Source organism: Capra hircus, chromosome 26, assembly GCF_001704415.2.
Source record: "Capra hircus breed San Clemente chromosome 26, ASM170441v1, whole genome shotgun sequence".
NCBI lineage: Eukaryota > Metazoa > Chordata > Mammalia > Artiodactyla > Bovidae > Capra > Capra hircus.
The window spans coordinates 17,595,322-17,739,500 of record NC_030833.1 but is presented as its reverse complement, the minus strand read 5'-3'; the positions used below and the strand labels follow the sequence as shown (position 1 = coordinate 17,739,500).

At 38.6% G+C, this 144,179-nt stretch overlaps 2 protein-coding genes across 3 annotated transcripts; one reads left to right on the top strand and one right to left on the bottom strand.

The window, feature by feature from the left end:
- Positions 30,957–55,098, bottom strand: DCLRE1A (DNA cross-link repair 1A). Of its 2 annotated transcripts, XM_005698500.3 has the most exons (10): positions 55,021–55,098; positions 53,396–54,514; positions 48,925–50,616; positions 47,195–47,328; positions 46,011–46,129; positions 42,646–42,786; positions 39,060–39,205; positions 38,133–38,287; positions 33,139–33,280; positions 30,957–31,562 (listed from the first exon to the last, which is right to left on the bottom strand). In XM_005698500.3, the coding sequence occupies exons 2-10, from the start codon at positions 53,859–53,861 to the stop codon at positions 31,402–31,404; spliced, it is 3,156 nt and encodes a 1,051-aa protein (XP_005698557.2). In that variant the 5' UTR covers positions 53,862–54,514; positions 55,021–55,098; the 3' UTR covers positions 30,957–31,401. The 2 variants fall into 2 exon arrangements, with proteins under 2 accessions (XP_005698557.2, XP_017896933.1); XM_018041444.1 differs by lacking the exon at positions 55,021–55,098 and having other exon boundaries at positions 53,396–54,770.
- NHLRC2 (NHL repeat containing 2) lies at positions 55,294–110,790 on the top strand. The gene is made up of 11 exons (XM_005698501.3): positions 55,294–55,692; positions 61,954–62,106; positions 75,713–76,168; positions 78,510–78,631; positions 87,443–87,572; positions 95,312–95,411; positions 98,558–98,789; positions 99,580–99,702; positions 100,592–100,801; positions 101,819–102,038; positions 107,648–110,790. Exons 1-11 carry the CDS (start codon positions 55,515–55,517, stop codon positions 107,902–107,904), a joined length of 2,181 nt encoding a protein of 726 aa, XP_005698558.2. The 5' UTR covers positions 55,294–55,514; the 3' UTR covers positions 107,905–110,790.

The window sequence follows — 144,179 nt, the reverse complement described above, 5'->3', positions numbered from 1 at the left end:
GAGGGAGCAGATTGAACAAAGGAAGAAAAATGAATTTGAAATGAGCATGTTAGGGAAAAGAGCACTCCACATTATGATAAAGAAAACTTCCATTTATCATGTGCTTATTATTAACATACAGCAAGAAGTGCACCAAGCAATTTGTAAGCATTACTTTATTTAATCCTCACGCTAATCTTGTGAGGTTAGCTGTTTGAGAAACCCCATTTTACTGATGGGAAAACTAAGGATCAGAGAAGTGAAGTGATTTCCCCAGGGTGACACAGTTTCTAAGTGGTAGAACTAGAAGTCTGGTTCCATGCTCTTAACTAACCAGGAAAGATGACAATGTGTTAAAAAGAGGTTATTCAGAAGAGTCTGGAATATCATATGGTTTCTGTAGTCACTGAGATTATCAGTCTATGTGGATTAATTTTCCCCACAAAATATTAAGAAATGTGACACCCTAAAGATATCTTCCCTAAATTCCTGTAATTTTTCCTACCTTTTGATGGACCAACAAACTCAACTTATTTGATTTGGACTTTTCTGGATATTCATTGCACCACTGTATTTTTGTCATGTCAATAGATTTTGTTTTTGTTTGTTATATTCTGATGTCATTATAAAATCAAGGTGGTTTCTGTTACCTACTTTTCTCCCCTTTTGAAAATTAGCTTTTCTTCCTCTTTTCAAAATTAATATCTAGTAACTTTTTACTTAATAACTGGTCTGTTATCCCATGTCGAAAAACAACAGGGAGAGGTTGGCAATGAATAAGCAGATTTATTTCTTCAATTCCATCTGATAGATGGTAACCAGATGAAACTCTTTACAGAGACACATTTCCCAAGGGTTCTTTAGGAGAAAATAGTTCTTTGAGATCTTTGTAGTCCAAATTTCTTTTAATTTCATTTAAGAGTGCCAAATGTTGTTGTTATTGTCATAATTTCTAGATGTGTTCTTCATGTGTCTGTTGATATTTTTTTCTTTCGCTTTCTCCCAGGCTTTCAACTCTCAGTTCTTGTCTTTGAGCCCTTTGACTGATACAGTTTTTTCCTACACGTTAGTGTATCAGAGAATTTGGCTCTCTAGAAGCTCTGGTTCTATCACATATTTAGTCCTTGTGTTCTAAGCAATTCAAGAATTTAACATTTGACCTCTAATATAGAAGTGATGTCATATAAGAAGCCACTTTCTCACTGCACTGCACAATGGGACAATCAAATACTATGCCTGTGTGACTTCAAGGGTCAAGAAGTGATGGGCTTCAAATTAAGCCCCCTTTGACCACTGGCCCTTTTGGGTTCAGCGAGAACTACTCTAGAGGACCACCACACTTTCAAGCATCCACATCTGTTTTCACTCATCTGCAGTGGCAAAAACTCAGTCAACCTCTCGGCCAACTTCAAGCCACAAATGTTCAAGGCATAACCTATCTCCCAGCCTTCAAGGCTGGGGCCCCCAACACTTGGTGGGAATTTGTGCCCAGAATGTGTGGCAATCTTGAAGATTCAGTGACCATCAATTGAAGCTGCTGTTACACATTGCATTGACTTTCTCAGGACACCAATTATTAAACACTAAAATGAATACCTAGCAAAGGATAAAGTCTTTCCAGAAGGGAAAACTCTGGATGTCATGGCACTAGATGTAAAGATTACCATTTGGAAGGGAAGTTGTGTTGAAGTGAAGAAGTGTTAGTCACTCAGTCATGTCTGACTCTTTGCGATCCCATGGACAGTAGCTCACCGGGCTCCTCTGTCCACAGAATTCTCTAGGCAAGAATAGTGGAGTGGGTTGCCATTCCCTTCTCCAGGGAAGGTGTGTGTGTATTGAAAGCTGGCTTTTAATAATAACCACCGTTGTCACTCTGAGGAACATAAATGGACAAAGGAAGAAGGTGTGGTGAGGTGGTGGGGAAGTCTACTCCCTTACCCTCTCCTGTGTGCCCAACTCCCCATGGTGTCTCATGTGAAAATTCAGCTGTGCCGCCCCCCTAACAGTGAGTCTTGATTAGGTGGGGGTAGCATAGAGCAAGCTTAGCCATATCCTGTCAACCTACCGGGTCTTGGAGGGGGCCTCATATTGGAATACTTAACCAAAGTATCTTCATGTAACATAAATTCTTTGGAAAACCACATGGAGAATAAAGGCAATGGCACCCTACTCCAGTACTCTTGCCTGGAAAATCCCAGGGACGGAGGAGCCTGGTAGGCTGCAGTCCATGGGGTCGCTAAGAGTCGGACACGACTGAGCAACTTCACTTTCACTTTTCACTTTCGTGCATTGGAGAAGGAAATGGCAACCCACTCCAGTGTTCTTGCCTGAAAAATCCCAGGGACGGGGCAGCCTGGTGGGCTGCCATCTATGGGGTTGCACAGAGTCAGACATGACTGAAGTGACTTAGCAGCAGCAGCAATACTTTCTTTAAGAATGACTGGCAGGTGGAGAGGAATTGTGCAGTGGGTTCCCATATGTGAACTGCTTTTCATTTCAGGTTGGAAATAAGACCAAACTTAATCATTGCAGCAGGACTGAATAACAGTATGTCTACGTGCTCGGTCCTTATGTCGATTTTTACCCAGATTAACATTTATCAAAAGAAATAGAAAGCTACACTTAAAACTGAAATTGCATAGTTCAATGCAAATCTGTAGATGTGTATTGAAAACCTAGTATGTGCAAGACATCCTGAAGATATAAGATTAGATGAAGTATAACTCTTCTTTCTATTGCCACCACAGCCAGGCGTTGAAAATTATCACAGTGAACACGTGATGGCCAACACATGGGCTGAAGATTTGAAAATATAAATCAAGGTCAAAGTGGAAATCCCTTCTTTATCCCCAAATCAATGACCAACCCCAACCTGAAAGTGGGAATGGTGGTAGCGGTGGTTTAGTCGCTAAGTCGTGTCTGACTCTTGTGACCCCAAGGACTGTAGCCCACCAGGCTCCTCTGTCCATGGGATTTCCTAGGCAAGAATACTGGAGTGAGTTGCCATTTCCTTCTCCAGGAGATCTTCCAAACCCAGGGATTGAACTCATGTATTCTGCTTGGTAGGCAGATTCTTTACTGCTGGGTCACCTGGGAAGCCTGAAAGTGGGAATAATATCAGAGTATTAAATTCTCCTTGGTCTTAGTAAATCCTCCAGATTTCCAGTCCTGGTTACTTGGTGGCCAAATTGTATCTGTTTAAGAAAAAGCCACTTGTTCAACAAATATTTCCAGCACCTCTTATCTTCTAGGGACTATTCAAGGTACCAGAATTGTAGCAATAAACCCAAAAAGTGTTGCTTTAGAAATTGGTGTCACTATATTCTCTCCCTGAAGATTATCAATCTGTTAATATCTACATTTTTAATCTGTTGGAACTGGCCTAAGTATGGAATAAATACCATAGTGACTCAGACTCAAGGAAATATTTTCTAAAATCAGTTTCATTAAATTACTTCCTACTTCCATTTCTGGATCTGGTATCTCCTAAAATGTAAGAAAGTAGTTACTATTCATGATAAATCATCTGCTTGTTATAAATGTGAAGTTTAACAAATAAGTAATACATGCTATATTTATCGCCGTGTCTACTGCTTAACTGTTCACTGTGAGCAGATTATTAAAGATTACTCTATTTTCTGCAGTTTATGACACAGTAAGTCTTTGAATAAGCTGAAGTTTAAGCGTGCAACAAATTTATATTAGAATACAATTTATTTCTTTTAACGCTTAAAAAAAATCTTATTTTAAAATAAAGATCCACGGAAGTTGAAAAAATAGTACTGGGAGTTCCTGTGTAGGTTTTCACTTAGTTTCTTTTAGTGAATTTTTTTTCTTTTTAAATTTTTCATTTTTGTGTAGGGATACAGCCAACTGAAAAACACTGTTGTGATAGTTCAGGTGAACAGCGAAGGGACTCAGCCATACGTATACATGGGTCCATTCTCTCCCAAACTCCCTTCCCATCCAGGCTGCCACATAACATTGAGCAGAGTTCCATGTGCTCTACAGTAGGTCCTTGTTAGTTATCATAGAATATGATTTAAAGTGTTTTTCTCTATAGATTTTTTGACTGGGGAAGCAAGAGACAATGTTGATTAGTGCATTTTTAATACATAGCTGTGTTTCTATAAGACATGTTTCTGCATGTCCCAGAGAGCTAGAAAACTTTGTTCTTTGCTTCCATTTGTGGGTTCTGTTTTTGTGGGGGTTTTTTGGAGAAATGCATAAAGGAATAAAATCTTCCTTACTTGTTTTTTTTTAAAAAAGCAAAAAAAAAAAAAAAAGGCAGCAAAGTTGATACTTTCATAGACCTTACATTTTGGTAAAAACATTACCTCCAATATAGAAATTATAATAATGGATGTGTTTTCTATACAAAATTGACAGAGAGTATGTATTTTCTGCCAATATTTTTTGGAAGAATTTTCATTGACTGACATCTGAACTGAACATAAACTTTCCTGATTTTCCCTCTGTGTGTTTCATGGACAACACCTGAGGTATACAAGTTAATAAGCTTCTGTTTGTTTTTCTCTTGTTAAAAAAATAAACTCTTCTAAATAACATTGTTGATGAAATGTTAATCAGATGATCTAAGAAAAAATGGAAATTTTTATTTGAGCCAAATTTGAGGATTATAACCCAAGAAGAGCATCTCAGAAAACTCTGAGAATTGTTCCACCTGTTAGAAGTCAAGGCACAGTTATATAAGTGTTTTGAGACTGAGGGCTATACGTTAAATGACATGTCATTGATAGTTTACACAATCCAGATCTAAGTGGCATCATGGCCCTTTACAAGGTCAAGAAGAAAGGTTACCTTTTAAGGAGTTGCCTACTGATGCTGGGAGAAAGTTGCTCTTCTTGGTTGAGAGGGTGTTTCTGCCAATGGGGAGGTCCAATTGTTGTATAATGCAGATATACAGTGCATAGTGGCAGGGAGAGAGGAGGCCAAAGAGCAGAGAAAAATTTTTACATCTAAATCTTTCTTGTCTTGCCATAAAATATGAATTTCATTTCACAATATGAGAACTGGTTACTATTTAATTATACCCTTATTTGAAAAATAAGGTATTTTAAAATTTAAGTATAACTGTGTTATTGGTTGGAGAAGGTGATGGCACTCCACTCCAGTACTCTTGCCCGGAAAATCCCATGGACAGAGGAGCCTAGTAGGCTGCAGTCCATGGGGTCGCAAAGAGTCAGACATGACTGAGCGACTTCACTTTCACTTTTCACTTTCATGCATTGGAGAAGGAAATGGCAACCCACCCCAGTGTTCTTGCCTGGAGAATCCCAGGGAAGGGGGAGCCTGGTGGGCTGGCGTCTATGGAGTCGCACAGAGTCGGACATGACTGAAGTAACTTAGCAGCAGCAGCAGTGTTATTGATTAATATGCATATTTTAACTGACTATTTAAACATTTAAATACACTTAACATGCTGACAGTATCAAAACACTTTCATGAATTTGCTGTAATTTCTAAGATCCTAGGTCTTGCTGGAATGTGGTTTTTGGCTTTCCCCTCCTGGCAAATGTAATCTCTTGAATAACTCTGTTTTGTCCTAAGAAGTAACAATCCCACATGTGTACCCTTGAAAAGGCCTCAAATATTTTTCACTTCATAATTTTGCTACATTTACAAGGTAGTTGGAATGGATCAGACATTTCCTAGCAACATCTTTTAGATATAAAAAGTCTGGAATTTAACATTCCAATGAGAACGTGCACCATTTGGAAAAAGCAAGAAATTGATTAAGAACTTGCAGAGGTTTGCATTTATCAAAAGAATTAAAAAGAGAGTAATGTCAACAATGCATTCAACAATGGGGTTCCCAAGGCGATGGGGTGTTGGTGGACAGCAAAATACTTGGATATAGTCTGACCTTGACCATGGCTCACTGTGCAACCTTAGATGAGTGACAAGTTCTCTTCGTCCCCAACGCTCTCCAGTTTAAACCCATACCTGGCCTCCAAATAAAGAGTCTTCCCTCCCGAACAATTTGATGGAGTAGATTGGGTCTCTATGAGCAATCCTGTTTAGTTTAAAATAGAACCAGGTGGAATAATCCATCTTAGTGATAACATTTTGACTGATATTGACACTAATCTCAGGAATTTAGAACTGGCTGTCTATTTTGCAGTACGAACGGGTGCTGAAATTATTTCCTTCCAAGTACAAAATGATTTTACCAGAGATTTAAAAATCACATTATCTCCCCTAGATCTATTCTGGATGATCAGAATGGGAATCTTGGCTAAATCGAAAATGATAATGCTGAGAAATTAACGGGACTATAATCCTCTAGATAAAATAAGTGTGAGAGAATGAGTTAGTGGGTTGTTTTCAAAGAATTTCAAGACCACATCTCCCTAGTTTTGTAACTCATTTCTTCACCCATGAAAATAAATAATTGCACAATATTTTCAGAACTTTAATCAGGCAATAAGACTAAAAACAAATGAATTTACTCTGCTTCCCTTTCATGTGTCCTTATATTTTGTAAGGCTATATTTATTGGAAATCTTTTAAGTTCAGTGAAATTTTCAAATTAATCTTGTTAAATAATGAGTTATATTCTATTACAAAATGTTTTCCATAAAAATTGCACTTGAGACTTACACTGGCAATTCTCCCCCATCAGACTGAGAAAGCACTTAACAAGACTGTGAATTTTTTGTGTGTTTATAAAATTTTTGAAGCTAAGGAAAGGCCTAAAGGCCAAAAGATACCAGATGAGTTTTTTTGTTGTTACTTGTCGTGGTTCGGTTTGGGGTTTGGCTTTTTTTCTAGAAAGCTCACACAGTTAAAGAAAAATGCCACAGCTGTAGTTTCCTAAATGCCATGAAGTCCAGGAGGTCAGAGTGTCAGGGTCTCACAGGTACGGGTGATGGATAGATTCTGACATTCTGTCCTGACAAGATACAAAGCCTCCTGACCATAATGAGGATGTATAGGATAAGCAGTCTGATGCTGCTTTGTCAATTCACCCCGCCCTCTCCTTCTCCCACTGTGTCTACAAGTCCGTTTTCTACAAGTAGCACTGACATACACGCCCTGGGCTGCGGTGTGCTGTGCTTAGTTTCTCAGTCGTGTCCGACTCCTTGCGTTTCCATGGACTGTAGCCCATCAGGCTTCTCTGTCCATGGGATTCTCCAGGCAAGAACACCGGAGTGCGTTGTCATGCCCTTCTCCAGGGGATCTTCCCAATCCAGGGATCAACCCCAGGTCTCCCCCATTGCTGGTGGATTCTTTACTGTCTGAAGCCACCAGGGAAGCCCCAAAATACTAGAATGGGTAATCTATCCCTTCCCCAGGGAATCTTCCTGACCCAGGAATCAAACTGGGGTCTCCTGCATTGCAGGTGGATTCTTTACCAGCTGAGCAGCAAGGGAATCCCATATATACACTGCTGCTGCTGCTGCTAGGTCACTTCAGTTGTGTCCAACTCTGTGTGACCCCATAGACGGCAGCCCACCAGGCTCCCCGTCCCCTGGGATTCTTCAGGCAAGAACACAGGAGTGGGTTGCCATTTCCTTCTCCAATGCATGAAAGTGGAAAGTGAAAAATGAAAGTGAAGTCGCTCAGTCGTGTCTGACTCTTAGCGACCCCATGGACTGCAGCCTATCAGGCTCCTCCGTCCATGGGATTTTCCAGGCAAGAGTACTGGAGTGGGTTGCCATTGCCTTCTCCGAATATATACACTGCTGCTACTGCTAAGTCACTTCAGTCGTGTCCGACTCTGTGCGATCCCATAGACAGCAGCCCACCGGGCTCCCCCGTCCCTGGGATTCTCCAGGCAAGAGCACAGGAGTGGGTTGCCATTTCCTTCTCCAATGCATGAAAGTGAAAAGTGAAGGCGAAGTCTCTCAGTCGTGTCTGACCCTCAGCGACCCCATGGACTGCAGCCTACCAGGCTCCTCTGTCCATGGGATTTTCCAGGCAGGAGTACTGGAGTGGGGTGCCATTGCCTTATCCGAATCTATACACTGCCATGTGTAAAATAGGTAGCTAGTGGGAACTTGCTGTATGACACAGGAAGTTCAGACCAGTGCTCTGTGATGACCTAGGAGGGTGAGATGCGGTGTGGAGTGGGAGGGATGCTCACGAGGGAGGGGAGGTATGTATACATATAGCTGATTCACGTTGTTGCATGGAAGAAACCAACACAGCACTGTAAAGCAATTAGCCTCCAATTAAAAACGAACTTTTAAGAAAAGGACAAACATGCCATGTTTTCCCTTGGGCTGTTTGAGACTGGGATTGCCTAGGGTGTTAACAAGCTTCCTGACCTGCAGCCGACACAATACCTCCTGGGAACACAAGATTAACATTTATTTATTCTGATAGACGGTCTTGGGATCATCTGTCAAATTCACTTCCAAGGAAATCAAACCCCCTTTCCCATCCATTTGTAATTTTTGAAAATATATAAGATTTGTACATGATGCAAGGTGTGTGTGTAAAACTTATGTTATTTTCTCCTTTTGAAATGTTCAGTTTTCCTCATGACCGGATAGAAATTCAGTCTCGAATAAACTGCCTTTTTAATCTGCCTGCTTATAATAGTAAGAAAGCCTCTGACTTAGTCTAACACTGACTCATGTGTTAAAAGAATGCCAAGCATACAGGAACATTAAAATGAAATGCAAGCCACCTCTTTCTGAATTATACATTATCATAGCTTTTAATAAGAAATGCAGTAAAATAATAAAGCTAACTTACGTTAGGTTGGATTCCTGTTTAGTCATGAGGAAAATCCTAAAAGTTTACAGTGAAAATAATTGATTTCTATATTTTTAATCCATAAAAATCAGCTAGAGTCACAGTGAGTTGTATTAATGGTATGAAATAAACTGGGGTACCGGTCTAGATATGAAAAAATTGAATGCATATTTTTCACAGCTACATTACCCTTCCTATTATCTGTACTAGTGAAATTTGATTGATTTAGGTTGGTATCTCTCAATACTGGCTACAGTTTAGAATTCTCTGGCGAGCTTTTCAAAAAATGCATGGGGTCCTCCCCAGACTGAATTGAATCAGAATCTCTAGGGGTGAGGCTTGGGCATCAGTACTTGTACAGCAACTTCTTTTTTGTGGGGGCGCAGCGTGTGGCATGCAAGATCTCAGTTCCATGCCCAGGGATCAAACCGGCAGTAGAAGCACGGAATCCTAACCACTGGCCCACCAGGGAGGTCCCCGGCATCAACACTCTTGAACACATCCCATGTGGTTCTGATATGCAGGTGAAGTTGAGAATCATTGATTTACAGAGAACCTGACCCTAGAAACAAATGATCGCATGGTCTATGGCCTAGAAGGTGCCATTGCAGGTTTACTACCAGCAGGTAGCACTAGAGGGATACAAAAACCCAGGCCAGATGCCAGCCCTGGTCAAGAAGCCTGACCCAGTGGGCCCCAAAAGGAATCTTTAAAAACTGGAGGACTTCTTGAAAATTATTCTCAAGGTTGTGGTTTTTTCGTTTCTAAAACTTATATTTGGGTCTGATATTTGGAAAGTTCAACACATTATCCAAGGCAAAGATGTATGGAAGCCTGGAAAATGGAACGGGGAAGAAAAGAAATAACAGAATAAAAGATGTTTCTTTTTCAAGGACTTCTTTGCTTCCAAATAATGCAAAGTTATTGAGAGAAAGAGCTGTATCTGTCTATATTTATGTCTGTATTTATACCCTACATGTTCGGGATTTGGAAAGAATCATGGAATTTAAAATTAAAGGTAGAGGAATCCTGATGCGACGACAATGAGGTCTTGAGCAAATTAATCTGTATAACCCCCAGTTTTCTCATTTGAAAAATATAGCTTAGACAGAAAAACAATTGAAATGCAAACCACATACAAAATTTTCAAGTGTGCAAGTACTAATTATTTTCTTTAAAGCTGGCTTTCAGGTATATTGGAATTTCAAGGTCAGTCCCTCAGCAACCATTCTTTGAGAGTCTCCCATGTACAGAGCTCTACACTAGGGGCTTTATCTAATGATGACCCTGACTTGTTACCAAGTATGGTTAAGAATACTCATCACAGGAACTTCCCTGGTGGTCCAGTGGCTGAGACTCTGTGTTCCCAATGCAGGGGGCCTGGGTTCAATCCCTGATCAGGGAATTAGATCCCACACGCCACGACTAAGATTTTGCACGCCACAGCTAAAGATCACGTATGCTGCAACTGAAAGATCTTGCATGCCACAACTAAGATTCAGTGCAGTCAAATAGATAAATACCCTTTTTTTAAAAAAAAAAAAAAAGAAGAAGAAGAAGACTTCCCTGATGATGCAGTGGATAGGAATCCACCTGCCAATGCAGGGGACACAGGTCTGCTCCTTGGTCCAGTGAGATTCCACAGGTCGCACACAACTAAAGCCTGGGGAGCCACAACTACTGAATTCTCACTCTAGCACTTTAAACCCTCTGCTGCTGCTGCTGCTAAGTCACTTCAGTCATGTCCGACTCTGTGCGACCCCGTAGATGGCAGCCCACCCGGGTCCGCCATCCCTGGGACTCTCCAGGCAAGAACACTGGAGTGGGTTGCCATTTCCTTCTCCAATGCATGAAAGTGAAAAGTGAAAGTGAAGTCGCATCCAACTCTTAGCGACCCCACAGACTGCAGCCTACCAGGCTCCTCCGTCCATGGGATTTTCCAGGCAGGAGTACCGGAATGGGGTGCCATTGCCTTCTCTTTAGAACCCTCAAGATGCAACTAATGAGCCCAATCACCACAAACACTGAGCCCATGGGCCTGGAGCCTGTGTTCCGCAACAAGAGAAGCCACCAAAATGAGAAACCTTTGCGCTGAAAAGAATAGCTCTGCTCACGGAAACTAGGCAAAGCCAGTGTGCAGCAACAAAGACCAGTGTAACCAAAAAGTAATGAGTGAATTAAAATATTTTTCAAAAAAGGATATTTATCACAGAAGTAGTCATTGTTCTAAATACTTGTACATGCCTTGACTTTTTCTTGGTGTCTCAAACTAGCTAATAAGGAGTTAAAAATTCAATTAAAGTTACTGAAGTGTGACTAAAATAGGACATTCTCTTCTCAGCAACTGGAAAGAGTGCTGGCTTCTGGAGAACAGCCGAGTTTTAAAATGTTTATATCCACATGTCCTCCTGCCCCAAAAGGCTTAATAAAGATTCTGGTTGGAATTAAATTTACAATACGGTGACTAGACATTTCATTTTTTACTGAGATGCAGTCTAATCCCCTTAGAGTATTGCATTTCATCTCTGTAAATATCTGCAATTTGCAGATGCCTGTCCCTCCTCTAATAAATTGCAAAAGACTGTTGATGATATTTGGCCTCCCAAGAGCTCACAGATTTGTTTACAAACTGTATCCAGTATTATTTTCAAGCTTTGCAATCAGAATTGTGAGCCTCAGCAGTCAGCTGCTTGGGCGTTTCATAACACATAGCCTTGGGCTGATAATTCGACACTTGTTTGAAGGCTGTAACCCCTCAACCGCACTGTAGTTACTGAAGGTCAGATACCAAGACCTCGGTTTCCTGTCCCTTCTCACAGTCTCCTATACATCTCATTCAAAGATTCTCCATAATATAGAAAGTACTGGAATTGGATGAAGTATGGGAGGGCATTAGATCTAACAGTTTCATCTTCTGAGTAAGGCTGAAACACTCCAGAAACTCCAAAGACATGTCCATGGTAACTCAGTAGCAAAATGAGAACGGGAACCTAGCACTCCTAACCTCTAGATTCATTGGATGAATTGGTAAGAAGCATTAAACATCACATAGCAGATCTGGTGGTCTGAAAGGCTGCCAGAAATAAGGAAGCAATAAAAAGTGTGGAGTCACTCTGTTCCCCTTAGCTCCCTACAGGTCCCCTACGATGGAATGACACTAGGTTGCCAGTCTTAGTGGAACGCATGAAAGCAGGAGTCGTGGCATTTGGAGGGATATAAGGATGTGGAACAAAAGTGGAAGCGGTCTTCCGTTCCAACCTACCTCCAGGAACTTTCCCAGCTCGTCCAGACCGGTTTCTTGAAAGAGCACAAACTGATAACTGAAGCTCTAAGTAAGGACTTTCATGACATCTGCTTATATTGGTCTGGATTCAAGTAGGTGAGATGAGTGGGAAAGAGATTTGTAAATAACAAAGCACCAGACAAGCAAAAAGGAGATTATTGTAAATCATTTATTTTAATCCAAAAAACACATGAATTTCATTTGTACTGTCAACATATGGAATCACAAGAAAAAGTACTAAGAATGTTACAAAACTCAGCCTCAGCTTTTACAGTGCAGAGTGGCCTTACTTGTTCACTTCATCACAGGAAAGCCTCAACTTGCTACAGGTGAAGTTCTCTGATGATACTCTCATTCTAAGATACATAAGAAGCACGCATCTTTTATTGGATTCAATTCCATACATGCCTAATATTTCTAAGGCTGACAAAACACAAGAATATAAGGACAGCTTTTGTGAGTAATCCTTGTGTAATATGATTTCAGGCATTCCAGAATCTGACGTTTGCAAAATGAAATGTCAGTTTCAGCTCTTGCTACTTGATTCATGACAACAAATCAATGACATATTGTTACAACTCAGCCAATGAAAAGTCACCATACTTAGACCCTCCAGGTTTTCCCAGTGGACTTTCTGTTTATAAACAGTCCCTTCCAACTTCCCCTTCTCCGCTATAAAAGTTTTCTCTTTTGTTTTACTAGACTTACATGTAGTTCACCATAGTTGCATGCCCTGAATTGCAAGTCTTTGCTGCTCCCAATAAACTTGTTTTGTTGATCAAATAAATAGCTGTTCTATTGTTTGAGGTTAACAAGAGTCAGTAGGGAAGCAGTATTTGTCAAAACCTGTAAGGACTGTATAAAAATGGAAAACTTCATCATTTAGCAATATAAGCCTTTATAAATACAAAACAGAATTTTTTTCTATCTTATTCATCATTCCACAAAATGTTCATTTAATCAACGCAGAGTGGATTACTGACAACCAAAAACCTTTAATTATTGACTTTTCTTCTTTTTTTTAGTTTTTTTTTTCCCTTTGAGTTTTCTTCTTGGAATGCTCCATTCTTCAATCCCACTGTTTATTTTTTTGACAGAGTGACTTTGCTGTGAGTATTTATAAAAATTTCTTTCTTTTATTCCTATCCATGAAAAACAGTTTAAGAGGTGGGTCATTACAGAATTGAGGCTCCCCTGGTGGCACAGTGATAAAAATCTGCCTGCCAAGCAGGAGACATGGTACATCCCTGGCTTGGGAAAATCTCCTGGAGAAGGGAATGGCTACCCACTCCAGCATTCTTGCCTGGAAAATCCCATGGACAGAGGAGCCTAGCAAGCTACCGTCTATGGGATCAGAAAAGATTCAGATGCGACTTAGCAACTAAACAACACCAGCGTTACAGAATGCAACCTGGAAAGCACAGGTGCTTCTCTGGTTGTTGTTTGTTTGCTTGTGTCCTGGCTTATTCCCAGACATCAGGTTTTCAGGGGTACCCGATGGTTTAGCTAACACCGTGAGGTGGGTTGTCTTCCCTCCCCTCTGTGTGTCATTTCTGATTCTCTTCGGGAAGCTCCTGCGCACTGAGTTCACAGCAGAGAAAACCCAGAAACACGGGTTTGCATTTCAGGGTTGAGCCAGCCACCTGGCTAGGCACTGGATCTCAATGTTTTTCTGCCTCAGATTATAGTACTATTCTGTCAGCTGCATTTCCTGGCTCTACAGCATGCAGACTGTGGGTAATGAGCCATTGTGCCCACCATGAGGCAGGGAAGAATGCCTCCAGCATGGAGAGTTGGCAGTAAATTATGCTGGAAATTCACTGCAGTACCGTGTGCTGAGATCCCTAAAAAAAGCCACTTCCTCATTGAAACTTTGCTTTCAGGTGTGTTATCTCTTTCCATATACATAGTACGTATTATTCTTAAGCCCCTGCGGATGAGCTTCCTAATTCGTTTTCTTTTTGGGACTTATGATGTCGGTATCTTTTATGATATCTGGCTATGTGTCATAGCAATGCAGCAAATGTTTTCTCTTACAATATTTGTACACACATCTTTCTTTAGTGTTTCAGGATGCTTAGAGCTATGCAACACCCACATTTCTTGGCTGGTGATGCAAGTTCTAGACACTGTTAAATTTTATCCTTCACAGGGAGAAAAACAGAGCCCTGAGTCCTATGGATTAAAGCACTGATTCACAAAATTCTGGTGACATTAAGGATCATCTGAGTCCTTCTTCTTTAACTATAAAAAAAGAAAAACACAAAACCCTGCTAACCCTGCATAAATTCCCAGGTCAACCCCATTAGCCCCCTTGGAGATACTGATTTAGGTCCAGAAATTGGTCTTTTTTTAAAATTAGGGCCCCAGGTGATTTTAAGAAATGCTCACAGATCAGACTCTGAGAAACCTTGGAATGGAGGAGAGCGGTCATAGGTTTACTCACCTCCTTATTAAGCTCTTATCTGAGGGTTCTCTAAGCTCAGAAAGAAACCCATGAGGAGCGAAAAAAGTCCTTCTGGGAGTGAACTGCACATTCAACAGTGGGAAGTTTCTGGAGGCCTCAGAAGAGATACAGGCAAATGCTTTGTTTCAAAAAATGGTCTCGTTTCATCGCCTGGTTGCCTTCTTCTCCTCCTTCCTGTTCTCCCCTCCCCCCTCTCCTCCTACTCCCCTTCTTCCTCTTCTCTCTCCTTCTTCTCCCCCACCCTCCTCCCTTTCCTCATCCCCCATCTCTCCTCTCGCTCCTCCTCCCCTTCCTTTTTTGGTGCATTTAGGCACTATATTCTTTTCTCCTTTCACTCTCCAACCCCTTTTCCCCCAAGCTGTTGCAGTCTGTCAGGTGACTGTTTTTAAGAAGATGGAGTAGGTAGAAATTATCAAATGCTATCAGAACTGAAGGACTTCTGGGAAGCTAAAGAGCTGCTCTCCACAGAATCTTGGCATTGGGTGGGAATAAATTACCTTTCTTATTTTTAGGGTGAATCAGATAGGTGTGTAAAGTGGTAGAGAAATTCAGCACCACTCCATTGCTCAGATCCTAGCAAGGGAGAATTCACCACCCCACCCCTCCCTACTCCACACAAACACACCCATTACCAGGAACAGGCAAACACAGAGCCCAAGTTCCTACCAAATTCAAAGCCATCACACAGAGGCACTAAGACTCTGCCACAAAGAAAACCTCCAGGAACTGATTATCAAGATTAGTCACCAGGGTGACTCACGGCCTAAGAATGGGCAGAGCATTTGAAGTAGCCCTTGGGGAATGCGAGGGTAGCAAGGCTAATTTAAGACGTTGCTAACACAGACAAAGCTATTTACAAGCAAGGCCTTTCATTCTTTTATCGGTGAAGCAAACCAGCTGCCCAGTTAGTCTTGACACTGTAATCTGACCAGTAAATGGCAGATGGTGAGCAACATCCTCTCCCACCAGGCCAGGATATGGCAAAAATAAATTGTCTCCATGGACCCTTTTAGGGATAAACAACAGATAATGCTTAATATCTTTTGATCATGTCTCTGTTGGGAAGATAGGCACTGCCAAAATGGGTGAACAATTGCCAGTGGGGTCTGAATGCTGGTGGGTTTGGATCTGTTTTACTTATGGTTGAAGAGCTGGCTCCAAAGACTGAGAGAAAGAGAGAGACAGAGACAGTGGAACTTTAAAAAGCCACTCTTTTTTTCCAAAAGCAGAATAGCTCTGTCCTCTACTGCTCCAACTAGGGGCCAGACCTCTGTCTTGGCTTGCCACATAGAGAATTAAGCCATCTTCCATCTGGGGAGAGAAAGGGGGAGAGAAGGGAAAGGCTGCCCACTTCAGTATTCTCGCCTGGGAAATTTCACGGACACAGGAGCCTAGAGGGGCATAGTCCATGGGGTCGCAAAGAGTTGGACACGACTGGCATTAGCTCCGTAGCCATTATAGGTCTTACCAACTGCTTGTCTGACACCTTGCTTATCAAGATGAATAATCTGAGTTTGCAGATTTGTTCTGCTCTCATGTACTCACTATTGCCTGAGAATGCAGAAGAATAAACATGCTCTTCTTACTCACTCTTTCAGTTACCTACCGATGGGCTGGTCTGTTGATATTGGCTCCTGACCAGGAGCTGAAATAGTTAACACAACTATTTTGGTTAATAACACTATGAGAGATCAGTTCTTCCATTGCTTCACCTCCAAGGCCACAAATCTAAATGGCAGGAAGTTCTGCTTTAATATATCTTAAACAAAATAAATTGGTTGAAACCTTTTATCATCTGACATATTTTAATATTATAGAATGTATATCTTGTGATAAGAAGCTTGACCAAAACCATCATATCCAAGTCCTGGAAAAGCATGAAACACTCTGAACAAAACAACAACTGAGCTAACAGGACTTAGAATTATAGAGTCGCGATCTAGAGATCTATCAGCTCTCCCATTATAGTGGGGGAAACAGACCTCATTTCAGTAATTCAGGGATGTGAATTAATTTGCCCACGGTCACAGTTAGTGGTTGCTGCTGCTGCAAAGTTGCTTCAGTTGTGTCCGACTCTGTGCTACCTCATAGACGGCAGCCCACCAGGCTCCCCCGTCCCTGGGATTCTCCAGGCAAGAACACTGGAGTGGGTAGTTAGTGGCAGAACCAGGTGTAAATTATAGTCTCTGGACACTAAGCCAAAAGTTTTCATTACTATACCTCCTACATCAGCAATGTTGCTTCTCAAAAAAAATTTGTAAATTGATTACAGGTTGTATATGATGATAAGGCCTTCCCTGGTGGCTCAGATGATAAAGAATCTGTCTGCAATGTAGGAGACCCAGGTTTGATCCCTGGATTGGGAAGATCCCCTGGAGAAGCGAATGGCTACCCACTCTATTATTGCCTAGAAAATTTCAAGGACAGAGGAGCCTGGTGGGCTACAGTCCATGGGGTCATAAAGAGTAGGACATGACTGAGCAACTAATACTTTTACATGATGATGATACTGACCGTCTTTTTTGCCAAGCTAACACCTTTGAGCAACATGAAATGAAGTTAGTATTCCTAGCTCACTTGGCTAATTCCACCATGTTTAATTGGAGCTAGAAAAATTTCCCTCCTCCTTTGGTTGGTGGTCATTCCAACCAAAAGGTTTTCATCATCTAAGAGCCATGAGGAATGAGGTTGCTTACCCATTCACATTCATCTCAAAAGGGACTCAAGACTTGCCATCCATCTCTTGATCTGCTTCTTTGTGGGCTGCTAGAGCAAGGACAACCATAGCTGCCAAGGCTTTATCTACAGGGTTTTCCAAGTGTGAGGTCTAATCTCATGTTATACTCCACAAACCCCTGGATGTATCAGTCTGAGGTTTCTCATTCATTCACAGACTTATCAAATAGCTGCTAAGGCCTGTATTTGCCACTGAAGTTTACAGCACATACATGGCGTCTGCCACCAACAACGTGCTGAGAAGTATCTGAGTAAATGTTTTGATGATAAATCAAGTGGCTTATAATTAGAGACATTTTGTTTGAACAGAGTGCAAGCTACCACAAAACAATTAGGCCCTTAATATTCCTGTGTAATTTGCCAAATCATTTATTGTCTCCAAGAGTTATTATAAAGAGAAAATCATGAAATACCATGGAGGAGAGAGATTTCATATTGGTTAAGCAGAGGCAAGAAGTATGGCTGGTTAATTATAAAGGGAAAATAATACTAAGACGGAGCTGTGTTAAAAGAGAAATAATGGCTTGAGGGAAGAAAGAAGCGGGTGGGGGAATGCCATATTAAGGAAATATCCATGTGCTGAGAATATCCTAGTTGAGAAAATTTGGAAAAATACACACTCCAAATCTCAATCAATAATCAAAAACACGGCAGCAGCAGCATAATTTGTAATTTGTAAAGTTATAGAATCTATTATCTTTTTCTGGATCTTGAGTGTGTGTATGTAGTTATAACAGGAAAGGTGAAAAAGACAGGCAGAAACTGAATGTGACCATAACGCAGGAAAAGGCAAGCATCTGGAGGACCGGTTTTGTAGGGTCACGTTCTGAACCAGCACAAACAAGGCGCTGTCAGCTTGCTGATAATGCACTGATTACAACTGTGACCAAGTGGAAAAACCTTCCTGCTGCCAAATTAGTCATTGGAAACTTGATAAGAAAGTGACAATTTAGCAGTGGGTGCAAGTTCAGAGAAGCATGAACATTAAAAGGGGAAAACCCTAAAAAGGAGGAAAAGGTGGTAGCTTTGTCAGTCTCCTTAACACACAAAAAAACGGCCCCCAGTCCCTATTTCCTCATATATTTCGAAGCTCCCCAAGTGAACATCACTCGCGACCTCTTGGCTCTAAATACAATGGCCATTTTTCAGATCTGAACTGAGTGCTCTATTGGCAGCACTTTATGTCGGTGACTCTCAAACCTATTTCTAGCCAAGATATTCTAGCCCTGGAAAGTCAAATGTTCCCCGACTGCCTTTACGTCCATCAACACCAGGAATCTTCAAGTTGCTCGCTGGTCTCCCTCGCCTATGTTGCCGCCCATGTGATTGCTCAGCAAACAGCAAGGTTACCCAGGTCACCTAGTCAGACTTCTGAGTTCATCCTTGATTCTTTCCTCTTCTTTGCGTGCATGCATGCTCAGTGGCTTCAGCTGTGACTCTTTGCAACCCCATGGGCTATAGTCTGTCAGGATCCTGTGTCCATGGGATTCTCCAGGTGAGAATACTGGAGTGGGTTGTCATGCCCTCCTTGATCTTCCCAACCAGGGATCAAACTCATCTCCCCTTTGTCTCCTGCACTAGCAAGCAGATTATTTACCACTGAGCCACTCGCTGCGGAAGTTCTCCTCTTCTTTAGATCACAAATATTCACTGAGCATCGGCATGTACCAGGAACCATGCTAGGTGGTCCCCGGAGTAGTAACAAAGGTCCTTGACCTCACAGAGCTTATAGTCATGAACATGCTTCATTCTCACTGATGCTGCTAACACTGTCCTGTTGTTCTTGAGTCAGCCCCCTTCTCTCTAACCCAACCACTCTTTTCCCACTTCAGGGATCCATCATTTCTTGCCTTGATTGCTTCAACTGATTCCTAAATCATTTCTCTGATTGTAGGCTTGCCTCTTCAAATCATTTCCACAATACAGAGAGACAAACCTGCCTGAAGCCAATTTTATCCCACCTTCTCTGCTTAACACACCCCAGTGGATCCTCACTGCTCTTAGGTAAGGGTAAAACATCTCAAGAAACGGCTCATTAAGTGGCCTGTAGGACTCATAGGAAGGAAGATAACACGGTGTCTTTTCAAAGCTAAAGTCTTTAAATATTCATTCAACATTGTTAATCAGGAAAAGGTGGATTCTATTAATAAAACTTGAATATCCATTTTTATCTAAAGTCAGGAATTCGCCATATGCATTGACTATAACACAGCATCTTTTTTATGCGTATGTTCTTCATATATATACACAGAAATAGATCTAGCGCTACATATTGATGTGTTATGCAACCTACTCTTTTTATTTTCATATTTCCCTATTATTAAACATTCTTCTACCACTGTGATGACCATACAGTATTTCACTGATTTGTTTATTTTTAAATTTGGTCTTTTCCAAAGTGATAAATGCACAAGTTAAAAAAATTAAATAGTATTAAAGGGTTTATAATAAAAAAAAAAACAATACAAAATCAATAGCACCCTGTGCCAACAGTCCACCCTCCAGATCTGGTACCAAGGAGCCACTTAAGAATGTTTCAGCTGTTGTTTTTCCTAACTGATCTCTGTATTTCCAAATAATATGGGTATGCCACTTTGTATTGATTTATTTTATCTGTTGTGATCAAGTCAATAATTCAGCTCAAACATGTTACTACTACGTGCCAGACACTGTTGCAGGCAATGAGCAAAACAGACAAGATTATTATATTCGTGAAACTTAATTCTAGGAGAAAGGCAATCAAAAAGCAAATAAGTAGGACTTTCCTGATGGTCCAGTGGTTAAGAATCCACCTGCCAATGCAGGGACATGGGTTCATTCCCTGGTCCAGGAATATCCCATGCATGTTCTACGTGTCGTGGGGGCAACTGAGCCCATGCACCACTGAGGCCTGCACCGGTGCTCTGCAGCAGGAGCAGCCACTGCAATGAGAAGCCCTCTCTCTGCAACGAGTAGCCCCTGCTCACCACAACCAGAGAAAGCCCAAGTACAGCAACAGAGACTCAGCGCAGCAAAACCTAATAATTAAAAATTTTTTTAAAGGAAATGTTCCTCTGAAATGACATTTGAGGTGAGCCTGTATTCTGAAGATCTAGAGTAAGAAAGAATGGTATTAATTAGGATCTGGGTAAGGTGCATGGAACAGGCCCTATGACAACAGTTTAAACAAGTGAAGATTAGTTTTTGCCTTATATCGTAGCCTAAGGGTAGGCCAGCTGGTGGTCCAAGCTCCTTCTGTTTTCTTGCTTTTCATCTGTAAGGGCCAAGATATTTTCACTACATTCATGTTGCACACGGCAAGGTGGAAGAAAGAGCAGGGTACATCCTTTCTCTGTAAGGACACAACTCAGAAATTTCCCATCTCTTCTGCTCACACTCTTTTCGCCAGAACTTAGTCACAGAGACACAGCTAGCTTCAAGAGAAACTTGAAATGGGGTTTCTATTCTGGGCAGCCATGTGCTCAGCTAAAATTCTATTCCTGTGGGAGAAGAGAATGGGTAACAGGGATCAACTTATTCGCCAACAAAAGAATATTTTACATACAGGGAAGATCAAGGGCAAAGGCTCTGGGGCGGGAAAGACCTTGACTTGTTTAAGGAAGAGAAAGAAGGCCAGTGTCACTGAATGACGGTTCAAGAGCTGGGGAGAGAGGCTGTGGGTTCAGGGAGATAGACAGGGCCCAGAGGATGTGAGGATTTTAAAACCATGGGAGGATTTCACTCTAAGTGCAATTGGAACCCACAGGAGGCTTTTCAGCAGGGAACTGATTTAACCATTCTCTCTCACATCCTCCTCTGTTCCATTCCTTAATACTGTTATAAAACTGACTTTGATGAAATCATCTTCACCGTTCATATCATCAAGCCTGTGTGCTTAGTTGCTTGGTCATGTCTGACTCTGTGAACCTTTGGACTGTAGCCCACCAGGCTCTTCTGTCCACGCGATTCTTCAGGCAAGAATACTGGAGGGGTTGCCATTTCCTCCTCCAGGGGATCTTCCTGACCCAGGGATTGAACCCACGACTCCTGTGTCTTCTGCATTGCAGGTGGATTCTTTACCCGCTGAGCCATTGGTGAAGCCTGTCCTCAGGATATGTAAATATTGCTCACTGAAGAACCAAGTAGTATAACTGGGCTTCCATTTGATCTCTTGTATAGCTTTTGGTTTGCCTAATGCTAATAATATAATTTGGTTTTAGCTTACTTAATTATACGCATATGTACACAAATACACAGTTTCAACTCATTACAAAGTATATATCATACCATCTGTCATCTATTCTGTCCAGCTGACTTTTTTCTGTCTGCCGGAAATTTCTTGTTGAAATCTTTCACCCACTGGTGGGATTATTCATTTTTTGTTGTTTTTAACTGGAGTGTGGTTGCACAATGTTGTGTTAGTTTCTGCCGTAGAGCAAAGTAAATCAGCTACATGTATACATAGTATACATATATCCCCATTTGTTTGGATTTCATTCCCATTTAGGTCACCAAGTGAGTAGAGTTCCCTGAACTATACAGTTGATTCTCCTTGGTTATATATTTTTTACATAGTACTGTATATATGTCAATCCCAATCTCCCAGTTGACCTCCACCATGGGATTACTCTTATGTATCTATTTCTTTTTAATACATTTACTACCATGTTAATGAATCTTGGGACAGAGAGGAGGAAAATATCCATCAATTTAACTGACACTCCATTAACATTTTACCTTAAGAATTATCTCCTTTTACAATAACTATTAACTTGGAAATACACATTGAAAATAAGACTCCCCTTTTGACACTTTTGTGAGTCTATAGGAAAGACTCAAAGTCTTCCAATATGTTTTTGTTTAATTGTTCCCTTGAATGTGTCTAGATGCCAGGGGCTCAGCTTTAATGGGGCCATACTCCTCCTCTGTCAACCTCCAACTTGGACACTATCTCTGCCCCTACCATCTTATTCCCAGGTAATATATTTTTACTTCCTAAAAGGCAGGTGTCTCTCTTTTTGACTGCTTTTGAACTGCTCTGTTTATTGCCTGAACTTTTGTGGACATTTAAATGTTTCTTGGATGTATGAATGCTGTTCACCTCATCTTTGAGTGGAAACTTTTACTCACAACCAACTTTGATTTTTTTTTTTCCTTAAGATATAATTGTCACTCTGAGCTTTTATCTATTATCGGTATCCCAATGGTTGTTATTCAGTTGCTAAGTCATGTCTGACTCCGAGATCCCATGGACTGTAGCACACCAGGCTCCTCTGTCTTCCACTGTCTCCAAGAGTTGGCTCAAATTCATGTCCATTAAGTCAGTGAGCTATCTAACCATCTCATCCTCTGCTGCCTCCTTCTCCTTTTGCCTTCAATCTTTCCAGCATTAGGGTCTTTACCAATGAGCTGGCTCTTCATATTAGGTGGCCAAAGTATTGGAACTTCAGCTTCAGCATCAGTCCTTCCAATGAATATTCAAAGTTGATTTCCTTTAGGATTGATTGGTTTGATCTCCTTGCCATCCAAGGGACTCTAAAGAGTCTCTTCTAGCACAACAGTTCAAAAGCATCAATTCTTTGGCACTCAGTCTTATGTTTCAACTCTCACGTTCGTACATGACTACTGGAAAAAACATAGCTGTTTAAAATCTACTTTAAATGCTACCTGGTCCCCGAAGACCTCCCTAAGGAATCCAAGCCCCTTCCCTTGCCCAACACAGTGTCTTACATATAATTAACATCCAGTAAATGACTCCTGAATGAATAAACTAAGTCAACCAATGAGGATTCAAATGAACTTTTTCATGCTATGTGTTAAAAAATTTTCAAGTTTCTGCCATTAAATATTGAACAGCTGGAAAAGCCAGCATTGTTAACGTCAAGCACCATTCCTAGCCTAGACACAGACATGTAGCAAAAGGATATTTAACATTTTCCTCAATTGTTTATTTGGCACAGCAAGGGTAATGTAACCAAACCCATCTGTTTCCTCTTGTCTGGGGATGTCATACGGTGACAAAAAGAACTTTATGCTGACCTTTTCATGACTCCTGACTCATCTCACCTGTTCTTTGTCACAAACTTGTTAAAAATTTTAATACATATAAATAAATTACTAGGACATAACCTGGGATAAGTAAAGAGTTCTTATATAAATGTCAACAGCTTCAAAACAAAAAGATAAGTTTCTTGGCTGATTATCTATTCTCATGACAAGTGAATAGCTGAACTGTGTAAAACACTGTGCTTTTATTATGTACTTAAAAAAAACCTGGATGTTAACCAGGAATTATATAATTAGAGGATTTAAGACTAAACAGGACCCAAGTAAGTTGTTTATTTCATTATCTAGCCTTCACAAAATATCTTAAATAGTATGCTGCAATTTTAGAGTTTAAAAATTGGATAAAGATTTACATTTATATATTCACATCAACTTGTTGGCCATTTTTATAAATTGCATTGCTTATTCAATATGATCTGCTGTTATAGACCACAATATTTGAAAACTTCCTGTCTTCCTATCTCAAGTCTTCCTTTCCAACGTATAATTATGAAGATAATTTTGCTTCCTTTTTGCAAACTGAGGCAGGAAGTCTGTGTTACCTGCATTGCATATAACCACTTTATGGTATTCGGAATGCTGTTATGCATTTTAAATTTGTTATTAATTTAAGTAATTCTCATTGGACCAACATTTTACACCTGTTTTTACTAAACATCATCATCTTCTAGCAAGTCAAAGCCACAGTCTATAAAACTGACTATTTTACTTAGGCTTAACTAACACATTTTACAACAACCAGTTAAGTAATCTTTCTGAACAGTGTACTCTTTCGAGATAGAGTAAGTGAAAAATTGCTCAACATCATTAGTCATTAGGGAAATACAAATAAAAGGCACTACCAGACACCACTTCATATCTACCGGTAGTTATCAAAAAGGCAGACAATAAAAAGTGTTGGTGAGAATGTTGGAGAGGTTGGAATCCTCATAGATTCCTGGTGGGAATGTAAAATGGTGAAGCACTTTGAAAAACAATTTGGAGTTCTTCAAGAAATGTAAAAGGATTTGCCATATGACCCAGCAATTCCCTTCTAGGTACACACCCAAGAGAAAGATATAAAACCTTTCTCACAAAAACTTGGACAAAATGTTAGTTGCAATTTGTTCATAATAGTCAAAAAGTAGCTAACCCACAAATCCACTAGCTGATGACTGGATGAACAAAATGTATTTTCAAACACTGGACTATTATTTGGCCATAAAAAGGAATGGCATACTAATACATGCTATAATATGGATGAACCTTGAAAATGTTAAATCAAAAAAGTCAATCACAAAAGACCATGTATTATATTTCATTTATATGAAATGTCCAGAATAGGTAAATCTACAGAGACAGAAAGATTAGCTGTTGCTTAGGAAGACAGGATGGTGGTAATCACTGGGTGGGGGGAGGGGAGCAGAGGCCTAGGGAGTTATTGCTAATGGGCATGGAGTTCTTTGGGGGGTGATAATATAAAATTCATTGCGGCAATGTTTGAACAACACTGTAAGTATACCAAAATCCATTGAATTGTACACTTTAAATGGGTAAATGATATGGTATGTGAATTATAACTCAATAAAGCTATTTAAAAACAAAACAAAACAGAGTTCAGCACTCTTTCCATGGATAAAAGACACTAATAAAGAATTGGCTGATTTAACAAAACAAGGGCATTTGGCCTTTAATCCCCTTCCAGACACTGTTGCTTTTAGTTCATTTACAGTTTGATCTTCTTATCCTGTGTGATATGTAATCAGAGCCCGGAGCCTCGGAAGGAAGTCTACAACAGTTTTTCAAACAAACTTGAAAAAACAGCTTAATAACATTATCTGATAGTGTATTAAAGCATTGCTTTGAGCATTGCTTTATAATTTTAAGCTCCTTGCTTTCTATTTTGAAATAGCAGAAGGAGTTATACAGATAATGTAATTTGACTTTTTGAAATTTCTTTTTTCATTGGAAAAAAATCTATCATATTTAGGACAAAGCAAATAGTGTTCTTAGCTGTTTTTAAATCCCTATGTAATCTACAATAGCTTGATAAGGATTTAAACCACAAAATGCAGTCCAAATAGAAGAGCAGTACTTATATAAACCAAATTTGATTTAAATGAGCTTGTTAAGGACCGGTTCAATTGATCACTCATGAACAGTTTACATATTGTTTCTAAATTAGTTTCACGTGTATTCTATTTCATCAGCTAGCTCATATAACTCCAACCTACCCCAATCTCCTTTCTCAAGATATAAAGCTACATAAATTTATCTCTTAATAATTTCACATATGTTAGCTTTCTTTTCTAGCCCCCTGAGGACATGCTAAGCTCCTCAAAGACAAGGATTTTGTCTTAAGTGTCAACATCTCAGATACCCCATAATTCTAATGGTTCTCAAGGTTAACGCTTAGCCCAGTTCTCCTGTCAAGCTGTATATATTATTCATATATGTATTAATATATGTGTGTATATATATCAATATCTATCTCACTTTTACTTCATTTCCTACACATTAGTATATGCTGGTGACACCCAAATCCTCAAAAACTTTCAATTTTCTTCAGAATAACCTCCAAATTCCTCAGTAGGGATATCAGAGTTGTTTGCCATCTTCCCCACCTATTCTTTCTAGCCTGAGCTTCACGTGCCAACATAGCAATTGCTCAAAGCTCCTCTTCCGCACCTTACATCTGCAGTTCCCAACCGTTTTGGCACCAGGGTTTGGTTTTGTGGAAGAAAATTTTTCCACACACTGAGGCAGGGGGAATGGTTTCAGGATGATTCAAGTGCATTACATTTATTGTATGCTTTATTTCTATTATTATTATATCAGCTCCACCTCGGATCACTGGGTATTTGATCTGGGAGGCTGGAGACCTCTGCCTTACACTGTCATACTTCCAGGATCCCACTGTCTCTTAGTTTTCTCTCCAGCCTGTGAGAACTCTGTTGATCTTTTAAGGGCTGTGTAAAAAGTCATGTTCTGTATGGACTCTTTCTTATCAGAATTAAGTTCTCCCTTTTAAGTGTTCGGTATTACATCAGTTATCACGGCTGGACTTACATGGTGCCTGGAGACATGTCTTTCTCTCCTAATACTATTTTTTGACATTGAAGACTGTTTTATTTATGTATGAGTTTCTGGACAAAGAACATATTTGTATCCCTTTCACCTTATACAAAATAATAGCTCAATAAATCTTTATTCGATTGAATTAGTCTCACTTTTCCCATGACACCAAAAACAGTGTGGGCACAAGCAGTTATCAATCAACAACAAATAATGTTGGTTGATAGAGTATAAGTTCTGGGAGGGAGGATTCAAATACTCAATGACTGATTTTAGTGACAAACTAAAGTGATAGAACTTGACAAAAAAAAGTGTATTCTTTAAATTGATCATGTATTGCAGTAACAGACGTTTTAATATACGAAAAAACACAATCAACTGAACAGTTTCAATGTATTTTTATTTTTAGTGGTTCTTCTGGAATAAAACTATTTTCACCTGAGGAACACACATAAAAGAGTTTTGGAAGTCAAATTCTTATAATATAGATGGATTTTTCACTGTTTATTCAAGATTCATTCCAGCATTTACCATCTGTTAGAACTGTCTCTGGACCAGACCAGACACTGAAAAAGGTACTAGATGATAAAATGAGTAAGATATGAGCCCTGCCCTGAAAGTGTTTATAATACCCCAGGTGAAGAATAGCAAAGGAATCTGGGTTTTGGTGCTGGTATAATTAGCTCTATATCAGTGAATCTGGAAATTCTTGAAAATATACTCTTCTAAATTCAGATTACAGTATTTACATAGATATTAAAACAGTGTACATAGAAGTATATGTATATATGCTGCTGCTAAGTCACTTCAGTCGTGTCCGACTCTGTGCGACCCCATAGATGGCAGCCCACCAGGCTCCCCCGTCCCTGGGATTCTCCAGGCAAGAACACTGGAGTGGGTTGCCATTTCCTTCTCCAATGCAGGAAAGTGAAAAGTGAAAGGGAAGTCGCTCAGTCATATCTGACTCTTAGCGACCCCATGGACTGCAGTCTACCAGGCTCCTTCATTCATAGGATTTTCCAGGCAATAGTACTGCAGCAGGGTGCCATTGCCTTCTCTGATATATATATATATATATATATATATATATATATATATATACGTATAAATAGTATATATTAAAAACAAAGTTATAGTGATATGCTATTTAGAAAGCCATTTTGGATTTATCAACACAGCAAAAAAATTAAAAAAACACAATTAGGGGCTTGCAATTAGGTCAGGGAGCAACAGTTAGAACTGGACATGGAACAACAGACTGGTTCCAAATAGGAAAAGGAGTACGTCAAGGCTGTATATTGTCATCCTGCTTATTTAACTTATATGTGGAATACATCATGAGAAACGCTGGGCTGGAAGAAGCACAAGCTGGAATCAAGATTGCTGGGAGAAATATCAATAACCTCAGATGATACCACCCTTATGGCAGAAAGTGAAGAGGAACTCAAAAGCCTCTTGATGAAAGTGAAAGAGGAGAGTAAAAAAGTTGGCTTAAAGCTCAACATTCAGAAAACAAAATTATGGCATCTGGACCCATCACTTCATAGGAAATAGATGGGGAAACAGTGGAAAAAGTGTCAGACTTCATTTTTTGGGCTCCAAAATCACTGTAGACGGTGATTGCAGCCGTGAAATTAAAAGATGCTTACTCCTTGGAAGGAAAGTTATGACCAACCTAGATAGCATATTAAAAAGCAGAGATATTACTTTGCCAACGAAGGTCAAGGCTATGGTTTTTCCGGTGGTCATGTTTGGATGTGAGAGCTGGACTGGGAAGAAAGCTGAATGCTGAAGAATTGATGCTTTTGAACTGTGGTGTTGGAGGACTCTTGAGAGTCCCTTGGACTGCAAGATCCAACCAGTCCATCCTAAAGGAGATCAGTCCTGGGTGTTCATTGGAAGGAATGATGCTAAAGCTAAAACGCCAATACTTTGGGCATCTCATGTGAAGAGTTGACTCATTTGAAAAGACTCTGATGCTGGGAGGGATTGGGGGCAAGAGGAGAAGGGGATGACAGAGGATGAGATGGCTGGATGGCATCACTGACTCGATGAACATGAGTTTGGGTGAACTCCGGGAGTTGGTGATGGACAGGGAGGCCTGGTGTGCTGCAATTCATGGGGTTGCAAAGAGTCCGACACGACTGAGCGACTGAACTGAACTGAACTGAATCAAGGCTTAGAACTAGCGTGAGGCAAGAGAGATTTACTAGTGTTGAGTTTAAGAAGATACTCTCAGGGTCATGTGAGCATGAGGACAGCCTTAAAATTAAGACTTTCAACTTTTGCCTTTTTAAATCTTATACCCTAGGCATCTCTCCTGCCTCACCCTAGTTCTGGCCCAGCTATGACTGTTTAACAAAAGAATAATTCTGTGTTATACTCGGCGTTGTATATTTGGTCTACTCCACAACAAGTGTTTTATAAATTATTTGTAGCTTACCAAAAATAGAAATGTGAAATCATGAAGGACTGAGTTCCTAAGAAAAGACAGTATGTCTACTTTCTGGAGAAGGGGTAGATACTAATGGAAAGATGAGATATAATTAGCATATAAAATGATTTCCAAGTTAAAAGCTTCTATCTAATCACATTAGAATGAATTCTCTTACTAGATCTTTCTATTATTATCTACAACCATTAACTTATAATTCTGCTGACTTCAAATAACTGCTTATTTGGAGTTTTTCTAATATCAATACCAAATGAACTGAATGAACAAGAATGAAACCAGCAGAAAAGTTACAAGGCAAAATCAATAGTCTTTCAAGACAGATAATTTTAGATATTAGTACTTGAAGCTCCCTGGTCCAGTATTGGTTGTTGTTACTGTTGTTCAGTTGCTAAGTTGTGTCCAACTCTTTGCAACCCCATGGACAGCAGCATGCCAGGCCTCCCTGTCCCTCACTATCTCCTGGAGTACAGATGGTTATTCAGGACCAAATAAGTAAATTCTTCATGTATTTGGTTCACAGGAATATAACTCAATAACTGAAGAAAGCCAATAATTTAGTTTTTCTGAAAACCAGTTTCATATTTAAGGACATTAAAAAACGCAGGGAAAGTGATAAATAACTTGGAAATAAAAGGCTCTGACATCAAGTAGAAAAGGTTTTCCTATTAAATCAAAGTCATGAGAACTTGCAAACAACCTGTCATGTATCACTGTATCTGGTAATTGAATATTCAGTGTCAGAGTATAAAGGAGCTTTCTGAAAAGTTCCAAATACATGAACTTGTAGTAAAGCATTTCCCCCTGCATTGGCTTAATTCTATTTCTCCCTCTCTATTCCTGTTAAAGAGCTGCTGTTCATTTAATTTTTTGCTTCTTTTGTTTTACTTTAAAACTGAAAATTTTTACCTACCAAATTAGGTTGTTAGGCTATTAGAACTAAGAATTTCATATACAGTTCTCAACAGCGCCTTGAAAAGTTTGGTTGTTGTGACTTATTTATAAAATAAATCCCATTTTTGGGATGGTCTCTAAATGAGGTTGTGCATATTCTACAATAATAATAGCAAAACAAAATCATTCTAAGCTGCCATAAATGGACTATTGTGTAGAAATATGTTTCTGCACTAGAAAATGAGACAGCTGAGGCTGCTCTTAAATAACACGCCTGGATTTCCAAAGTAAAACATTCAAAATCATGAAAAATTTTTTTTGCCAATGAAAAATACAATTCTAGGAAAAAACTATTACTCAAATAATAATAACCTTAAATAACTATACTGTCTCTCCCATGTTAAAAATTCCTTTATTTGTAGACTATAGTCTTTCTAATTATAACTCTTAATAACTTATAACAAGTTTAAAACACCAAGCCCAAACAAGTCAAAATATTTTAAATATGTAACTGAAGTCAACTAAGAACATACTTACACTGGATTTATTACTACTGGGCCCCCAAAGCTTTTCCTCCCTTAATGTGATCCCTGTTAACAATTACCTCCATAACAAAGTAAAATCCAAGCTTATGAAAACAAACTTCATTGGCAGTACCATCCTTCTAGTGACTAAAACTGTTATGGAAAATAATTTTCTATTCAAATATTTATTAAGAAATCCCTAAATTAATTTCATTGTTAGAGGAAATGCAAGAATTGTTGTTGTTGTTGAGTTGCTAACTTGTGTAGGACTCTTATGACCCCATGGACTGTAGCATGCCGGGCTCCTCTATCCATGGGGTTTCCCAGGCAAGAATACTGAAGTGGGTTGCCATTTCCTCTTCCAGAGGATTTCCCCACCCAGGGACTGAACCCACGTTTCCTGCTTTGGCAGGTGGATTCTTTACTGCTGAGCTACCAGGGAAGCCCAATTCAAAAATATATTTTCTTATTTAAACTCCATTAAAACATTTAAAACATGCATTACCCCAAATTTTCATTTTGGATCAGCTACTTCATCTCTGTTGGGGTGATCAAGATTCATAAATAAATTACATAATCTCACTTAAAAAATTGCAGTCTAAACTTTTAGTTCTCTGATGTCTTGAGCAAACCATCCAGATAAACATTATTCATGCAAGCTTTTCTCCATCCTTTATTGGGTAATTATCTAGGCTCTCTGAGTCATCTTCAGAGTCAAATGTTCAATTACTGTCACTGAAATTTTATAAAATTACATAAACATCAATTATAAATCCTAAAAAACAAATGACACTATAGCATATTTAAGATTAATTTATTTAAGTATGCATATCATATAAACTTTTTATCATAAAAATATGCCCCATATTAAATAATTTTAAAGATATGTAATTACTTATATATAATGCTTTCAATATAGTTCATTATCTTGAATTCTTTGGTTCCTGAATCTGCCTGTGTTTCCCCTCCTACTGCTGGATGCAGAATACAATAGCCCCCGAAAGAAGGGGCAAAAAACAAAGGTACTAGGCTGACCAGTCTCAATTATCATGGACATGCTAAGATGCTCTCCATAGTCAGCACTATGAACATACTACTCAAATGTAAACGAGAACTTAAGCAGAATGAGTGACCTTCATGAGGTTTTTCACATAAAGTGTACCTCATTATCACTGAAGATTTAACTACTAACAAGCGAGGTCTAAGTTATTTAACTATTTCTGAGCCCTGTGGGGTAATGTCAATATCCAGCTTCCAGTTTCCACTCTTGAAAATATTTTTCCATTGTGCGTCTAGATTTCAAGGTGCCCACATTCACGGTAGGTATGATTTTCTGTGGCTTCAGCCACTGAACAAAACGTTTCATCTCTAGGTAGCTGCTGTGTTCACTGTAAGGAATCCCTGCAACACAAAAGACAGTGCTTACTAAACAAACTACTAAAGAAAACTGCACACACCCAAAATAAAATAAAAGAGAAAAAGAAAGCAATCCAAGTATTTTTGCCAAAAACTCCTTGGTGCTTTTTTTTTTCTGATAACAAAATTTGCTAGTATTTTTTACAAACTGTTTTTCCTTTGTTCAGTCATTAAGTTATGCTAGACTTTGTGTGACCCCATGGATTGTAGCATGCCAGAATCCTCTATTCACGGGATTCTCCAGGGCCAGGATCCTCTATTCATGGGATTCTCCAGGCAAGAATACTGCAGTGGATTGCCATGCCCTGCTCCAGGGTATCTTCCCAGGTTAGGCATCGAACCCATGTCTCCTGCCTTGGCAGGTGGATTCTTTCCCACTGAGCCACCAGGGAAACCCGTCTTTTACAAATAATAAAGATTAAAATTATATAAACACTTTTGAACATTAAAAAATGCTATTACTTTTCTACGTGGGCTTCCCTGGTGGCTCAGATGGTAAAGATTCCGCCTGCCAATGCAGGAGACCTGGGTTCAATCCCTGGGTCTTTTCTACTTTTCTATGTAGATACTTAATAATATGCATTTCTATAGATTCTTATTTGTAAACAGATTTTTTCTTTTTAAACAATTCTTCCCTTAAGCACTTTGCCCAGCTACTGATTTCACAAAAATTCTAGATGAAATATGAGTAAAACCTGAAGGGTAACAAGCAAAAGATTCTTTATTTCCAGAGCAAGTAAGCAAATTCCATCCCCAAGCTTTGTACACATAAAAAGGAAAAAAAAAAAAGATTAAGTATTCAAAATCTTATTATCTTCTTTACTGAAGATCAAATACCACAGAGAAAGGGTCCTGGTTAGAGTAAACTAGGGTCCAAAAAGCCAGTTATTCATAAGCCAGTTATTCATTGGCCATTATTCATAAGCCAGTTTTTAAGGACAGAAATGGTTAACGTACTCCAAAGATGAAAAAAATTAAAGTCAAGTTTGTAACTCTTGCTGCCACCACATCTGGCACTGTCTTCCTATTCTCAGTGCCACAGCATCATTTAAAACACAGTGGTACCACCCGTCTCTCCTTTCGAGTAGTATATTGGGTTAGCCAGGAAGTTCTACAATCTCCCCGACACGTCCCTGATAACACACATGCGTTCCTCTGTATTAGTCATTGATTACTAGCTGTACTTTTTTATATGAGTTTGAAAGTGAAAGTGAAGCCGCTCAGTCGTATCTGACTCTTTGCGACCTGTGGACTGTAGCCCAACAAGCTCCTCCGTCCATGGGATTCTCCAGGCAAGAACACTGGAGTGGGTTGCCATTTCCTTCTCCAGGGGATCTTCCCGACCCAGGGATCGAACCCAGGTCACCCGCATTCCAGGCAGATGCTTTAACCTCTGAGCCACAAGGGAAGCCAGGTTTAGAAAGTGAGGAGCAATTTTCACCTGTTAAATTCTTAAAGATACTTTGGTGACTCTTTTTTGTTGGATCTTAATTTTACTGCTTAAAAAAAAAAAAAAGTAAACTAATTACAAATATTAAGAGTAAAAGCAAAATGAATATACCATATATTGAAATGTTTCCTTTGGTCTGGGGAATAATATCTGCTAGACTAGTTAACTTGTTAGAATGCGTCCAACCTGTAGGTCGAAAAGCCAAAATCTGATTGTATTTCCCACCACATTTCTTCAAGTGATTCTGTAAACCCTGTTTGAAAGAAAAAAAAGATATTTATTTAATGATTGGTGAAGATGGGTAATGTGGAATAACACAGAGTGATTAAAATGTTGCATCGGCACAGTTTGGGGGAGTTTTCAGTTGGTGAGCATTGGAAAACCTAGTGCTGTGCTCCCCACCAGAAAACAAAATAACTGAAAAACCAAAAGTTTCCCCTTTGCTTATCTGAAGTTGTTTGTGTGTGTGTGTGTGTGTGTGTGTGTGTGTGTCAGTAGCTCAGTCGTGTCTGACTTTTTGCAACCCTTATTAGAGATATGATACTAACATTGATAAATGTGAGTCCATACTCTCCATGCATTTACACCAACAGAGGACTGACGGGTGGATATAAAGATGGAAATAACTTTATAACAGCATCACACTCAGCACAGACATACATTTTAAGATGCACGGTAGCTCTTTTCAAATGTTCACTCCTTTTCACCCTTTATACATGAACCAGAATAACTGCAAAACTTCTCAGGCTGCTTTAATTAGAAATAAAATGCTAATACATTTTGAGTAGAATAGAACTTTCCAAACTAAGGTTGTCACTAGTGAGGACATTGGGTAAGATTCTTAGAAAATCAATGACCAAGGTTCAACCTTCGAAAGATAAGAAAAACCCAGATAAAGGCAAAATGGCATAAGGGATATTAAAAAAAAAAAAATCTAATACTTTTTGGCTAAAGACTAAACCCAGAGTGTCATAAGGCTTAGTGTAAATTTATAATAACATCCTAGTTTTATTTAAAACAATAAAAAACCTAAATAGTATATAGTGTCATCTTGGATTTCCAGAAATCTCCTTTTTCTTCTTTAACCATACATATAAATCACTGAATTTTAAAAAGATGCTGGCAGGAAGTTCTGAAGAAATCATAAAGACAAATCCACTCATCTACCTATTCATTCATTCATTCAGTATCTGTTCCAGGGGCTGATGTTCGAGTGGTCAATGAGACAGAGCCTTCACCTTCTGGAAGCCTACAGCATACTTCTATAAACACCACTTTCTGAATCCTGTTCTTTTTTTTAATGGAAACAATGTGTTCTTTCTTTTTAAAACTCTCATCATCTATTACACCATCAGCACCTAAGAATCTTAGATTGATCTCTTCAGAAAGGACTTATTTTTTTATAAACTCCTAGAAATGGAATAGCTAAGGACTTGCCCCTAATTTCCCTTATAAGTGGATGAAGAGTGCCACTTTCTCTGAATCTCAGCATAGGAATACTACCTTTTTAAAAAGTATGCCTATTTGGTAGAAGACAAACACATCACTGTGTTTCATTAAAAATTTTTTTTCTTCTTATTATCTAGAGGCTGATGATTTTATTGTGTTTATCAGACATTAATATTTCACTGGTGAATTAATAATAATCCTTTGATTTCTCTTTCATATCAAATAATGCTCTTTTGCTAATTTGTATACCTACTATTAAACGGTCATATATGTTACCAACTACTATCCCTCCTCCAAAAAAAGAGTTTCAGTTACAGATATATAAGTTTTCATTATCATATCCCTGGCTCTGCAAATTTTCAGGTTTTTGTCTTGCTTAGTCTAGGATCTAGCTAATATAATACTGTTTGCTTAATTACGAATCCTCTTCTTTTCCTGTTCTCACAAAGAAAAGAACATGACAGGAGCCATGTTTAGAACAATTATACATGTAATATCATAAACTAAGAGCCCAACTTTCAAAAATAGGTCATCAAATTTTTCCATTCTTATGTGTCTCTGTAAAAACACTCGGGAGAACTGAATCGGAAGTAATTTCTGCTTTTCATGAGACAAATTAGAGTTACCACAAAAACATCATTAACTTGTGCCACAAACAGAAACACAGGACATCATCGTCTAAGCCAAGCGCACAAGAAAGACTGCAACCACCGCCAGTCATTCACTAACCACCACTGGAGCACTGCTATCATGAGGGATTTTATTATGATTTAGTCAACAGAAAGTCCCTGATCTATGACTCGTTTCTCTGTTTATTGGTAACTAGCTTGTGACAAAAATGCCTTCAGTAGATGCTACTGAAGTTATTTTTCGGTATGTAAATTAATCATCTACAACTAATGTTTACCACATCCCATCAACAGGTTAAAATCAGGGGTGGTAGTCAATTAAGTTCTTACATATATGAACCTGGGATGTTGAACTAGGTAGCATGAGTGCTATTATTTATAGCAGAGGTCTCCAACCTCTGGGATCTAATGTTTGATGATCTGAGGTAGAGCTGATGTAATAATAATAGAGAGAAAGTGCACAAGAAATGTAATGTGCTTGAATCATCCCTGAACCATTCCCCTCCCACCTCCCAATCTGTGGAAAAGGTTTCGTGTCTTCCACGAAACCAGTCTCTGGTGTCAAAAAGGTCGGGGAATCCCTGATTTATAGTCTTCTGTAAAGACTTCTTTCTAAGCCTTTCAAGCCTGCCTCAGAAACCCTGACAATTGTATCATGTTAACATTTTCACAAAAAAGTCATTATCTCTGATGCAATAAAACTATTTTGCCTAGTTTAAAAAATTGGTTTTGTGTACTAACTAAAATGTAGCCTTATGGTAACCATCTGCTTCTGCTCCACCTGCATTTTGAAGATATGAAATTGTAAAAAGAATGTCATCAATATCTGGTCACTTTAATGGAAGAAGGGGAAAGGCTACAGAAAAATACCAAAAACATACAACACATAATGGAAATAAGACAAAGATTTCAGATTTTTTTTTTTTCTTCAAAGCAGGTAACTGACAGTTTTTTTTTTAAGCATATAGTTCAATGGTTGTTGGTATAGTCACAAAGTTGTGTGACTATCACTGCTGTCTAATTCTAGAACATTTTCATCAATACCTCCACCCATCCCCACAAAGAAAACACTGTTCTCATTAGCAGTTGCTCCCTATTTCCTCTCCCTCAAGCCCTGGAAACCACTAACCTACTTACTCTCTCCAGATTTACCTATTCTGGACATTACATATAAATGAAATCACAAAATATGTAGCCTTTTGTGTCTCTTTCACTTGGCATGTTCTCAAGGCTTATTCATACAATAATGAAACAGTAATTTATTTCTTTTTACAGCTGAATATTTCTGTTTTATGTACATAACAGCTTTTTTTTATCCATTCATCATTTAATGGACACCAGAGCTGTTTCCAGCTTTATGGCTACTATGAACTATGCTGTCATGAACACGTGTATAGAAGTTTTTGTGTGGACATTATGTTTTAATTCTCCTAGGCATATACCTAAGACTGGAATTACTGATCATATACTCACTCCATGTTTAACTTTTAAAGACATTAACAAATTGTTTTCTAAAGCAGCTGCACCACTTAACAGTCTTATTAGCAATACACGAAGGTCCAGTTTCTCCATATCCTCATCAACAATTGGCACTATCTTTCTTACTACAGCTATCCCTGTGAGTGTAAAGTGGTATCTCACTGTGGTTTTGATTTACAGCTCCCTGATGGCTAACAGTGCTGATCCTCTTTTTCTCATGTGCTTACTGGCTATCTGTATACCTTCTCATTCATTCCTTAGCCCTCTGCTGACTCTGGCTTCCTCCAACATTACTTCACTGCAATAGTCCTTGTGAACGTCATCCTTTCCTTCTATGACCTCTCCACAGCACAACGTACTCATAAACATTCTTTCCTGAAAACTCTAGCCCCTTTACTTCCATAATATTCTGACTCCCCTACCCGTTTTGTCCCCTTAAATGGGTCATTTGTTCAAATGAAGCAAACTAAGCAAGAAATAAGACGGTAAGATAAAAATCATAAACATATGTTATACCCTCCTCAGGATATCAGTGTTCATTTTTTGATTAAGCAACATTCTCATTAGCCTCCATGCAAACTGGATGCCTCTCAAATTTAACATATGTTTGCAAAGCTGGCTTAAATACTAACGGACAACACTATGACTTGATTATCCTTGACATTTTTATGAATTATACACTCACGGAAATAGGTGCCAAAAGGATTTATCATAATCTCAGGAAAAGAGGAAAATTTTCTTATTCAAGGGATAGAACTAAAATACTAATACTAAAATACACTATATCAGTGTTCTTATTTATGACAGATATAGTAATCAATACATACTAAGCTATTTCAAAAGGCTCCATAATATTGTTTCATAAATATTATAACAAAATTAAAAATACATTTTTTGGTGTACATCATGTTCTTTATTGCTTTTAATACACAGGTTTGATGTATTCCTTTGCAAGGTGTCAAAATGTTAGAAAAAGGAATGAATCTTAGTATCGGAATAAATCTGACAAACAAATCCCCATAAATTACAGGGAGGTCACATCATAGTATCTTAATTTATACCTCAGAACTAACACTAGAACTTTCTTTTAAAATATACTTATTCTATTTCATTTAATCCTCACATATATATTTTCAACATATATCAATGGTATAGTGGCTTAATATTATACAGAATAGACCTGAAGAAACATAAGAATGCCTTAGAATTCTTCATTCATTTCCCTACTCATCCAGGAAGAAATGGAAAATAATCTTACAAACAGAAGGTTTGAATGACCAGAGAGATGCATACTTTTTTCTATTTTTGTTTCTTCCTTCCCTAGCTCCTAAACTCCTGGTGAGCATATGAATCACTCTATACAGCTGCATCAGAAAAACTTAAAAACATTTCAAATTCCACTTAAAAGATTTTCTAGGGCAAACTTTGCTTTGACTCCATTGTAAATGAATTCCTCTACCTTAAATGCAAGTAAAATGGCATTCTAGTTTACAATCATCAGATTGCCTTTTCTAGTTCATCCTAAAGACCTATCTCTTGAATGCTTACCTTAAAATTAATTTGCATCATTGGGAGAAGGTGAACCAGTGACTTGCACATGTCTGTAGTGATGAGGGAACTGACTTCTGGTATATTGAAGCACTGCAATGTGTTATATTTTTCTTTGGACATGCCTACTTTTGAACCCAGAACATCGGCAATGGCTACAGGAAAAGTTCAAAAATAGTAAGTTATAGTTCATGAAAAGATTCAACAACAACTTAATCAACTTTAAAATAAGAATTTACCACGTAGAAATTCAAACCTTTCACACTTTTGCAATAGTCTCAAGAAAGCTGAATGATTTTCTTGGTTAACCATAAGGAATAAATAGTGAGAAATCCAATAACTTATTTTTAAAGAACTAGTCTTTCACAATTGCAAAAGATGGATGGAAAGGGGTTGAGGGAGGGGGAAAGATAAGTTTGCAGGCGTTAAAACCCCGACTTTATCATTTTACATCTTAGTATTTGACATTATGGGACCACAGTTAAGAAGAAATGGAAAATACTTTGCAAAGTAGTACCATACTATCTAGAAAAATTACAGTTGCATTTCCAGAAATCATTTAGGAACAAAAACTAAACCTGTTCTCTAAAATAATTAATTGATAGTTATCATCAAAAAATGCAGTGAAACTATGCTCTAGTCATCTCTCAGTCTGCTAAAATATTAATGTAGCATGGACTTTTGCTCTATAAACACTTTGTAGATATAAAGGCTACCATAAACACACTTATCAAATGTTTCCATTAAGTTTTTCAAAGTTTAAAGGAATTAAACTCTATCAAATTTTTCTTCAATTTCAAAGGTAATACTGAACTGTTTCAGGAAATAAATATCAAGCACAAGAACGATGCCTGAAAGGGCTTTATGCAAAAAGAATTTCTGGTCCTTGTAATACAGCAATGTAAATTAGCTATAGCTATCACCCACCTAGGAAGATTTTCTCTTTTCCAATAGAGTAAGTGCCACAGACAACAAGAGCCTGTGGGTTTAGAGTTACAGTCTCAAAGGCAGTGTTGATGGCAAACTGGATAACCTCTTGCTGAGATGGAAACGAGTATTCTGGGCTGCAATATCTGTAATATGTAAATACAGTCTTACTAAAAGAACAACAAGAAAGCCATAGCATTAAGTCGGATGTTATTTTACAAAAGAAGCTTTATCAAAATTATATGCAAGAGCAGTATAGTGTATTAACACCACCGCAGTTACCTCACCAGTGCCTGTGGTTAAAATATTTGTTAACAGCTATTGATTATTTATGATGGAATTACACATTTTCAATATACCTTTTTCATTATATTTCTTTTATCACTGTCAAATAAAGAAACTGCATTTTCTTCCTTCAAGAATATTTCTAGCTAGCTATTTTAGCTATGAATTGTAAACCTTAATATCTTCTTTTTTTAACCCCAACCCCTATCAAAGAAAATACTATTCATAGGGATTATTTTTATGGACTAAAGAATTCTGCTTTATCAAAAACATATATTTTTAATAATGAAACTGAACATGAATTTGATGAATTATCACTAAATCAAGTAGTTAATATTCACATGGTTGTTATTCTCTCTTAGGAGATACAGAAATATATAGTATTATAGGAATATAGCAGATCTAGTTGTGTCTACCTCAATATAATAACAGCCAATGAAAAATACTACTATTAGTATTAACCCTAACACTACTAGTTATAGATATTTGACATGAAAGTTCAGCACTTTTTCACTAAAAAACTCATAAAGTATAAACATCAAAGAAATATACTCTTTGCTGGTCAGCTATAAGAGCAGACAAAAAACTCAGTCCTCTCTCCTATAAAAACCCACAAAGAAATTCAGAATGGTATGTAGACTAAAGTAACAACAAAAAGGTTTCTTTTAAAACATTATTTTCTTAATTCACCTAGTATTTAAGTACATATAGAAGAATGGAAAAGTTAGCTATAGTGTTAGAAAACTGGATATGGAAGATCATCTCTTACTAAAATATGCAATCCAAACTCAGGTCTTATTGAGACAGACTGAAATAGTTAACATCATTTCTGAAAAACTGATGAGAGGTATTTCAATAATAATAAAAAGACAAGGGATTAGATCTGACAGAGTGACTGAAGAACTATGTACGGAGGTTCATGACACTGTACAGGAGACAGGGATCAAGATCATTCCCAAGAAAAAGAAATGCAAAAAGGCAAAATGGCTGTCTGAGGAGGCCTTACAAACAGCTGTGAAAAGAAGAGAAGCAAAAAACAAAGGAGAAAAGGAAAGGTATACCCATTTGAATGCAGAGTTCCAAAGAACAGCAAGGAGACATAAGAAAGCCTTTCTCAGCAATCAATTCAAAGAAATAGAGGAAAACAATAGAATGGGGGAAAACTAGAGATTTCTTCAAGAAAATTAGAGATATCAAGGGAACATTTCATGCAAAGATGGGCACAATAATGGACAGAAATGGTATGGACCTAACAGAAGCAGAAGATAGTAAGAAGAGGTGGCAAGAATACACAGAAGATACAAAAAAGATCTTTATGACCCAGATAACCATGATGGTATGATCACTCACCTAGAGCCAGACATCCTGGAATGCGAAGTCAAGTAGGCCATCACTATAAACATAGCTAGTGGAGGTGATAGAATTCCAGCTGAGCTATTTTAATCCCCAAAGTGATGCTGTGAAAGTGCTACACTCAATATGCCAGCAAATTTGGAAAACTCAGCAGTGGCCACAGGACTGGAAAAGATCAGTTTTCTTTCTAATCTCAAAGAAAGGCAATGCCGACGAATGCTCAAACTACCACACAACTGCACTCACCTCACATGCTAGCAAAAACAGACTGGTTCCAAATAGGAAAAGGAGTATGTCAGGCTGTATACTGTCACCCTGCTTATTTAACTTATATGCAGAGTACATCATGAGAAACGCTGGGCTGGAAGAAGCACAAGCTGGAATCAAGATTGCCAGGAGAAATATCAATAACCTCAGATATGCAGATGACACCACCCTTATGGCAGAAAGTGAAGAAGAACTAAAAAGCCTCTTGATGAAAGTGAAAGAGGAGAGTGAAAAAGTTGGCTTAAAACTCAACATTCAGAAAAGTAAGATCATGGCACCTGGTCCCATCACTTCATGGCAAATAGATGGGGAAACGATGGAAACAGTGAGAGACTTCAATTTTTTTGGCTCCAAAATCACTGCAGATGGTGATTGCAGCCATGAAATTAAAAGACGCTTATTCCTTGGAAGACAAGTTATGATCAACCTAGACAGCATATTAAAAAGCAGAGATATTACTTTGCCAACAAAGGTCCATCTAGTCAAAGCTATAGTTTTTCCAGTGGTCATGTATGGATATGAGAGTTGGACTATAAAGAAATCTGAGCACAGAAGAATTGATGCTTTTGAACTGTGGTGTTGGAGAAGACTCTTTAAAGTCCCTTGGACAGCAAGGAGATCCAACCAGTGCATCCTAAAGGAAATAAGTCCTGAATATTCACTGGAAGGACTGATGCTGAAGCTGAAACTCCAATACTTTGGCCACCTGATAGGAAGAACTGACTCATCTGAAAAGACCCTGATGCTGGGAAAGATTGAAGGTGGGAGGAGAAGGGGACAACAGAGGATGAGATGGTTGGATGGCATCACTGACTCAATGGACATGAGTTTGAATAAACTCCGGGAGTTGGTGATGGACAAGGAGGCCTGGTGTGCTGCAGTCAATGGGGTCGCAAAGAGTCAGACACGACTGAGGGACTGAACTGAACTGAAAAAGACAATGGGGCTTCCCAGGTGGCGCTAGTAGTCAATAACCCCCCTCCAAGGCAGGAGACACAAGAGACATGGGTTCTATCCTGGGTAGGGAAGATCTCCCTGGAGGAAGAAATGGCAACCCACCCTAGCATTCTTGCCTGGAGAATCCTATTAGTCAGAGGAGCCTGGTGGGCTACTATCTATGGAGTCGCAAACAGAAAGACACAGCTGAAGCAACTTGGCACGCATGCACTCAAAAAGACAATGGCTTATACTATTATGTTGATAGCACTTGGGAATTCAAGACTGTTGCTTATAGGTTACCTTTTGGAGAAAGGAGCAACGTAATTCTGAATATTCAGACATAGACCTCATTCTCTGTTTTCTTTTCTTCATAATCACACTTAATTGTTACACAGATACTTTAAGAGGATAACCTTAAAGGATGTTTTCCTAAAGTTTGCTCCCAAATTTCAAATTTTCCTTCCTTTTTTCAGCAACAAGTTTCTCATACAAACCATATTTTCAAAGGGATATTACAAAAAAAAAAAAAAAAAAATTGAGCTGGAGTCAATTAAGACATGTAATCCCAGATCTGTCCTAAGTAAGTGTATGTTTTTCCAACCATCTTTCTGATAAATACTTAAAATGATAATTGACAATAAGTCATTGCTTTGATTACCTAAGCACAAGCTCAAATTATTCATAATATACAGGGAAATGCTGTCAGTGGAAAAAAGAAGCACAGAAACAAAGCTTCTCTTACGTTGTATCTAAGTAAAGTGTGTGGACTTTCTGGCAAGCAAGTAGAGAACGTTCCATGCTGGGGTCTGCTCTGAAGTCTCCCGTGTGTAGTATGACATGGCCGTTAGGAAGATAAAAAAGGATCATGACAGCACCTGGACAGCTGAACACAAACATTTCAAAGGAATATTATTTACACAGATTATTTACACAAAGCATCTAAAGAAAGAGTATTCATTTCCATATCAACAAGTTAACACACTTTATTAACTGACCACAATGATACAGCATTGTACTACAGAGAACTGTAGCATTTTAACTTAAGGGAATTTATGTCACACACACACACAAAATGGTGTGCAGGAAAAGGTTCATTCAGCAGGCCAAGACTGGTAAAATTCCACACATCCTCAAGAAAGGCCCGTCTTTGGAACTCGTCCTTGGGAGATGAGTTTTGAGTCCTTGGAGCATTCTGCCTACTAAGAGTGTTTTGGATGCTGCACCCAATCGGCCACATGTTACCAGTTTGATCAGATAGTTACTAACAGCAGTGAAAACTTGTTTTTTGCTTTAACGGAACTGGAGTCTGAGTACTGAGGTCAGTCATAGGGGTGCTAGAATTATACATTGCTGCTGCTGCTGCTGCTAAATCGCTTCAGTCGAGTCCGACTCCGTGCGACCCCATAGACGGCAGCCCACCAGACTCCGCCATCTCTGGGATTCTCCAGGCAAGAACACTGGAGTGGGTTGTCATTTCCTCCTCCAATGCATGAAAGTGAAAAGTGAAAGTGAAGTCACCCAGTCGAGTCTGACTTGAAGGACCCCATGGGCTGCAGCCCACCAGGCTTCTCCGTCCATGGGATTTTCCAGGCAAGAGTACTAGAGTGGGGTGCCATTGCCTTCTCCAGAATTACACACTACTGACTTTCAATAAAATCCCTGGATACTAAGGCTTAGCTGAGCCTCCCTGGTTGGTCACAGGTCCCATGTGTGGTTAGGGCTTCCCTGGTGGCTCAGATGGTAAAGAATCTGCCTGCAATGCAGAAGACCCTGGTTCGATCCCTGGGTCAGAAAGATCCCCTGGACAAGGGAATGGCAACCCACTCCAGTATTCTTGCCTGGAAAATCCCATGGACAGAGGAGCTTGGTGGGCTGCAGCCCATGGGGTTGCTATGAGTCAGACTCTTAAATTCTACGAAAACACGGGAAATAATTGGAGAAGGCAATGGCAAGGCAATCCACGGGGTCGCAAAGAGACAGACACGACTGAGCGACTTCACTTTCACTTTTCACTTTCACGCATTGGAGAAGGAAACAGCAGCCCACTCCAGTGTTCTTGCCTGGAGAATCCCAGAGATGGCGGAGCCTGGTGGGCTGCCGTCTATGGGGTTGCACAGAGTCGGACACAACTGAAGTGACTTAGCAGCAGCAGGAAATAATTACAAACTTCCCTTTCCCTGAACCCAAAATCCACACCTCAGTGACTTCACTGGGGAATTACATGAAAGATTTAGGGAAGAAATAACAGCAATTACTATATGACATATTTCAGAAAATAGAGAAGGGAATACTTCATGAGGTCAGTATTATTCTGATATCAAAGTAAGACAAAAGTATTATTTTAAAAACCTATAGACCAATAGACATTATATAAAAGACAAAATTCTTTAACAAAATATTAGCATATCAAATCCACCTATAAATTTTCAAAAAGGGTAATACATGAAGACTAAGTGGGGTTTATCTTAGTAATATAAGCCTGGTTTAAATCCATCTTTGTCATTTACCACATTAACATTATAGAGGAGAAAAATTATATTATAATTTCAATAGATGCCAAAGAAACATTTGATAAAATTCAACACCCTTTCATCATCACAAACTTCCAGCAGAGGGGATTTTCCTCAAAACTGATAAAAGGTATCTATGAAATACCTATTGCTAACATCATACTTAATGGAGAAAGACTGAATACATCCTTCTTAAGATTAAGAACATGGGAACATGTCTGGTCTCACCACTTAGATTTGACATTATCTGAAGGTCTAGTCCAGTACAATAAATAAGAGAAAAAAATACCACTCTAAATGGAAAGAAAGAAGTAAAACGAAATCATCTTTATTTGTAGATGTATGTGGAAAATTTTCAAGAATCTATTAATACAAAAAAACCTACAACAACTAATGATCAGGTTTAGCAAGGTCTCAGGATGCAAAGTCAAAGGACAAAAATCAGTTGTCCATCAAGAACTGAATGGATAAAATAATTGTATTATGTCATCAGTAGACACTACGTAGTAACAAAAAGGAACACATAACAGCATGGATGAATCTCAAAAATACAACCCGGGACAGAAGCCAGATACAAAACAGGGGTTACCATGTGATTTCATTCAGATGAACCCCTAGCAAAGACAAATCTAATCCACAGTCACGGAAAACAAGGTTTTCTGAGTCCAAGTTGGGGTTTGGGATTGACTGGGAAGGAACACAAGGAAAACTCCTGTGGTAGGGAATATTTTCCACATTTTTATTGTGGTGGGAATTACATGGGTGTGTAATTTTGTCAAAATTCAACAAAGACTTAAAATAGGTCCATTTTATTTATATAAATTACACCTCAATACAGTTCACCAAAAAAAAAAAAAAAAAAAAATCAGAACTGGAGTTGTTATAATTGGTGATTAAAAAAATAAACAGCAGCAAAGTTAGCAGATAAAAACTCACAGGCAATCTGAAAAAAACAGCTCTGGCCTGGAATTTAGGAGACCTTGGTTTAGTCTTAATTTTAATTCTCTAGGTATCTATGATCTCTAAGGTACATAAGGATAACATTCCACGGAAAGTGTAAAGATGCGCAGCTGACTGACGGTTGTATTTTGGCACTGTGAATCCTGACAGTATTTAACATTTTAAAAAATGAGGCAAAAAAGAAAAAATTCTTTCAAGAAAAAAATCTTCCAAGTCTTTAGTATCAAAAACCTAAAGGATTTCTTACAGGAAAAAAAGAAATCCTCTAGAATCTGAATGGAGTACCAGTTGTTAATTTATATAAGTGATATTAAAGAAAATGGCAAAAGGTTATCTCTTAAAGAACAGCAGCAATATGTTAAAAGATAAAAAAAATAAGATAGAGTCTCATATGTAAAGCACAGTAATTAAACTGTATTAAAAAAGGGCTAGAGAACACTTAGAGAATCTCTCTACATTTAATCTTTGTTTCTGTATCGGGTACATTTTGTTTTTCCAAAAGAAGAAACACATTTTACTTGTTTTAAGAAATATCAAACATAATCGTTTCAATAAAAAGTTCTTAAATAACCATGCAACGTGTTTTCCTTTTGAATATTTAAAAACAGGTTGTCAGTAAAGTAACTTTAACACTTACTGATTGGCTTCTAGCAAAATAACCTTGATACCATTCACTATACATTCAGTGTCTATTGGCAATGGATGGATATACTGTTCTTGTACGTGAAGTTTGCTCTTCAACAAATTGCCAGTTATCTGCAAAACAGGATGTGCTTATTGTTGACACATTAAAACACTAAATAAGTCTTTTATTTCATATCTACTTAAGAACTCAAGCATCTTAATAATTTCCTTGTTCTTTCACTTATATATTCATGTAAACCTACCAGAATGCCAGGAAGAACTTTCTAAAAACTGCATCACAGCTTTGCTTAAACACTATCTCTGACTTCTCCCTCACCTGTAAAAAGTCTATCACCTCAGCATGACACACAGAATCCTTCATGATTTGGTCCCTACCCATTTCTGCGGGTTTATCTACTGTTATTCCTTAGTTTGTTTTTAGCAGCTGAAGTTCTTGGAATGGCTATACTTCTCAGGTGTCTGTTCCTTTACACAAACTCTTCTCTACCCGGAAAGCTCTCTTCTCTTTCTTTTGCCTGGATCTGGAATCAGACAGACATGTATTCAGAATTTGTGTCTGTCATTACTAGCTCTGTGACTTGGGGCATGCTACTTAAGCTTCCAAGCCTCAGCTGCTTCACTAATAAAAAAGAGGATAATTCAAGAATACTTGAGGATTAAATCAAATTCTAGCCAAAGTCCTTAGCAGTACACATTAAAATGCTCATCTTTTAATAATTAGTTCGAGGTGTCTCTTTCACCATGAAACTTTTTCTAACCTTAGCCTAGGACACAGTAAAGCCCCCGACTTCCTACTTCTAGGCATTCCGTTTACTTTTCTACTACAAATAGAGCACCCACTGGAGTACTGGTGAATGTGTAGGCTGTAAACTCCCTGAAGTTAGGTATTTTGCCATGAGTATCTTTTTAGGCATTCAGTAAATATTTACTGAATGAAACATGTTTCAGTACATCATGAACTAGCTTATCTGTTGTCTCCATAAAATAAAGCATATTTTTAAAAATCTATTGTAACTATCAACAATAACTCATTTGATTTTAGAGTCCAAAATGTGGAATCTGCTTTTTCATATATTTTCCAGAAATATGATCTTACAATTTTAATTATTTTTTAACCAGACTGCTTAGAAATTCACTGCATTCCACAAATTCAGAATTTAGAATACTAGAACTTACCTCACTACAATAAATGGGAAACATGAAGTTTTTAGACAATCCAGCATAATGATCAGAATGGAAATGAGTGAGAAAATAGGCAGTGCAACCTTCAACCCATCCATACTGAAAGGCATCAACCGTAAAGCCAGTTCCTACAACGAAAACACCAAAGCAGCTGCTTTAGCAAGAGTGAAGTAAAAGTTACCCATTTGCTTATATAGCAAACCCTCTTACACCTTTACATCTCATGTCCAACTTAACTGTACAATTTAATTTAAAAATCTACACCGCATAAATTCATCAAAGGATGATCCTAGAGATGAAAATGCGTCTTGTAAGTTTACACTAAATATACCCAGTATAGTATTTTTAAAGAATAATTTTGCCAAAAAAAAAAAAAAAAGTACTAATCTACAAACCAGTTATTTGGCTAGCTGAATATTTTCATGATACTTACTAGGCACCTAAAAATCCTTTACTTCTGTGAAACAGCAAAAGGAGAATGCTATCTTTCTTCTAAAACATGAAATCTCAATAGGGGTGACATTGACCTGCTTCTGGCAGGAGAAAGATGGTTGATGACCCAAATGATCTCACTGGCCCTCCAAAGAGTCACAGAACAACAACAGGTAAATAGATATCCATAGTATTTGAATTTCATTGTGGGAGGTGGCGAGGAGAAAGGAAAACGAGGAAAAAAAAAAAAAAAAAAGCCTAAAAAGGCTCCAGAGAGCAGCAATTATGGGGAAAAAAAAGATTGAGCTGTTCTAAAATATGCAGGTAAATAAGCATACCTCCACAATTCTACAGAAGCCTATCCACACATGGCCCACTAGTTCTGGGCTCACTTTAAATATAGAAATTTAATCAAAATGTGCATAAATACTTTTCTTTACATAAATATTTTGAGCAAATTATACATTTATAGTATCAAAAAAGCACATTAAATAATCTTCCTGAAACCAAGTGCATTTTGGCAGTTTTATGTTCTTTTCAGAAGGATGCCTGGTTTCAATAATAAAATTCATTTTACTACACATTTTTCTATTAGTTCTTCTATGAAGGCACAAGAAATTAAAAAAAATAAGAAAAGATTACAAAACTAAGTTATGATATGGTTTAAAAATGTTTAGCATTTATTCTGACCTGGCTAACCCATGACATTTTCCTTCTTTGAAGCTTTTTAGTACTTTGCATTTTTCTTAAGTTCTTAGAGGCTGTCTGTTACTATGGTTACTTACAGAAATCCTTTCCTTCTTCCATATTAAGCTGATCTATACTAATTTTTGTCAAATCTGTAATATCTATATAACTAGTACAGTATCTTATATATAGTGGTGGTGTTAGTCATTCAGTTGTGTCCAACTCTTTGCGACTCCATGGACTGTAGCCTGCCATGCTCCTCTGTCCACGGAATTCTCCAGGCAAGAATACTGGAGTGGGTTGCCATTCCCTTCTCCAGGGGATCTTCCCCATCCAGGGATGGAACCTGGGTCTCCCGCATTGAAGGCAGATTCTTTACTGTCTGAGCCACCAGGGAAGCCCCATTTTGTATACAGAATATGTTTAGTAGAAGTTTGCTGAACTAAATGGAGCAAAAAAAACAGTAAATAGGCAAAAAAAAAAAAATCTGTTACATAAAAAATAAGGGAAACACAAAAAATTGTTTCACATGCACACAACATGAGCAATGAAGTTTAAAGAACTGCATCTTTGTAGATATATTAAGCATTGATACTTTGACTTACCAGGTATTTTCTTATAGAATGGACATGCCTTTTTCCTTAATTCTCCTGCATTAGATGACTCTGAGATTTTCGTGTTCTCTCTCTGCACTCTGCCGTGAGCTGATTTTACAAAGGCTTTGTCTTTACTTAAATTGACTGTTCCAGGTACTGTCTTCCTAAGGTGACCTGGATTCTTCTGATGTCCTCCTTCCTGCAATGAATCTGACTTTTTAAGTCTCTTTCTTTGACGCTGTGACCCCCTATCAGGAAGCTCCACAGAGGGCTGACTTTCACTTAAATTCTTTACCTCTAATTCTAAATCACTTAAAGATTTTTCTGCTTTCCTCTTGCGCTGCTGGGACCTCTTTTCATTAGGACTTACAGCTGTATTGAAGTTCATCCCTTCTAATGAACTTTCCTCCAGCAATTTCTCTTTTCTTTTGGGTGGCAGTCCAAAATACACACCTATATCCATCTGCTTCATTACCTTAGTAGAAGGCTGTGTTGCATGACACTTAGGGCCAGAGGGCAACATTTTCGAAGGCTTAGCAAAAGTAGGTGTACTAGAAAATGTTCCTGAATTTAAAACTGGAACTTTATTGTCCAGCATACCATCTAATGCCTTTCTGCAGAAACATGTTGAGTTTGCGTTGTTCTTAGCTTTGGAATTCTTATTTGATAATTCTCTAGTTTTACTTTGGGTTGGGTGGAAAGAATGACATCCTCCTCCCTGGTTTTCAAAATGTTTTGACATTTTACTCTTAAGTAATGGAAGAGAATTTTGATTGTAAACAGCTGATTCTTCAATCACCTGTTTCTCTTTATTTGATTGAGATGAGCGAAATTCTGGTTCATCAGGTTTTGCTTTAGAGCCTTGGTAACTAGGAGAAGTAAACCTCTCTGCTAATGCAGGTGGAAGCAACATAAAATCATCATCAGTATATGCTGGATGACCATGTGAACCAATTCTCTTATTTTGGAAAGTAAGTTGAGACGAATCATTAAGAGAGTTGCATTCATACAATTCTTCATCGTATTTATCCTGCGTTAAGAAGCTATCCACTTTGGGGCAGGCCTCCTGGTCCTCCAGTAAGGGGTCATATAGTTTTTTAAACAAAGTGGAGTTGCTGCCATCTTCTTCCAGACTGCCATCTTTAGAACTTTCCATGAAAAATCGTTCCTGTTGTGAGTCATCCAGTTTATCATTTGTATCGTAAGTTTCTTCATCACTTTGAAGTGGAGAATAGGAGATTTCACAGTTGCTAAAGTCATTTTCTGGCAATGGCAAATTTCTGTGTTCTGGGTTGTTTTGGCTGTCTAATTCTTCAGCAAGAGGCAAACCAACTCCTACCAGTTTGTCACTGTTAACATGTCCTGTAAATTGTGGGACTTGTTGGGAAGTTTGGCTATTTGTCGAAGAGGAAATCTTTTTATCGGTTTCAGTTGGAGACTGAGAGCTTTTTAGATACTGGGTCACTAACAAGGGATCAGTTGAAACATTTTTTAAGTTTTCTGTTTGTTTCTGATGTGGAGACCATCTTTCCTTAAGGCTACAAAGAAAGTCTGAATTAGTCTCACTGAAACTCTGCCCTGACCCATGTGAAGGATCCCTGAGAGGACTATTACCAGCCCTGCTTTGAGCTAGCAGAAGGTGAGTGTATCTCCGGTAATGAGAAGGAATTGTTGAGGAACACTGAAGGCCATCAGGACACTCTGAAAATTTTAATAAAGAAAAAAGTATTACTGGATCAAAGCACAGACTAAGCTCTGACAGTATTAGCACTATAAATTAACAGGTAAGTGGTTTAACAGGTAAATAATCAGCCCTACTTCACAGTCTTAGGACAATAGCTATCTTTATACCAACAAAAAAATCAACACACAATTATCAGTAATCAAGTATGGTTTTACAAGGTGCTAGTTATTATTTCTAAGTCAAATATTCTTTTAAGTTTCCTTTCAAATACTCTTTTCTTGGAAAAAAAGTTAAGACTAACACCTTTTTCTCCCCACTAAAAACTTTCAGAAGGATGAGCTCCTCCAAAATGCATGTCATGTTTGCACGAGAAATCGATCCCATCAGTTTCACTACATCTCTATTGCTCAGGCAAAAGAAAAAAGGATAGAGAAAGCTGGTATGTTTGTATCATAAGTTTAAAATTCCACAGACTAAAATTCTACTCCAATTTTTGTCTTATCAGGCAACACAGATGTATGACAATTGCAGTGCCAAATTAGGTTCCATAATATTATATTCACAATGTATACAAAATCAATAATAGCAATCTTAATCAGAGCTGTCCACATACTAAAGATTTTAGATTGCAATTTAATTTGATAAATTGGTTAATAAGGCTTAAGTAATCTGGAAATTTCCCTGGCATACTATTATGATTGAGAAACATTATGGAAACCGTCTTGGCATAACCTTCCCCTTGTATGTCACTTTCCCGGCCTATCAAAAAATGACTCCCTCCACCTCCAAAGGGCCAGCCTTGTGGCTCAGCTGGTAAAGAGTCCACCTGCAATGTGGGAGACCTGGGTTCCATCCCTGGGTTAGGAAAGGCTACCCACTCCAGTATTCTGGCCTGGAGAATTCCATGGACTGTATAGTCCATGGGGCCGCAAAGAGTCAGACATGACTTAGCGACTTTCACTTTCACGTCCAAAAAAGATATTACATTAAATTGGAAGACTTCATTGCTTAAAACTACCTCATAAAAGTATATGTTAAAAACTCAAGAACAATCCATCTGAGATTCTGTTCAAAGGAGTTTATCAGTGAAAAGCAAAGAGAAAAATCTCTTTGAGGTGGCTTCATCTGTAAGACATTTCACCGAGGGGCTCATTATGGGACTTCGATTTCTGATTTTCAAGCCACTGAAAACCAAATTACTAGCATTTGTTGAGGCTTCCACTTTTACAGGAAAGGCTAGTGGCAGTTTTTGTTTGTTTGTTTGTTGTTGTTGTTATTTTGCATCTTTGCAGACTTTAAAATGAGAGCTAGAGGTTAATAATGTCTTTTGAATCATAGTTAACATGAAAGCCATACTGAATATTACTTTTATGTTATTGAATTTCAATTCTTTGAGATTTAAAATTTTATATATGGTATATAAGTTTAAAACATACAAAACAAATCATCAATAACAACTTATTCTCCATATACTATAGGTAGGATTTTATACACATTAAACGTGACATTTACTATATAGTTTAAAAGATAACAAAAATGTAATATTACTTCAGTTCTCATTTGGCACAATTATTTACTAGAATCTTAATAAACTAACACTCCTTCCTAGTTCTTCTTTCTGTACATTAAGAAGAATGTACGGCATTCTTGACTTCAAGACTCCTGTGGACTAAAAGATTCATGATTCTCTAAAAGTCTGTTTCATAAAAGATAAAATGGGCAAATTGTTCAACTTTTAAGAACACTAAGTGCTCAGATGGTAAAGAGTCTGCCTGCAATGAGGAAGACCCGGCTTTTATCCCTGGGTCAGAAAGATCTTCTGGCCAAGGAAATGGCAACCCACTCCAGTATTCTTGCCTGGGAAATGCCATGGACAGAGGAGCCTGGCAGGCTACATCCATGGGGCCGCAGAGCTGGACATGACTCAGCGACTTCACTTCACCTCTATTGGATATCAATTGCTGTTATTTAGTCACTAAGTCGAGAAGGACATGGCAACCCACTCCAGTATTCTTGCCTGAAGAATCCCTATGGACAGAAGAGCCTGGAGGGCTGCAGTGTCTGGGGTCGCAAAGGTTTGGACATGACTGAGCGACTAAGCACAGCACAGTTGCTAAGTCATGTCTGACTCTTTTCGACCCTAGGGACTGTAGCCCCTCCAGGCTCCTCTGTCCATGGGATTTCCCAGGCAAGAATACCAGAGTGGATTGCCATTTCCTTCTCCAGGAGATCTTTCCAACCCAGGGATTGAAGCCATGGCTTCTGCACCAGCAGGTGGATTCTTTACCTCTGTGCCACCTGGGAAGCCCATTAGATGTCACCACCACCTACCTTATGCAGGTAAAAGTAGCCTAATATGTGCTCAATTAACATTTATGAAAAACCACAGATGTTTTGGAACCCTTATGAAATAATAAAATGCATCGAAACTGTCTTTTTTGGCCATGCGGCTTCTAGGATCTTAGTTCTTGAACCAGGGATTGAACCCATTCCACCTGCAGTGGAGGAAAGGAGCCCAAACCACTTACCACCAGGGAATTCCCCATTCAAAGTGTTTTCAGGTTTGCAACACTCTCTACAGCTATACCAATGAGTAGTATCTTTTTATCCTCACAAGAAGGGTCACAATGCATTATCTTGTTTCCTTCAAAGATGAGTCATTCTTACTTAAGAGTATCTCATCTCACTTCCGGTTTACTACTTATCTGGTTTCCTTCCTTCCTTCCAGATTGATAAGTCTGGCCTCATTCAGGTCTTGTTGACTATTTCAAGCCCACTGTCTTTTTTGAATCTTACCTGTTCCGGAGACTGGTGTGGAATCCAAACACTCAAAAACATGCCATCGAGGTGTTTGACCTAGCAAGGAGGAAAAAGGCATCTGGCAGTTGGGACAGTACCCATCATAAACCGGTCGTGTCTTTGGAGACACGTGTTTGTTTTTGTGAGTCCTACAGCACTTTTCTGGAGTGACCTCTGTGTCTTGGCACTGTTGAATACCGTCTCCACAAATGGAGTTCTGACTGGAAGCGACCGAAGTCTGACTGTCTGTTTCTCTAAGGCACGTTTCTGGGGTCTTGACCTTCTTTTTAGTTTCTACAGTCCTTTTTTTATTTCTGTTTCGTTTTGACTGGTGTTGTCCATCTGTTGCTTTTGCAACAAAATCTGGAATATTCTCAGAGCAATTATTTGGATGTACTCGTTTTGGTTTTCTTTTGGATTTGTATTCCCAGATGTCTTCTTCCGAAAAAGCATCTTCTAACATGGCAAAATGATTCTGATCATTAAAAAAGCACTAATCTTAAGTAAGTTGACAGTCTGTTTCTTGTTACAAAATTATTAAAGGGAATTATTTTGCTGAGGGAAAAAAAAGTGACAAAAAACTTACTAACTTGATGGGACTCTAAAGCTCTGGTATTGAATATATTGGGAAACCACAAACCTTTTACCTAAGAACACTTGCTGTTTCATTTACGGCACAGTAAAATTAACAGGGGTAGCATCTGAGTTTTCCATTGTGTATACTTCATTCAGGTCTCTTGGCTTTTTCCAGGACTTGATTCATAAAAATAAGAATCAGTAATACTTTGAATACCAAGTCCTAATGGAAATCATAGGTTTAACAGACTAATTTTAGAAGGAGCTTTGTAAAATCCTTATAAAGCTCCTGTCAATTCTTTTTCAGCTGGACAATGTCCAAATCACAAATCCCACCACAGTCCCTAGGCAACTGACTCAGCAGGTGCTCCAAACACTTAAAAGCTACTTCAGCTTGCTAGTAACTCTAGTCATACCATAATCAAATGTGTGTGATTGGCAAAAGAAAAGTAATAGCCCTTATCCGTGACTCCAGGACATTCAACAACTTCGGTTTCCTGGGTCAGTCCAGTATCTTCCTCCAGCGGCAGTGAACAAGGGCTACAGAATGAACAAACAAAATTCAAGTATGTGAAGTTGGACCTGCACCGAGGACACCCACACGCCTAACTTCAGATCGCAGAGGTGATCTGCCTGCGAGTGATCAGCTTTCTCTCCCACCAGCCTCAAAAACCAAGGTTCACCTGCCTGATGACACCCACCGGCTCGACCTCCTGTTTAGGCATTAGAGGCGGCAAGGCCAGTGGAGGGGGCCCTCATTCCCCTCCCCACTCCCAGGGCTGGAAGCCAACACAGCCCGCTCCGCAAAAGCCACCAGTGCCCCCACCCCTCTTCTGAGGGCAGACGCCCACCTGGCACCCTCACCACCCCCACCCTGCTGCGAGGAGCTCCAGCTGCGTCCGCTCCCCCTCGACACCCCTCGTCCGCCTGGTCCCCGTGTTCGCTCCTGCACTTTCACTGCACTGCCTGGTAATAAAACGCGGCGTTGGTGTATAAGCCAAGCCATTGGCTAGTCCCTCCCAACTTAAAAAAGCCTGCTCCTTTACCTTTCATGTCGTGGCGGGAACAGCTTCCCGTGACCAACGCTGTGTCGAATCGGCTGTTCCCGGTCTAAAACGGGAACTTTGAAAAGAAAAAAAAAAGTTTGGGCCCTTTAAGTTCTACAGATTTATTTTATTTTAGTTCTAAAACTTGCTAATTTCCAAACTGAAGGGTGGGGAATTGTTCTCTTGGAGCTTCTAGAACGCCGGCCCAGGGGCCTTTTCCTTGTTGAATCTGGCGTTCCGAATGTCCAGGCTCCCCTGAGGCGAGAAGACTTAGGAGGGGCGGGGTAGCTTGGGAAGGTAGTTTAATTACGTGCCTGGGAATTGCGCCGATTTACACTTTAGCCTTTGAACAAAGTGCCGTTAGCGTGGAGTGGGGCTGGTGGAAAGGGAGGCGAATGTGCGGCTTGGAAACCAAAGAACAATAAAGCGCTTCCTCTCTCTCCACACGAGACCGTCCCGCGGGCTGGGCGGCCCCTGGACCATCCGGAGAGAACATGGCGGCGCCCGGAGCCCGGAGCTGCAACCTCTCGGGCCTACTCCCGGCTCAGACCTCGCTGGAGTACGCCCTGCTCGACGCCGTGACCCAGGAGGAGAAGGACGGCCTGGTCTACCAGTATCTGCAGAAGGTGGACGGCTGGGAGCAGGACTTGTCGGTGCCGGAGTTTCCGGAAGGTGAGGGGCTGGCTTCGGGGTGGGGACCCCTCCGGAACCTCCCCTTTCTCGCGGACCGCGCCCTCCCCTAAAGCGGTGGGCGAGGCGGCTGTACAGCCGAGCCGCGGAGAGACGCCTCGCCCAGCAGACTCTGTCCCCAGGCGGCAGCGAACGAGGGTTTGTGGAGGACGGGAACCTGCACCTTCGTCTCTATCCTCCGGCTCTGCCCGGGCCTTGGGTTAACTCTAAAGTTTCGTGGCCCCCGTTGGCAGTGATTCCAGTGTCCACGCCACCCTGTCCTCTCAGTCTGGTTGCCCATCATCATCATCATCTTTGTGCATCATCCAGGCTAAAGGTTACGGATCACTTGTGGGCCACACAGAGTCCTAAACACAAAGTATTTGTAATTTAATCTTGGCAAACCACCGAGGTGGTCTTACTGCGTGGGTGCTTAGTCGCTCTGCCATGTCCAACTCTGCAGCCTCATGGACTGCAGCCTGCCGGGCTCCTCTGTCCATGGGGATTCTCCAGGCAAGAATACTGGAGTGGGCTGTCATGCCCTCCTCCAGGGGATCGTCCCAACACAGGGATCGAACACAGGTCTCCTGCACTGCAGGCGAATTCTGAGCCACCAGAGAATCCCAAGGTGGTCTTGTCAGCTCTGTTTTACAGTTGGGAAACTGAGGCACGGGAACAGAGTCGTTTGCCTAGGGCCTGGCAACTAAGAAATGCTGAAGTTGGATTATACAGACACTGCCTCCCACATCGGGCCGGTTTCTTAATTGGGCCACACTCCTTTCAAAGTTGTGAAACTTGTCATTTTAAAAACCTGAATCAATTATGGCCCATCTCCAGGTTTGAATCCTGTTGCTGTCAATGTTTGGAGCATGAGAGAACTGATATTCCCAGCAGTGCTATTTGTGAAGCTCATCTTGCTATGATAAACGAAACTGAACATTACCTTCTTTGGTTGGGCCTGGCATTGTTTTGCCTGGTGGTGTTGGCGTGTCTCCTGGCATGACACTGAAACCACATGTATAGTTAATTGGTTGGCTGTGGCAGGGTTCAGTGTCTCATGGGAGGTCTGTTGGAACCCTGCACCTGATGACAGCCTCGTGTCTTTCCAAGCCTTTTGCTCTGGCCTTCAGAAGTGCTAATTTTTTTCTGTTATTAATCCTATACTGGACTTGAATTATTGTAGAATTCTGTCTAAAGAATTGGGTGCATTAGTGCTTATCCTATCCAAGAAACTTTAAAAGTTTATATACATGTTGTTGTTCTTTGGTTGCTAATTCTTGTCCAACTCTTTGCGACCCTATGAACTGCAGCATGCCAGGCTTCCCTGTCCTTCACTATCTCCTAAGTTTGCTCAGACTCATATCTGTTGAGTTGGTGATGCTATCTAACCATCTCATCTTCTACCACCTGCTTCTCCTTTTGCCTTCAGTCTTTCCCAGCATCAGGGTCTTTTGTAACGAGTCAGCTTTTCGCATCAGATGGCCGAAGTATTGGAGCTTCAGTTTCAGTATCAGTCCTCCCAATAAATATTCATGGTTGATTTCCTTTAGGACTGACTGGTTTGATCTCTTTGCAGTCCAAGGGTCTCTATGTTCGATACAGGATACAGGATGCTTGGGGCGGGTGCATGGGGATGATCCAGAGAGATGATATGGGGTGGGAGGTGGGAGGGAGGTTCAGGATTGGGAACTCATGTACACCCATGGCTGATTCATATCAATGTATGGCAAAACCAATACAGTATTGTAAAGCAAAATAAAGTAAAAATTAAAAAAAAGAAAAAAAGAGTCTTCTACAGCACCACAGTTCTGAAGCATCAGTTCTCTCAGCCTTCTTTATGGTTCAGCTCTCACATCCATACTTGAGTACTGGAAAAACCATAGCTTTGTCTGTACAGACCTTTGTTGGCAAAGTGATGTCTTTGCTTTTAATACACTGTCTAGGTTTGTCATAGCATTCCTTCCAGGGAGCCTGCATCTTTAAATTTCATGGCTTCAGTCACTCTCCGCAGTGATTTTGGAGCCCAAGAAAAGAAAATCTGTCACTGCTTCCACTTTCCCCTCTTCTATTTGCCATAAAGTGATGGGCTTGGATGCCATGATGTTAGTTTTCTGAATGTTGAGTTTTAGGCCAACTTTTTCACTCTTTTTCGCCCTCATCAAGAGACTCTTTAATTCCTCTTCACTTTCTGCCTTTAGAGTGGTATCACCTGCATATCTGAGGTTGTTGGTACTTCTCTGAGCAGTCTTGATTCCAGCTTGTTCTTCATCCAGCCCAGCATTTGAAAAGATGTACTCTGCATATAAGATACGTAAACAGGATGAAAATATACAGTCTTGTCATATTCTTTTCCCAATTTTGAACCCATCAGTTGTTCCATATAAGGTTCTAACTGTTGCTTCTTGACCTACATAGAGGTTTCTCAGGAGACAGGTAAGGTGGTCTAGTATTCCCGTCTCTTTAAGAATTTTCCACAGTTTGTTTTGATCCACATAATCAAAGACTTTCACATAGTCAACGAAGCAGAAGTACATGTTTTTCTGGAATTCCCTTGCTTTCTCTACAATCCAACAAATGTTAGCAATTTGATCTCTGGTTCCTCTGCCTTTTCTAACTGTGTTTGTACATGTGGAAGTTCTTGGTTCATGTACAATTGTATGGTAGTTTGAACATTCTTTACCACTGCTCTTCTTTGGAGTTGGAATGAAAACTGTTCTTTTCCAGTCCTGTGGCCACTACTGAGTTTCCAAAGTTGCTGGCGTATTGAGTACAGCACTTTAATAGCATCATCTTCTAGAATTTTAAGTGGCTCAGCTGGAATTCTATCACCTCCACTAGCTTTGTTTGTAGTAATGCTTCCTAAGGCCCACTCGACTTCACACTCCAAGATGTCTGGCTCTAGGTGAGTGACCACATCATCGTGGTTTTCCCAATGAACATGAACAGTATGAAAAAGCAAAAAGATTTGACACTGGAAGATGACACCGGCCCCCCCTCCCCCCCTGCAACCCCCGTCAGAAGGTGTCCACTATGCTACTAGGAAATAGTAGAGGGCAATTACTAATAGTTTCAGAAAGAATAAAGCCGCTGAGCCAAAGTGAAAACAGCGCTCAGTTGTGGACTTGTCTGGTGGTGGAAGTAAAGTCTGGTGCTGTAAAGAACAATATTGCATAGGAACCTGGAATGTTAGGCCCATGAATCAAGGTAAATTGGAAGTGGGCAAACTCCAGGAGATGGCAAGAGTGAATGAACATCAACATTTTAGGAGTCAGTGAACTAAAATGGACCGGAATGGGTGAATTTAATTCAGATGACCATTATATCTGCCACTGTGGGCAAGAATCTCTTAGAAGAAATGGGGTAGCCCTCATAGTCAACAAGAGTCCAAAATGCAGTACTCGAGTGCAGTCTCAAAAATGACAGAATGATACTGGCTTGTTTCCAAGGCAAGCCATTCAACATCACAGTAATACATGTCTAGGCCCCAAACACTTATGCCAAAGAAGATGAAGTTGACCGATTCTATGAAGACCCACAAGACCTAGAAATAAAATTTTAAAAAGATGTCTTTTTCATCGTAAGGGATTGGAATGCAAAAGTAGGAAGTCAAGAGATACCTGGAGTAACAGATAAGTTTGGCTTTGGAATACAAAATGAATTAGGGCAAAAGCTAACAAACTTTTGTCAAGAGAACACAGCAATCATAGCAAACACCTTTTTCCAACAACACAAGACATGATTGTATGCATAGACATCACCAAATTGTTAGTACCAAAATCAGCTTTATATAATACACTGTCATAAACCAGCATGCCAGCAGCTAGGCTTTTGCCCAGTGCTTTTATTTTCTTGTTGGTATTTACAATGAGTGTATTTTATTACCATGAGATTTGATCTCCATGACTCATACATAATATAATAACAAAATACTCAGTCTTTGTTTTTAACATAATTACTGAGGACAGATTACTGGATATGAGTTTTTTCTTGGTTTATCAATTATGGTAATGAAGTCATAACTCTCTCAAAAAACACTTTGCTTTGTTCATTTCTTAAAAGAAACATGTTTTATGGGAAGCAGCATGATATAAATGAAGGATTCAGACAGACCTGGAATTAAATCCCAGTTATTCTATTTGTTAGTTATATGATCTTGAGCAAGTTACTTAACTTCTCCAAGCCTTACTTTCCTCACTTATAAAATGGAACCAGTATTTACTTTTCAGGCTTATTATGCTGTTTGGAAGTAATATAGCTAAAGTTCTTACTTCATATGAGAGCTCAGTAAATGTTAGCAGCTTTTAAAATTGTATTCATTGTTATTTTTATTATAAAATGCATTATTATTATTAAGTCTGCTAAGCACCTAGCACAATAACTGACATATATAATAACACTTTCCCTACTTCCCTAATCTAAATCACTGATTATTTATAAAAAATATATTTGAGACTCATAAATATTTTAAAATTAGGGACTATGAAATACACATTAATTAGTTTGAAGTTTTATATGGTCATTTGATATATAATTTGATATATAATCAGGTATATAATTAACACTTTATTAAAGTGGATAATTAAGACCTTACTGTACTCTGAAACCTCACTGTTGTGCTTAGTCTTTCAGTTGTGTTCGACTCTTTGTGACCCTGTAGACTGTAGCCCACCGGGCTTCTCTGTCCATGGGGATTCTCCAGACAAGAATATTAGAGTGGGTTGCCATGCCCTCCTCCAGGGGATCTTCCCAACCCAGGAATCAAACGCAGGTCTCCTACGTTGCAGGCAGATTATTTACTGTTTGAGCCACCAGGGAAACCAAAACCTCACTAGGTTGGACTATTGACAGAAATACTAGTTTGATTTGCAGGTTTTTTTTTTTTTTTAAATTTTGTTTTGAGTAACTCCAGTTGCCGTTATTAGTTGTTAACTGTTATTATTCACTTGTTCCACCCAACTTTGGTTTACAGTTTCTATAAATTATTTATTTCCAAGCTTCAAGGTATAATTAATGGTTTTAGTAGGTACATTTATTTACTTATAAGCAACAAACTCATTTTTTTTTTTTAGCAACAAACATTATCTTTGTTTCTTAAATTGGTAACAGATGCTGCACTTCTAATCTACTTTTGTTTGACAAAATTTTTCTTCATAGTGTGTAGTTAAAGTTGTAAATCATGGTCTAATAATTATAAATTCTGATTTATGAAAGCACAGATTAATGAGATTTTATTTTTCTTTGGCGAGAAGGGAACATGCTCTTCATTGATATTAATATTGCTTTCATGAAATCTTTAACTGTGTTTTGCTTAGCTTTTCATTTAAAATATTTTGTATTTAAGGTCTCATTTGAATCCAGAGCATTTTAGCTCTTATGAAATTGGCTTAGGTATTTTATATGTTTATCCTTTGCTAACAAAGGTCCATATAGTCAAAGCTATGGTTTTTCCAGTAGTCATGTACAGATATGATAGCTGAATCATAAAGAAGGCTGAGTGCCTAAGGATTGATGCTTTTGAACTGTGGTGTTGGAGAAGACTCTTGAGAGTCCCTGGCAACAAGGAGATCAAACCAGTTGATCCTAAAGGAAATCAACCCTGAATATTCATTGGAAGGACTGATGCTAAAGCTGAAGCTCCAATACTTCGGTCACCTGATGCGAAGAGCCGACTCATTGGAAAAGACACTGATGTTAGGAGAGATAGAAGGCAGGAGGAGAAGGGTACGACAAAGGACGAGACTTTTGGATGGCATCAACGACTCAATAGACACGAGTTTGAGCAAACTCTGGGAGATGGTGAAGGACAGGGAAGCCTGATGTACTACAGTCCATGGGGCCGCAAGGAGTTGGACATGACTGAAGGACTTCACAACAGCATGTTTATCCTTAAAGTTTAACACTGTTCCTCTTTGATATTTATTCTATTCTTAAGGTTGATTTTCATATTCAGTAGCTCATTTGTACCTAATCATGTACTTAAGTCCTTTTAATATTGATTCTTCCTCCCTATATTTTACCCAAATATGTTGATCTTCCTTTCACACACAGACTAATGTGCTATTTCTGAGAGAATTTAGTAGCTTTTTCTTAACTGTATTTACAGACTGCCTCATAATAGTAGCTATCTATGTATTAACTCCCCGCTCCCTTCCTGTCCCCCCATCTTTTCTTAAAAATGATAATGGTTCACATTTTAATGGAAAGTTTTAGATAAATTATCTTCACTGTTTCCTTTAATCATTATTTATTTTGTGTAAATTTCAGGATTGGAATGGCTGAATACGGAAGAACCTATTTCTGTCTATAAGGATCTATGTGGAAAAGTGGTCGTCCTTGATTTCTTCACCTACTGCTGCATAAACTGTATTCACCTGTTGCCTGATCTTCATGCATTAGAACACACATACTCTGATAAAGGTATCTGCTCTTTTTAATTGGTTTCTAACAGACTGTCCTGGCATAGTCACTGGAGAGTGGCTGACTCATTTTGCTCATAGGAGAATGAACATTTGGCAAGACTTCAGTGATTCTGAAAGTAATTTCTAATCTGTGAATTAAGGACTCCATGTACCTTTTTGTGAAGAGTTAAGCTTAGTGATAATGGTTTGCCTTCCTAAAGAACCAGTATTTAGTATGTGATTTTTCTTTAAAAATAAGGATATAGTTTTCTTTTTTCATTATCAAGTATTTTAAAAACGTTATTTTGTACACCTGGACTTACCTAAATTTGTTCCATGAGAAAAAGAGAAAATAAAATGCATGACTAATTTTATACTTTTCTCACTATGATAAAAAGGTTTAAAGTTCTTTTTAGGAAATATAACTAGGCTTCTTTTAATTTCAAATGACCTAAAACTACTACTAATATTTTAGAAGGCAGAATATTATAACAGATACTTTTTCTTTGACCCTGCTTTATTTATTTATAAAGGTTAAGGCTTTCCAGAGCACACTAGGAAATCCTTTTTTATGGTATTACAAATTTTGAAATTTTAACAGGAGATTATGCTTAGTATTTTCTGTAAAACTTTGACATTTTTCAGATTTTGTTTCTTGTTTACTTCTTTCTATAAAAAGAGAGCATGTGGAGTAAATGAAATAAAGGCTCCATTTGATTAGGCGTAAATTAGTTGAAGCTGCCCTCTTTGCAGTGACTAAAAAGTGGTCACTGATCTTGTGAGAGTAAAAATGAGAATAGAGTATGCATGTACAAAAATGAAGGGTATCTTGAAACTTAGTTGTAAAAAAAAAAAAAGGAAATGTTGAATAAAATCTTCAGTGCAAGTGAAACTTCCGATATTTTTAATTTGGAATAGACTATATTGGAATTGCCTGTTAATGAGATTTATCAAAAACTCACATATTCCCAGTAATTAAATCATGTTTTTAAAAATTCATCCATATTTAAGAAATAAGAGTATTTCATTGTCTCCTAGGTTTTAGATGCTTGTGTGTCTTGTTCAGGTCCATGTAATAAATGTATTTATTGAGTATGTATTATGTGCAGGACACTCGAACTGCTAAGGAAATATATAACAAAGTTGAATTAAAACAGTGGGGAAAGGAGTGACTCACTTTGCCTAAAAGCTTTGGAAGATGTTTCTCAGAGGAGACAATTAGGTTGAAACTTGAAAATGAGCAGAAGTGTAGCTGAAAATGACAATGGGGCAGGAGGGACACTCCTGGCTGAGGAAGTGACAGGTAAACAAGCAAGGAAGCAAAGAAGGACTAAAGTTGAAGGAGGAAGACTTGGTTTACATTTTATATTTCTGTTTGAATTTTTGCTATATGGTTACCTGTATATAAAATGCTTTTATAAAAATTTTAAAATAAAAAGATTAGGCATCTTAAAAATTATTTAAGTTAGATTTATAGCTAATATAAGAGGCAGTTAATTCCCCTGATCCATTTACTCAAATTAGGAAATTTTACAATAAAACAATTAAACAGTGATACTCTATTCATATAGTCAAAGATTAGAAATGTCCATGAAATGCTTTACTTACAATCCTCCTAGGAAATTGCAAACATTTTCATCTCTCTTAGATACCAAATGGAAGGAGTAGATTTGGGGAGTGAAAAATAGTTTACTGTGGCAAGACTATAGGGGCTTCTTGGAAAAGTGAAAGGAGAGGAAGGTAGATTAGGTTCAGATGCACTATGAAGAGCTTTGTATAACCTTCTTAATAGTTAAGTTAATATGCTTTTTCATCCATTGAAAATACAGAGACGTTTGAGGTTGTTTTATTTGCATAATAGGAGAATGACAATATGATTTGTGTTTCAGGATGGTATTTACAGACTGGGTTAAAAATCCCGAAGTTAACCATTTCCTGCTTCATATCACTGCTAATAAACTCTTAGGTTAACTCAGTTGTTTAACCTTTATCTGAAGCAAATTCTGTGGCTTCTTAGAATGGATCCTTATAATCTCTTTACCAGCTTACTGAAAATATTTTAAAACACATTGTGACAAAAAATAATAACAATTTTTGCATATAAATACACTTCTGAAAAGTAAAATACTTTGTAACTGGTTTCAACATTGTCATTTCAAAGAAACAATGCTTCAGTAATATGCTACTGTATTAAAATTCTGGTAACTTAGAATTTTATATTGCTTAGAAGATAAGTTCAGTTCATATTCAGAAAAGCAGGCATAATCAGAATTATCATATGAAAGTTCAATAAGCTGGCACTAAATTAATTTGCTTTCTTGCTGCTAAGAGTCTTTTAAAAAATTATTGGAATATAGTTGATTTACAGCGTTGTGTTAGTTTCAGGTACAGCAAAGTGAATCAGCTGTACACACACACATATGTATATATATATCCTTTTTCAGATTCCTTTCTCATATAGATTATTATTACAGAATATTGAGTAGAATTTACTGTGTTTTATAGTAGGTTCTTGTTATTTATTTTATGTATATTAGTGTGTAGATGTTAATTCTAGTCTCCTAATTAATCACGCTGCTGTGTCTTATCTCAGTACTATCTGATATATTTATGAATGTATCTGCAGCCATGTTATTTATGTCCTTGAAGAGGCATTCAGTAGCCTGTTTTTATTTCATGGAATTTGAGTTTGTTTATCAGTAAGCCAGAAATGCTCAGCTGAGTAAGTAAGTGGATTTTAATTTAAAAACACTCTGAAAGAGGGCCAATTTAATACTTAGTCTCCTTCCTCTTTAAAACAGCTTTTAGAATCAGGTTTGTAATGGTGACCAGTATCACTTTCACAGTAGCATACAAGAAATTATAAATGTCAAAGATCTAAAGCAAAAGTAAAGATACTTAATAGTAGTGAATGGTTCTGATGTTCAAACAGTTTTTAAGAATGTAGCTGGGCCCTGAGCTTGTTATTAATTCGTAATGAGTTAGCATATATTTGTATTACATTGACAGGTACCTCTGGTTTTTTTCCCTTTTCTCCTTGAGGGTTTCTAGTTTTTTTTTAACCTCTTTATACTGGATATGTTAATAGTATATTTTTATATAACACGCAAATTTAGCACAGTGGCTATCTAAGGAAAAGCACTGATTTTAAAAGAAAACATCTGGTAGGAAAATTTGGCATACTTTTAAATGTGCTTACTAGGTGAATGTTAATATATAGTTAAATCAGACTCTAAAAATCTAAATTCCATAATACTTCTGAGTAACCACTGGTATTCTTACTATGTAGTATATGCTATTTTTCTGTTTCATACTTTTTAAACATTAGAAGAATATATTTCTGATTTTACAGTGAAAGTAAACTTTAAAAAAATTTATTTTTAGTTGAAGGATAATTGCTTTACAATATTGTGTTGGTTTTTGCCATATATCAACATGAATCAGCCATAGTTATACATATGTCCCCTCCCTGTTAAACCTCCCTCCCACCTCCTACCCCACCCCTCTAGGTTGTCACAGAGCGCCAGTTTGAGCTCCCTGAGTCATAGAACGAATCCCCAATGCCTGCCTGTTTTACATATGGTAATACGTATATCTCCATGCTGCTCTCTCCATTTATCCCACCCTCTCCTTCCCCGACTGTGTCCATAAGTCTGTTCTCTATATCTGCATCTCCACTGTTGGCCTGCAGATAGCTTCATCAGTACCATCATTCTAGATTCCATGTATATGTGTTAATATACAAGATTTGCTTTTTTCTTTCTGACTTCATTTTGTATAATAGGCTCTAGGTCCGTCCACCTCATTAGAACCAGCTCAAATGCATTCCTTTTTATAGCTGAGTGATATTCCACTGTGTGTATATAACACAACCTCTTTATCCATTCATTTGTCAATCAACAGCTAGGTTGCTTTCATGTCCTAGCATTGTAAATAGTGTTGCAGTGAACATTGGGGTACATGTGTCATTTTCAATTAAGTTCCCTCAGGGTATATGCCCAGTAGTGGGATTGCTGGGTTATATGGTAGTTTTATTCCTAGTTTTTAAAGGAATCTCCATACTGTTCTCCACTGTGGCTGTATCAGTTTTCTTTCCTACCAACAGTGCAAGAGGGTTCCCTTTTCTCCACACTGCCTCCAGCATTTGTTTGTAGACTTTTTGATGATGGCTATTCTGACCGGTGTGAAGTGATACTTCATTATAGTTTTGATATGCATTTCTCTAATAATGAGCGATGCTGAGCATCTTTTCATGTGTCTGTTAGCCATCTTGAAAGTCCCTTGGACTGCAAGGAGATCAAACCAGTCACTCCTAAAGGAAATCAATCCTGAATATTCATTGGAAGGACTGATGCTGAAGCGCCAATACTTTGGCCACCTGATGTGAAAAGCTGACTCATTAGAAAAGACCCTGATGCTGGGCGGGGGGAAAATATTGAAGACAGGAGGAGAAGAGGGTGGCAGGGGATGAGATGTTTGGCATCACCGACTCAGTGGACATGAGTTTGAGCAAACTGCAGGAGATGGTGAAGGATGGGGGAGTCTGGCGTGCTGCAGTCCATGAGGTCACAAGGAGTCAGTTGGAATACCACCAAACACTGGAAAACAACAAGAACAGAGTAGCCATCTGTATGTCTTCTTTGGGAAATGAAACTTTTAATGAGTCATTATTTGATGAGTTTACTCTGTCAGGGTTCCCAAAACCACCCGCAGGTCAATTCTTTAGGAGGACTCATAGGACTCAGCATGCAGTTGTACTCCTCGTGGCTACAGTTTTTTACAACAGAAGAATACAAAGCAAAATCAGCCAAGGGAGAAGACACGTGCGGCTGAGTCCAGGGGAGACCAGGAGCAAGTTTCCAGAGTCGCCTCTTGATGGAATCACATAAGGTGCGCTTAATTCCCCCAGCAAGGAGTTGTTAGGATAAGTTTGAGATGCTGCCAACCAGGGAAGGTCATTAGAGACAGCACCCGAGGTTTTTGTTGGGGGCTGGCCACAGAGGCATCTTCTGCCTGGCGCCATGTACCAAAATTCCAGACTCCCAGAAGGAAAGCAAGTGTTCACCATAAACCATAGTGTTTGTACAAACAGTTTAAGTCTTGTGTGCCACTCTTATCAGTTCTGGGAATGATGGGAACACTCCCAAAATCCCGGCAAGGACCAGCCCTGTAAGCAGACCTTTGAGAGAATAGCAGTGGGGCCTGCTGTGTTAACTCTTTTTTTGTACGCACTTCATATTTTCTTTTTGCAGCAGCCCATATGTTTATTATTCTTTGTTCCTAAAGTATGATGAAAATATTGGCCAATTTATGGTAAACTTTCAGAGTGTTTAATGTGGACACAGGGACATGTCAGTTTTTGAAATTTAAAAAACATTCACATTTGCTTCTGGCCTCTGCTTTAATTTAGTATTCAGTGATTGTGATTTTTTTTTTACCTCATGTTTTCAGTGCTCTTGGTATAAAACCTAAAATCCTCTCTCTCCACACCTTTCTTGCTTTCCCTCAGGGTCTTCTAACCTCCCTTGTCTGCCTTCATCCTTTCTTGAGTATGCATTCTCAGTCGCTAAGTTGTGTCCGACTTTTTGCGGCCCCGTGGACTACAGCCTGCCAGGCTCCTCTCCATGGAATCTCCCAGGCAAGAATACTGGAGTGGGTTGCTATTTCCTGCTCCATTGGATCCTTTCTTGCCTAGATCTCAAGATGTGTCAGTTTACAGTTTTTGTAACAGTAAAACTCCCCATTATTTTTAGTTTTTGCATTGAACTAAGTTATTATACTGCCTGTGATCAAACTTTACTGTCTGCTGTATACTATATATATATAATATATGAGGCTTTTCAGTGCAGTGGTAAAGAATCTGCCCACCAATACAGGAGGCACAAGTGATACGGGTTTGATCCCTGGGTCAGGAAGATCCCCTGGAATAGGAAATGGCAACCCACTCCAGTATTCTTGCCTGGAAAATTCCATGGACGGAGGAGCCTTGTGGAATACAGTTCATGTGGTTGCAGAGTCAGACGTAGCTGAGCAATTGAACACACACACATTATATATATATATATATATATACACTACTATATATAATTGTAATCTGTATATCTGTACATTTCACAAAAATAAGACCTTAAAAGTTTTTTTAAAGTCTTAGCACATTATTGACTGCTTCTGCGAAAATCCTCCAGTCAACGATGAGTTAAAAACTTAACTTTATTTCTAACATTTTAGAAGCTGTTACTCTCTATTTGGTTTCACCTTCCTTTTTTCCCTTTCTTCTTCCTCTCCCTCTCTTCTCACTTTCTTCCTTTTCCCTCTCTTCCTTTCCTTCCTTCCATATTTTATTTTAAATGCAGTAGTTTTGATCCATGTGATGGCAAAAAATCCAAAAGGGAAGAGTCTTTTACGTCCTGTTTTATTTTTTGTGTATGATTAACAGAACAAGCGAAATATTTTAAGAAAAATCTCTCTATATGTACTTCAAGGTTGTTGACACTGAAAAAAATTAGAAGCAGTTATTTGGCAGTTGTTCTTGTATATAGATCAATATAGATATCCTCTTTTGTCAATATAATATGGCTTATTGCACACATAAAAGTTTCTTTAGCATTTATACCCTGTCCATTCATTACCTACTTTGTACTAGGCATTGTGTTGGTAAATAATAAAACAGTGTATGGTCCCTAAATAATTAATAGGAATTACAGTCTAACAAGGAGAAAAGTTAAATAACTACATAAATATTTTTATAATTTCTCATTAGTGCTAAGAAGGAAATTACAGTAATCTGGAAGAATAGAAAGTTTTTTCTTTTTTATTGGAGTATATTTGCTTTACAATGTGTTGTTAGTTTCTTCTGTACAGTGACGTGAATCAACCATATATCCCCTCTGTCTTGGATCTCCTTTCCCGGACTCCCAAGCCCACCCATCTAGGTCATCATAGAATACCCAGATGAGCTTCTGTACTATCTATAGTAGCTAGATATCTAGCTACTAGATCCCTGCTATCTATCTATCTTACTAGCTATGTATAGTATGGAGATTCCTTAAAAAACTAAAAATAGAACTACCATATGACCTAGCAGTCCCACTGCTGGACACATACCCTGAGAAAGCTGTAATTCAAAAGGACACATGTACCTCATGAAAACAAGAAAGCCAAGAGAAAAAATGGAGCTTGAGATCGGAAAGACAGGTATGACTTTACTAGGTGAGAGCACTCCAGACGTAGAGACGCTCTGTAGCAAAGCTTTAAATTAAGAGAAATAACGAATGATATTCTTGAGGTGCAGAAGAAAGTCCTGGTTGCTACAGCACTGAGGGAGGGAGAGGCGGATGTGGAAGAACATGCTGAGGACAAGACATGTGGTTTTTGTGTGTAGAACAATGGAACGCCCATGGAGGGTTTTCTGCCAGAGGGTGATGTGATCAGATTTGTGTTTTGTGAAGATCCATTCCTCTCCTGGGCGGGTAACTGTTAATTAGCGGAGAAGAGTGGACCTGTGACAAGGCTGTTGTGTTCCCCCTGAGACATGATGATAGCTTGAAGTCGGTTTTAGGTAATAAAATTGTGGATCAGCGTTGGGTGATGATAGAGGGCTGGTTGGTCCTAGGTAGTTTTCTGGCTTGTATAATTGGACAGATGGTGGTGCCATTCTGTGACAGGAAATGCCGTAGAAAGGACAAGTTTGGAGGGGACATTCATGAGCTTAATTTGAAGTGCCTTTGAGACTTGCACTTCTTTCTACCTCTGGCTTCCGTCGTTTTTAAGAACGCAGATCTCAGTCCTTAATGCGGCTCACGGGACTGTCCCTGTCTGTAGGTTATTCTCATTTTGCCCAGTGTGCCCCTTTGTTCCGTGTGCTTAGTCACTGACCTTCAGGGTCTTTCGTGTGTGTTACCTTCTCTCCCTGGAATCTCCTTCATTGCTCTCTTAACACAGTTAACATCTTCTCATCTTTCGAATCTCACCCTGACTCATCACTTTTTTGAAGAAGTATTGGGGTATATTGACCAGAAGAAAAAAAAATACATTTTTTGAAGTAATATAATATCATTTCAGTTGCTCAGTCGTGTCCGACTCTTTGCGACCCCATGGACTATAGCATGCCAGGCTTCCCTGTCCTTCACCCTCTCCTTGAGCTTGTTCAAACTTAGGTCCTTTGAGTTGGTGATGCCATCCAACCATCTCATGTAATATATATGTGATATATAATATATTTGGACTCAACTCATGAATTCTTATTTGTTTTTATAAAGCATCACTGTCATTATTTATTTTGATTTTCGCAGTTTTCCTATTTGACTAATAGGATCATCTTCAAGCTATTCTATCACCCATGTCCTTTTGTCCTTAATCATTCTCTGAGCACTTCTTGTCAATAACAAAATATTTCCAGGTTCGTCTTGTACTTTCCCAGCCCCGTCTCTGAATCAGCCATTTTTCCAAGGAGCCTCTGACTCCTTTGAGTATTGAATATTGAGAATGATTTTGAGAAAATAAGATCTGGACAGTAGATGTGCTTGTTGCTACTGGGGTGTCTTTGCTTCCAGTCCCTCTCAACTAAATTTTAAAATTATTTAAATTAGTTCCTCCCACTCCCCACCCCCATGAGATTATGTTATTAATTTGAAGTACAGCTAGATTCATTTTTTTTTATTTGTATTTTTAGCCCCCCTTCCCCCATTTTTGTTTGATATTGTTTGGTTTTAAGTATGCAAAACTATGGGCTTCCCTGGTGGCTTAGACAGTAAAGAATCTGCCTGCAATGCAGGAGCCCCAAGTCAGGAAGATTCCTTGGAAAAGGGAATGGCTACCCTCTCCAGTATTCTTGCTTGGAGAACCTCATGGACAGAGGAGCCTGGGAGGCTACAGTCCATGGAGTCACAAAGAGTTGGACATGACTGAGTGACTAACAATTTCACTATTTCGTGAAGAATTATAACTTGATCTGAAAGTCAGAACCACACAGAAAATATAGTTCCATCCACCCATCTCTCCTGCTTATTCTTACCTTCTCATTCTTTTTGTCCTGTTCTTTTTCTTTTTTAAATTTCTTTTTTTAATATTTTATATTATTTTAAGTGACATGCCATTGACATTTTTATGCACTTTACTTTTTATCATGTAAGTTTTCCTGGCAGTCACTCCATATAAATTTATAGAAAACTTCCCGGTTATTTTTAATAGCAGCGTAGTAGTGTGTGCCTGTGCGCGCGCACGCGCACGCGCCATAATTTATTCAGCTACTCTCCTGTCCTGTGTAGTGACCCTTGTTGTTGTTCACTGGCTAAGTTGTGTCTGATTCCTTGCGACCCCAGGGACTGCAGCACCAGGCTGATACATTGTTTCTAATATTTAGCAGTCACAAACAGTGAATAATCTTGTGGATACATTTTGTGCTGATAAGTTAGTCTACCTGTAGCTGTTGCCTGTATGTCTGATGGCTCTACCGGGAGGTCAGGCAGTTGAAAAGGAAAGATGGATATGAAGGAGGGGAGAAGAAGGGCAAACTACAACCTACATGCCTGAACAGGAATCCCCTTAAGGATGAGCTGGAGCCCATGTAAGCGTCCAGCGTAAGTAATGAGTTGACCAGCAGAATATGTTTGTTCACTTCATCACGGAGCTAACAGCTCAACCTGGCCCAGGAGTTGGACACGCCGAGGGAGGAGATCTGGCCAGAGCTGGTGCAGCTGCTGGGCGCCCCGCCGTTCCCCCGCAGCCCTCCGGGTGAGCCTGCAGAGGAGGAGAGTGTGTACCCTGGTGCCCTGGTGCCTGGTGCCCTGCGCCAGTCTTACCACCGAGAGGATCGGGCTGCTGCTGCCTTCACACCTTCCGGTTCTCTCACAGAGTGTCTCGTGGTCCAGGATAAGCCAGAACTAGACGGGGAATACGACTGCTGGGAGGGTTCAACCTAGCTAAAGCAGCAGAATACAAGCCAAGAGATGAAGAAGAATATAAAGTCATCTATTCTGACAGAATTAGAGAGAATGCAGCTAAAGAAAAATGGGAATAAAAGGGAAAGTGGGGAAACAGACTATTGATAATTGTATAGGTGATCAGTTAAAAGATACCATTTAAAGATGATAGACCAGATCATAAAAGATTATAAAAATGGGAGTTAATACTTTTATAATATGATAAAAAAATATTACTAGAAAATAGCCACTGGAACAAAAATACAGACCTTCCTAAAATCCCCAAAAAATCTTAAAAAAGAAGGAAAAATGGGCACACCAGATAGGGAAAACACACTGTAACATAATATACAGTAATTACAGTATAGAGAAATACAAAAGGTTTGGTCAACAAACCACATCAATAAATGTGATTAAGCTTAGCTTTCCCACTGAAGGAAAATACCCATCAGTTCCTATTTTCTGTTTTTCAGTTTTTTATATTTTTTTGTCAGGAGTGAATGCTGAATTAAAAAAAAAATTTGTGTCTCCTGAATTTCTTGTTTATCTTTATTACTTACTTTCTTTTGATTTATTTTCTTTTCCTGGCCATGATTAGAAGCTTGATTTAGTTCAGGCCCCTACCACCCCACCTCCCATCGCTCTTCTCCAGAGAGGGGAAGAGGCTGGAAATGGAGTTAATGATGGACCATGCCTCTGTGATGAAGCCTTTTAAAAATTTCCAAGGGTATAGAGCTCAAAGAACTTAAGTTGGTGAACACAGGAGGAGCTGGGGTAGTGGCAGGCTGGGAGTGCACGTGGACGCTCTATACCCCTTCCCACATACCTAGCCTTGTGTTCACTCCTTCATCCGGATGTTTGGCTGTATGTTTTATCATACTCTTGTGCAATAAACCAGTAAAGCATAAGTGTTTCTCTGGATTCCCTTATTGTAGCAAATAATCTAATCCAAGGGAAGGGTCATGGAAATCTGATTTGTAGCCAAGTTGAACAGAAGCGTGGGTAGCTTGGGGACCTATGACTTGCTGTTGTCATCAGAAGTGGGAGGGCAGGCTTGTGAGTGACTGTCCCTGTGTTAGAATTGAGAACACCCAAAAGTTGTCGCAAACCGTTGCCTAGTGTGGGGGAAACACCCACCCATCTTGTGTCAGCAGTGTTGTAAGTGGCATTGGTGTAGGAGTAAAGGAGAAACATGCCAGAAGAGTGGAGTTTTTGTGAAACAGACAATTTTTGTAAATAATACCAGTTTTACTGTATTGTGGTTTAGAACATAACCTTTATAATCCTTTCTTTGTGATCAGTATTTATAAATATCCCGTGTACACTTGAGAGGAAAGTCTATTTTTTATTATCGGAGTGTCTCTGCTTTATCAAGTTGCTTCCTTCATTGCTTGGGGGTCTTCCTAGTTGTTTTATCTTTGTTGTAAATGCTTTTCACATGAAAAAATTTCTACCTTTGTTTAATGCTGTGAGGATTGACATCTACCTTGTCAGAGATATCCTACTGCTGCTGCTAAGTCGTTTCAGTCGTGTCCGACTCTGTGCGACCCCATAGACAGCAGCCCACCAGGCTTCTCTGTCCCTGGGATTCTCCAGGCAAGAAAACTGGAGTGGGTTGCCATTTCTTTCTCCAATGCATGTATGCATGCTAAGGTGCTTCGTCGTGTCTGACTCTGTGTGACCCCATGGACAGCAGCCCACCAGGCTCTTCTGTCCACGGGATTCTCTAGGCAAGAACACGAGTGGGTTGCCATTGCCTTCTCCCAAGATATATCCTACTTACCAGAATTACACTCTTCTGTTCCTATCCTTTCATTTGCCCGCATATGTTTTCCCATATCTTTATTTTTTGCTTTTCTGGTTCACTTTGTTTTCAGTGTGTCTCTGATGTACAGAATGTGTCCAAATCTTTTTAATAGATGAATTAAACCCATTCACATTTATTTTTAAGTATTATATGTATAGTTATGTGTTATTTTGTATATTAGGTTTTATTTGTTGTTTCTCAACATATGCTTTTTTTGTTTTACATTACTAATTTCTTTTGATACATAGAAAATGTTATAGTTCTCTTTTATTGGTTATCTTTGTACTTATAACTTAAAAAAATAATAATAGTGCACATTTGTTGAGGTTTTACAGTTTTACAGTGTACTAGGTACTATGCTAAATGTCTTATACAGATTGTCTTTATATCCTCAAAGCTGACCTGTGAGGCAATTGACTGTCATTTTCCCATTTTACAAATAAGAAAACTGATACACAGAGATTTAGTGCCATGCCCAAGGTAACTCAGCGAGTAGTAAAGCCAGAATGTGACTTCAGGGAGCTTATTCTGTTTTTTAAAGAACTTTATTGCTGCATATTTGGCATACAGTGTATTTTAAGTGTACAGGCCTTCCCACTCCTCCCCACTGCCCTTCTACCTGGTTCTTCAAGGTGTCCCTCATCACTGTGTCTTTTTCTCTGCCGCTGCTTTCAAGACGTTTGTGGGTTTTTTCTTTAATCCTTGGCTTTCAGAACTTAATGATGTGTGTAGGCATGGTTTTCTTCTAGTTTACCTTCTTTACGGTATACTGACCTTCTTGAATTCTGTGCATTTATATCTTTAGTCACATTTTGAAAGCTCTGGTGTTATGTATTTTTCCTGCCCCAGTCTCTAGCTCCTCTCTAAGATTCCTGTTGCATGTATAGTAGACCTTCTGAAACTGTTCCACGGGCTCACTGGGGCCCATTCTCAATGCAAAGCTGTGAAAGGGGAAACAAAATACAGCTGAAAACTCGCCCTCCTATAATTTGCTTTTCCAAGTTCTGACCCCTCTCTAACAGTCTGCCTGCCTTTGTTTACTATTCTCAGTCATCAGGCATGTGTTTGTGTGTGTGTTTTGATTTGGAGTTACTAGTTGTAATGGAAGGATGGCCTGTCTGGTACGTAGACCTCCCAATTTGTGTGGTGTTATTTTTTCTTCATACTGGTTTGTATAGTTTTTAATGAATATGTTGAGAGATTCTAATTTACATGGCTATTATTACCTCTATCACCTTGGTAGTCAGTACTGAGTTTTTCTCTGAATCTAGCCTAAAACTTTATACTTTTTTTTTCTGTATTATTTTCTTGACATGCTGTATTGATTAAGTAAAAGAAATAGGTTGTTTTTAGTTTTCAGCAATTCTGCTGTCTATAATATGGTCTGTTCTAAGAGCTATACAGTAGGAATTTTAAATAAGTCAAGGACCTAATGGAAACATCTTGTTCCTGTTCATTCTGTTAATCTATGATGTAGTTAGATGAGAAAAATGTAAGAAGATAATGTGACAATCAATACCAGCAGAAAGCAATCATAGTCTTTGTGAATTTTAAAGGAGCTTAAAATAGGTGGGAAGAGGTTACCAAATGTCAACATCTTTTTAATAAAATAAATTATTTTAAAGCTTTATCTAGATAAAGGACACAGGGTTTTAAACTTAAAGTTGCTACATGATTTTGATCACATGTGGTTTTTATGTAGTTATCAAGATTGAATTTAGAGTTAAATGTTAATATTTTACTCATAAGTTTAAATACAGTTGAAGGTACTAATTTAGTCCTATCTTTTCTCTTTTTTATCTGTTTATACTTATTTATGACCCTAACCCTAATATATGGATGGTGATAGTCAAATTTTAATACTTAATAATGGTCAACTTTTAATTTTTCACATTTAGATGGTCTTCTGATTGTTGGTGTCCACTCGGCTAAGTTTCCAAATGAAAAAGTCCTGGATAACCTTAGGAGTGCTGTTCTTCGATACAACATCACCCACCCTGTGGTTAATGACGCAGATGCCAGCCTTTGGCAAGAACTAGAAGTTTCCTGCTGGCCAACTCTGATCATACTCGGACCCCGTGGAAACATGTTGTTTTCTTTGATTGGAGAAGGACATAAAGAGAACTTATTTTTATATACTTCAATAGCTTTAAAGTATTACAAAGACAGGGGGCAGATCAGAGCTAATAAAATTGGAATAAAGCTCTATAAAGACTCCTTGCCACCTTCACCACTGCTGTTTCCTGGCAAAATAACAGTGGACCATGTGTCTAACAGATTGGTAATAGCAGACACTGGACACCATAGAATTTTGGTCGTCTGGAAGAATGGACAAACTCAGCACAGCATTGGAGGTAAAGTCGGCTGATTGTGAAATATAACGTATTTTACATTACATATGTGAAAATTATTCAGAGAGGTATTAAAATGGAAATCTGTAAACAACTATAGACGGGCAATATACACTGACTGTTAACTTCATCAGAAATTACTTTGTTAATTAATGTGGGGTATCTGAATTAATGCCTTCTCACTTCCTCAAAAACAACCAAAAGTACCCCAAAAAAATTCCATTAAGATCAAAAGGTGGAAATCTTTTGTATAATTTTCAAGTATATTTGTATATCCCATCTTGTTTTTTCAAAAAACTGCCACTTGATTGTACCTTATGAAAATATTGTATACATTTTAGATTTGGGGCATTTTATATGGAAGTATTATATTTCCCTTTCCATCAAAATACAGCCATATCTTTTTTAAGACCAAGATTATACCCTAAGAACTCGAGACTTAGATTATAAAGTAAATAACCTAGGATTTGTATAACATTATACCTTTGTCTCCTTCCATAAGAACTTAAGCATACTTTTGAATCCAATGCCTTTGGTTGTGGCAAAATAAAAGTATCATGTAGGCATAGGTCATTTTCTTCCGTATCTCCCTGGTCTGTATCTAAAAAGGGCTCTTATTGACATCTTACATAATTAATAAAATCTACTAAGTACACTGTTAATCCTGCTCCTCCAGGCTGAAATGACATCCAACAAAATATTAGTCAAAGAGAAAAGTAATTCATCTCCTTGCAGTCTTCACTTAGTCACACGTGCACTGTTAGTACATAAGGGGCTGTTCTTATTATGCCAAGATAATATTCCCTTAGCCCTTGAAGGTATTTGTTGCTTCTGTTAGAGTATGTGTGTGTTCTGTGTTGTTTATTTTGCTTTGGCAACTTTGTATTTTAATTTGTAACAGGCAGAGAATTGTGACTCAAAAACATGTGTTATAGCAAGTTACATTTAAATAATTAAAAGTTTTTTTAATAGCTTCTAAAATTTTTTAAATAGTTTAGATGGATATTCTCCTTTGTTAAACAGAGAAACCAGCAGCAAACTGCCTTTTCCAAACATGTTTCTAGAAATACTATTATCTTGTGATAGATTTATAGTTATTCTGCAAATATTAAAAGAGAATTTTGTGGTCAGATACACTCAGGAGATACTGATCAGGTGTGCTTTAAAAGATTCTTGGTGGTAGTGGTCTCATTCTACTAGATCTTTTACTCTGCTAATGTCGCTCAAGAATATATGCGAAGGGGTTATAGAGTACATAGTACTCTCCAATCTGGAGTGACCACAGTACTCTCCCTTTTTTTTCCCTCAGAGAGCTCTCATCATCAACAATAATAGTGTTATTAATAATAACAAACAAAAAAATATGCCTGGCATTATTCTGAGCACTTTACCTGTATTAATGTAAACAGTGCTATAAGTTAGGTATATTATTAGTTCGGTTTTACAGAAGAGAAACTTTTGTAAACGTTTGTCACACAGAACTTGCCTGGATCAACAGCTAAGTAGAGCTGGGGTTTAAACCAAGTCTGTTAAGTTGGGATTCATGGGCTATTAAGAAATGCTTGAATGATCCTCATGACCTGTGAACCCCTTGAAATTGTGACATTTAAAGCTGTTGCTAAGGTGCTTCAGTCGTGTCCGACTCTGTGCGACCCCTATGGACAGCAGCCCACCAGGCTCCGCCGTCACTGGGACTCTAGGCAAGAACACTAGAGTGGTTGCCATTTCCTTCTCCAGTGCATGAAAGTGAAAGGTGAAAGTGAAGTCACTCAGTCGTGACCGACTCTTAGCGACCCCATGGACTGTAGCCTACCAGGCTCCTCCATCCATGGGATCCTCCAGGCAAGAGTACTGGAGTGGGTTGCCATTTCCTTCTCCAGACATTTAATGGGCATGTGTATTTTTGTAAGGGAACGGCTCATAATTTTCATTGTTGTCATCAAAAGAGTTTATCTTCCAAAATTGTTAAAAATCATTCACCTAGATGCTGAAAGATTTAAATTATTTTTAATTCTTTCTAGTCTAGGTAATAGATGCCTTTTGAATTAATTTCTACTGATACAAACTACCAAAGTGTTCTAGTAACCCTTATCTAGTAAGTCCTTTCACTTGCAAAACTTATTCCTGAGAAAAACAGGTATCTTGGGAAGCAGTTTAGTTTTTAGGTTGTTGCTGTTGTTCAGTGGCTCAGTCATGTCTGAGTCTCTGCGACCCCGTGGACTGCAGAAGTATCATTTATATTAAAATCCCAGCTTTAAATATAAGTTTTTGTTTGGGGGTTTTTGTTTGTTTGTTTTACTTTGAGATAAGAAAAATTTTCTCTTACGGTTGTTTTGTCTTTTAGGACCCAACCCTGGAAGAAAAGATGGAATCTTTTCAGAGTCAAGTTTTAACTCACCACAAGGTGTAGCCATAATGAATAATATCATATATGTGGCAGATACAGAAAATCACCTTATAAGAAAGGTAATTTTCCATTTTAAATAAAGTTTTAGTACTTCTAATCAGAAAAACATATATACTTGCTACATAAATATTTGAAATGAGAGGGTGTTGCTTAAATATTTCAGATCATCCTCATTCAGTTTTTCTCAGAGGTACTTGCTTTAACTTTATTCTTACGTAACTTGTTTTTCGGTGTGTCAGTATCTTGTCACAGAGGGCAAATCAAGTCCTTTTTTTAATCCTTTATTTCAAACTCATGTGCCTAATCACCCTAAGGCTCCTCAATTTGAGGTGTTTTCTTAATCAGTTTGTAAAGTGATGGTTTGTCCCTTTTCAGTTAAATTTTCTCAAATCTAGGAAAAAAGCAAACAAACACTCCTGCCTCCGTTCAGCTCTTATGTTTTCTCTGGGAATACTTATGTGTCAATTAGACGTACATATTTTTTTAGTCTCATTATAGTAGTAATATATGATCTAATTTTTTTTTAATGATGTAATACTTAAAGATTTAAAAAGTCCCCAGTGATCTATTTGGGCTCCCTAGTGGTAACCAACCACTGTTAAAATTTGTGTCTCCAGAAGTTTTCTACTCATATGCAAATTAATTTTGTCTTTAGAGAATCTTCTTTTTTAAACAAATGGAATCATAATGAATATACATAATTTTTACATTCTTCTTTAACTTTTTTTCCCATATTAGTCATATGAATATGACTGCATAGTATTACCTAGTTATTTTAAGCATTTCTTACTGATGAGTATTTTGGCTGTAATTTATTGGTTTTTTACATGCCATCTATTTGGAAAATAAGTTCATCTAACCCATTCTGTCTGAACATACTATTTCAGGCACTTCCCTTGCTTTTCTCACTATTTCTCTCTCTTGATGTTTTTGCCTATTTATATTGACAAAATTGTCAACTAATATACTTAGTTGATGCTACTGCTACTGCTAAGTCACTTCAGTCGTGTCCGACTCTGTGCGACCCCATAGATGGCAGCCCACCAGGCTCCCCCGTCCCTGGGATTCTCCAGGCAAGAACACTGGAGTGGGTTGCCGTTTCCTTCTCCAGTGCGTGAAAGTGAAAAGTGAAAGTGAAGTTGCTCAGTCGTGTCCCACTCTTCACGACCTCATGGACTGCAGCCTACCAGGCTCCTGCGTCCATGGGATTTTCCAGGCAAGAGTACTGGAGTGGGGTGCTATTGCCTTCTCCCACTTGGTTGATAATTATACATAAAATAGGAAAAAACATGTAGAACGTATAATAGTCACTGTAATGTAAATCCCCACACGGGCGTGAAATTTGTTTTCTTTACTACTGAAATCCTAAGCACCTAAAACAGAGCCTGGCCCACAGCAGGTGTATTTAATAGATATTTATTGAATAAATTTATGAGCAAGTAACATCTGTTGAGTGAAGCATTTTCTAAAGTGTATATTCATCCTAATATGAAAAGATGTTACATGAGAAAAAGATTTTGTGGCTTTGTAAATTAAAGCAGATTTGTTTTTTAAATATCTTAGAGAATTTCTAAGATTTTAGTATGCCAGTATATTGTGCATACATTAGTGGGGGGATATGTGTGCAGTATTTTTAAACTTACTTGACCAAGAAGCTCTATTTAGCAGAACTTGTCATAGGACTAATAACTTAACGTTGGTACTTCGGGCAAACGTGGTTTTACGTTGCTCCTTAAAGGTCAGTATTTCTTTATCATTATCTTTTTTGGGTCTGTGCTTCTAAAATTCATCATAGTATCGTAGATATCAAAGAGAATAATGAGGTAGTAAGGTATTTAGCCCACAAGGTAGAGGGAATACTTGTCCTTTTTTGATTACACGTTAATTTCTCTTCCTTTAGAACTTAGTGGGTTTTAGAGTATTGATAGCATAATCATCATAACAAATATAGGTTACTTGGAGTCATTTTTTTATATTTTATAACAGTTTAGTATCTTCAAAAAATGGAAATGATGTAGAATTTTTCTTCCTGTCTTTTTAAATCTTAAAGATGTTTATTTTACATTTTTAAGATCTCATTTGCAGAGGGTAGACCATACTCCTATATTTATACCTCAGGAACATCATTGTTCCATGTCAGCCTGTTTCTTGTTAGAAATAATTTACTTACTTCTGTAAATTCCTCTTCATCTCCATTTCCATCACCCCTGCCATTCCCTGTACATAAGTACACCTATAGGCAGTCTTTCTGATGTGTTTAATTCACATCTTTTTGTTTGTGACCTTATAAAATCTGTAGTAGTTTATTTGTATGTGACCTTATAAAATCTGTAGTATTTTAAGAACTTTATTGTGATATATTTTCCATAGAATAAAGGTCACCCATTTCAAGTATATAATTTAGGAATTTTTAGTAAATTTAACAAGTTGTGAAACCATTATCATAAATCATTTTTAGAACATTTTCATCTTCCTAGTAAGAACCCTCATACCCAGTTATAATTAATCCCCATTTCCATCCCCCAGTTTCTATCTCTATAGATTTGCCTCTTTTGAACATTTATGTAAATAGAATCATATAATGTATGGTCTGTGTGTCTGGCTTCTTTCATTCTGTGTAATGTTTTTGAGGTTCACTGATGATGTAACATGTCAGGAGTTCCTTTATACTGCTGAAGAGCATTCCATTGCATGTATAAACCACATTTTATCCAATAACGAGTTGGTGACATTTAGGGTGTTTCCAATTTTTGGCTGTTACAAATAATTCACATAGAAGTTTTGTGTGGGCGTACATTTTTATTTCTTTTGGGTTGTTGTTGTTGTTCAGTCACTCTGTCTGACTCTTTGTGATCCCATGGACTGCAGAGCGTCAGGCTTCCCTGTCCTTCACCATCTCCTGGAGCTCACTCATACTCATGTCCATTGAGTCAGGGATGCCATCCAACCATCTCATCCTCTGTTGTCCCCTTCTCCTCCTGCCTTCAATCTTTCCCAGCATCAGGGTCTTCTCTAATGAGTCAGTTCTTTGCATCAGGTGGCCAAAGGGTTGGAGTTTCAGCTTCAGCATCAGCCCTTCCGATGAATATTTAGGACTGATTACTCTCCTTTGAGTAATCTTGGCAGCCTTTAGAAAATCAATTATTCATACATGCATGGGTTTATTTCCAGACTTTCATGTCTATTCCATTGGTCTGTTTATCTGTCTTTGTGGTAATAACACACTGTTTTGATTGCCATAACTTAATAAGTTGTGCAGTCAGAAAGTATGAGTCTTCCTACTTCTTTGTTAACATTTTTTTTTTTACCGTTCCTGAATCCCTCTCAATTCTGTAAGAATTTTAGGATCAACTTATCCATTTCTGCAGAAACTTCTGTTTCTTTCTCATGTGAATATATTGTTTGAAAAAAACACACAACAGTTTTATCTTTTCCCTTTTCATTTTTATCCTTCATTACCTCTTATTATATTGCTCTTAAGCATTATGGTAATAGTAGGTATCTTGTCATGCTCATAGTCTTAAATAGAATGCAAGTAAACTTTCTCCAGAAGTTTACATGCATTTTCTGTAGCTTTGGGAAATAAAATATTTATGAAGTTAAGAAATTTTCTCTTAGTTACTAAGAATTATTATATAATCTTATTAAATGCATTTTCTGTATTTATGGAAATAATTGTATAGTTTTTTTCCCTTAGTTTACTGATGTGACTTCCCTGGTGGCTCAGATGGTAAAGCGTCTGCCTACAATGCAGGAGTCCTGGGTTCAGTCCCTGGGTCAGGAAGATCTCCTGGAGAAGGAAATAGTGACCCACTGTAGTATTCTTGCCTGGAAAATCCCATGGATGGAGGAGCCTGGTAGGCTACAGTCCATGGGGTCACAAAGAGTTGGACATGACTGAGTGACTTCACTCACTTCACTTGACATCCATACATGTGACTGGAAAAACTATATGTATACTGATGTGATGAATTACATTATTAGGTGTATTTGATGTTGAATCATCTTTTTATCCCTGGAATAAAACTTACCTAATCATGATTTTTTTTAAGCCAAATTAGATTTGATTATCCAAAATTACATTCAATGTTATGAAATTCATATTCATAAATTCTATATTTTCTTATACTGTTCTTACCTGATTTTGGAATCAAGGTCATACTGATCTCATCAAATGAGTTTTTTTCTTTTTTGGGGGAATAATTTGTCTCACATAGGAATTAATCGTTTTTGAATATTTATTAAAATTCCTATAACATTACCTAGGCCCAGGCTTTCTCCAAGAGGAATTTTTAAACTATCCTATCCGTTTCTGTGAGAAGAAAGTGAAAGTGAAGTCACTCAGTCGTGTCCGACTCTTTGCAACCCCATGGACTGTAACCTACCACGCTGCTCTGTCCATGGGATTTTCTAGGCAAGAGTACTGGAGTGGGGTGCCATTTCCTTCTCCAGGGGATCTTCCTAACCCAGGGATTGAACCCAGGTCATCTGTGTCTCTTTTGCTGTCTCATGTATAGGGTCATCGTTACTATCTTTCTAAATTCCATATATATGCGTTTTATACTGTATTGGTGTTTTTCTTTCTGGCTTACTTCAATCTGTATAATAGGCTCCAGTCTCATCCACCTCATTAGAACTGATTCAAATGTATTCTTTTTAACGGCTGAGTAATACTCCATTGTGTATATGTACCACAGCTTTCTTATCCATTCGTCTGCTGATGGACATCTAAGTTGCTTCCATGTTCTGGCTATTGTAAACAGTGCTGTGATGAACATTGGGGTAAACATGTCTTTCAGTTCTGGTTTCCTTGGTGTGTATGCCCAGCAGTGGGATTGCTGGGTCATAAGGCAGTTCTATTTCCAGTTCTTTAAGGAATCTCCACACTGTTCTCCATAGTGGCTGTACTAGTTTGCATTCCCACCAACAGTGTAAGAGGGTTACATTTTCTCCACACCCTCTCCAGTACTTACTGTTTGTAGATTTTTGGATAGAAGCCATTCTGACTGGCATGAGATGGTACCTCATTGTGGTTTTGATTTGCATTTCTCTGATAATGAGTGATGTTGAGCATCTTTTCATGTGTTTGTTAGCCATCTGTATGTCTTCTTTGGAGAAATGTCTGTTTAGTTCTTTGGCCCTTTTATGATTGGGTCTGTTATTTTTCTGGAATTGAGCTGCAGGAGTTGCTTGTATATTTTTGAAATTAATTCTTTGTCAGTTGCTTTGTTTGCTATTATTTTCTCCCATTCTGAAGGCTGTCTTTTCACCTTGCTTATAGTTTCCTTTGTTGTACAGAAGCTTTTAAGTTTAATTAGGTTCCATTTGTTTATTTTTGCTTTTATTTCCAATATTCTGGGAGGTGGGTCATAGAGGAGCCTGTTGTGATGTATGTCGGAGAGTGTTTTGCCTGTGTTCTCCTCTAGGAGTTTTATAGTTTCTGGTCTTATGTTTAGATCTTTAATCCATTTTGAGTTTATTTTGTGTATGGTGTTAGAAAGTGTTCTTGTTTCATTCTTTTACAAGTGGTTGACCAGTTTTCCCAGCACCACTTGTTAAAGAGATTGTCTTTTCTCCATTGTATATTCTTGCCTCCTTTGTTGAAGATAAAGTGTCCATAGGTGCGTGGATTTGTCTCTGGGCTTTCTGTTTTGTTCCATTGATCTGTATTTCTGTCTTTGGAGTGAACTCTTGAGTGTCCCCTTGGACTGCAAGGAGATCAAACCAGGCAATCCTAAAGGAAATCAGCCCTGAATATTCATTGGAAGGACTGATGCTGAAGCTGAAGCTCCAATTATTTGGCCACCTGATGCAAAGAACTGACTCATTTGAAAAGGCCCTGATGCTGGGAAAGGTCAAAGGCAGGAGGAGAAGGGTATGACCGAGAATGAGATGGTTGGATGGCATCACTGACTCAAAGGACATGAGTTTGATTGAGCAAGCTCTCGGAGCTGATGGTGGACAGGGAGGCCTGGGGTGCTACAGTCCATGGGGTCACAAGGAATCCAACATGAGCAACTGAACTGGACTGAGAAAAATTAACTCAGTATTGGACTGCAAAACTCAGTATTCGAATTCATTTTGTTCCAGATTGATCTATAGACTTAATGCAGTCCCAATCCAAACACCCTCATACGTTTTGTGTAGATATTAACAAAAGGGTTCTAAAATTTATGTGGAAATGCAAGCCAGGGATTATTACATCTAAAACAGTGTTGAAAAAGAACAAAGTTAAAAGACTCGTACTACCTGATTTCAAGACCCTATAATGCTATGCAGTATACTAATGCTATACTATATACTAATCAAGACAATGTGATAGTTTCATAAGGATAGATATATAGATCAGTTAAAAAAAAAAAACAACAGCACCCAGAGGTAACCATACACCTATGCAATTACTTGATTTTCTAAAAAGCATCAAAGCAGTCAGGAGAAAGGAGAGTCATTTCTGTACATTGTGTTTGAACCACTAAATACCCACATGGGGAGAAAAATAAACATGACCCCTACTTCACACACCATGCGCAAGCATCAATTCAAGATGTATCACAGACCTAAATGTAAATGCTAAAACTATGAAGCTTTTAGAAGAAAACGTACAGGAATATCTTTGTGACTTGCATGTAGGCAGAGGTCTCTCAAAGACAGTACGCAGCAACAGAAATCAGAAAAGAAAAAACCTGTAGATTCAAATTTATCTAACTATAAAACTTCTGCTTATCATTATATACTGTTAAAGTCAAAAGCCGTGGGAATTCCCTGGCGGCCCCGTGGCTAGGACTCTATGCTTTCACTTCTGAGGGCCCAGTTCAACTCCTAGTTGGGGAACTAGGATCCCACAAACCACATGGTGTGGCCACAAAATAATTAAAATAAGGTGAAAGGCCACAGTCTATCAGAAAATAGTCACAAAAATACATCTATGAAGAGGATTAGTATCCGTGTAATATAAAGGTTTCTACAGCTGAAAAATGGGATGACATCCCAATAAAAAATGAGCCAAAGATTTTAACATTTTTCAAAAGAAGATATGACAATAACCACAGAAAAATGGTCAACATTGTAAGTTGAGAGGAAATGTGAGTTCAAACCACAGTAAATATCACTGTATATCCACTGTAATGATTAAAATTAAAAAGACTGGGAGATTGGAGGGAAGTTCAAAACAGAGAGGATATATGTATACCTATGGCTGATTCATGTTGAGGTTTGACAGGAAACAACAAAATTCTGTAAAGTAATTATCCTTCAATTTAAAAAATAAATTAAAAAAAAAGACAATACAAGAGGTTGGCGAGGATGTGGAGCAGTTTGAACTCTCATACACTGTTGATAGAAAGAGAAAATGATAGACCATTGGAGATAGCCTTCTGGAAGTTTTTATATCAAGCTGCTAATATACCTGCCCTATAACATAGCAGTTATTGTCCTGTGTACATACCCAAGAAAAGTGAAAGCATGTCCACAAAAAGGCTTATATAAGGATATTAATGGCATCCCTACTTAAAGGTTCCCAAGCTGGAAATAGCCCAGGTGTCCATCACTAAGAAAATATATAGATGAGGGACCTGGTAGTCCAGTGGCTAAGACCCTGAGTGCCCAAGGCAGGGGGCCCAGGTTCAATCCCTGGTCAGGAAGCTACTTCTCATATGCTGTAACTAAAGATCCTACATGCCTCAACTAAGACCCAGTGCAGCCAAATAAATAAAAATACATTTTTTAAAAATATGTAAATGAGCTGTGATATATTCCTTTGATGGAATACTATTCAGCAATCAAAAGGAACATGAATAAATTTCAAACATGTTAAATGAGAGAAGCCTTACAAAAAGAGTTCATTACTGTATCATTTCATCTGTCTGAAGAGTTACAGCTAATCTATGATGGGGAAAAAAAATTAATACTGTTTGCCACTGGGGTTGGGGATGACTGGAAAGAGGTGTGAGGGAACTTTCTGGAGTGACGGTACCATTCTGTATCTTTATGTATGTTGGGGCTACACAAGTTTATGTATCTTTGAGAATTTATCAGATGGTACACTTAGGATTTGTACATTTTGTTGTAAGTTTTGCCTCAAAGAAAGGAAAACGGAGGTCTGAAAAAATGAAGCACTCGAGTTAAATTCTTTCAGCTTTTCTCTGTGTTTGAAAATTTTCATAAGATGTTGAAAAGTCTCAGGAGATGAAACCAGAGTATCTTTTTTTTTCCAGTAGAATGCGTTAGTTTTTTGGTTTATGAAGCAGAGGCATGTAGTAGAGCTGGAAGTGGTTCAGATCCAAGATCCTGGACTTACTGGCTGTGGGTGTTGGGATCTTACTTAATGATGTGTGCCTCAGTTTCCTCTGCAATAATCAAAATCACAGTTGTAGGGATATGTGAGTTTGGATGGATAGATGAGGTCAGTGCTTGCCACATGTTAAACTTTAAATGTGTTAATTACTAACCAAGCACAATTGAAATACACATTTAATTTTAAAACGTGTTTTTCTTGATGCTGCTTTACATTTTCAAATGTCACCTTTTAAAATATAATTGAGATGAGTTCAATACCAGTTTTGATAGAGGCATGATGAAGGCGAGTGGGTAAGAGGAAAGTTAGGGAATGGATGGATGATGTGATAGAGAAGTGAAAAGGACTAATTTTTGTGCATTTTAACAACCAGATCACCATGTACTTGATAAGCCTTTTTTTAAAGCTTTTTTTTAAGTATTTATGTTGCACGTTTCCTTTTTTATTTTACATACTAAAACCACTCAGTTTTTTAATATATAATAAGTTCACACATAGTATATAAATAAAGCACATGTTTTCTATATGTTCTATTGGAAATAGATATATTATATAAAACCTGTATTAATTTCTGTAGATTGACCTAGAAGCTGAGACGGTGAGCACTGTGGCTGGCATTGGAATTCAAGGTACAGATAAAGAAGGTGGAGCTAAAGGAGATGAACAGCCCATTAGTTCCCCTTGGGATGTAGTTTTTGGAAGGTCAGGTATGTAAACTTGATATTAAATAAGTAAATTTTGCTCAGTTAAAGTAAGATTTTTAAAATATTATAGGAACATTCATTTGGATTAATCGTTACTAGTTATTTTATGCTTTTATATCCATGACTTGGGATTTGTTAATTGTATAAAAGCAAAGCTACCAATAACATATAGAAGGTAGGATAACTATATCATTATATATAACATGTGACATTACATGCGTGTTTTATATACGAGATAGATTATGTATTTCTCTAATGTTAAAGAATTTCATCTTAGTGGCAGTTTTCAGTTAAGATAGTTCTGAATATTCTTAAATTGGAAGGATTATAGTTTCAAAATTTCAAAAGGTTATTCATGCAGTGTCCTTTTTATTTACTGCCATGTGAAAAACAAATCAAGAAATGACTGGGGATTTTTTTAGATTATTAAAATTTTAATTTATAAATTATAGCTTATTTAGAGTAGTTTAAAAAAATAATAATACTTTTATATAATGGAATATTACTCAATCATAGAAAAGAATGAAATCTTGCCAACATGGATGGACCTAGAAGGTGTTATACTACGTGAAGTATATCAGAGAAAGACAAATACTGTCCAATTTCACCCATAATCAGAATTTATATTGTTTAAAAATAGGGTGTACTTTACCAGATGCTTTACTATGTTGGATTCATTTAGTAGAGTACTTACATATTTTTCTAGGCTAAAAATTTTTCAGTCCTACTTTATGGCATGGAATTTCTGGTTGTTTATCTCATATTGAGAGTGTACCCAAATTGCTTTCCAAGGAAAATATTGACTCTGTTGACAAGTACTCTCTCAGCTTCCAACTGGAGTGATGTGCTGAGGCTTATATCTTTATTAGGCTCAGTTTTTAGAAAGGAAATGAGTGCTACCTTAGCTCAATAGATTATTAAAAGCGTGCGTGCGTGCCAAGTTGTTTCAGTCATGTCCAACTCTGTACGACCCTATGGAGTACAGCCTGCCAGGCTCCTCTGTCCGTGGGATTCTCCAGGCAAGAATACTAGTGAGGTTTGCCGTGCCCTCCTCTAGGAGATCTTCCTGACCAAGGGATCAAACCCACATCTCTTGCATCCCCTCCACTGGCAGGCAGTTTCTTTACCTCTGGTGCCACCTGGGAAGCACCATTAAAAGCATGTGGCTCTGCATTTAATTTAACTTAAAGAGATGGGAATACCAAACCACCTTACCTGTCTCCTGAGAAATACGTATGCAGGTCAAGAAGCAAGTTAGAACTGGACATGGAACAGCAGACTGGTTCCAAATTGAGAAAGGAGTATGTCAAGGCTGTATATTATCACCCTGCTTATTTAACGTATATGCAGAGGACATCATGCGAAATGCCCAACTGGAATCAAGATTGCCAGGAGAAACATTAATAACCTCAGATACGCAGATGGCACTACCCTTATGGCAGGAAACAAAGAACTAAAGAGCCTACTAATGATGAAAGTGGTGAAAGAGGAGAGTGAAAAAGTTGGCTTAAAACTCAACATTCAAAAAACTAAGATCATGGCATCCAGTCCAATCACTTCAGGGCAAATAGATGGGGAAACAATGAAAACAGTGAGAGACTTTATATTTTGGGGCTCCAAAATCACTGCTGATGGTGACTGCAGCCATGAAATTCAAAGACGCTTGCTCCTTGGAAGAGAAGCTATGACCAAGCATATTAAAAAGCAGAGATATTACTTTGCCAGCAAAGGTCCATCTAGTCAAAGCTGTGGTTTTTCCAGTAGTCAGGTATGGATGTGAGAGTTGGACTGTAAAGAAAACTGAGCACCGAAAAATTGATGCTTTTGAACTGTGGTGTTGGTGAAAACTCTTGAGAGTCCCTTGGACTACAAGGAGATCCAGCCAGTGCATCCTAAAGGAAATCAGTCCTGAATATTTGTTCGAAGGACTGGTGCTGAAGCTGAAGCTCCAATCCTTTGGCCACTTGATGTGAAGAACTGACTAATTGGAAAAGACCCTGATGCTGGGAAAGATCAAAGGCAGAAGGAGGAGATGACAGAGGATGAGATGGTTGGATAGCGTCACTGACTCGATAGACATGAGTTTGAGCAAGCTCTGGGGGCTGATGATGGACAGGGAAGTCTGGTGTGCTGCGGTCCATGGGGTCGCAAAGAGTCAGACACAATTGAGCGACCGAACTGAACTGAACTTAAAGCGACTTCTCTTCCAGATAATTGGCAAGAGAAATAATCTTGAATTTAAATAACCTTAAATAAGCTTAGCACCTTTCAAATGCTAAGAGTAAATGGTTTTCAAATACTGTAGGAATGTCCTGTAATCACAACGGCTACAAGAGTTTTCATTTTTTTTTAATCACAAGAGTTTTTAACCTTGACTTAATATACCCAAGGCATTTGTGGTTAGACTTTGTGAAGTACTTAAATTTCCCAGAAATTCTACTTAAGGTTTAGGGGGAATTGGTCAGATTCTCATCAGAGTTTCAAAGTGGTATGTTACCCAAAATCATTTTTAGAACCACTGCTTTAAATCACTCTGAAATATAATCCTGGATTAATGTATTTTGTCAGGGTATGGGGAAATTGGATCATAGACTACTTCCTCTCCTTACAATTGTTTTTGCTATTGGCATCATATCATTCATTTAAAAATATTTTAACATATCAATGTATCTTACATTCATTTTTATTTATATGTTTCATATTTATATTTCATCAAAACACAGTCCTATGGGACTGTTAACTGTTTTTACTGTAAGGGCTTGCTGCTAATTTTAGTTACTGTCTTAACCTCTCTGAATATCTACTAGAGAATTTCTTTTCTGTGTTACAGATAATTATACTTTTTTCTCAGTATCAAGTTTATTTTTAAGCTCTTGGATAATTTAAATATCTTAACTGATTGTGTTTGCATTGTTATATTGATTTCTAGGAAACTTATGTTTGTCTTTAGCAAAGTATAATGGAAACATGACATTCATATTTTAATATTAGTATGGCTACATCTTTTTTTTCTTCTCTCTTTACCTATTGCTTCAGTTTTATTATTTTAAATTTATTTATCTCACTAGGGTTTATTTCTTTGTGAACTACCTAATACTTTGTGAAATAAAAGTGGAAGTGAATAAATCCAGTAGAATCCTTTATTGAAGTGATTGGTTATGATAAGTGATCCATAGAGAAAAAAATTGTTAAATCTGAGAATCATAAAACTAAAAATGCTTTAAGAACTATAAATATACATTGTGTCCTCTGACAGTCTTATGCCCACTCAAAATGTATTATTTTGGTTTCCTTAAACCATGATGTGAGTTTTTTAAACACCTGCAAAATAAACTGAGGGCTGAAATTTTTAAAAGCTATTCTTTCCAGTTATCTTTCCACATCTAGTTCACTAATAATTTGACTTAGCTACTTGCCTTTATTGAGTCTTTCCAAAGTTTTCAGAGAAATAGCTTCCCTTTTGCATTCATGTTGAATTGATTCATATATATTTAAGTTATATAATTGTAGAACTGGTTTAAGCAGATGTGGGATTAAATGCAATTTGACAGGGATTGTGGTTAAGAAAAATTGTTTTTGTAAACACTTAAATTCTTTAATACTTTAAAAATTATATAGAATATTTCTGAATTTTTACCATAGTTAGGAATATGAAAGAGGATGGAATTATCAGAAGGAAAACATGAAAAATAGGTTGTATTTATTGTAATATCTTCATATATTAAGCTGTTGTGCAGTACAAACAAGAGCCCACAGCTATACCTAGTAGCATGGATGAGTATTAGGAAATCTGTTGAGCAGAAAAATGTTCAGTTTTTGTAGAATGTTCAGTAGCAAGCAAGACTAATTACACAATGAGAGAGCCATTCAAACATGGTAATTTTTAAAAGCTGAAGAATATAATAAAAAAACATTTTTAGACTGGTAGAGAGGAGGAGGATATATTCATAAAGGGTTACAGGAGGTTTTCAAATAATACTGCCTTTTGCTGAGCTGGTGGTATGCACATGGATATTTACTTACTGTTTAAACTTTATAATGAACACTTATCTATTCATATGCATTTTTAAAGAAAATCTTAAAAGGAAATAAAATAGGTCAGAGAATGGAAAATAAAAGATAAATACACAGTTGAATATATATTCCCCTAAGAGACTCAGGTAGTGAACAACATACTTAAAGAAGACATTAAGGAAAGGGATTTGAAATACCTCTGATTATTTTAAATATATATGTAATATGTAAATGTGTGTGTTTGTATTTTAAATAGTACCTGAATATTTAACCCAATTATGCTGTTACAGTGATAAAAGCATGAAAATAATTAACATTTATGCCAAAGTTTTTTCATCTTTATTTTTGATTATCACTCTAAATATGGTCAGAACTTTGTCATCCACTAAAAATAATTAAAAATAACTCCAATAAAATCATTTTTCAGCAGAAACATTGCCATGTTTCTAATGTGCATTTAAGTCTGTGCTGACTCTTACTCATACAAGACAATAACCCAAGAATTATTTTTTATCATAAAAAATTTTTTTTCAGTAACCCCTGCTAGTCCCTAAGTAATTCAGGCTTTGCCTGATTTAAAATCACTTAAGGAAAGATAGTTTGCCTGAATCCCATTAACCTTCCTTGGCCCTTTAATCAGCATTTCCCTAGAAAGAAATTTAGCTGTACTTATTTGACCTTTAATGATTGAAATCCAACTATTTAGTATGCTTGTCTGGTAATTTACAGCTTAGATAATATGCTTCTCTGACTTCCATTAATATGCTCTAAAATAACATTTATCTTCTAATCAGGTGAAACAATTGTTTTTTGAGGAATAAATCTTATATAATATGACTAGAGTGTTTTTATTTTAATAAAATAAAACAGTTGTGTTTTTGTATCTGAATATTATCACATTGACTTGGTGTTTACAAAGCACAAGCTCACTTCTGCAGTTCCTTCATTCTGATCGGAACACTAATAATCTGGATTGGCCTCACTGCTATGTGCTGCTGTGTTAGTCACTCAGTCCTGTCCAGCTCTCTGTGACCTGAATTTTTACCATAGTTAGGAATATGAAAGAGGATGGAATTATCAGGCTCCTCTGTCAGTAGAATTCTACAGGCAAGAATACTGACTGCTGCTGCTGCTAAGTCGCTTCAGTCGTGTCCAACTCTGTGCGACCCCATGGACGGCAGCCCACCAGGCTCCCCCGTCCCTGGGATTCTCCAGGCAAGAACACTGGAGTGGGTTGCCATTTCCTTCTCCAATGCATGAAAGTGAAAAGTGAAAGTGAAGTCACTCAGTTGTGTCCGACTCTTTGCGACCCCAGGGACCACAGCCTACCAGGCTCCTCTGTCCACGGGATTTTCCAGGCAAGAGTACTGGAGTGGGGTGCCATTGCCTTCTCTAAGAATACTGGAGTGTGTAGACATTCCCATATCCCGGGGATCTTCCCAATCCAGTTATTGAAGCTGGGTCTTCTGCATTACAGACAGATTCTTTACCATCTGAGCCACCAGGGAGTTGAACTCACTAAGATATTATTTTTCCAGGTTTAGCTGTGTGAATACCAACAAATTATTTAACCCCTTTGAATTTCATTTTTATAAAATAGAGATGATAATAACAAGACTTGCTAATGTTGTCAAATTAAATGAAAGAATCCGTGTAAAGGGCTTATTATTAGCTCAGTGCCTTAAAATAGGAGGTGTTCTGAATAGTTATCCTTTTCACCACCACACCCCCCATCATTATCCTCATCAGTTGGTGTGTAGAATCATCAACTCCCGAATCGCAATCTGACACAGCCTCTGCTTCTGCACTGTTTTTCATACCCCCAGCTTCTAATGGAAATAAGTACACAGAAACCAAGAACAAACAGAGGCTCACACTAATATTACTTTGAAGCTTTGGCCTCTTACAGTCAACCCGAGTTGAACTAGACTGGCCTGTTTGGAGAACTTGGACACCTGATTTGATCTTTTACTCGTGCATAAACCAGACAGTTCTTTGGCCAAGTTAGAGAGGCTTTAAACTCATGTCATCTTCTAATGATTACAGTTTTATTTCTAATCTTTATGCTTTTTGCTGCTTTTTCTTACTTGTATGAATTAGGACCTTCATATGATGCTAAATAAGTGTTGATAGCAGATCTCCTTGTCTCATTTCTATTCTCAGAGTGATATCTTAGCTCGGGCTGCCATAACAAAATGCCACAGACTGGGTGGCTTAAACAACAGAATTTTATTTTATCACAGTACTGGAGGCTAGAAGTCCAAGGTCAAGGTGCCAGCATGATTGGTTTCTGGTGAGAGCTCTCTTCTGGCTTATAGAAGGTCACCTTTAAGCTTTGTCTTCACATGGCAGGGGTAAAATAAAATAAGAATATAATAATGAAGAGCTTTTGATCTAGTTTTAAAGTGATTAAGCAGAAACTGAGTCCCCAGAGCATATGGATGCCATTGTCACTTTTAATACAGTTTTTGTTTATAAAAGTATTTGACTATGAAAAATTAAATTGAAATAAACTATCGTCCTTTAGATTTCTATGATAGCAATTAACAGAGAAAGGAGCAACATGTTAAATAGAATTTTCTGTTGGATTGCCTGGCTTCAGATTCCAGTTCCTTCATTTACTAGCTCTGTGAGCCTGTCAAGTTACATGACCTCTCTGAGCCTCAGTTTCTTCTGTAAGGGGCCTGTAAAAATGACCTTCTCTAAAGGGCCTGTAAAAATGACCTAATAACACCACTGTCTTCTGGGGCTTTTGAGAAGATTTGGGTAATATTCTCTATAATGTGCTTGGCATACAGCACCACAATTTGTTGATCATCACCATAATTTTTGTTGCTGTGAAAGACACTTGAAAATAATACAGGTTAATGAAGAAAAATTTCTTCTGGACACAACTACTTAAAGAAAGTAAAAAGAAAATAATCTTACCAAGATATTTCTTTTAGCATAAGATATGTCTGACCAAATTATTTTAGTGAAAATATCTCAACTACATGTAAAAGTAGACTCAGAATTCAGTTTAAATTAAAATAATTAAATATTTTACCAATAGAATTAATTTTCAAAAATGGAGCCTTGTCACATTGTAATAAGTGATAATATCAGTCTTAAAAAACAATTCTTTGTTAATTTTAGAAAACAGGTATAATATATTATACTCTTAGCTTTATTACATGTCAACTATATCTTTTTGAGAAAGGTTCACAACAATTAAACAGTAGGTTTTTAAATAGCAGTAGTGATGTGAGTCTAAGCCTAAAAGCTAATATGTGGTGGAAATATACATTTCTTGAACTATTAAAAGGTACAGTTCTTCCATGAGAAATTGTTCAAAGAACTATTCCTGTATTCTTAAAGCATGTAATTTAGGTTCTTGACTGCCAGTGTTTCTTTGGAGCGCGTGCGTCAAGCCATTTCTTGTCACATAAAATAAGAAATCAAATGTTTAAAAACATTGTGCCCAGAGATGTAGAGGGACATTTTGCTATTGAGAATACTTTGGATTTCTATGAATGTATATTTTTATTTTTAAGTCTAAAGAAGTAAACCTTTCGCAAGGAAAATGGAAAAATTTCCAAAACGACTTAAAACATTGCAAATGTTTTTACTTCCTTCTATCAGATGATTTATAAACATACTGTTGTCTCCCTTAATTTAAATTTCTGAAACAACTGGGGGTGTTTGTTAATCAGATGCATATATGATAATAACTATTTCTTTTCATAAAGGTTCAGAGGTCCAAAGAGATAACATTCTGTGGATAGCCATGGCAGGGACTCATCAAATATGGGCACTCTTGTTGGACTGTGGCAGATTACCAAAGAAAAAGTAAGTGGTAACATCTCAGTTTGGGTAAACGTGGAGTTCACAGAATTCCTTTTGCGAAAGTCTCTGTCCTTGTAACACCCACTGTACTAGACAGGCTATGCGGGGCTATGCTGCCATAAGGAACAGCTCTGGTTCTTGGTGGCTTCAGACAAGGTTTGTTTGCAGGGGGAGCACTACTCTGCCACCCAAGCTGATGCAGCATCAGAAGCTTTGCCAGTTCTCCTGGCAGAGAGAGAGAGAGGTGGTGAGGTGTTCACTGGCTCTTAAAACTGTTCTTCAGAAGTGTCACTTCTACTTACATTTCATCAGCCCAAGTATGTCTTAGGACCACACCCAACCTTGAGTAGCTTAGGAAGAGCAGTTTCATCAAGCATTCACAAAGAGAACTGGAAACATCTTTTAACACATATTTCTAATATCCCTGATCAATTCAGATATTTGAAGACTGCATGGGAGAATGGTTAATAGCTCTGGTTTTGTTGTCAGGCCTGAAATTGAGCCTGGCTCTGCTACTTCTTATCCACATGACCTTAGGAGAGTCACTTTAACTTTCTAAGCCTTAGTTTTCCTTATTTATATCTACCTCATAGGTTTTGTTTTGAGAATTAATATGTATGAAAAGCTCAGCCTAGTGCCTGGCCTGTGCAGTGAATATAAGTAGCGTTGCTGCCACTGTCAGGGGTGTAAAGATGGAAAAGTAGTGTCTCTACAAAGTTTCTTGTATTTTTCCTGTAAAGCCTTTCCTCTTCCTCTGACACCCCAGCCTTTCTCTTCCCCTCCCCTCCTATGTCTCCCTTCTTCCCTCCCTCTCACCCTTCACCCCACCATCCTCCCCTCTTCTCTTAACTTCTGTATTTTTGTTTGCACTTATTTGTTTACAAAGCTGTTTTCTCCCAGTAGACTGCCTCTTTAAGGAAAGGACCCTTTCTCATTCACTTCTTGTCCCCTGCACCTAGCACAGTATCTGGTACATGACAGGAACTCAGTGAAGGTCTGTGGAAGTAAATGAATGAAATTCATAGACCATAAAGACTATCAAATCACTGTAGAAAGTAAGTGCCAGTCACTTCAGTTACCTTTATCAGAAGAGAGGATATCCAGAATATCAGATATTCTGAATTGGGTGTGTGTTGCTTTATAAGATGTTTAGCAGCATTTAATCATCCATTGAAAAATATTTTTTAAGCAAACAAGGCACTATGCTTTGCAGTAGGGATGAAATGGTATGGTCTCTTACATAAATCAGAGGAACATCCAATATAAATAAAATTTGAGGTATTAAAGGAAGGCTTCCTGGAAGAAGCTACTAACTAAGATCTCCTTTTTAGCTACTAACTGAACCTGACAGAGGGTAGGAAGGATTTCAGAAGAGTAGAGGTTTCCCAGGCAAGAAATGACCCTTGTGATATCAGTAGAAGCCAGATCCTTAGAATCTTTCTAAGAGATTTGAAAGTTATTCTACATGACATTATGGGAAGTTTTAAGCTGGGAAGTGATATCATAAGATTTGTGTTTTTGAAAGAACACTGGTAGCATTTGGAGTGTGGCAATACTACAGACAGGTTCAAGGAGGAGGCCACTGCTGTTATCCAGGCCAGAGCTGACAGAAGCTGAATAGTGAGGTGACCAACAACATAGATGAGGAAAAAAGCAGCAGCAGAGATGACCAGACTACCTTGTTCTCAATGATGACTGTTTTGGACCTAGACAGTCAAGAGTGGTCTAAATTTCACTAAGTAGAGTTGTCACTCATTCACAATAGATAAGTGTCCAGTCTGATCACACTGACTTGTATTACAATTTCAAGGATGCGTTATTTGTCACTGACCTTCAAGTGGTAATAACTCCTGAACTTTTAGAAGTTACTGTTTCTCCCCACTATTTCTAGCTTTTATTAAGAGAGCTCCTTTGTAAAATTGTTATAACTCCTTTGTTTGGCATATTTGTTATTACATATAAATAGGCCTTGAATAAATGGCTGTATTTATACATTTTCTATCCCTTTGCTTCCACTCCTTGTTCCCTACGTACGTTAGCATTGGGATGATATTAACCAGTAAGTGACTGATGGTTATTCTAGACTTTTTTTTGCATGTTTTACAGTATTAGAAAATGATACAGTCTCTCATTGTTTTGTATCCCAAGTTAGCTTCTTCCCTCCCCTCAATACAAGACACTAGCATGTCTTCCTTACAGTTCCTCTGACATAAACTTAGAAACCAAGGTATAAAACTTTCTCCATATTACAAATTATTACAAGTCATTACAATAGTCCTCTAAATAGAAATTTCCCTAGTATGCATAGGAAATGGATTTGTGCAATTGATTAAAGCAGCGAAATCATATTATTACTTTAAAATGAGCACCCATCTTTCACAAATGAGTCTTTTAATTCTTTTTGCTAGTCTCTTCTTATATCTTTTGTTGTTTAGTCACAAAGTCATATCCAACTCTTGCAACCCCGTAGACTATAGCCGCCCAGGATCCTCTGTCCATGGAATTTTCCAGGCAAGAATACTGGAATGGGTTGCCATTTCCTACTCCAGGGGCTCTTTCCAGCCCAAGGATTGAATCCACGTCTCCTGGTTGGCAGGTGGATTCTTTACCACTTAGCCACCAGGGAAGCCTGGTCTCTACTTATGTACAAGAAAATAAAACATTTTTAATGAAAATTTAAGCTCAGAACTATCAAGAGCTGGAAGAGATTACCTAGATCTTTTTAATCCCCTTTCAAAATCTAATATTGCATGAAACTAAGAAGAGACCAGGATGTAAAGGTGGGATCTAGCTGTACCTGCCTCTGATCATTTGGAGGAAAACTATCCCATCAGTGATGTGATCTTTATTCATGTATTTTTAACTTTGTCGGGGATCTCCTGTTTAATCATTGAGAATAGTTTCACTTTTGTGTATGTTTTAAAAAAAGAAAGATAGAAAGGTCCCTCTACAGTGGGTGAATAAGTTAATGATTAGAAAAACTACAATGAAAGCTTATTTGCACAATTTAACTAGGTCAAGATTAGCAGATTTTTTAAAAAAATATATAATGCTATCACCATTGGCTTCATTTACATTCATTTGTTTAGTAATTAAATTGGGTCAGTGTAACAGTGTTGACACTTCACCTGTGAATTTGTCCTCTTCAGTGAGATAAAAAAAGGAACCTGCCTTCGGTTTGCTGGAAGTGGAAATGAAGAGAATCGGAATAATGCATACCCTCACAAGGCAGGCTTTGCTCAGCCTTCAGGCCTGTCTCTGGCCGCAGAGGACCCCTGGAGCTGCCTGTTCGTGGCAGACAGCGAGAGCAGCACGGTGAGAGCCGTCTCGCTGAAAGACGGAGCAGTGAGACCCCTCGTGGGAGGAGAGAGAGACCCCACGGTAATGAAGAGCGCCTCTGCGCCGTGTGCCTGCTGAGCGAGCGTGCGATTTGCTGAATTGTGACGTTAGTAAGACATAAAAAAAAAAATGAAGTCGCTCAGTCGTGTCCGACTCTTTGCGACCCCGTGGACGGTAGCCCACCAGGTTCCTCCGCCCATGGGATTCTCCAGGCAAGAATACTGGAGTGGGTTGCCATTTCCTTCTCCGGGGGATCTTCCCGACCCAGAGATCGAACCCAGGTCTCCCACATTGCGGGCAGACCCTTTAACCTCTGAGCCACCAGGGAAGCCCTAGTAAGACATAGGAAGGAGAAAATTCTTGGACTTATCCCTGTTAAAATGGAAGTCAAACCAAAGGAAATGTGACTATAAAGAAGCACAAGTAACAAAACCACCTTTGAAAAGCTAACTGATCTGATTTGATTCTGTATGAATGTCACGGCTTCCGAGAGAAAGGAAGGATGAAACTGTGATTACTGAGCAAGGGGAAAAATGAAGAGTAGATATTTAGCAGGAGGGTGGAGAGAGCTCCAGGGTAGTAGACCTGAATCAGATGTGTCATTTTTGTGAATAAGATTCCTTAGAACCACAAATTAAAAATCAGGTTCAGAATTCTGTCATTTTTTTCTAGTTTCAGTCAAATGCCCAACCCTATTTATATGAAATCAGACTTTTCCCCCTTTAACTTAAGTAGCATGTACAGCCATCTGAATTTTCACTTTATACCCTAACAAAGTTCTGTGAAAAAATTTTAATACATACTGTTTCTTTTCTTTTCAAAAAAAAAAAAGAATTTATTTGCTTTTGGTGATGTTGATGGAGTAGGAATCAATGCGAGGCTTCAGCACCCACTTGGAGTAACTTGGGACAAGAAAAGGAATTTACTGTACGTGGCAGACTCTTACAATCACAAGGTGAGTCTTGACAGAATTACATAATACCCTGCTTTTCACTTGTGGTATTTAGAATGCTGAAAGATCTGTGAGCCTCCTACAACTGCCACTCTAAAATGTAGAGAGGAATAACAGTCTTTGACAACTGTACATAAGCCTTTCTGTTCCTTTTTTGGTCCTTTCTTTGCAGAAATGATGTGATAGTACTCTGAGCTGGGGAAAGGACTAAACAAATTCCCAATGACGATAGCCCAAAATTGGGAATTGCAAGCCACTAAAGCTGTTTAGTAAGATCTTCGGGAAATAAGGAGAAGGCAGGTAACAGGGAAATTAATATGTCAGTTAACAAATGAACATTTTTGAGCCTTTGCATAATTGCCATGCCTGTTAGCAGATAATTCGTTTTCATCAACGTTTCTGTTTTCTTTGTCTATTTTATTTTTACTATGCATTTTTAAAATAAAATCATTGGAACATAAATATTAGTATTTTGTGATCAGAAGCTTATGAATCTAATGTAATTGAAACACAGGAATCACAGCGTCTAACATAAGTAGCCAATCCTCAGCTGGTATTAGATATCCCTAAGAAGGAAGTCAGTTCAACTGTGTCTCATTGTGAGGGAAAAGAATAACATGAAATCATTTTTTTTCCAAAGATTTCTTCTAGAAGACAGGCTGTAACTAGGGATTTTATAGTGTTTAGTTCTCAGGATGAAATATCTCCCCTTAGACTAATTTGATTTGGCTGTTCAAGAAAATATTAAAGTGTCTGTTCTTTCTCTGATGTTTATTAAGAATACTCATAGCAATCAGGAATTCTCTGCCTTCCCTATTAATATGTTACTCTTCCATACCACAAATGTGAAACTGAGCTTCAGATAAATAAATTTTTGTTCTGTCCTTTTTAGATTAAAGTTGTGGATCCAAAAACAAAAAACTGTACAACATTAGCAGGAACTGGTAATGCAAGTAATATTGTTGGTTCCAGTTTTACCGACTCAACTTTTAATGAACCGGGAGGCTTGTGTATTGGAGAGAATGGTCAATTATTATATGTGGCAGACACCAATAACCATCAAATTAAAGTATTGGATTTAGAAACCAAAACAGTTTCCGTGGTAAGTAATCTTTAAGTTAAGGGGCATCATTTTAAGAAAGATTCTGAAATCCCTAGCAACAACTGTGGCGCTTTTGATTAGGCCAATGCTAGTGGTGAAAGTGAAGCATATAGACAGAGTAGCGAGTGGGCGCCTTTTCCAAGGATATCCTGTTATTTTTAAAGTAAAAATTCCATCTGTGCCAAGAGTGTTTGAGAAAAACACTAGAAGTTGGAGAGAATTTGATGAACTTTCAGAAAAGGAGAAAAAAAGACTCATCTGTTTTTAAATGTATGGGCATACTGATACACACAAACTATGTGGGTTGGATTAACAGAGTGTTTTTTGTTTTTTTAATTTTTAAACAATCCTCAGACTAATGTGTAATCTTTGTTTCCTATGGTGAATCCATTACCAAATAATCTTTAAAGAAAGGTCTAGAAGCCACATTTCTCAGGACTTAAAAATAAGATGAGAGGAAACTTAAATACATTCTAATTTTAAAGAAATGGACATGGTCTTTAATAAAATTTCAAGTTATCCCTTTCTATGTCACATTTGTCCAGAAAATGCAGGAGTTCTTTGTCTAAAATTCTAGGAATTTCCAAGATGTTTTAAAATAAAAACACAGATTGCCATCGTAACATAAGTTCGTTTCTCCTGACATAGATCTCTGATATGAGATGAATGATGTCTTATAGTTGGCAGTGAAAAGTATGAGGGTGTGTATTACATCCACTGTATTTAAATTGATAAAGTTTTATTTTAATTTCCTGCTATCTATAAACATATTGAACAATTAATTTCATTCCATTTCATTCATAAATGTTGATGGTCTTTTGGCCAGGATGAAGTTTTTTTTGAACCTACAAAATCATGAGGAAGTCTAAGTAAACGCATTCTGATTCGGAAGAAAATGGCAATCAAGTTTCCTTGACATTGAACCTCACTTTTGTACTGAAGTCTGAAAATAAGCTCTCTCAGTCTACAGTGCTGTAAAGTACCTGTGCTTTAGAAAACAGATTTTCTTGTTTTTAGTTCCCAGTCTTCAGATCTGAAAATGCTGTGGTGGATGGTCCATGTCTAGCAGAAAAACCAAAGACCTTACCCAAGCTACCCAAGTCTGCTCCAGGCATTAGACTCTCCCCCGTGGCTGCGTCTCCCGGACAGACTCTTCAGTTCAAGCTGAGATTAGACCTCCCGTCGGGAACAAAGCTAACTGAGGGAGCTTCCAGTTGCTGGTTTCTGTCAGCTGAAGGTATGACAATAATCTTTGCAAATGGAAATATTTCATGAATTCTTGTTGTTTGATCTAGAAATGTTTCTCATTTGTTATGTGATACTCTAACTGTATAGTTAGGCAGGATTTGAAGGGGGTCTTATAACACAAAAAGATCCAGATCTAACCCCACTTTAGCAGTTTTCTTTAGTCTTTGAGATGCTTTCTCTCTATTAAATAACTGTGTAACTCACCCAAAGTTAATCATAATTGCTGCCATTTACTCCTAGGCAGGTTCATCACATGAGGCAGACTGTTGTGGTCTTAGAATGATAGGTCTTTGGATATTAGAACTGAAAGGCATCCGAAGACACCCTCTGTTCTAAGCCTCTTATAAATGAGGAGGCTAGTGGCTGAAAGAGATAAAATTATTTGCTTAAGGGCATATATTTAATTAGGTCAAAAGATGGGATTTGAACCCAGCTCTGCTTGTTCTTAATTTAGTGTCTTAATTGCGTGTCCGTGCTTAGTCACTCAATCATGTTCGACTCTTTGCAGCCCCCTGGACTATAGCCGGCGAGGCTCCTTTGTCCATGGAATTTTCCAAGCAAGACTTTTGGAATGGGGTACCATTTTCTCCTCCAGGGAATCTTCCCAACCCAGGGATCAAACCTGCATCTCTTGTGTCTCCTGCATTGACAGGCAGATTTTTTACTGCTAGCGCCACTTGGGAAGCCCTTCCACTGTGCCACTCCATCTCAAGCTAGCTCTAGGCTTACTAGTGCTTGAAATGAACTTAATTTTCTAAAGACATATAAAATTCAAGGCCACCAGTTACACATTTGGATTTTACGGAAGTTTCCAAACGTGAATCTCTATTTCTGCACTTAACTCATCACTGTGTTGAGTTAACACATAGTGTTGTGGGCCAACAGCCTTCCATAGGCTCTACTTTGGTGGCTGTGTTCTGGCACATTACAGCATAGAGATCAAGGAGGGGAAGAGGGACCCTCCCAGGAGACTGAGAATGAATAAGCAAGCAAGTACAGGCAAAACTCAGAGAGGGTGGTTTTCTAGAGCAGGTGTTTTTAGGAGAGAGTGATCAGCTGTGTCAAGTGCTGTTGATGGATGAGCTAATATAAGGGCTGAGAATTGATCTTTGATTCAACATTATAGTTAATTTATATCCTCGACCAGAGCTATTTCAGAATGATGAAAGAGGTGCCTGATGAGAGCAGATTAAAAAAGAAGAAAGGAACTGGAGAAAGCAAATGTAGATGGCTCTTTGAGGAGTTTAGTTAGAAAGATAACAGGAAAGAGAGCAGTTGCTTGAAGGGGAAAGCAGAGTTGGGAGAGCAGTATGTGTGTTTGCTGTTATTGATGGCAAAGATCAGTAGAGAAAAGATGATGTGTGGTAGCCGTGAATATCCTTTAGGAAGATGCGAGAGACGACAGGCTCGAGTGCACAGGTGGAAAACTGGTCTTTGCCAGGGAAGTGGGCAGCATTTCCATGGTGAGGAGGGAAGGCTCCAGGTGTGACCCAGAGATCTGGATAGGAAGTTGTGGAGATGAATGCTTGCAGAAGTGTTTTTCTGTATGCTTGTTTTCTTAGTATTAATATGACCATCAGCTGAGAGTGAAAAGGGGATGGGGAGGTTTTGGAGGTTTGAAGAAAGAGGGTCTGAAGGCTGAAAGGGTAACCACCTGAGGGGAATACAGTATGACTGCTGAACGGCTGAAAGGCTGCATTTGAGGCTGGCTGTCATGAATTGAAAGTCAGTCTAGTCCACAAGGAAGTGGTTTTTCTCCAGCCAACGTTATGCACAAGGGAGCAGCTCTGTGACAACCTAGAGGGGTGGGGTGGGGGGCTTGGGAGGGAGGTTCAAGAGGGAGGAAATATGTGTTTACTTATGGCTGATTCACATTGCACAGCACAGACCAACACATTGTGAAGCAGTTGTCCTCCAATTAAAAATAAATTTAAAAAAAAGAAGTGTAGTTACTAAGTAGTTTAATCAGAAATTTTCTGAAGTCCTGATCCAGTATTAATTGTGATTACCACTATACCATTAAATCTCACATTCTAAAGAATTAGATTTCCCCCTTGAGTAGGATTTAAAAAATTTTTTTTATTCTTGGTTTTAACTGAAATAACTTGACAGATTCTAATTCAGTTCTTTGGTTGTTTTATTATCTTTCACTTTTCCAGATAGTTTCTTGTCAAATACTTTACAGCTTTCAATTGCTGTTCATTTTATTTCGGTAGTATCAAGACTTGACTCGTTCAGTTGCTCAGTCATGTCTGACTCTTTGTGACCTCGTGGACTACAGCACACCAGGCTTCTCTGTCCTTCACTGTCTCCCAGAGTTTGCTCAGATTCATGTCCATTGAGACCAGTTATTAAGCCTGAATCTGTGTTTTCTTCTCCAGAGATTCCCAAAGTAGCATTTGAGCCCCATTAACTTGCTTGCTACAAGAAAATGAATGCCAAAGCCATTGCTTAAAAGTATGCCATTCGAGTAGAAGAAAAAACATTTTTGGAGGAGGATGTGTAATTGAATACAAACGAATTACTGTGATTAGAATCCAGGCAGAGCCTTTGTCCTGTCTAATTTGTGATCTTTAGCCTAAGAACACTTCTTGTTTGAGCCTATTCTCAAAGTATTCAGTTACTGTCAATTATGTTAAGATTTGGGTGTGTATTTGAATCAGTGTGAACTTATTTCATGAATTTATAGGTAATCAGTATACTGCTTGTCTTATAGCAGCGCTTTCCAGCCTCTCTAACTGAGTAAGCCATAATTCCAAAGTGAAATAGTTGTCGTCCATAATTGAATCCTGACTTCTTGTCTCTAGTGATCTTCCTCTGTCCGAGCCTCCCACGCTCTTGCACATGTTCTCACTCAGGTTTCGGTTTCCTGGCCTACTCCGCCTCCCTCATGCCCTCTCACACACTTTTCTTTTGTACATTACCCAGATCCAGGCTATGTGCCTTCTTACCTTGGTACATTCTCAGGGCAGCAGCTATTGTCCTGCAACTGCCCGCTTGGAATCCATGCAAGAGAGCAGAGAGCTCGTGGTAGGCTAGCCAGAAGAAATTGTGTGCTGGCTCTGGAGGGACCGACTGAGCTTGTGAGAAGATCACCAGCGTCCACTCCCTGCAGAGGAGGGTTCTAAGCCGTGCAACACTAGCGGATGTTTGGAGCTAGCTTTGTGGGCAGAAGAGAGCTCAGACCCTGGCCATTCATTCATTCCTCAGTAAGTTTAGAGCAAGTCCTCGACTGCCAGTTCAGCTGTTCTACCTAGGTCCATTAGTCTGAAAGCATTGCATCACTGGGAGATCATGTTAATTTAATTCTCTCTGTGAAATTAAACATTATTTTTAAGTAGGATATTGGTAAATTAACATGCTTATTTTAACTCTGCTTTGTCAGTTACACAAGTTAATGATATTAATATTGAGTAATTAGAATACAAAATATAGGTAGTGTTAAAGGAAAATGAAATAATCTATAGAGAAAATTCTTAGTTATCTTGACACTTATCCAAGGCATTGGTTCTGTTTTTATTGTATTGTTATGCATTACTTGCCAACTCATGTCCAACTCTTTGTGACCCTATGGACTGCAGCCTGCCAGGCCTCTCTGTCCATGGGATTTCCCAAGCAATGGAAAATGGGTTGCCATTTCCTTCTTCAGGGGATCTTCCTCACCCAAGCATCAAACCCGCATCTCCTGCATTGCAGGCAGATTCTTTACCACTGAGCCACCAGGGAAACGATTTTTTTTTTTTTTTTTTTTTTTGGTATAGGGACAAACTTTCAAGCAAGAATCCTAATAATTTAAGTCTTTGAGTATATTATTTTATAGGATACATTTGTAAACTTGTGATTAAAGGACACTTCTTCTTGGCCTGTTATTTAGAGACCGTAACACTGATTTTTAACTAAATTTTGGTGGGTCTGATCTTAAAGCTGCCAGCATTTATGGGAAGGTTTTAAGCCAATAAATTAATAAATAAATGGCAGTATAGAAGCCCCAAGGGCATATTGTGCTTCACAAATCCTTCATGTGAAGTATCTGAAAATTGTCTACAGAAACACTTTAAAATAGCATAATTTATTATTTTCCTGTTTTCCTTTAAAATATAAGAAGTTCCCTTACTAATCTGCTGTATAACAAAATCAAACATATTCCTCAGTCCAGAAATAAGCAAAGAAGGCCAGAGACTTTAAAAAGAATTATGTTTGAAAGCTCTGCATTTAACCCTTTAGAGTCTCACCTTTCACAGTTTCCTTACTCTTTTTCCTTAATTTTTCAATCAACAGAATATTAGAAGCAGTAAACTAAAGGAGAGATGAAGAGGACAGGTAGAGACAGGTGCTGTAGTCTGTTGACTCATCCTGAGGTCAAAAAAGAAAGAGAAGCTAAAAACCAGACATAGAGCTCCATCACTGCTCAGTAGATGGTCCAGTTGTTGTGCAGATTGCCCTGAGTTGTTGGTAGGTCGTTAGATTTTGTTCAGTGTATTCTATTTCAGATGGCTGGAAAGCATGCCCCGCATTTCCCAAACACTGGCTCTTAGTAGCTAAGCCCCTCTAACGCTGTCAGCCTAGGTATGTGCTTCCTCAGGGTGACACACACTTTCCTTTGGAGAGAAGGCACTGGGCGAATGAAGACGTTTTAAAAACTTTAATACTAGAAGACAGATTTCTAGTGATTTTTAGATGTTTGTTGTATAGATGATCTATATATTTAAGTCTCAGAGGAGTCTTATGTATTAAAATGAAGTAAACAAAGATTTGTCTTTTACAGTGAGTCCATTGGAATAATGTATGCAGTGTTACTTGTTTCTGAAAAAAATAAATTTTTTTTATTACCTTTGGATAATCAATAATTCATCACTGTTTTTAATGGAAAGTCACTGCAGAGTTGTACATACGTTTATATTCCCTAGCTTGTTTTGTAGTTTGCATATTATATTTCTAGATACTTTTATCTGGTAAAAATTAACTATTTTCTGAAGTGTCTTATGTTTATTTCTAGGACTTATTAATAGGTTTCATTTCTACATTTTAATTTTACCACATTTTAAATCTATAACCATACTTGTAATATTCATCTTGATTTCAATAAAAATTAATTTATGTTTGCAGTGTTCAAAGAAAGAATTTTAATTTGATATCAAGATGACTAAATTAGGGACTTCTTATATCTTGTGTTCCTCACACAGAGCACAATGCCTGGCATTTAGAGGCTTTCAGTAAATATTGTTGGAGAAGGCAATGGCACCCCACTCCAGTACTCTTGCCTGGAAAATCCCATGGACGGAGGAGCCGGGTAGGCTGCAGTCCATGGGGTCGCGAAGAGTCGGACACGACTGAATGACTTCACTTTCACTTTTCACCTTCATGCCTTGGAGAAGGAAATGGCAACCCACTCCAGTGTCCTTGCTTGGAGAATCCCAGGGATGGGGGAGCCTGGGGGTTGCCGTCTATGGGGTCACACAGAGTCGGACACGACTGAAGTGACTTGGCAGCAGCAGCAGTAAATATTGTTAATTGAGTAAATCTAGTGTTTGTAAAGTTTGTCTGATTTCCTACTCAATTTCTTATGCAGTCTTAATAATTCATCTCTTTATTTTCTAGGCAATGAATGGCTTCTTCAAGGACAGATACCATCTGGAGAGATAGAGAGCATTTCCAATCAACCAACAATCTCACTGCAGATTCCTGGAGATTGTTTATCACTTGAGGCCATTCTGTCTATCAGCGTGTTTCTCTATTACTGTAGCGCAGACAGTAGTGCCTGTATGATGAAGGGAATTTTGTTCAGTCAGCCTTTGCAAATAACTGATACACAGCAAGACTGCATACCTCCGGTAGAACTCAAGTATATATTTTAGCAAGCTGGCTAGCAACACAGTGCCACCTCTTCTTGATCCTCACGTCACTGTAATTTATGAAAAGAAACTTTATTTCTGCCTCTGGGTACCTAGAAACCCATTGTTCAGTTCTAGCAACTGATACTAAAATAAACTATGCTCCTTATTTAATTATTTATTATAGACAAATTCCTTCATTCTGGCTGTGTACCAGCAAAGTCACTGTCCATGATTTGAACCATGATTCTGTAATCTCTGCTGTTATTTGGCACAACACTTAAGTCCATGTTATAGGAAAGAATATTATCATGAGATAATTTTCAGTGAATACTGATAACAATAATGATACCAAATATTTTAACTAACTTTTACCTTTTATGAAGCAGCACACCTGAATGTATAAATTTCTCAGTAACTTTAAATAGAGCTTAAGATCCATGTGTTGGTATAAGGACACCTGCCATTCGAGGTGTAAGGTCTGTTTTAGATCAAGAAAAAAAATGTCTTCATCACAGTAGTGGCTTAAAGAGCATGTGGGTGGTAAAAATATTCCTTGTTCTCTTCTGTGATTTTCTCATTTGAGATATATTTATGGTTATAAATTATTTGCTATTTTAGCATACCATTATTAATGGTATGTTAAATATTCTGTATATTTCTATATACAGAAAATATATCTCTATATTTCTGAAAGTTAGAGTCTCTAAGGACATATCCTTTTAAAATTTTTCTGAATGAACAGTTTTAGTAATGAATGAACAGTCTTTAGTAATGAATGAACAGTCTTTAGTAATGAATGACTCCTTAGAAATATTAGGACTTTCAAAGAGAACGGAACTTCAGAACACATTACTGCATGTGACACCACTTAATGGTAAAGAATTAATTGTTACAGCTAAGTCCGATGCAAATGGGTATGTATGTTGTATTAGAAATTTACATTTCAGTTGAAGCATTAAATGCAGATTTGCCCGGTTTGGGGGTTTTTTGGTTTACATATTGAGAATTTAAATTATCATTATTGTAATTTTTAAAAAATAGCTGTTAAGCCTTCAAAGTGAAAATTTCAATATGAAGCACTTTTATGCTTTCATTATGTAAAGTATATCTTAATATATTACTTTACAATATTAGGGTTGAAACATACAGTGACTTGATGATCCTGTGTTTGGTGTATTTTTTCTAACTTTAAAAGAAATAGTCACCAGAAGATATTGGAAAGGTTTTTCTTTTCAGTGATGCTTTCTCTTTATAACTATTTTAAAAGACTCTGCTTGTTTTTACTAAAACTGATTCCACATGTTTGTGGTTTAATCAGCTTACAAGATTTTAAAAACAACAGGTGAATCATACTTATTCAGTAAATATTTATAGACACCTTGTCGCTTAAAAACCAGTGCTCAGTTTGAATTGTAATTTTTTAAGCATAATCATCTGCTCATATCTTTATATTCTTTTGAAATATAGTTTTGAACATACTATTTCAGATTACCTAAATATGAAGTAAGGGAATGCATAGATCATGACTATTTAATTTGTAGTCTCCTAAAGCTATTTTTAAAGAGAAGAATAAATGTAAAGTTAAAAGAAATTCTGTTTAAAATTATATATATATATAAGTACCTCATAAACCTTTTCTCTCCATAAAAAAAATGTTCTGTAATAAAAGAATATAATATTGATATTCTCTTTTATGGAGAATAGGCCATAGTCATTTTTAAAATCTCATTTTATTACTATACTTCTCATTTCCAGCTGGACAGAATAAAAATAGTTTGGCTTACTTTTTTCCTATTTAAGGACATAAACAATTTCACTCTGTGAAGAAAATATATACACTTTTAACTTGCTAATTCAGGAATGCTTGATAATTATTTTTTCAGTATTGTGCATGAACTTACACACAGTATATATTTTCATGTACATTAAAATCCAAAAATATTTCTAGAATATATTAATGTTCATTTTGTCTGTATAGAGTTTTCTGTTAGTATTAAGCTTAAGCTCTTCTTGATTTTTAACTACAGTTCTATTGAATATTCTTATTCTTACCCAGCCAGTAATCTACATTGTTTTTCAGATATAAAATATTATGTATACAGATTACATGATTTTTTTGTAAATCATGCTAAGCAATATAAATAGGTTCTTAGAATTTAGGACTAACATAATAAACCTCTTACATAAGAGGAAGCACTAGAAAGTTCATTTTTAAAAACTTTTGTGATTCCTGACTCTGTTTTTAAATTTATGGCATGAAGAAAAGCAAAAGTTATGTTCAGTGATAGTTTGAAAAGCAGTTTTAGTGTTAGTCACCATAATCAAAATGCCAGTAACATGGCATTACATACACTTAGACACAATACCTGGAATATTTGCCCTAAATTATTCTGCTTCTTTGTCACTTTTTTTTTTCCCACCATTCTTTATATCACTTCACAAATGGTAAAATTTTCTTTTCTGAATTTATAGTCAGGATTGATATCTCTGAAAAGAATTTTGGTTATCTTGGAAATGCTCAAGCAAATATTTAACCTGTCCACAAGGGAAAACTTTACAGTTTAATCACCCATAAGTGTAATTTTGGCAAAGTTCAATGACTAAGCAACTTTCTCCTAAACTATTGTAATAATATATTTACCTATAGTATTTTGGTATTATCAGGCCTGCAGAAAGCTATAAATCTTACTACAGCCCCCCAAAATCTTAGTATATGTCGATGAATGTATGTGTGTATATACTTAAACAGATACAAAGATCAACTAAATTTCTCACATGGCCAGTATACTCTGGAGATAGTACCACTGAGATAAGTTGCTCTCTACTTGCTTTTTCATAGTTGGAAAATTTGGGAAGACATTAACAATACATATCTCTGTAATAAAGTAATTTTCTACTTGCCCAACATTTAGTATTAGTTTATATCTGCCGATTAGAAACAGTCTAACCATTATATTTGACATAAGAACAGTCATCAAAAACTAAATTTCTTAACTCATGAATTGCATGAAAATATATGCAGAGGGACTATGTCATATGGTGGACTAGGAATCGTGGAGTTGTGAATATTTTCTACTTTTTCTTTTTTTTTAATTGTGGAGTTGTGAATATTATCTACTTTTTCTGTTTTTCTTTTAATTGAGCAATGGGTTATTTTAAAAAAATGGGAATATGCTTTTAAAGACTTAAAAATGAACTGAACAGTAAGCACTTGTTATATAATAACTTTTTCTGAAGTCACTTTTATCACGAAAGATCAGAACTCAGTTTAGAGCTCTTTGATCTACCAATTTTCTTCAGTTTGTAATTTGGTGGAGACAAAAATAATTGTGGCTTTTGCTGCTAGTGTTTTTATTGTGTGATGTAGTGTAGTGTTTATGAACACAGACTTTGCAGTCACTTGGATTCTGCCCTATAAAATGGGGTCACTATACCTGCCTTATGGGGTTGCTGTAAGGGCTCAGTGAAATAGTATTTGTATAGCAATTAGTAGATACTGAAACTGCCAGTTATTGGTCTAGTAATAATAATGATAATAATTTATGACCATGAAACACATGGCTTCACACTTTTCTTTGCAACTGCAGTTTCTAAAGGAAACTATTCACTACCAGCTGTGTGGTATGTTAATACTCTCTGCATTGCTGGGATTCAAGAAGAGAAATAGTTTTATAATAAATATATTACTGTTTTATAAACGATGTTATAAAGAAACAAAGCTACAGTTTTAAGAACTTTTTAAAGACCTGTAGTGATTACTGATGAACTTCCTTTGAGAGAGTCCAGGCATACCTTAAACCATGTTCCTGGAATATCCACTGATGGTGCTTTCCCAAGCCTTCCAAGTGCCTTCATGCATTTTGCCTTGCGAATCAGACAGGTAGATGTTACGTCCATTTTACAGATGAGGAAGCAGCTTCAGAATGTTGGCTTCATGTCTCAAGTTCAGCACTCCCCGAATAATGCCTGATGCTGGAGAGGTGCCTGGTGCAGGCCGTTGCTCAGCCAGTTTTGTTGAATGGTTAAGAGTGACTAGTGGGTGATGGATCTTTTATTTAAACACAGATCTCCTACTAATATCTAGCTCTACTCCTAGACGCAGAGTGAAAACAAACTGGGATTAAGAGTATTTATTTTTGTGAATGCTTTCTTAAGCCTTTGCAGTATTTGAATAAAGTTATAAGAATAATAGCTAAATCTATTCAGTGCTAACTGTGTGCCTGGCACTTTTCTAAGTGCTTTCTGTGTATTAACTAATTTAATCCTCACAACCACCTTATTAGGGAGGTTCTAGTTTTCCTTATTTCTCTGATGAGGAAACAGACACAAAGAAGCGGTAAGCAGTTAGACCAGCATAACTGAGATCAGACATTTAGGACTGGCCGAACCTGGGTGCCGAACTCCACTACCATGCTTGGATCCTGCCTTTAAAAGTGTGTGTGTTTTTTTTAAGCATAAATCGTCCATAGTTATATATAGTAACTAATCAACCCAAAGAACTTCAAAAGTCCTAGTAGTGATTGTTTTTGAAGTTTAAAGTAAATCCATTCAATTAATATCAGCTTTTTGGACTTTTCATTATACATAGTTATCCTTCAGGGTTTGGAACAGTCTGTATAATTGTTTCTCCCAGAAGATTTTATGTACCATTCTTTCTTAAATTCAGATATTATCAAGAGTTTTTCTTGGCAGGTGGACGTATTAAAGAATTAACTAGCCATTCAGTATTAGTTCCAACAATGTTATTTTAATTGGTCTTCAGAAGGTAATTATAAGACCTTGTCACAAGTATAACTGGATTCTTGGCACAGGACTGTCTCAAACTTTGAAAGCTTGTTCATATTTAAGAAAATAACTGTTTTAATGACAAAGTGAGCTATAGAAACATAATACTCGGCCCATCTGTTAACACACAGAATTATCTGCCTACTTGATTCATAACTACTGCAGTATATAGACCTCATCCCACCCTGCCCCCCAAGACTCAAGATCTATGCAATTCTATTCTAGTAAAGTTTTCACCAGATCACCCTATTATTCCAGCTTTTGTTTCTGTTAAAAGATATGACGTAGAATGCTGCCTACTGGTGATTATGATTCAGGAGCATCCAGATACAAGAATGTAAATGGTTTTCATTTATCATCTGCTAATTTAAATATTAGAATTTTTTAACATTGTTATAAAATTCCAAATCAGAAATCTATCAGGAAATGTACATCAACTTTAAGAGATGGGAGTGTTAGCCTTTACAAGTAGAATTAACTGTTAATCACCAAGATTTTCTCCTTTTTCCTCCTCCAGTGGTACACAGTTTATTTAAATGAATTCATATAACCATAAATCATGATTTAGTCCTGAATATTTAAAAGTGTGTCTCCACCCCCCTCTTTTCCTTGCAGTAGCATAATAGAAAGCATGGCCTTAAGAGCTAGAGGCTGGACTAACCTCCTGTGTGTATTCCATGCCCTGCACAGCTTGGCCCTTTCATATATTATTAGACTGTGGGTCAGCCTAGCTGCTTTGGGCCAAGGCTGCTGGTCTGACCACAGCCTGGGAAAAGCAGAACAGGGGGCAACGGGGTCGGCTTCTCTGACCGCATCCCCTTTGTTTCTCAGTGTGCTGATTTGGTTTAGTTTTTGTCAAAAGTTGGAGTTGGAAAGTGGAACCCTAGATACCTGTGGACTCTTAGCCTGGCTATAGTTATTCTTTGCTTGGGATGTCCCTAGCTATTCTTTGCTTGGGATGTCCCTTTTCCACACTGGCGTGTCGCTCTCAAGTGGACCAAAGGACATTTTATTCTGTTGAAAGCCCTGTGACCAAAAGGAAAGAATTGTAAGTACTTCCAAATCTACTTCCTGGCCTGTACCAACCATATCCTGAAAAGCCCTGAACAAGCATGGTGAAGCACTAGACAGTCACACTCGCAGGCATTTTTGGAACATGTCAGTGCTTGGTGTAAATGCCTTCCCCTTAAAGGAGCAACTTTCAGACCTGGTGTTTTTCAGTAATACAGAATTAAGCAAAATTGTCAGATTTTTTTATGAGTTAAAGGGACAGTGGAATTTATTGCCTTTTGCTTTTAATATACTGGGTTACATATTTGTGTTTGAAATGAGACCTCATAATACTGAGAGGGGAAAAAAGGCGATCCTCAAATTTGACTAGAACCAGTTTAAATAGTATTTTTGATTATCTAATGTGCTATGCTCATAAATATGTGTTAAGGTTTATAGGGCAAAACAGTTGATAAATTATGGTTCAGTTCAGTTGCTCAGTCATGTCCGACTCTGCGACCCCATGAATTGCAGCACGCCAGGCCTCCCTGTCCATCAACAACTCCCGGAGTTCACTCAGATTCCCACGTCCATCGAGTCAGTGATGCCATCCAGCTATCTCATCCTGTCGTCCCCTTCTCCTCCTGCCCCCAATCCCTCCCAGCATCAGAATCTTTTCCAATGAGTCAACTCGTTGCATGAGGTGGCCAAAGTACTGGAGTTTCAGCTTTAGCATCATTCCTTCCAAAGAAATCCCAGGGCTGATCTCCTTCAGAATGGACTGGTTGGATCTCCTTGTGGTCCAAGGGACTCTCAAGAGTCTTCTCCAACACCACAGTTCAAAAGCATCAGTTCTTCAGCACTCAGCCTTCTTCACAGTCCAACTCTCACATCCATACATGACCACAGGAAAAACCATAGCCTTGACTAGACGGACCTTAGTCAGCAAAGTAATGTCTCTGCTTTTGAATATGCTATCTAGGTTGGTCATAACTTTTCTTCCAAGGAGTAAGCGTCTTTTAATTTCATGTCTGCAATCACCATCTGCAGTGATTTTGGAGCCCCAAAAAATAAAGTCTGACACGGTTTCCACTGTTTCCCCATCTATTTCCCATGGAGTGGTGGGACCAGATGCCATGATCTTCGTTTTCTGAATGTTGAACTTTAAGCCAACTTTTCACTCTCCTCTTTCACTTTCATCAGGAGGCTTTTTAGTTCCTCTTCACTTTCTGCCATAAGGGTGGTGTCATCTGCATATCTGAAGTGATTGATATTTCTCCCAGCAATCTTGATTCCAGCTTGTGTTTCCTCCAGTCCAGTGTTTCTCATGATGTACTCTGCATAGAAGTTAAATAAACAGGGTGACAATATACAGCCTTGACGCACTCCTTTTCCTATTTGGAACCAGTCTGTTGTTCCATGTCCACCTCTAACTGTTGCTTCTTGACCTGCATACAGATTTCTCCAAAGGCAGGTCAGGTGGTCTGGTATTCCCATCTCTCTCAGAATTTTCCACAGTTTCTTGTGATCCACACAGTCAAAGGCTTTGGCATAGTCAATAAAGCAGAAATAGGGGTTTTTCTGGAACTCTCTTGCTTTTTCCATGATCTAGTGGATGTTGGCAATTTGATCTCTGGTTCCTCTGCCTTTTCTAAAACCAGCTTGAACATCAGGAAGTTCACGGTTCACGTATTGCTGAAGCCTAGTTTGGAGAATTTTGAGCATTACTTTACTAGCATGTGAGATGAGTACAATTGTGCAGTAGTTTGAGCATTCTTTGGCATTGCCTTTCTTTGGGATTGGAATGAAAACTGACCTTTTCCAGTCCTGTGGCCACTGCTGAGTTTTCCAAATTTGCTGGCATATTGAGTGCAGCACTTTCACAGCATCATCTTTCAGGATTTGAAATAGCTCTACTGGAATTCCATCACCTCCACTAGCTTTGTAGTAATGCTTTCTAAGGCCCACTTGACTTCACATTCCAGGATGTCTGGCTCTAGATGAGTGATCACACCATCGTGATTATCTGGGTCATGAAGATCTTTTTTTGTACAGTTCTTCTGTATATTCTTGCTACCTCTTCTTAATATCTTCTGCTTCTGTTCGGTTCATACCATTTCTGTCCTTTATTGTGCCCATCTTTGCATGAAATGTTCCCTTGGTATCTCTAATTTTCTTGAAGAGATTTCTAGTCTTTCCCATTCTGTTCTTTTCCTCTATTTCTTTGCATTGATCGCTAAAGAAGGCTTTCTTATCTCTTCTTGCTGTTCTCTGGAACTCTGCATTCAGATGCTTATATCTTTCCTTTTCTCCTTTGTTTTTCGCCTCTCTTCTTTTCACAGCTATTTGTAAGGCCTCCCCAGACAGCCATTTTGCTTTCTTGCATTTCTTTGCCATGGGGATGATCTTGATCTCTGTCTCCTGTACAATGTCATGAACCTCATTCCATAGTTCATCAGGCACTCTATCTATCAGATCTAATCCCTTAAATCTATTTCTCACTTCCACTGTATAATCATAAGGGATTTGATTTAAGTCATACCTGAATGGTCCAGCGGTTTTCCCTACTGTCTTCAATTTGAGTCTGAATTTGGTAATAAGTTCATGATCTGAGCCACAGTCAGCCCCTGGTCTTGTTTTTGTTGATTGTATAGAGCTTCTCCATCTTTGGCTGCAAAGAATATAATCAGTCTGATTTCGGTGTTGACCATCTAGTGATGTACATGTGTAGAGTCTTCTTTTGTTGTTGGAAGAGGGTGTTTGCTATGACCAGTGCATTTTCCTGGCAAGACTCTATTAGTCTTTGCCCTGCTTCATTCTGCATTCCAAGGCCAAATTTGCCTGTTACTCCAGGTGTTTCTTGACTTCCTACTTTTGCACTCCAGTCCCCTATAATGAAAAGGACATCTTTTTTGGGTGTTAGTTCTAAAAGGTCTTGTAGGTCCTCATAGAACCATTCAGCTTCTTCAGCGTTACTGGTTGGGGCATAGACTTGGATTACTGTGATACTGAATGGCTTGCCCAATTCATTCTGTCGTTTTTGAGATTGCATCCAGTACTGCATTTTGGACTCTCTTGTTGACTATGAGGGCCACTCCATTTCTTCTGAGGGATTCCTGCCCGCAGTAGTAGATATAATGGTCATCTGAGTTAAATTCACCCATTCCAGTCCATTTTAGTTCGCTGATTCCTAGAATGTCGATGTTCGCTCTTGCTATCTCCTGTTTGACCAGTTCCAACTTGCCTTGATTCATAGACCTGACATTCCAGGTTCCTATGCAATATTGCTCTTTACAGCATCGGACCTTGCTTCTATCATCAGTCACATCCACAGCTGGATATTGTTTTTGCTTTGCTCCATCCCTTCATTCTTTCTGGAGTTATTGCTCCACTGATCTCCAGTAGTGTGTTGGGCACCTACTGACCTGGGGAGTTCCTCTTACTATTCATGGGGCTCTCAAGGCAAGAATACTGAAGTGGTTTGCCATTCCCTTCTCCAGTGGACTACATTCTGTCAGACCTCTCCACCATGACCCACCCATCTTGGGTTGCCCCACGGGCATGGCTTAGTTTCATTGAGGTAGACAAGGCTGTGGTCCTAGTGTGATTAAATTAACTAGTTTTATGTGAGTATGGTTTCCTCTAGGCCCTCCTGCGCCAGTGCAGCCACCGCTCCTTGGATGTGGGGTTGCTCCTCCTGGCCGCCACCCTTGACCTCAGAAGCGGGGTAGCTTCTTTTGGCCGCCACCCCTCTTGGCCTCGGACATTGGGTAGCTCCTCCCGGCAGCCATCCCTGGCCTTGGGCGCAGGGTGGCTCCTCCCGGCCGCCCCTGGCCTCGGATGTGGGGTAGCTCCTCTCGGCCGTTCCCGCGCTGTCGCAGCCTGGCACTTAGCCGCTGCCCCTGACCTTGGGCGTGGGGTAACTCCTCTTGGCCTCCGCCCTTCAAGCATGGGGCCCTCCCGGCTTCTGCCCCTGACCTTGGACGTGGGGTAGCTCCTCTCCGCCATGCTTAGCGTGCCAGTCGCAGCTGCCCGCACTTATGGTAGTGAAGGGTAGAAGTCGACACATTAATTTCTGAAAATGAAGAAGGGCTCAGTCTAGGAACTATCTTCTATTTTTAGATTTTTGTCATCATCATTCTTAGTCCCTCTTGAAATGTGTTCGTTCTGTGAGCATGTGCAGAATGGGCTACGTGTTGTGTTCATTACATGTTCAGATGCTAACAAGTGTGTGTGTGTGTGGAGTTGGAATGTACTTTCTCTGTGTGCCTCTAATGTTCATCACCCAAATTTACCTGTAGAAATACACAACCACATCCTCTCCACACCTTAGACTTCCCTCTCTTTGAAAACCGCAGTGTCTGTAGAAGTTTCAATGAGGAACTATATGGTTCCACAAACGACAGATAGAGCAGATTGGTTTTGTTGTGGTAAAATTTTTTTCTAAGATTCTTAATATGTCAGTTTCTGAAGAAGGAGAACATTGTGCTACATGACTTTAAAATCAATTTTACTCTACTTGGAGGTTTATGTTTCTAATTATGTTATACATAGGTTAATATTTTGTAAAAGTTTGAAGTTTTCACTGTTAGGATGCATTGAGAGCCAGTTTAGAAATGCTTTAATTGCTGTCATTACTTTACATATGGATTATGGATTAATCAAGTGTGCTTTGATACATATATATCACATACATACACATATACATACATATATATATATACATAATCACTTTCAAATTGTAACATTTCATAAATTTGTCAAGTTTTAAAAACTCAGACTCTTCCCCTCTTGTGTGTTTATAAAGTTGTGGTTTTATCTTTGAGAATAGAGTTGGTCTGCTGTGCTGACTTCATCTCTGTCATTCCAAGAATTTGATTATATCTATTTTTTCTTCAAAGATAAAAAATGCAATTGAAATCCAGTTTACAGGATCATGTATTAGACTTAGCTGAGTTCTAGAAGAATTGACTTGGTCTGCATTTGTAAGCATTTCATGTATAGAGTAATATATTTTTGTACAACACTGTATTTCTACATTTATTTCAAGTCTGTTTTCAGTGACTTTTTAAGTACATGTGTTAAGAGAAGATGGTTTGGAATGAGAGCACAGTGGCCTTCATTACCAACTCAAAAGAAGTGTATAATACATGTGATTATAGAAAACCAGAATGTGTTTATACTGTACACTGAAACCTAATGCCTCTTTTCTAAAGCTTTGTACATTTTTTTTCGTGAAATAGATTAAATATTTTCCCTCTAAAGCTATGTTTCTCTTTTTTATGCTGTTTTAAGTATACCGTGAGATCATCTTACTGCTTGGAATCCTATCATCCAGATTAAAAATGGTGCTTAGTTTGGGTGGGAGGAGGCAGGGAGGCAAGATGAGGGTGACCAACAGATGTGAGTCATATGATCCTAGCTTTTGTGTTAAGTGATTCAGGAGTTTTAGGGAGAGGGGTTAAAACCAGGGGTTATGGATAATACAGCTGCGTGTACTTCATTCCATTAAAAAAGAGAAGGCAGTGAGGCTGGTACAAACTTGCTGCACCAGATGGGAGTCAGGAGGATGGGGACAATGTCAAAAGGGTGGGGGGCAGCCAAAACTGAGTGATGTGCATCCTCTAGCATTTCAATAAGCTAGAAGCCATTAAGGAATTTTTAACAGGGAGTCCTGTAAGCTAGTTTGTTTTTAAAGATCTCTGTGCCTGCTATGTGAAAAACGGCTTATGAGAAATGGGGCCAAGAGAGAGGAAGCAGTTAGAATGCTATTAGTCCAAGCAATAAAGAGTTAATTATGCAAGACACTATGGTCCTGGCACAAAAACAAAAATACAGATCAGAGAAAGCCCAGAGATAAATCCACACACCTGTGATCACCTAATCTATGACAAAGGAGGCCAGAACATACAATGGAGCAAAGACTGCCTCCTTCAATAAGTAGTGCTGGAAAAACTGGACAGCTACATGTAAAAGAATGAAATTAGAAAACTCCCTAACACCATACATAAAAATAAATTCAAAATAGATTAAAGACCTATATGTAAGGCCAGACACTATAAAGTTCTTGAAAGCATAGAATACTCTTGGACATAAATCTCAGCAAGATCTTTCTTTGATCTTTCTCCTATAGTAATGAGAATAAAATAAAAAGGACCTAATTAAACTTAAAAACTTTTGTTTTTAAGCAAAGGAAACCATAAACAGCAAAGGAAAGGAAAGGAAACCATAAACAAGGCAAAAAGACAGTCCTCAGAATGGGAGGAAATATTTGCAAATGAAAAAGATGAGTTTCCAAAATATACAAACATGCAGCTCGATATCACAAAAACAACCCAATAAAAAAGGGTGGAGGTCCAGACACATTTCTCTGAAACAGATGTACAGATGGCCAAGAGACACGTGAAAAGATGCTCACTATCACTTAGGGAAATTCAAATCAAACCTACAGTGAGGTATCACCTCACACCTGTCAGAGTGACCATCGTCACAAAATTCTACAAACGTTAAATGTTGGAGAGGATGTGGAGAAAAGGGAACCCTCTTGCACTGTTGGTGGGAATGTAAAACAGTCTGAATGGAAATGGAAAACAATGGAAAACAGTCTGAAGATTCCTTTCAAAACTAAAAATAGAACTACCATGTGACCCAGCGATCACACTACTGGGCATGTACCCAAGAGAAAACCATAACTCGAAAAGATACGCACCCCAGTGTTCATTGCGGCACTATTTCCAATAGGAAGGACGTGGAAACGACCTAAATGTCCATCAGCAGAGGAGTGGATGAAAAAGATGAGGTGCATAAATGCAGGGGCTTCCCCAGAGAATCTGCCTGCAACACGAGAGATGTCGGTTCTATCCCCGGGTGGGGAAGATCCCCTGGAGAGGAAAATGACATCCAACTCCAGTATTCTTGCCTGGGAAATTCCATGGACAGAAGAGCCTGGCGGGCTACAGTCTGCTGCGTTGCAAAAATCTAACACGACTTAGCAACTAATCAACAACAACATATATACAGTGGAATAGTAATATTAAACATAAAAAGGAATGAAATTGGATCATTTGTAGAGATGTGGGTGGACCTAGAGACTCATACAGAGTAAAGTAAGTCAGAGAAAAACAAATATTGTATTTTAACAGATACATGTGGAATCTGAACAGATCAGTATAGACAATCTTATTAACAAAGCAGAAATAGAGATGCAGACATTGAGAACAAACATACAGATATGAAGTGGGGAAAGGGGGAATGGAATGAATTGGGAGGTTGGGGTTGATGTATATACACTACTATGTATAAATTAGACAGCTAATGAGAACCTCCTGTATGGCACAGGAAATGGTAACCCACTCCAGTACTCTTGCCTGGAGAATCCCATGGACGGAGAAGCCTGGTAGGCTATATATAGTCCATGGGGTTGCAAAGAGTCAGACATGACTGAGCGACTTCACTTTCACTTGTAGCTGATTTTGCAGTGCAGTAGAAACTAAAGCAACTATACTCCAATAAATATTTTAAAACTTTTTTGAAAAGTTAATTATGAGTTGGGTTAATATGGGAGAACTGGATAGAACTGACACATGGAGGTAAACCCATTAAGATTTGCTGGTAGATTTGACTTTTTTACCCATGAAATTGGCAAGATTTAAGAAGACTTGGTGAGGTCACATGGAAATGGGCACTTTTATAATGGCTTAAAGGAATATAAATTATACATCTCTTTCAAGGGCTATTTGGCAATGTCTATCAAAGTTTTAAATGCATAAATGTCTTGACCCAGTAGTTGCACTTACAGAAATTCATTCATTAGAGTACTTGCCTATGTGGACAAAAGAATGTCAGCAACCCTGATAGTGAAGAACTTAAAACAACCTAAATGTCTATCAACAGGATGTGGTAATGTAAATATCCTATTATGTTTTTTTACTACATATATTACCAAAAAGACAAAAACAAAAAACTGTTGGTGACAATGTAGCAAAAGGGAACCCTTGTGTATGTACTGTTGGTGAGGATGTAAATTGGTGCAGCCATTATGGAATCATGGAAAACATTATGTGCTTGGTTGTTCAGTCGTGTCCAACTCTTTGTGACCCCATGGACTATAGCCCACCAGGCGCCTCTGTCCATGGGGATTCTCCAGACAAGAATACTGCAGTGGGTTGCCCTGCCCTCCTCCAGAGGATCTTCCCGACCCAGGGATCAAACCCAGGTCTCCCGAATTGCAGGTGGATTCTTTACTGTCTGAGCCACCAGGGAAGCCAAGAATACTGGAGTGGGTAGCCTATCCCTTCTCCAGGAGAACTTCCAGAACCAGGAATCAAACTGGTGTCTCCTGCATTGCAGGGAGATTCTTTACCAGCTGAGCTACCTGGGAAGCCCTGGAAAACAGCATGGAAGTTTCTAAAAAACACTAAAAATAGACCTATCATATGATTTAGTCATTTCATTTCTGGGTATTTATCTGAAGAAATTGAAAACACTAACTTGAAAAGATACATACACCCTCATGTTCATTGCAGCATTATTTATAACAGCCAAGATATGAGGGAAAAAAAAAAAAAAACCCTGTGCCCATTTATGGATGAGTGGATCAAGAAAATGTGATACATGTATGTGTGCATAGTATATGTATATATGTGTGTATATATGAATATATACAGTAGAATATTATTTAGCCATAAAAAAGGAGATCTTGCCATTTGCACCAACTTGAATGGACCTTGAGGGCATTAGAATAAGCAAAATTAAGTCAGATAGACAAATACCATATAATCTCACTCTCATGTGAATCTAAGAACAAACAGAACACAAACCAAAAATCTGAGCTCATAGATGTAGAGAACGGATAGGCGGTGGGGAGGTGAGGAAGAGGCAAAATGGGTGAAGGGTCAAAGGTACTAAGTTCTACTTAAAAATAAACAACTAGCTCTATAGAGGCACACATTTGTTTCAGTTCAGTTCAGTTCAGTCGCTCAGTCGTGTCCGACTCTTTGCGACCCCATGAATCGCAGCACGCCAGGCCTCCCTGTCCATCACCAACTCCCGGAGTTCACTCAGACTCCCACGTCCATCGAGTCAGTGATGACATCCAGCCATCTCATCTTCGGTCATCCCCTTCTCCTCCTGCCCCCAATCCCTCCTAGCATCAGAATTTTTTCCAGTGAGTCAACTCTTCGCATGAGGTGGCCAAAGTACTGGAGTTTCAGCTTTAGCATCATTCCTTCCAAAGAAATCCCAGGGCTGATCTCCTTCAGAATGGATTGGTTGGATCTCCTTGCAGTCCAAGGGACTCTCAAGAGTCTTCTTCAACACCACAGTTCAAACTCATCAATTCTTCAGCATTCAGCCTTCTTCACAGTCCAACTCTCGCATCCATACATGACCACAGGAAACACCATAGCCTTGACTAGACGGACCTTAGTCAGCAAAGTAATGTCTCTGCTTTTGAATATGCTATCTAGGTTGGCCATAACTTTTTGTTTACACACACACAAATTACATAAAGGGTCATTGCTATGTACAGCAATGCAAGATTATAAAAATGACCATGCATGCAAGCTGGAACTACAAAGCAATCTTGATAATCAATGCAAGAAAGTGTTATTTGTCCACGATCTTTAAAACTATTTGTTAATTAAAATATTAAAAACGTTCATGTTGATTGTACACGTATGGGGAAAATTTTTAAATGAAGCTAAATTTATTTTCTATTTATTTAGCACACTGTAATCTAAAACTTTACAAATATTGAGAGTTAAAGTTTTTATTTCTTCATGCAGAAAACTTACCAAGACTATTTAACAGTGTTTGCTTTCTTCTCATCACAAATTTATGAGACAGAGTAGGTGTCCTTTCTCTGCCCTGGCAAATCATCACGCTCCTTTCTAAGTTTGGATCAGCTACCAGCATTTTAACCTTTGTGCTTTCAGTGCGGTGTTATCTCTCAGAGTTCCTTTAACGTGGTTGTGTGTGTGTGTATGTGTTTTGGCCAGAGTCACTTCCTCTGAGACAGTGAATTCTTTTCATTACATTCACTTTCCTCACTTATGTTAAATTCACCCTCACGAAGCTTCTCTGGTTGTGTACCTAGAGTCCATCAGACATTCTCCTGGGCAGCGATTTTCTCTGAAACTGTATTTACATTCCATTCAAATTTCACTTCCACTGTTTTCACTTTTCGTTCTGTTGCTGTACATATTTAAGGCCAATTCCCTCTTTTGATTTTCCACTTTTGTAAAATGTCACATGGCTCTGTGCTAGAAACCCAGAGGGCAGTACAACTGTGTGGTTTGCTGTCTATGCATGAGCTAAAAACATGGACAGTGACCAGTCACTAATAGGCTTTGAAGCTGGCATTATGAGTCACTGGTCATGGGATGCATCTGTCTATAGGTAAATTACTCACAGCTAATACACCATGACAACTGATGCTGAAGTTGTGCTGTTGGGCAACTGATGTTATTTAAACTGTAGTCCCTGAAACTGTGAACACCAGAACTGTTCAAAGCAAGGGCTGCCTTGAACAAGAAATAGATAATAGAAGGGACACAATAATTTCCTAATTAACTGTACAGAGTTAAGACCCTGATGCTGGGAAAGATTGAGGCAGGAGGAGAAGGAGATGACAGAGGAGGAGAAGGAGATGACAGAGGATGAGATGGTTGGATGGTATCACCAAATCAATACACATAAGTGTGAGCAAACTCTGGGAGATGGTGAAGGACAGGGAAGCCTGGCACACTGCACTCCATGGGGTCACAAAGAGTTGGACACGACTGAGTGATTTAACAACAGCAACAAAATATAGAGTTAAATACAGGGGATAGGTAAGGACTAGTATTTATTGACCTGAAATATTTTTCTATTGTTTGATCTTTTGCAAATTAATATTTATAGCTTTGAGGGCAAATGAAAGTGGGAGAAAGATCACTTCTGTCTCCCAAAATCTCATTCTGTCTCCCACAATCGGCATCCTGTTAAAGGTAACCAGAAGAACATTGAGAAGTATTAATAATCTGAGAAACAGTGCTGAATAAGAAACTCTTTGTTGGAGGCGTAGAGGTCAGGAAAGCCTCTGCTGGTTATCTTAGAATATGTGAAGAGAAATCACGTAGAGTGAGAGTGAGTTTGTCAACAGCATAGTGGCATGTCTAAAACACTGAATTTGTGTCAACTGACCTGACACTATAACTAAATAACAGAATGGCCTTGAGCAAGTAACTTCACCTTTGACATTGCTTCTTCACCTGTCAAACTATTAATACCTCACAGAATTATTTTATGATAACATTAGAAAAGAACTTAGCCCAGTGACTAACAACTAGTCCGTGCTCCAACACTGAGTCATTCATGTGTCAAGAGCACTGAGTTCTCTGCCCATGGAGAGATGTCTGCAGATAGAGGTTGTAAGATCCAGTATTTATCACAGTGGGTGGTAAATGAAACCAGATGACCTCAAGTTCTGAATCACTCGAAGAGTCTGTGATTTGGAATACATATGGAAAATTCTGCCAACTTTTACTTCAAAATAATAATAATTCCTTATTTATGCCTTAGGACTTTAAAACATTTTTTAGAATGAAATACACACGCTACAAATACTATTACATTTAAAGATACACAGATTTTTAATAGAACTCAGAAAATTACTTAAAACACTTATAGATAACCCAATGCAATGTTATTAGTATAAATAATTTTGTATAACTTCCCTTTTGCTTTATGAATATGCCACAATAAATATTTTAAGTATCCTTTATGTACATAAAACCTTACTTAGAGTATTTTTAAAATACATTAAAATGAAGGTTTACAGAAAGTCATGGGCTAATTGTGCTGTTTTACAGATTTGTGACCTTGATCTTAACCGCTTTCCAAAAAATTTCTCTTTATTTTGTGATTATTTTTTTCACGATACATGGGATACATCAAGACATTCATAATGTTTTGTGCTCAATTCTTATCTAGTCAGCTATTTAGGAGCAGATAAAATCAAGGAACTTGGATACTGAAATGACAACAAATTTATTTCCAAGCTCCTGCAATCTGAAATTTGCCTTTCAGTAGGTGAAAGGTAAAGGCAAAGGAGAAAAGGAAAGATATAAGCATCTGAATGCAGAGTTCCAAAGAACAGCAAGGAGAGATAAGAAAGCCTTCCTCAGTTATCAATGCAAAGAATAGAGGAAATCAATAGAATAGGAAAGACTAGAGATCTCTTCAAGAAAATTAGAGATACCAGGGAACATTTCATGCAAAGATGGGCACAATAAAGGACAGAAATGGTCTGGACCTAACAGAAGCAGAAGATATTAAGAAGAGAAGGCAAGAATACACAGAAGAACAATACAAAAAAGATCTTTATGACCCAGATAATCATGATGGTGTGATCATTCACCTAGAGCCAGACATCCTGCAATGCAAAGTCAAGTGGGCCTTAGGAAGTATCACTACGAACAAAGCTAGTGGAGGTGATGGAATTCCAGTTGAGCTATTTCAGATCCTAAAAGATGATGCTGTGAAAGTGCTGCACTCAATATGCCAGCAAATTTGGAAAACTCAGCAGTGGCCACAGGACTGGAAAAGGTCAGTTTTCATTCCAATCTCAAAGAAAGGCAATGCCAAAGAATGCTCAAGCTACCTCACAATTGCACACATCTCACACGCTATCACAGTAAAGCTCAAAATTATTTAAGCCAGGCTTTAACAATATGTGAACCAAGAACTTTCAAATGTACAAGTTAGATTTAGAAAAGGCAGAGGAACCAGAGATCAAATTGCCAACATCTTCTGGATCATCAAAAAAGCACAAGAGTTCCAAAAAAACATCTACTTCTGCTTTATTGACTATACCAAAGCCTTTGACTGTGTGGATCACAACAAACTGTGGAAAAGTCTCAAAGAGATGGGAATACCAGACTACCTGACCTGCCTCCTGAGAAATCTGTATGCAGGTCAGGAAGCAACAGTTAGAATTGGACATGGAACAACAGACTGGTTCCAAATAGGGAAAGGAGTACATCAAGGCTGTATATTATCACCCTGCTTATTTAACTTATTTATAGAGTACATCATACGAAATGCTAGGCTGGAAGAAGCACAAGCTGGAATCAAGATTGCTGGGAGAAATATCAATCACCTCAGATATGCAGATGACACCACCCTTACGACAGAAAGTGAAGAAATAAAGAGCCTCTTGATGAACGTGAAAGAGGAGAGTGAAAAAGTTGACTTAAAACTCAACATTCAGAAAACTAAGATCATGGCACCTGGTCCCATCACTTCATGGCAGATAGATGAGGAAACAATAGAAACAGTGGAGACTTGATTTTGGGGACTCCAAAATCACTGCAGATGGTGACTGCAGCCATGAAATTAAAAGACACTTGCTCCTTGGAAGAAAAGCTATTACCAACCTAGACAGCATATTAAAAAGCAGACATTACTTTACCAACAAAGGTCCATCTAGTCAAAGCTATGGTTTTTCCAGTAGTCATGGATGGATGTGAGAGTTGGACTATAAAGAAAACTGACCACCAAAGAATTGATGCTTTTGAACTATGGTGTTGGGAAAGACTCTTGAGGGTCACTTGGACTGCAAGGAGATCCAACCAGTCCATCCTAAAGGAGATCAGTCCTGAATATTCATTGGAAGGACTGATGCTGAAACTGAAGCTCCAATACTTTGGCCACCTGATGCAAAGAACCGACTCATTGGAAAAGACCCTGATGCTGGAAACAATTGAAGGCAGGAGGGGAAGGGAACAACAGAGGATGAGATGGTTGGATGGCATCACTGATGCAATGGACATGAGTTTGAGTAGGCTCCAGGAGTTGGTGATGGAGGGGAAAGCCTGGCATGCTGCAGTCTATGGGGTCTCAAAAAGTCGGACACGACTGAGTGACTGAACTAAACTGAAATGAGGTGAACAACAGTTTGTCAGTATCCATGAGATGTCAGTGCAGCTATTTTCCAAGGAGGGTAAACCCCTCAAAATAAACAAACAGGATTGCTTCAAATCAGGTTTTAAATCGATTGTTGCTGTTGTTTAGTCGATATGTCATGTCTGACTCTTTTGCAACCCCATGGACTCTAGCCCGCCAGGCTCCTCTGTCCATGGGATTTCCCAGGCAATAATACTGAAGTGGGTTGCCATTTCCTTCTCCAGGGGATCTTCCCAATAACAGGGTGGGAACTCGTGTCTCCTGCATTGCAGGCAGATTCTTTACCACTGAACCACCAAGGGAAGCCCTTTTATTATTTTTTTAAATTTATTTATTTTAATTGGAGGTTAATTACTTTACAATATTGTATTGGTTTTGCCATACATCAACATGTATCCACCACAGGTATACACGTGTTCCGCATCCTGAACCCCCCTCCCTCCTCCTTCCCTGTACCATCCCTCTGGGTCATCCCAGTGCACCAGCCCCAAGCATCGAGTATCATGCATTGAACCTGGGCTGGCGACTCGTTTTGTATATGATATTGTACGTTTCAATGCCATTCTCCCAAATCATCCCACCCTCTCCCTCTCCCACAGAGTCTAAAAGACTGTTCTATACATCTGTGTCTCTTTTGCTGTCTCGTATATAGGGTTATCATTACCATCTTTCTAAATTCCATATATATGCGTTAGTATACTGTACTGGTGTTTTTCTTTCTGGCTTACTTCATTCTGTATAATAGGTTCCAGTTTCATCTACCTCATTAGAACTGATTCAAATGTATTCTTTTTAACGGCTGAGTAATACTCCATTGTGTATATGTACCACAGCTTTCTTATCCATTCATCTGCTGATGGACATCTAGGTTGCTTCCATGTCCTGGCTATTATAAACAGTGCTGCGATGAACACTGGGGTACACGTGCCTCTTTCAATTCTGGTTTCCTCCATGTGTATGCCCAGCAGTGGGATTGCTGGGTCATAAGGCAGTTCTATTTCCAGTTTTTTAAGGAAGAAAGCAGGGTAAACTGCTAGACCATTCAGGTATGACCTAAATCAAATCCCTTATGATTATACAGTGGAAGTGAAAAATAGATTTAAGGGCCTAGATCTGATAGACAGAGTGCCTGATGAACTATGGAATGAGGTTTGTGACATTGTACAGGAGACAGGGATCAAGACCATCCCCATGGAAAAGAAATGCAAAAAAGCAAAATGGCTGTCTGGGGAGGCCTTACAAATAGCTGTGAAAAGAAGAGAAGCGAAAAACAAAGGAGAAAAGGAAAGATATAAGCATCTGAATGTAGAGTTCCAAAGAATAGCAAGAAGAGATAAGAAAGCCTTCTTCAGCGATCAATGCAAAGAAATAGAGGAAAACAACAGAATGGGAAAGACCAGAAATCTCTTCAAGAAAATTAGAGATACCAAGGGAACATTTCATGCAAAGATGGGCTCGATAAAGGACAGAAATGGTCTGGACCTAACAGAAGCAGAAGATATTAAGAAGAGGTGGCAAGAATACACAGAAGAACTGTACAAAAAGGATCTTAATGACCCGGATAATCACGATGGTGTGATCACTCATCTAGAACCAGACATCTTGGAATGTGAAGTCAAGTGGGTCTTGGAAAGCATCACTACGAACAAAGCTAGTGGAGGTGATGAAACTCCAGTAGAGCTATTTCAAATCCTGAAGGATGATGCTGTGAAAGTGCTGCACTCAATATGCCAGCAAATTTGGAAAACTCAGCAGTGGCCACAGGACTGGAAAAGGTCAGTTTTCATTCCAATCCCAAAGAAAGGCAATGCCAAAGAATGCTCAAACTACTGCACAATTGTACTCATCTCACATGCTAGTAAAGAAATGCTCAAAATTCTCCAAGCTAGGCTTCAGCAATACGTGAACCGTGAACTTCCTGATGTTCAAGCTGGTTTTAGAAAAGGCAGAGGAACCAGAGATCAAATTGCCAGCATCCACTGGATCATGGAAAAAGCAAGAGAGTTCCAGAAAAACCTCTATTTCTGCTTTATTGACTATACCAAAGCCTTTGACTGTGTGGATCACAAGAAACTGTGGAAAATTCTGAGAGAGATGAGAATACCAGACCACCTGACCTGCCTCTTGAGAAATCTGTATGCAGGTCAGGAAGCAACAGTTAGAACTGGACATGGAACAACAGACTGGTTCCAAATAGGAAAAGGAGTACGTCAAGGCTGTATATTGTCACCCTGCTTATTTAACTTCTATGCAGAGTACATCATGAGAAACGCTGGGCTGGAAGAAACACAAGCTGGAATCAAGATTGCTGGGAGAAATATCAATAACCTCAGATATGCAGATGACACCACCCTTATGACAGAAAGTGAAGAGGAACTAAAAAGCCTCTTGATTAAAGTGAAAGAGGAGAGTGAAAAAGTTGGCTTAAGCTCAACATTCAGAAAACTAAGATCATGGTATCCGGTCCCATCATTCCATGGAAAATAGGTGGGGAAATAGTGGAAACAGTGTCAGACTATTTTGGGGGGCTCCAAAATCACTGCAGATGGTGATTGCAGCCATGAAATTAAAAGACGCTTACTCCTTGAAAGAAAAGTTATGACCAACCTAGATATCATTTTCAAAAGCAGAGACATTACTTTGCCGACTAAGGTCCATCTAGTCAAGGCTATGGTTTTTCCATTGGTCATGTATAGATGTGAGAGTTGGACTGTGAAGAAGGCTGAGCACCGAAGAATTGATGCTTTTGAACTGCGGTGTTGGAGAAGACTCTTGAGAGTCCCTTGGACTGCAAGGAGATCCAACCAATCCATTCTGAAGGAGATCAGCCCTGGGATTTCTTTGGAAGGAATGATGCTAAAGCTGAAACTCCAGTACTTTGACCACCTCATGCGAGGAGTTGACTCATTGGAAAAGACTTTGATGCTGGGAGGGATTGGGGGAGGAGGAGAAGGGGACGACAGAGGATGAGATGGCTGGATGTCATCACTGACTCGATGGATATGAGTCTGAGTGAACTCCGGGAGTTGATGATGGATAGGGAGGCCTGGTGTGCTGCGATTCATGGGGTCGCAAAGAGTCAGACACAACTGAGCGACTGAATGAACTGAACTGAAGGAATCTCCACACTGTTCTCCATAGTGGCTGTGCTAGTTTGCATTCCCACCAACAGTGTAAGAAGGTTCCCTTTTCTCCACATCCTCTCCAGCATTTATTGCTTGTAGTCTTTTGGATTGCAGCCATTCTGACTGGCGTGAAATGGTACCTCATTGTGGTTTTGATTTGCATTTCTCTGATAATGAGTGATGCTGAGCTTTTCATGTGTTTGTTAGCCATCTGTATGTCTTCTTTGGAGAAATGTCTGTTTAGTTCTTTGGCCCATTTTTTGATTGGGTCGTTTATTTTTCTGGAATTAAGCTGCAAGAGTTGCTTGTATATTTTTGAGATTAGTTGTTTGTCAGTTGCTTCATTTGCTATTATTTTCTCCCATTCTGAAGGCTGTCTTTTCACCTTGCTTATAGTTTCCTTTGTTGTGAAGAAGCTTTTAAGTTTAATTAGGTCCCATTTGTTTATTTTTGCTTTTATTTCCAATATTCTGAGAGGTGGGTCATAGAGGATCCTGCTGTGATGTATGTTGGAGAGTGTTTTTCCTATGTTCTCTTCTAGGAGTTTTATAGTTTCTGGTCTTACATTTAGATCTTCTATCCATTTTGAGTTTACTTTTGTGTATGCTGTTAGAAAGTGTTCTAGTTTCATTCTTTTACAAGTGGTTGACCAAGTTTCCCAGCACCACTTGTTAAAGAAGTTGTCTTTAATCCTCCTTTGTCAAAGATAAGGTGTCCATAGGTGCATGGATTTATCTCTGGGCTTTCTATTTTGTTCCATTGATCTATATTTCTGTCTTTGTGCCAGTACCATACTGTCTTGATGACTGTGGCTTTGTAGTAGAGCCTGAAGTCAGGCAGGTTGATTCCTCCAGTTCCATTCTTCTTTCTCAAGATTGCTTTGGCTATTCGAGGTTTTTTTGTATTTCCATACAAATTGTGAAATTATTTGTTCTAGCTCTGTGAAAAATACCGTTGGTAGCTTGATAGGAATTGCATTGAATCTATAAATTGCTTTGGGTAGTATACTCATTTTCACTATATTGATTCTTCTGATCCATGAACATGATATATTTCTCCATCTATTAGTGTCCTCTTTGATTTCTTTCACCAGTGTTTTATAGTTTTCTATATATAGGTCCTTAGTATCTTTAGGTAGATACATTCCTAAGTATTTTATTCTTTTCATGGCAATAGTGAATGGAATTGTTTCCTTAATTTCTCTTTCTATTTTCTCATTATTAGTGTATAGAAATGCAAGGGATTTCTGCGTGTTGATTTTATATCCTGAAACTTTACTATATTCATTGATTAGCTCTAGTAATTTTCTGGTGGAGTCTTTAGGGTTTTCTATGTAGAGGATCATGTCATCTGCAAACAGTGAGAGTTTTACTTCTTTTTGAATTTGGGTCCCTTTTATTTCTTTTTCTGCTCTGATTGCTGTGGCCAAGACTTCCAAAACTATGTTGAATAGTAATGGTGAAAGTGGGCACCCTTGTCTTGTTCCTGACTTTAGGGGAAATGTTTTCAATTTTTCACCATTGAGGATAATGTTTGCTGTGGGTTTGTCATATATAGCTTTTATTATGTTGAGGTATGTTCCTTCTATTCCTGCTTTCTGGAGAGTTTTTATCATAAATGGATGTTGAATTTTGTCAAAGGCTTTCTCTGCATCTATTGAGATAATCATATGGCTTTTATTGTTAATGCGGTGTATTACATTGATTGATTTGCGGATATTGAAGAATCCTTTCATCCCTGGGATAAAGCCCACTTGGTCTTGGTGTATGATCTTTTTAATGTGTTGTTGGATCCTGACTGCTACAATTTTGTTAAGGATTTTTGCATCTATGTTCATCAGTGATATTGGCCTATAGTTTTCTTTTTTTGTGGCATCTTTGTCAGGTTTTGGTATTAGGGTGATGGTGGCCTCATAGAATGGGTTTGAAAGTTTACCTTCCTCTGCAATTTTCTGGAAGAGTTTGAGGGAAGCCCTTTTAAATCATTAGGTTTTAGTGAACTAGGATAAGAATTGTTTTCACATTAATGAGTATTATACTTCATTTTGCTATTCATCAAAGCACTTTAAGTTGACTTTCTTTTAGCTCAGATAGAATTTAGCTTTTTAGCTCTATAAGTTGAAAGTGAAAGGCTCACTTGCTCAGTCGTGTCCAACTCTTTGCCACCCTATGGACTACTGTAGCCTACCAGACTCCTCTGTCGATAGAATTCTCCAGGCAAGAATAGGGAAGTGGGTTGCCATTTCCTTCTCCAAGGGATCTTACTGACCCAGGGAGAGAACCCGGATCACCTGCATTTCAGGCAAATTCTTTAACATCTGAGCCACCAGGGAGCTATAATACTCAGTATAAATATATATTGATCACTATATCTATTTATATATCTATATGAATATAATCATAACATACATATGAAATTACATATATAATTCATAGTTTACATATAATTTTTGTGTATTTCACCAACTGTAGTTCCTAGTTTTTCCTTTTTGGCTCAACAGTCAAATTCTAGTATCCCAGAGCACAACTTTAGTAAGTAGTCATTTTAACCATACTGTGCAAATGATCATTTAAATATAAGTTCAGAATACTTTGTGTTGCTAAGAGAAGTTGTCAGATAGCATCACTGTATCTGCTACTTCTTCCTCTTATTGAAGAAATTACCAAACTGCCACTGGAAGACTGGGAGGATCCCAAAGAAAGACCAAGTTCTATAATCTTGCCAACACGTGAGAACATGCATTTCCTTTAAGATTTTTAGATTTTAACTTGCAAAAAGGCATCTCATTAAATAATATGTATATATTTTTAACTTGAAATCATTCTATATTTGGCATTTCATTTGAAATGACAGCACAACCAAGTGCCTTACTAGAGTAAGCAAGATATGGAGGATAAATATTTGGAGTATGATTTATCTCATCCTGGAAAGGGAAAAACAATAGCTTACCCATGTTCCGGAAGCTGACATGCCCTAAGAACCCAAGCATTGCCAGGCATCTAACGAGGTTGTTTACCCTGTGCACCAGTCTGGGCAGCAACATAGCTAACATCCTTGCCAGAAGTCAAGAAGGAAAGATAGCTGTTTTTATTTGTTGAACTTCCTGGTGAAGTGGTCACTCAATCATGTCTGACTCTTTGTAACCCCATGGACTGTAGCCTACTATGCTCCTCTGTCCGTGGGATTTTCCAGGCAAGAGTACCGGAGTGGGTTGCCATTTCCTTCTCCAGAGGATCTTCCCGACCCAGGGATTGAACCCAGGTCTCCTGCATTGTAGGCAGACGCTTTACCATCTGAGCCACCAGGGAAATCCTTAACTTCCTGGAGGAAGAACAAAATACTCATCTGTCTGGCCCAGAACATCATTTGGTTTAATTGCACTTTGCTATTAAAAACTTTGGTGGCTCAAATCGTAAGGAATCTGCCTGCAATGCAGGAGACCCAGGTTTGATCCCTGGGTCGGGAAGATCCCTTGGAATAAGGGAGTGGCTACCCACTCGAGTATTTTTGCATAGAGAATCCCATTGACAAAGGAGCGTGGTGGGCTGCAATCCCTGGAGTCTCAAAGAGTCAGACACAACTGAGCACACACACATATTAAAAATTTTTTAATATTTTTATTTTGCTCCAACTGAATGTTGCAGGTAAAATGTACAACACTGATGCTATTTTTATAATTTATGTTAATAAAGTACTTCTGTCAAATTTTTCTGTAATAAATGTGGTGATAGGGAAGCTGCATTTTACTTACTCAGGAGATCAATCATCTAAATTTGAGGATCCAGTTTGTTTTAAAGTGCTATTCTACAAGATTTATGGGCAGCACACTCTGCTATTTAACAACCTTATAAAGAGATTATTTGTGCCTAAGTTATGTGTCTTGCTCTCCATTGCAAGCATTCCACTTTTTTTGTTGCTCAATGAACATGTCCTAAGCTCTTCACAACTTTAAACTTTACTTTTCAAAGGTAATTATTTCATATTTTAACATTTTCTCCAATTCAATATTAATTCCCCACATATACGTCTCCTATGTGGTCTTTGTGTCCTATTTTCTGTCAGCCTTCCCTGAACTGTTCACAGCCACCTAAAGTTACAAACCCAAGACTTGAAGTGCATTGCGGCAAGGCTGGAGATTGGGCATACCACTAGAATTTCATGTGAGGAGTCCTGAGGACCCTCTTTCCAGTGAACAACCTTAACTGGTGGAATTATCTATAAATAACCATCTCTGTAAATTGTCCAATTGCATACAGCAAAGGCAGAAATACTGAACCAAGAAAATCTACTTAAATGTCAAGAATCTGTGGCACTAGAGCTATTACCCATACTCTTGCAGCCTTTGCCCCAGATCAGTGTGACAGAAGGCTCACTCTGGCAGTCCATGAAGACTGAACCACCTCTCCCTAGTTCCCAAAAAGACCTGCAGCGGTTCTGCAGGCAGGCAGGCTGCCTGCACATCTATCTTGCCTACCCCACCGGCCTCTGTTGAAATTCCAGGTTAGTGTAGCCAAGAGATCATGGACTTCTTTCTTTTACCCAGCCTCACTTATACAGTGATGGCTCTACAGCAAGCCAAGAACCCTGGGGCCTGAGCCCCTCATCCCACCTCACTCATTTGGCAGAGGTTCTATAGCATAAAACTCAAGCCAAGAAGACCAGAGGCTACCACCCTGCCCACTGCCATGCTCATGAACCATGAGTGTCACTCCAAAAACAAAGGGCAGTATCCTCATTACCAAACAGTGGTACAAAGAAGCAGAAATGGAAGAGAGGTATTACTACTGGCCTTACAAATTCAAAAATTAAAAAAAAAAAGGATTATGAATGAAAAATACAAATAATTCAACTTAGATAAAATGGACACATTTCCATAAAGACAAAACTGACTGAAACTGACTCAAGAAGAAATAGAAAGTCTTAAAAGATTTAAGAAAATCAATAGATTGAATTATTAATTTCAAAACTGCTCACAAAAATTTTTCCAAGAATAGATGACTTCACTGGTAAATTCTACCAAATGTTGAAAGAGGAATTAACATTAATTCTTCACAAACTCTTCCAAAAAATAACAGAATGCTCCTCAGTTCATCCTATGAGCCTGATACCAAAAACAAGACAAAGACATCTATAAAAGAAATCTATAAACCAATATCTCTTTTGAATACAAATGCAAACATTCTCAATTAAAAATACCAACAAACTGAATGTAGGAACATATTAATATAAAAAGAATGGCACATGATGATTGTTGTATAATAAATGATCTGTCTGTTCTTTGCCCAGGGTTCCTGGCATGGAATTTCCAAAATCCTTGGAATTTCCTGAGTGATGAAGTACCTTTGTTATTTGTGAGCCTCTTGGATTACACCTAAGTTTGTGCCAATGAGTTGACTCACAGTGAACCCCTGATTAGCATCAGGATGGAGACTGGTCATGTTGGAAAGAACCCTGTGATTAGAGAGTTGGAACTTTGAGCCACATGATATCAGCCTGACCTCCTGATCTCCAGGGAAGAGAGGAGAGGAAAGAGCTGGAGATAAGAGTTCACATGGCCAATGTTCAATGCAATGCTGCTGCTACTGCTACTAAGTCACTTCAGTCATGTCCGACTCTGTGCAACCCCATAGATGGCAGCCCACCAGGCTCCCCCATCCCTGGGATTCTCCAGGCAAGAACACTGGAGTGGGTTGCCATTTCCTTCTCCAATGCATGTAAGTGAAAAGTGAAAGTGAAGTCGCTCAGTCGTGTCCGACTCTTCGCGACCCCATGGACTACAGCCTACCAGGCTCCTCCGTCCATGGGATTTTCCAGGAAAGAGTACTGGAGTGGGGTGCCATTGCCTTCTCCTCAATGCAATGGTAACCTAATAAAAACTCTAGGCATGACTGATGGAGCTTCTTGGTTAGCAAACACATCAGTGTGCTCGAAGGGGGACATGCACTGATTCCCTGGGGAGAACGCATTGAAGTTCTGTGTTTGGGATCCTCCCAGACCCCGCACTGCCTCTATCTTCATCTGCAGGTTAACTGTGGTGTTGTCCTGAGTTCTGTGGCTTGTTCTGGTAAGTTATTGAACCCTTCTGGCTTGTAGTCAGTTGATCTGACATAGGCTCAATCTCGTTGTGGACCATACCCTTCAACTTGAGGTCTATAGCAACTCTGTCTGGTTGACATATTTTGTCTTTGAGCACCTTGAATATGCTATTCCCCAACCTCAGGCCTCTATTATTTCTGCTGAGAAGTCAGATGTTAATCTTATTGAGATGCCCTTGAATGTAACAAGTTTGGTTTTTTCTTGTTTTCAAGATTTTTTCCCTTGTCTTTCACCATTTTTACCATGACATGTCTATTTGTGAATCTCTCTGTATTTATCCTACTTGAAGTTCATTGAATTTCTGAGTTGTGTAGATTATTCTTCATTACTGTTTGTTCTTAGGACCATTTCCAGAAGTTTTAATGGCTGCTTTCTTATAATTTTAACTGGTTTCATCGGAGAGTGAGTCAGCTGAGCTCTACGGACCATCACGCCACAGGGTAACCTCCTCTCCCCCATCCTCTTGGGTTGTATTCCAGGCAAGGACCATCATTCCCTGCCTTGCACTCATGAGATTGTTCTTCCATTATAACTGTCAACAGCAGCCATCTCCAAAGTCATCGTGAATCTTTTAAAAGATTTTTTAAAAATGCCTTTACTCAAAAGTTCATGAAAATGTTATACAGTACTTGTAGAAATTCCAAAACAGTCTCCTAAAACCAAAAGCTCAAAGTGGCATTCAGTGGTTCAATGTGTGTGTATGTGTGAAGGATTAGGACTTGAAGATATGAAGAACTAAAGAGCCTCTTGATGAAAGTGAAAGAGGAGAGTGAAAAAGTTGGCTTGAAGCTCAACATTCAGAAAACTAATATATCATGGCATTGGGTCCCATCACTTCATGAGAAATAGATGGGGAAACAGTGCGAACAGTGGCTGACTTTATTTTTCTGGGCTCCAAAATCACTGCAGATGGTGATTGCAGCCATGAAATTAAAAGACGCTTACTCCTTGGAAGGAAAGTTATGATCAACCTAGATAGCATATTCAAAACCAGAGACATTACTTTGCCAACAAAGGTCCATCTAGTCAAGGCTATGGTTTTTCCAGTAGTCATGTATGGATGTAAGAGTTGGACTGTGAAGAAAGCTGAGCACCAAAGAGTTGATGCTTTTGAACTGTGGTGTTGGAGAAGACTCTTGAGAGTCCCTTGGACCACAAGGAGATCCAACCAGTCCATCCTAACGGAGATCAGTCCTGGGTGTTCATTGGAAGGACAATGTTGAAGCTGAAACTCCAACACTTTGGCCACCTGATGCAAAGAGCTGACTCATTGAAAAAGACCTTGATGCTGGGAAAGATTGAGGGCAGGAGGAGAAGGGAATGACAGAGGATGAGATGGTTGGATGGCATCACCGACTCAATGGACATTGGTTTGGGTGGACTCCAGGAGGTGGTGATGGACAGGGAGGCCTGGAGTGCTGTGGTTCATGGGGTTGCAAAGAGTTGGACATGACTGAGCGACTGAACTGAACTGAAATTAATCTGTTTAGTCTGCTTACAACAAAACATCATATCCTAGGTAGCTTGTAGACAATATCAACTTCTCCAAGTTCTGGAGTCTGAAAGTCCAAGATCAGGGTGCCAGCATGCTTGGGTTCAAGTGAAAGCCTTCTCCTAGTTTTTGGATTGTCAGTGTCTCACATGTCCTCACATGATGCAATGGAGGAGCTAACTTTCTGGGTCTCTTTTATTAGAGCATTAATCCATTTCACCAGGGCTCCACCATCATGACCTCAGCAGCTTTCAACAGCTCTACCTCCTAATACTATCACCTTGGGAGTTAGGATTTCAACATATGAATGAGGGGTGTTGGGAAAGACATAAACATGAAGACCACATCCCTACATCTCTAGTTTTATTCCTTTAACTGGACAAAATTCTTAAATTGATCTTCCTCGAGGTGTGTTCTAGGAAATCCAAGTCTGAATAGTTTACATGAGAAAAGACTCCTCGCTTAATAATTTTCACGTTCCATGAAAATAATTCCACAGGAAGTTTGGCTTCCCATCTTACCAGACCTCAGGAGTAAGACTCAAAGAATAGATCTTATTGGAGAATAGTTAATAATACATCCACTGCCCTAAAACCAAACACGAACCAGAAACATGACTCACACTATATGGATGGAAACTTGGAGACAATGAAATGGTAACTGTCAGAATGTGACCTTATTTGATAAGGAGGTCTTTGCTAATGTTAGTTAAGATGCAGTTATAATGTATTAGGGTGGCCCTAATCCCTTGGAATCAGTGAACTAAAATGGACTGGAATGGGTGAATTTAACTCAGATGACCATTATATCTACTTCTGCGGGCAAGAATCCCTCAGAAGAAATGGAGTAGCCATCATGGTCAACAAAAGAGTCCGAAATGCAGTACTTGGATGCAGTTTCAAAAACGACAGAATGATCTCTGTTTGTCTCCAAGGCAAACCATTCAATATCACAGTTATCCAGGTTTATGCCCCAACCAGTAATGCTGAAGAAGCTGAAGTTGAACGGTTTTATGAAGACCTACAAGACCTTTTAGAACTAACACCCAAAAAAGATGTCCTTTTCATTATAGGGGACTGGAATGCAAAAGTAGGAAGTCAAGGAACACCTGGAGTAACAGGCAAATTTGGCCTTGAAATACGGAATGAAGCAGGGAAAAGACTAATAGAGTTTTGCCAAGAAAATGCACTGGTCATGGCAAACACCATCTGCCAACAACACAAGAGAAGACTCTACACATGGACATCATCAGATGGTCAACACCGAAATGAGATTGATTATATTCTTTGCAGCCAAAGATGGAGAAGCTCTATACAGTCAGCAAAAATAAGACCGGGAGCTGACTGTGGCTCAGATCGTGAACTCCTTATTATCAAACTCAGACTCAAATTGAAGAAAGTAGGGAAAACCGCTGGATCATTCAGGTATGACCTAAATCAAATCCCTTATGATTATACAGTAGAAGTGAAAAATAGATTTAAGGGCCTAGATCTGATAGTAGAGTGCCTGATGAACTATGGAATGAGATTTGTGACATTGTACAGGAGACAGGGATCATGACCATCCCCATGGAAAAGAAATGCAAAAAAGCAAAATGGCTGTCTGGGGAGGCCTTACAAATAGCTGTGAAAAGAAGAGAGGCGAAAAACAAAGGAGAAAAGGAAAGATATAAGCATCTGAATGCAGAGTTCCAGAGAAGAGCAAGAAGAGATAAGAAAGCCTTCTTCAGCATTCAGTGCAAAGAAATAGAGGAAAAGAACAGAATGGGAAAGGCTAGAGATCTCTTCAAGAAAATTAGAGATACCAAGGGAACATTTCATGCAAAGATGGGCTCGATAAAGGACAGAAATGGTCTGGACCTAACAGAAGCAGAAGATATTAAGAAGAGGTGGCAAGAATACACAGAAGAACTGTACAAAAAAGATCTTCATGACCCAGATAATCACGACGGTGTGATCACTCATCTAGAGCCAGACATCCTGGAATGTAAAGTCAAGTGGGCCTTGGAAAGCATCACTACGAACAAAGCTAGTGGAGGTGATGAAACTCCAGTAGAGCTATTTCAAATCCTGAAGGATGATGCTGTGAAAGTGCTGCACTCAATATGCCAGCAAATTTGGAAAACTCAGCAGTGGCCACAGGACTGGAAAAGGTCAGTTTTCATTCCAATCCCAAAGAAAGGCAATGCCAAAGAATGCTCAAACTACCACACAATTGTACTCATCTCACACACTAGTAAAGTAATGCTCAAAATTCTCCAAGCTAGGCTTCAGCAATACGTGAACCGAGAACTTCCTGATGTTCAAGCTGGTTTTAGAAAAGGCAGAGGAACCAGAGATCAAATTGCCAGCATCCACTGGATCATGGAAAAAGCAAGAGAGTTCCAGAAAAACCTCTATTTCTGCTTTATTGACTATGCCAAAGCCTTTGACTGTGTGGATCACAAGAAACTGTGGAAAATTCTGAGAGAGATGGGAATACCAGACCACCTGACCTGCCTTTGGAGAAATCTGTATGCAGGTCAGGGAGCAACAGTTAGAACTGGACATGGAACAACAGACTGGTTCCAAATAGGAAAAGGAGTACGTCAAGGCTGTATATTGTCACCCTGCTTATTTAACTTCTATGCAGAGTACATCATGAGAAACGCTGACTGAAAGAAACACAAGCTGGAATCAAGATTGCTGGGAGAAATATCAATAACCTCAGATATGCAGATGACACCACCCTTATGGCAGAAAGTGAAGAGGAACTCAAAAGCCTCTTGATGAAAGTGAAAGAGGAGAATGAAAAAGTTGGCTTAAAGCTCAACATTCAGAAAACAAAGATCATAGCATCTGGTCCCATCACTTCATGGAAAATAGGTGGGGAAACAGTGGAAACAGTGTCAGACTTTATTTTTCTGGGCTCCAAAATCACTGCAAATGGTGACTGCAGCCCTGAAATTAAGAGACGCTTGCTCCTTGGAAGAAAAGTTATGACCAACCTAGATAGTATATTCAGAAGCAGAGACATTATTTTGTCAACTAAGGTCCCTCTAGTTAAGGCTATGGTTTTTCCTGTGGTCATGTATGGATGTGAGAGTTGGATGGTGAAGAAGGCTGAGCGCTAAAGAATTGATGCTTTTGAAGTGTGGTGTTGGAGAAGACTCTTGAGAGTCCCTTATACTGCAAGGAGATCCAACCAGTCCATTCTGAAGGAGATCAGCCCTGGGATTTCTTTGGAAGGAATGATGCTAAAGCTGAAACTCCAGTACTTTGGCCACCTCATGCAGAGAGTTGACTCATTGGAAAAGACTCTGACGCTGGTAGGGATCGGGGGCAGGAGGAGAAGGGGACGATAGAGGATGAGATGGCTAGATGTCATCACTGACTCGATGGACATGAGTCTGAGTGAACTCCGGGAGTTGGTGATGGACAGGGAGGCCTGGAGTGCTGCGATTCATGGGGTCGCAAAGAGTCGGACACGACTGAGTGACTGAACTGAACTGAATCCCTTGGACTGCAAGGAGATCCAACCAGCCCATTTTAGAGGAGATCAGTCCTGGTGTTCTTTGGAAGGAATGATGCTAAAACTGAAACTCTAGTACTTTGGCCACCTCATGCGGAGTTGACTCATTGGAAAAGACTCTGATGCTGGGAGGGATTGAGGGCAGGAGGAGAAGGGGATGACAGAGGATGAGATGGTTGGACGGCATCACTGATTCAATGGACGTGAGTCTGAGTGACCTTTGGAGTTGCTGATGGACAGGGAGGCCTGGCGTGCTGCGATTCATGGGGTCGCAAAGAGTCGGACATGACTGAGCAACTGAACTGAACTGAATCCAACAACCAGGGCTTCTCTGATAGCTCAGCTGGTAAAGAATCTGCCGGCAATGTAGGAGATACAAGTTTGATTCCTGGGTTGGAAAGATCCACTGGAGAAGGGATAGGCTAGCCACTCCAGTATTCATGGGCTTCCCTGGTGGCTCAGATGGTAAAGAATCTGCTTGCAATGCCGGAGACCTGGGTTCTATTCCTGGGTTGGGAAGATCTCCTGGAGGAGGGCATGGGAATCCACTCCAGTATTCTTGCCTGGAGAATCCCCATGGACGGAGGATGCTGGTGGGGTATGGGCCATGAGGTCACAAAGAATCAATCAAGACTGAGCAACTAAGCATATCACAACACAATCCAACAACCAGTGTCCTTTTAAAAAGAAGGAAATTCGGACACAGACGCATGAGAGAGACCATGCAAAGACATAGAGATCCAGAGATACACAGAGATAAGGCTACACAAAGACAGAGACTGGAGTAATGTACCTACCAACTAAAGACCACGAAGAGTTGCCAGAAGCCCTCAGAGGCTAGGGAGAGAGGAATGAGATAGATCATTCCCTGAACTCAGAGGAAGCATGGTCCTGTCAATACCTTGGACTGTCAACATCTTGAGTTTGGACTTACAGCCTCCAGAACTGGGAGAGAAAATTTTCTCTTGTTTTACACCACCAAGTTTGTGGTACTTTGCTATAGCAGCCTTAGGAAACTGATACAAATTAATTCTATACAAGTATTTACTATTGTATTAAAAAATAACAACAAAGCAATATTGAATTCTAACAAGGTAGAATTCTTACTGGTTTAAATGTTACCTCATAGATATAGTTAATTTAGAGGTGTCTCTACCCCATGGGCACTGTCAAATTACTATTATCAGTTGACATTTAATTGTGTGTTATAAAAGAATCGTGGGCATTTGTTTCTCATGAGTTAAAAGCTCAAGAATTTGGAATAAAATCTATGTTCTCTGTCCAGGCCAGCTTAAGTTTTCAAAAATTTTATTAATAAAAGAAATCACTAGGCATTTTTGCAGACATTTCTGAAATTTTTTTCTTTTTTTCCAGCATATTGCCACTGCCAATCCAGCTTGTCCTCAAAATAAGGTCTTTTAATTAACTAATTCTTCAGAAACAACATATGGTGACCAGATTAAAGATTAAAGCAAGGGCATAAAATTGGTCTTTGTCAAAGAATGATTAGCTCGCTTGATGTACCAGCATCAGTCTGGGTGGAAAGCATTCACTGATTTGTGGATGGTTTCTCAAGTTCATCACTTTCTTTATTCACCAACATCCTACCCTTCGCTTCACCCAGTATATCAGTGTGCCCCTCATAACCATGCATTCAACCCTGAGTCTCAGTACCAGTCTTTGCTTTTAAAATATGATTGATTAAATAAGCCCTTCTTTCTTTAAACTTGACTCACTCATTTATGTCATGAATGAAAATAAAAAATAATTAAGCAAACAGCAAGAGTGTCAACTCACTTTGTGGAAAGCAAGCCCACCCATCAAGGCAGCAAAGCCTGTTTCATGATACCCTTACTACGGATGTCACTGTAGCTGATCGGTTGATGGAAAGTAAACAACTTACTCGGGGACTGAATTATGGGAAACAAGGCATTCTTTGTGTGAATTCTGCTTTTATGCTGCTTATGTTATCTCTTGAAAAGGATATCTATACTTTGACAAGTTATGAGCAATTAAACCAGACACATGACTGAACTAGAGGCCCATTGTCCAACAAAAGGCTGCTGCCCGCATCTATGAACCACAGAGATCTGTGTTGGATTTTCCAGCTCTTCTGGTAAGGGCCAGTGGACTCTGCCTTCAAACTGAGCAAGCACGACAGTGTCAAGCAAACCCACGTCAGGAAGAAACAGCAGCACGCACTCCCACTGAGAGACAGCTGGCCGGCTTGCAGAATGGTGACAAGGACATGCAGTTTGGAACTAAATATGGAAAGTCCTAAAACTCCCTGTGAAGACCTTCCATCACACTGGTGGAGACTGGGTAGATTTTTTTGGCCATCTGGTTAATCA

Bases quoted from the DNA above. Each gene is read 5' to 3' on its own strand.
- DCLRE1A (XM_005698500.3), bottom strand. From the start codon at position 53,861: ATGTTAGAAGATGCTTTTTCGGAAGAAGACATCTGGGAATACAAATCC. The intron at 42,787-46,010 runs GTAAGTGTTAAA...GTTTGTGTTCAG, and splicing joins ATTTTGCTAGAAGCCAATCA to CTGTCCAGGTGCTGTCATGA. The intron at 38,288-39,059 runs GTGGGTGATAGC...CTTTTCCTGTAG, and splicing joins AAAAGAGAAAATCTTCCTAG to CCATTGCCGATGTTCTGGGT.
- NHLRC2 (XM_005698501.3), top strand. From the start codon at position 55,515: ATGGCGGCGCCCGGAGCCCGGAGCTGCAACCTCTCGGGCCTACTCCCG. The intron at 87,573-95,311 runs GTATGTAAACTT...CTTTTCATAAAG, and splicing joins TGTAGTTTTTGGAAGGTCAG to GTTCAGAGGTCCAAAGAGAT. The intron at 102,039-107,647 runs GTATGACAATAA...TTTATTTTCTAG, and splicing joins CTGGTTTCTGTCAGCTGAAG to GCAATGAATGGCTTCTTCAA.